Raw genomic sequence first — 107,579 nt, 5'->3', positions numbered from 1 at the left:
TGCTCAGTTGGAGTCTTGTAAAAAGACTCCCGTGAATTTTAGTCCCCCGTTTATTTAAAAAATAAACCAGGGGTTGGTTATGCGGAAAGCTTTTGACTTGGTGTAACCACAGCTTTTTAACTGTAAATGAGGTAATGTGCTGTGAAAGCATCATTTGACAGCCTGGGTGTTTTTTGACTTGCCACTAGTCAGAAGGAAGCTGTATGGGGGAAAGAAAGGGGAACGTTTAATCCTTTAAAGGTGAAAGAATAACGGAGTGGTGGTGGTGGGGTACTGCCAGTTGTCGGGAAGCGTCTGAGTCTGCTTGATCTGTCTGTAATCAGCTGAGCTGTGGGATGAAGAGAAATCATTTCCCAAAGTGACATGCACCAAGGGAAATTCCAGTTCTCCTGAGAAGAGACGCGGCTGGGATGCTGATTTTCTCCAAGTGCAGGTTGGGGAGAACTCTTCACCAACTCCTTCCTGGATTCTTTTTTTAAAAAAACTGAAAGTCACTCAGGTGACAGCAGGACGAACCTGTGGTTGAACTGTGGAAAGTCTGACCCTTCTCGAGGCTGCAGCCACACCTATTGTAAAAGTACCGTGCAGTGAGGAACCCACCGTCTCCTTTTGGCTGGCAGTGTCATGCAGGGTGTGGGGAACCAATTTACTAAAGCAGCAGTTGGTCACTCTAGGATCAGTCATGCTGCACCTATGTCTATTGAAAGCATTTGTTTGTGGGATCACTCAGTAACTTAAGCTTCACTGATCCTTTCCCTTCATCCTCCCTGGTTATTTTTCAGCACTTTCTTTCCCTCCTTTTTCTATACTTTTTTAAGCTTTCTTTTAACGCCCCCCAAGTTTTTGCACTCGAGTTCACCGGTGCAATAGGCCTTCGCACCACAAAATTTTGCGCATAACAGCCTGGCTGGCTTAGTGTCCACTGTTGTTTTCACTGGCTGGCGTAGCCCCAAGCCTTGCTCCCACCCATCTCTCCCGCTGAAGATCTTGAGGGGTGGGGAGAGACTCAAGCAGCATTCAGCCCTAAGTGCATCTCTACCTTAGAGGAAGGAAGGGATGGGGAACGAAAGAGATGCATTCCTTCACTTCAGCCTCCTTTCTTATTTTTATTTTTTATTGGTATAAGACTTGAGCAGGTCTCTGGGAAACTATCAGATGTTTTTCTCTTTTGCATTTTGATGCTTTATTTTAAAGCATTTCCTTTCCCTCCATTCCTCCAGAGAGGGATGAAACCTGGATTTCCGTTAGAGCAGGGGTCTGGTGTGATTTTTTTTAAAATGCATGAACAAGAACTACATTGCGAAGTAAAGTGGCAACCCAGCTTGCTATGTACCTATATCTAACAATTTTTTTAAAAAAAAGTGTTTTAAGTTCCCAAAGCGTAGGAAGATAAAAGAAGGCTGTGAACTCTTTCTCGGACAGTGAAGTTTAAGCTACTTGACCTGACTGCCTCTTGAAATGGATTATTATTATTTTTTTTTTGTATAAGTGCTTCTAGTTTCTGCCTCCTGTTTGTTAACCCTGGATTTGTATATTTGTAAATGTGCTGTACTGTTTCCTATGGTGACAGTGTACCTAGTGTTGAAGCCGCTGCTTGCACCTTGCTGAAATGAGATTTTTCTCATTTTATGTATAATTTTGTCAACTTAAAAAAAAAAAAAAAAAAACAAGCAAATTTCATGTGACTTCAGTCTACAGGTGTGTCTAGGCTCAGTGTTTTTTCTTATGTAAATATCAGGTTTGTAACCTTTGCCATTTACTTGATCGGGCTGCTCCCTCAGTCCCTCATCTCCATGCTGTATGGTGATAGAGCACAAGTGAATCCCCTGGGAAGTATGCTGACTTATATAGCCTTGTATCGTCTACCAAGAGTTGTGGTCTGCGTTCCTCGCTGCCATGTTTCTTAATACTTCTCATAACCCTGCAGCTGTGTCTATTCCTTGCTCTGGCACAGGTCTGAGAGTTTATATTGGGCATGTCACTTCCCCTCCCTGGGCCTCAGTTTCCCTATCTGTAAAGTGGGAATAATACTTATTTCTGTTGTAAAGGTGTGTGAAGATTTACAGAACAAATGGAAAAAATGAATTAGTATATCTGTGTGCTTAAAGGCAGAGACCTGGGTTTAGGACCTGGCCTGGTATGATACTGGGAAAATTACTTAAGCTCTGTGCTTCTTATCCATGAGGATAACTCTTACCTGTGGTCACAGGTGCTTTGGGAAGCTGGCCTCATTGGCCACCTTCAGTGCTGTCACGCTTCCCTGCATGGCTTATCGATGTGAAAGAGTCAGCGTGAGTGGTGTGTTAGACCTGCTTTCGGGGGGGGGGGGTGTCCCTCTCCAGGTGCTGCGGTGGGGGTGAGGGTCTGGGCTAGACTCCGGTGGTGCTAGAGTGACCAGACAGCAAGTGTGAAAAATCGGGACGGGGGGGGGGGGGGGGGGGTAACAGGTGCCTATATAAGAAAAAGCCTCCAAAATCAGGACTGTCCCTATAACATCGGGACATCTGGTCACCCTAGGGGGTGCAGACCCAGCCCTGGTGTATCTCAGGGAGGAGCTGGGGGGGGGCCCTTGGCTGCTGTAGTCAGCCCAGCTGGGGCCTGGCCCTGGCATGCTGCCCCCGGGAGGGGTCGCGGGGTGGGGGTGGACGAAGGCCGTTGCCTAAGGCTGGGGAAGACACTGATGCTGTGATGTCCCGTCCCCCCCCCCCCCGTAGGATGATCGCAGCCACCAGGGAGGCCGGTCACGTTACAAGGATGGGCGGGGCGTACTTCCGCTGTGTGACGTCATCTCGGCGCCGGAAGTGGCCCCGCTGGGGCGGGGACGCGCCGGAAGTGGAGAGCAAGAGGAGGCGGGGCTCCGCTGGCCGCTGTCAGGGGAGCGGGGCGGCCCTGGCCCGGGGGTAAGAAGGGAGCGGGGCAGAGACAGGCTGGTCCGAGCTCAGCCCCGGCCTGCAGCCAGCCCCGGGCGGCGCCCCCTGTACCGGGCCCAGGGCCCCCAGGTCTCTGTGGGGGGGTGACACCCCCTGTACCGGCCCAGGGCCCCCCAGGTCTCTGCGGGGGGGGCGACACCCCCTGTACCGGCCCAGGGCCCCCAGGTCTCTGCGGGGGGGGCGACACCCCCTGTACCGGCCCAGGGCCCCCAGGTCTCTGCGGGGGGCGGACACCCCCTGTACCGGCCCAGGGCCCCCAGGTCTCTGCGGGGGGGGGGGGACGACACCCCCTGTACCGGCCCAGGGCCCCCAGGTCTCTGCGGGGGGGGGACACCCCCTGTACCGGCCCAGGGCCCCCAGGTCTCTGCGGGGGGGGGGACGACACCCCCTGTACCGGCCCAGGGCCCCCAGGTCTCTGCGGGGGGGGCGACACCCCCTGTACCGGCCCAGGGCCCCCAGGTCTCTGCGGGGGGGGGACGACACCCCCTGTACCGGCCCAGGGCCCCCAGGTCTCTGCGGGGGGGGGGACGACACCCCCTGTACCGGGCCCAGGGCCCCCAGGTCTCTGCGGGGGGGGCGACACCCCCTGTACCGGCCCAGGGCCCCCAGGTCTCTGCGGGGGGGGGACGACACCCCCTGTACCGGGCCCAGGGCCCCCAGGTCTCTGCGGGGGGGGGACGACACCCCCTGTACCGGGCCCAGGGCCCCCAGGTCTCTGCGGGGGGGGGGGCGACACCCCCTGTACCGGCCCAGGGCTCCCAGGTCTCTGCGGGGGGGGGGACGACACCCCCTGTACCGGGCCCAGGGCTCCCAGGTCTCTGCGGGGGGGGGACGACACCCCCTGTACCGGGCCCAGGGCTCCCAGGTCTCTGCGGGGGGGGGGGGACGACACCCCCTGTACCGGGCCCAGGGCTCCCAGGTCTCTGGGGGGGGGGGACGACACCCACTGTACCGGGCCCAGGGCCCCCAGGTCTCTGCGGGAGGGGAGACACCCCCTGTACCGGCCCAGGGCCCCCCAGGTCTCTGCGGGGGGGGGACGACACCCCCTGTACCGGGCCCAGGGCCCCCAGGTCTCTGCGGGGGGGACACGACACCCCCTGTACCGGCCCAGGGCCCCCAGGTCTCTGCGGGAGGGGAGACACCCCCTGTACCGGCCCAGGGCCCCCCAGGTCTCTGCGGGGGGGGGGAACGACACCCCCTGTACCGGGCCCAGGGCCCCCAGGTCTCTGCGGGGGGGGACACGACACCCCCTGTACCGGGCCCAGGGCCCCCAGGTCTCTGCGGGGGGGCGGGGGCGACACCCCTTGTACCGGGCCCAGGGCTCCCAGGGCTCTGCTGGGGGGGGCGACGCCCCCTGTACCGGGCCCAGGGCTCCCAGGTCTCTGTGGAGGGGGGGCGACACCCCCTGTACCGGGCCCAGGGCCCCCCGGTCTCTGTGGAGGGGGGGTGACACCCCCTGTACCAGCCCAGGGCCCCCAGGTCTCTGAGGGGGGGGGCGACACGCCCTGTACTGGGCCCAGGGCCCCCCAGGTCTCTGTGGGGGGGTGACACCCCCTGTACTGGGCCCAGGGCCCCCCAGGTCTCTGCGGGTGTGTGTGTGACACCCCCTGTACTGGGCCCAGGGCCCACCAGGTCTCTGCGGGGGGGGGGGGGCGATGCCCCCTGTACCTGGCCCAGGGCCCCCAGGTCTCTGTAGGGGGGGTGACACCCCCTGTACCGGGCCCAGGGCCCCCAGGTCTCTGCGGGGGGGGGCAATGCCCCCTGTACCAGCCGGGCCCAGGGCCCCCCACGGCTCTGCGGGGCCAGACCCCTACGAATCCGAGCCCGGCCCTGGCAAATCTGGCCCTGGCAAATCTAGCCCAGCCAGTCTCCTGCGGGTGGCCTGTGCTGTGCTCCTCCAGTGACACAGGCAGGTCAGTCACCTGGCTGCAGCATCTGAATGTCCTTAGGTTAGTGCCCGGAGGCGGAGGTAAACCATGAGCCATCCTGGCCAAGACGGGCCCATCAGCCAAACTGCTGTGGAATCCATCCCTGTCTCTGTCTCCTCGACAGCCCCAAGGGAAAGCTTCCCTGGCTCCCCAGAGGCCAGCCCTTCTCCCCTTTGTTCTTTAGCGGAGGCCTTTGCTTCACGTCCTGGGGGAGGGGGGGATCTCCTTCTTCTTGGCTCCTAGGTGTGACTGTTTTAGCCTTGGGGGTTCCTGTTGTCTTTCCAGCTTCTCCATAGATAACCCTTTCGTACCCACCCTGGGTAGCAAGGCAAATACATAGGGCAGCTGAGGCACACATAGGAACCATACAAATATTACAGAAAATTCCTACTTTGTCCGAGAGGGCATCTGAGAGAATCTGATGGAATGCAGCACCTCCCCTCCACTCACGGCGATGGGCTCAGGCTCTCTGCATACTCAGGCACTGTTGCTGTGTCGCTCACGCTTGGGGCGACAGCCCCGTCTCAGGGTTATGAGCTCAGGCTTTTTGCAGAGTCCAGCAATGTTACAGTCAGGGCATGTGTTCAAGGTTTTCTTCACAATCACAACAGCTGAAGACTTTTATTAATTACTTACGAAATCTGAGACTCTGGAAAACAACTGAGAAGTCTGTCGGTCCTCACTTCTCCTTTCCCCCCATTTTGGGAAAAACTTCAGAACAAGAGGATGGGAAGCTGAGGACATAGGGCTGCGGGTCTGGTCTGGTACAGCAGGTGGATGCAATGGTGGGTCTAGAGGGACGATAGCAGAGAAATGCAGAACAGGAACGAACAGCTGGAAATTAAAGCCAGACACATTCAAATGAGAAATTAGACCCCAATTTTTAACAGGGAGGAAGATTAACCATTAGAACAGACTCTGAAGGAAGTGGTGGATTCTCCATCTTGTCTTCCAGGCCGGTTGTCTTTCTGAAAGATGCTTTAGCTAAACACAAGTTACTGGGGTCACTGGGTGACATTGAATGGCCTGTGATCTACAGGAGGTCAGGCCAGATGATCTAATGATCGCTTCTGGCCTTAAACGCCATCCCTGGGCAGATCATACACAGCCGCCGGCTGAGCTGGCAGAATGAAAGGGACTGGTGGACTGACCCTGTCCCTTGCTGTACCGGATGTGTGGGGTAGAATGGCCAATGTTACGATCTGCTCCGGGCTACATACCCTGTGCTGTTCCGATGCTGTTCTCGTCACTCTCACTGTCCCTACTGCTCCCACAGCCATGGACCTGGCATCGAACCCCTCTGAGGACCCCCACGCCTCCGACAATGACTCCGACGCAGAGAACAAGGTTGATCCAGACACGCAGGCTCAGGAGTACATCGACCGCGTCCTCGGCTCTGCTCAGCCCAGCCACAAGGCCCAGTGCGCACCTCCCGAGTCACTCTCCATGGGGCCCGGGGCCCAGGCATCGGAGCACAGGTCTCCTCTGGAGCTGAAGAAGTCTCCGGCAAGCGACAACGTGACCTCTGGGCTGTTAGCCCTCCCTCTGGAGCTGATCCTGGAGATCTGCTCTTACCTGGAAGCCAGGTTTGTTCTCGAGGTCTTGCCCTTGGTCTGTCGGACCCTCAGGGATATTGTGCAGGACCCAGTGACCTGGAGGATTCGCCTTCAGAAGAGGATCAGTGGGTGTTACCCGGTGGTGGAAGGTAGATCTCCATTGGACTTTCTTCATTGGAGGTGGGACTTGGAGGAGAGACAAGGGCTGAGGGCCAGGACTCCTGGGTTCTACTGTAGGACCAGACGCTATTTCATGGGCCTCAGAGAGGTCCCTCAGTTAACTTTACCTTGAGATTTAGTTGCTGCAGGTTAGAGCTGTGGGGGGAGGATAACGATAACTCCAGGGTCCTATCACCAGCTCTGGATGAGAGTTGTGTCTAATGGTTAGAGCAGGGGGCTGGGTGTCGGGACTCCTGGGTTCTATCCCCAGCTCCGGAAGGGGGTCTAGTGGTTACAGTGGAGAGGGGAACTAGGAATCAGGACTCCTGGGTTCTGTTCCCTGCTTTGCAGCTGACTTCCCGATGTGAGCCTGGGCAAGTCCCCTCCCTGCTTTGCCTTGGCTTCACCTCTGTAATGGCCGTAGCTTCCCTGCCCTTCCTTGGAGTGAGGGGCGGGAGGTGGTTTGGGATGCTCCCAGGCGGCAGTGCCGTGGCTTAGCTTTGCTGCCCATCTATTTAAAGGGGCCGCGTTGGGGCCTCCAGAGGGGACATTTCCCCGTCCTTGGGAAGAGGAGGGTTTACGGACCCTAAAGCAGTGGGTCTCAACCAGGGGTACTTGTATCCCTGGGGATATGCAGAGGTCTTCCAGGAGGTACATCAACTCAGCTAGAGATTTACCTAGTTTTACAACAGGCGACATAAAAACTACTAGCAAAGTCAGTACAAACTAAAATTTCATACAGACAGTGATTTGTTTCTACTGCTCTATAGACTATACACTGAAATGTAAGTACAATACTTCCATTCCAATGGATTTATTTTATAAGTATATGATAAAAATGAGAAAGCCAGCAGTTGTTCAGTACTAGTGTGGCTGTGACACTTTTGTATTGTTATGTCTGATTGTGTAAGCAAGTAGTTTAAAAGTGAGGTGAAACTTGGGGTACGCAAGACAAATCAGACTCCTGAAAGGGGGACAGTAGCCTGGAAAGGTTGAGAGCCACTGCCCTGAAGAAAGCGATTTTTACACAGCCTCACCTCGACCTGGTGCAGGGGATGGGGAGTGGCTTTGGGATCAAAGCTCCCAGCAGTTTTGGAAGCCCCAGATTCCCTCCCTGCCCAGAGCGGGACACCCCTCACCCTGATCCTTGCGATCTCTTCCTTTCTACGCAGAGGAGGACTTCGACTGGCCGGCTGCCTGCATGGAGCTAGAGGAGCATCTCAGACACTGGGCCTGTGATGGCAGGAGGACAGAGTACTTCTCCCTCGCCGACGGCCACTTCGCCTCCATCGACTCCGTTCTGCTCTTGCAGGTGAGTTCCGATGTCCTCCTTTGCTGGCCATTGCTGTCTGGGGGTGAGATGGGGTGGGGCTTGGGAGTCAGGACTCCTGGGTTCGACCCCTGGCTGTGGGAGGGAAGGGTGTGAGGTCTAGTGAGGTAGAGCAGAGTCGGGACTTCTGGGTTCAACAGCTGCTGATCGCTAATCATGACGCAGCTGTGGGACGGAGTAGGCATGGAAGACTCTTCCCACGTATGGTTGCTTGTGGTGGTGTTATCTTCCGAGCCCTGTTAGCTGGGGCAACTCCCACGTTGGTCTCTGGCTCCAGGAGTTCTGTTTCTCCCGTTTCAAAGGACCCATGGCCAGTCTGTCTCCTTCTCTTGCAGGGCGGGGCTCTCTGTGTCTCGGGCTCCCGGGATCGGAACGTCAACCTGTGGGATCTGCGGGAGCTGGGCCAGTCCCCGGACAAGGTGCTGGTGAAAGCCCTGGGCACGGAACGCAACGGGACGCACAAGGTGGGAACCTGGCCTTCACCCTCTGGGGTGGGGGAGTCTGAGCTGGAGAAAGGCGCCAGTGGCACTCTGTCCCCAGCACGGATACGCCCAAGCAGCTGGAGAGCGAGCTGCCCCCCAGCTCTTGCTGTTGCCATGAAGAGGGGAGCTAGTTGGTGCCAGTAGCCATGACATGGGGATTTTGTTCTGGGGATGCCAGTGTTGCTGAGACTCCTGGAGGGGAAATGCCCCCGGCCCAGTCCCCCCTTCCCTGTGCCCTCTTTGCCCAAGTCTGTGCTGAATATGAGCTTTCTTCCTCCCTTCTGTCGGGTTGGATTGAGCCGGAACAGCGTGTCTAGTGACTGGCACAGGAATGGATACTGGGACCTCTTGTGTTCACGTCCCTGCTCCGTGCCTCAGTTTCCCTGTCCGTACACTGGGGTTAACTCTGTGTATTGCAGGGGGTCTGGGGGGCTAAAGGGCTTCGGGGAAAGACACCAGAGAAGGGCAGGAAAGGACAGCACCCTACTTTAACCCTTTCCTCTCCCTTTCCCGGTGCAGGGCTGGGTGTGGTCACTGGCTTCAAGAGACAACAAGGTGTGCTCAGGCTCCTGGGACAGCACGGTGAAGCTGTGGGACATAGAGGCCAACGGGCAGCAGTTTGGGGAGATCAGGTACCGTTTCCCCTTCTCCCCTTGCACCACTGGCTCCGCAAGAAGCGACCCCAGCCTGGTTCCCACCAGCTCCTCCTTCAGCCACATGGCTGGTGCCCTGAGCTGCCTCCGCCTTCTGGGAGAGGGAGACCTTGGAGAGTCTCAGCCACCAGTCGAATCTGCTGTGCCTTAGAGACTGGGGTTGGGGCGGCCGTGCTCGGTCGAGAGGGGAGGAGATGGTGCTGCTGGGCAGAGTCTAGACCAGAGCACCGAAGTGGCGGAGGCCAAGGGCTCCGGCCGGGGAAGTGGGGTGAAGCCAGGACTGGGGGCTGCCGGGCGAGAAGCCGTTCCTTTGCATCTCCATGTGTGGCTTACTACAACTTGGCTCTGCACGGTGCAGTCCCTGCCAGACAGACTGCCCCCCCCCCCCCCCCCCGACCACGTCACGGGCTTAAAAAACAGCCAGGGGGGCAGGGGGATCGTCCGAGAGCAAAGACGCTCAGCGGAGACTGCTGCTCGGCAGGAGAGGAAGGAAGGTGCAATGGTTAGAGCGCTGGCCCGGCACGCAGGAGAGCAGCATTCAGCAGAGTCCAGTGGGACCTCGGGCCAGTCACTTAGGGACAGATTTTTAAAGAGCTCTCGGTGCCTAACTCCCAGTGACATCCAGGGGCGTTAGGTGCCCAGGTACCTATACAAATCTGGCCCTTGTTTCCCCACACGTACAATAGGGATAACTGCACTGCCCTGCACTACGGGGTTAGTGAGGATACGTGCATTAAAGATTGGCAGGTGCGCTGACATTACGGTAATGGGGGGCCCAGATTGCGAGGTGCTCTGACATTACGGTAAGAGGGGGGTGCAGATTGGGAGGTGCTCTGACATTACGGTAATCGGGGGGGGGAGCCCAGATTGCGAGGTGCTCTGACATTACGGTAAGAGGGGGGTGCAGATTGGGAGGTGCTCTGACATTACGGTAATCGGGGGGGAGCCCAGATTGCGAGGTGCTCTGACATTACGGTAATGGGGGGCCCGGATTGGGAGGTGCTCTGACATTACGGTAATCGGGGGGGGAGCCCTGGTTGCGAGGTGCTCTGACAGTACGGTAATGAGGGAGCCCAGATTGCGAGGTGCTCTGACAGTACGGTAATGAGGGAGCCCAGATTGGGAGGTGCTCTGACATTACGGTAACGGGGCTCTGATAAGTACCGTCGGGAGGAGAAGGGTCTCGCGCAGACGTTATCGGGATCCCGCCCAGAGGATGGACACAGAGGACCAAAGGCCTTGGGCATTCCAGCCCTGGGAGGGTGATGAGGCTTGTATGAAGGATCATATTTGTTCTCCCTTCGCTGTCTTGTCTCCCCGACTCCCAGTGGGAAAGCTCCCGTGCTGTGTCTCTCCTACCTGCCCGACATCCTGGTCACGGGGACCTACGACAAGAAGGTGACGGTGTACGACCCGCGAGGTTAGTGTCCGCGGCTGCCTTTAGGATCAAGGCTCCAGCTGTTGGTTGGGCCCATCCCTGCACCCTTGAACCCGGGGGCCCAATGCAGTGGGTCCTTTCCCAGTCCCGTGGCCCTGAGGTTCCGTTTTCCGCTCCTGCCACTTGCAGTGCCTCAGCTTTCCGCTCTGTAAAATGGGGCTGATGATACCGAGCCGCCTGGCTCATCTCTGGGGGAAAGCCACCAGGGCTGTGCAAAAGGCCTGCTGCACGTGAGTCCTGAATTACTGAGGGGTCCAGGGGGAGTGATTCCGATGCTGCTGGAGCTTGTTGCTCAGCAGGCCTGTCCCAGTTCGGCCGGGTTGGCAGGAATGCTGCTCTGTGGGGTTTCTGGGCACCCCAGGCTTGGGGCAACCCCTCCCCTCCTCCTGCCTCCCAGTGGGGACCTGGGAGGGAAAATCCACTGGCTGGAGGTGAAGATCTGTGTGACTTTGGACTGATGGACAGCTGTGTCCCCTCAATTCTCCAACCTGGGGTGCCTTTTACACTGCTTCGCCATGGGAGCAACCACTCCAGGTCTGCTCACACCCAGCCTCCAGCATGGAAGTTACTCCCAGCTACGCTGTATGAGTGCAATAGCCAGCCCCCCCTGAACGACACTTCAGGGCAACACCAGAAAATGCCCAAGCCCAGACTCCTCCCCCCCCCCCCCCCCCAATGTGCAGCTTGTACCATCCAGCCCCGTCCTGGACAAGAGAAGCTCATCGATTGTCCGTCGTTCATTAGTAGAAAATGATCTGCACAAATCCTGTTATCCCCAATGATCCCTCAATCCCAAACATTTCAATCCAAACACCCTGGTTTCGATAAAACAATAGAGCAAACAAATGAATTAACAACAAAAAGTGATGACAAGTAATGAGGCATGAAAATCAGAATTGGTTACAAAGAAAAAGTAAAATGCCTTTAACACCTAATTTAACAAGCTAAGGCCATGTCTACACTGGCAAGTTACTGCACAGAAAGCCGCTTTCTGCGGTGTAACCCCCAGGGGTACACACGGCCAAGCCACTTCGTGCGCAGAAACTCCTCAGTTGCAGGGTTGGAGAAAAAACCATCTTGATGAGAGTCGTAAGCCTTAAAGCGCGGAGGGTCCAGCCCTGTATTGGCAGAGTAAACACATTACAGCCCAGAAAGTTATCAATTGGCCTCCAGAAGTGTCCCATAGTCCCTCAAGTGGGTGCTCTGCTCATGCCCTGGAGACATGCTCCCCTCCGCTTTGTAAGCTCTGTTTCTGAGGGCCCTTGGGTGCTGTGCTGCTCCGGGAGACAGACAGACAGACACACTCTCACACACACACAGTGTTGCATGCTGACACACTCTCTGTCCCCCAAAACAGTCTCTCCTCTCCCCCTTCATACACACACACACACTAACTCCCCCCACCCATTTCAGTTGAAAAGCAGCTGACAGTGTAGTAGGATGCCCATGGAATGATGAGATTGGGAACCTGATCACATCGTGTGACGCTGTGCCTGCCCCATGAGGCATCGCAAACCCTTCCCAAAGCACCCTGTGGCCAGGTGCACCGTGGGATAGCTCCCACAATGCACTGCTTTCTTTGCCGTTGCAAGAGCTGCTAATGTCGATGTGCTCCACTGTCACAAGGAGCACAGTGTGGACACGCACCCGCAGTTTAATTCCAGCACTTTCATAAAAATAACTGCAAATAACTTGTGCAGAAACTTGCCAGTGTAGACATTCCCGAAGTGAATTCAAAGGTCTCTCGCACCACAAGTTCCAACAGTCTTCCTGGCTGAATCTTTCAGTCAGGATCCCTCCCCAGTCCAGTGCTGCGTCCTTTGTTCTTCAAGTGTTGTCAATGCCTTGGGCAGAGAGAAAGGGAGAGATGGTTTGGGGCATCCACTCTCCCAATATAAAGCAACAGAGAGTCCTGTGGCACCTTTAAGACTAACAGATGTATTGGAGCATAAGCTTTCGTGGCGTGAGACGCATGTAATGGAAATTTCCAGGGGCAGGTATAAATATGCAGGCAAGAATCAGTCTGGAGATAACGAGGTTAGTTCAATCAGGGAGGGTGAGGTGCTCTGCTAGCAGTAGAGGTGTGAACACCAAGGGAGGAGAAACTGCTTCTGTAGTTGGATAGCCATTCACAGTCTTTGTTTAATCCTGATCTGATGGTGTCAAATTTGCAAATGAACTGGAGCTCAGCAGTTTCTCTTTGGAGTCTGGTCCTGAAGTTTTTTTGCTGTAAGATGGCTACCTTTACATCTGCTATTGTGTGGCCCGGGAGGTTGAAGTGTTCTCCTACCATAACAACTCTCACTCAGGAACCAACCCATGCAACAAACCTCGATGCCAACTCTGCCCACATATCTACACCAGCAACACCATCACAGGACCTAACCAGATCAGCTACAACATCACCGGCTCATTCACCTGCACATCCACCAATGTTATATATGCCATCATGTGCCAGCAATGCCCCTCTGCTATGTACATTGGCCAAACTGGACAGTCACTACGCAAGAGGATAAATGGGCACAAGTCAGATATCAGGAATGGCAATATACAAAAACCTGTAGGAGAACACTTCAACCTCCCTGGCCACACAATAGCAGATGTTAAGGTAGCCATCTTATAGCAAAAAAACTTCAGGACCAGACTCCAAAGAGAAACTGCTGAGCTCCAGTTCATTTGCAAATTTGACACTATCAGATCAGGATTAAACAAAGACTGTGAATGGCTAGCCAACTACAGAAGCAGTTTCTCCTCCCTTGGTGTTCACACCTCTACTGCTAGCAGAGCACCTCACCCTCCCTGATTGAACTAACCTCGTTATCTCCATTCTGATTTATACCTGTCTCTGGAGATTTCCATTACTTGCATCTGAAGAAGTGAGGTTCTTACCCACGAAAGCTTATGCTCCCAATACTTCTGTTAGTCTTAAAGGTGCCACAGGACCCTCTGTTGCTGTTCTCCTACAGGTTTTTGTATATTGCCATTCCTGATATCTGACTTGTGTCCATTGATCCTTTTACAGTCAATATAGTCATTTCTCACCTCTAGCTAAGGTTCAGGGGACAGAGAGCCTGGGTGGTCAGGAATCTCAAGCTGCTGCTTTGTCAAAATGTAGATTTTTTTTTTGCCCACACCCTGTCTCCAACAGAAGAGTGGCCACTTAATGCAGTGATGGGCCACTTGACCTCGTTGACACCAAGCTGAGGCATAGTCTAGCCTTTTGTCTCTGAGGAACTGGTTTGCGACTGCCCTCCAGAATGTGGAAACATGTCTCCGGAATGTGTAACTTTACATATAATGTTGTCACACCATTTTACCAAGACAATAAGGATCAGCAAATCATGAGTTTTCAAGTGATACCTCTCAAGGCATACTTTGTACACGTTTTACCATAATCCTCTAAAAGGGGCGAACGTCGGGGTACAGACTGTCACCATCTGCTGCCCCCTGACTGCAGGGTGTTGGGTCATGGGTGGGGGGCGGAGATCTCCTGCTCCAAGGGTGGGGTGGGGTGCAGATTTGCTGGCCCCCTGGCCATGCGGGTGGGGGTGCAGGATAGAACATTACTTCCCCTCTCAACTACATTAGTTTGACCCAGGGCCCAGTGCAGGCATCACCTGGCTAGGATCCCTACAGTCGCCCTGGCAGAGATCTTGACGCTGTTCCCTTCCCGGCAGCCGCCCAGGCCCCGCTGAAGAGCCGCAAGCTCCACTCCAGCGCCGTCCTGTCCCTCGTGGCCGACGAGCGCTTCATCATCTCAGGCAGCGAGGACCGGACGCTGGTCGTCTTCGACCGACGGGCCAACAGCGTCCTCCAGAGGCTGCAGGTAGGTGGCTGGAGCTGGTGTCTCTTCTCCCTCCTACCTGCTGAGGGCAGTGGAGGTTGCCTGGAATCACCGTGGAGAGGAGGGAGATGGGAGGTTGTAGACGCTCCCTACCTGAGTCCCTGAGCCAACTGGTTGCATCTGAAGGAGGGTGTGGGGTGCAGGGAGTCAGGCCTCCTGGGTTCTATCCCCAGCTCTGGGAGGGCAGTGGGGTCTAGTGGTTAGAGCAGGTGGGGGCTGGGAGTGAGGACTTCTGGGTCTGCCAGTGACGTACTGTTTGACTTCTGGCAAGTCATTCGCCGTGCCTCGGTTTCCCTAGATGTACAGTGGGGTAACAGATGCCTCCTTCGTAGAGGAAGGGTTGTGGTGCTTAATGACGGCGAAGCACTTCTAGATCCTCCTGCCAGATTAGCCAGGTGTTCTGCTCATTCACCAGCAATGAGGGAGGCAGCCCTGTAAGAAACAGACTGTTCTTAAACATGCTGCAGGGCTGGCGTCCCATGCTGAACCTCTGGGGCTTGCGGGTCCCCCCCTAAAACCTGGGCCTCTTTCTCCTGTTCCACTCATCCTGCCTCAGTTGTCTCTAACGTGTGGTGCCCACCCAGACACCGATCCTCCCCCAGAGCTGTGTCATCCTCCCTTTCCTCCTTTCCTCCCGCAGCTGGACTCCTACCTGCTCTCCATGTCCTACCAGGGAACGCAGCTGTGGGCCGGGGACAACCAGGGGCTGCTCTATGTCTTTGAAAACCGAGGAGGCTGCTTCCAGCACATCCGGGTATGCAGGGGTCCCCGATCCAGGGCTTAACAGAGGGGTGCAGGCTTGCTAAGCGTTGGGCCTGTTTCGCCCCCACTTTCGCCCCCGATGATTAATACCAGGGCTGCTGCTTGTTTGTCTGCCTGCCGCTTGAGGCCCTGAACTCAGCCAATGTCAGTTCATCGTCAGTTTCACTTGAGGGCTCTCCTCCATTAGCCCCATGCTGGATGGGTCTCAGTTCCCCATGCCCTGGAGGGAACATCCCGCCCTGGAGGGCAGGGGAGATGTCTCTCAGTGACCCATTTGCTACTTGACCCCCCCACACACACACCCAGCTGGGATGGCAGCAGATGGGGCCTGTTGGGTGGATGGCGCAGCGGTAAGGAGCTTGCCTGGCACTTGGGCGACCCGACTTCGTGTGTGACGTTAGCCACCCTGTGCCTCAGTTCCCCATCGGTATAACGATAGCACCTCACAGGGGGGTGTGGTTAGATCGTGGCCCGCTCAGATACTGTGGTGGTGGGGCCACATGAATACCGAAAATACATAGATTTCCATGGGGTCCTGGTGTGATCTGACCTGCGACGCCCTAGGACTGGGCCCTCGAAGCACCTTGGAGTGGGAACCGCTGGTCGGGCTTGGGATGCGTATGCGTGAGAGTCCCCGGCAGTCCCCGGCATGAGGTGATGGGTTAGGAACAGAGAGATGCATAGGACCCACACGGGCTAGGAACAGAGACCCCCGCGGTGCATCCCAGCTGGAGGTCTGCAGAGGGCTTACTGTCTCTTTCCTCCCCACAGTACTTCGACGTGGGTCACCGGTCCCAGATCACTGGGGTCTGGCACTCCCTGGGCACTCTGTACACGACCTCCACTGACAAGACCCTGCGGGTAAGGTCCATGCTTCCCTAGGAATCCTTCCCCCACCCCACTCCCCATGACTTGCTCGGAGAGGCTGGGAGCCAGGAACACCTGAGTCCCAACCCCAGCTCTGTGACTTTGGCTGCAAGCCGCTTCCCCGCTCTGTGCCTCAGTTTCCCCACCTGGGGGAGAGGGGTGATTCCTGCTTCCTGGAGGGTTCTGAGGATTGTGTCTTGGCCCTTGGAAGAGAACATGCTTCTCTGTAACGCGAACAGCAAGGATTGTGCAAATGAGCTATTTCCAATCCAAGCCTCGTCTGGGCCGAGGATCTGCTGCCCCTCTTCCGGCCACCGGCAGCCAGTCCCGGGGGAGCTGCACCAATGCAGACCCCTAGTGTTGATCACCAAAGCACCAATGGGCTCTCCTAAAAATAGCACGGAAAGGGGCTCCCCCCATTCCTCCCCATGGATTCACCCAGCCCTGGGCAGTCTCCCCAAGAGTTTTCTCTTTCCAGATACACGTTCCGACGGACCCGCCTCGCACTGTCTGTTCACAGACACACAACAACGTGCTGAACGGGGTAAGGAGGGGCACTCGGACTCCGAACTGGGGGACGAGGGCGCCTGGCCGTTCTGCCCTCCTAGCCGGCTTGTCTAGTGTGTTCTTGCCAGTGGGGGAATGTCCATGTCCCTGCACCCTCCCCAGGCCACGCCTCCCTCTCTCCCCGGCTCTCCAGGGCGGGCGACCCCTCAGATCAGCCCGCGGGGGCGCTCCCTTCCCCTTGCACACAGGGGAGCGACCCTGCTGCCCCGGGGAGGGAATCTGAGGCCGTGCTGAATGCTGGACGCTTTGTCCGTGTGGCTAAACTCGGGGCAGGGGCCAGGTGTATTTAGCAGGAACTCTGCGGCATCCCGGATTGACATGGCCTCAGTCCCCCTTACCCTCACCCCTCCCGCTCCCTGCTTCCCCCCACAGATCAGCGCCGAAGGCGACATTGTAGTAGCTGCCTCCGGGGGCCTGTCCTTGGAAATCTGGAGGCTCAATGCCTGAAGGAGGCCTGGATCCGCGGAGCCACGTCTTGCAGCTGTGGCCCTGGAGGGGGGTGCTGCCCCCGGCGCCCGTGTTCCCGCCTGGGGGGGAGGGGCCAGAGTTCCAGCCCCCGTTTGTCATTCGTTTGTTCGTTGTTGTTTGGAAGAGGCCCGAGGAGCCAGGAGGTCAAAGCTTCACTCCCTGAGCTCGCCCTGGCCCTGCCATTCGTTCCCAAAGCGGTTCCAGAGGGATCAGAGCCCGGCCAGCCCTTCCCTGCTCGATGCACTGACTTCGCTCTCTCTGGTTCCCGTTCTTCCACCCGCTGGGCTCCTTAGTTATCACGCCCCGGCCTGCCTGCCTGCCAGGCGGTCTCTGCTACTTATCGGTCTACCTCCCACCTGCTTCCCCACAGCGCAGGGCTCTTGCTGCTCCTTCAGAGCCAGGTCCCAGCGCGGGAGGGGACGGCCCTAAGGGCTCAGAACCATCCAACCCGGCTCCGCGCAGCCTGGGGGCGCTCGCCGCAAGGGCTGACCAGCTCGAAACAGAGTCCAGAGCTGACGTGTAACTTACAGGGACGCAGTTGAGACGCACGTTCTAATGTTGTTGATTAAACTGTTCTGCCAGACAGGATCTGATTCAAGATGTCGGTGGGTTTTTATCCCCTTCCCAGTGAAATCACCTTTAGTTTTAAATTCAGTCCCCGGAGCCTTGAAAATCCTGGCACCAGCCAAGCAGGAACCCAAAGGGCCCAGGCCAGCGTCGGTCTCCAAGCTGAGCGAAGCACTCGGCACGGGGGGGGACTGGGCTGCAGATGCTTTATTAGGAGGGGTGTTATGGGCGCATCAGCCGTGATCAGGGCCCCGGGGGTTACACAAACACAAAGTGAGACGGTGCCTGGTTCTGATCCAGTCCAGATCTAGAGCCCTTCCCGCCTGTGTGCAGTGAGCTGGCGCGGCTGGGCCTGGTACCCAACAGAACCGGCTGCCATCACTAACTGGGCTCCCTGCAGTGGCAGGCTGTAACTGTCTGCCTACCAGGCCATTATCACCGTAGTAACCCAGTGCTTCCCAATCCCCCTCCTGGGAAGTATCATCCCCATTTCACAGATGAGGAAACTGAGGCACAAGGGCGTGGAAGTGACTTTCCTGGGGTCACACAGGGAGTCGGGCAGCCAGGGAGGGGGGCTGAGAACGGAACGGCCCACTGAGTCTTAGCTCCTCCCTCTTGTCCTCACCCCCAAGGGGGGGGTTCCTCCCGGACAGGGATGAGGCAGCCTAGTAGAGTGGGGGCAGCTTGTCCAGCTGCCAGTCTGGCCTCCCACAGCCCCAGGGGGGGTGGATTGAATGAGGACCCAGAACAATCCCCATCTCCCAGGGCTGCTAGGCTGGCTTGGCCCTGGCCTGGCTCCCCTTCCCCATGGTGTGCGCACGAGGCTGTATCTGGCGATGGGGTTGCTGTACCGTGGGGGAGATCCTGGCCGCCTTGAAAGCGATGGCAAAGCTCCCCCGGCTGCAGCAGGGTCACGCTTTCCCCCCAACTCCCTGCTCCTCCTCTCACCCGCTTTACACCAGGAGGGATCGGGGCCCAGGGGTCGGAACATCTCCTTCTCTCTGCACACCGAGGCTGCGCTGACCTGGCTGGGGGGAGGGGAGCAGGGTGATAGGGTGGGACACAGGAGGAACCCCGTCATGCCCCCTCCGAGGCCGCTCCCTATTGTCCGGCTGGGGCGGTGGGTCCAGGCTCTTCACAGGATGCTGCAGGTTTTCTGGTCTTTGAAGGGGTTGGCCGAGGCAGGGACACCAGTCAGCAGCGGGTCGCTCTGGGCGTGCGCCCGGCAGTACTGCAGCAGCTCACGGGCTGCCTTGGAGACCTGGCAGGTGAACAAAGCCAAACAGCGGGGTGGGGGGCAGGGGCTAGTGGTTAGAGCAGGGGCGTGGGAGTCAGGACCTTACCCAGCCACCTCTCAGCCCAGGCTTTACGTAAGGACCTGGCGCGGGTCAGTGCCAGTGGGGAGGGCCCCATCCCGGCAGAGCTGAAAGGGGCCAGGAGCCTCTGCCCCATCCATCCCCCCACGCTGCCTCCCCCTTTCGGAGCCGACTTTGCAGCTGATCCGAGCAGGATCTGTTTTTCTGCTAAACCACGCGTGAAAGGAACACGCTGGCCTGACCCCGCCACCACCTCCCGGGCAATTACCGTGTTCCTCCCTCTAATCCGTCCTGTAAACAGGGGCCTGAGGACGGAACAGCCTGAACTCGGCATGTGCCCGGCCCGCTGCAGGGCTGGAAACGCCCCCACACACTGCGGGCGGGGATGTCTGGAAAGGGACCCCCCACTCTTACCCACTGGGGAGCAGCAGCTGCCTTGTCTCAGGCCCCTGTGCGGTGCTACCCTATAGGGGGAGATCTGAGCTGTGGCAGGGGCAAGGCTGTGCCCCTCCCTGCCCCCCCCCCAATCAAATGGTTCTGCCTCTGGGGCGTGCCCCCCCTGGGGAAAGATCCCCTCTAACTAGGAGCCTGTCGTCAATTTCCCCCTCCCTGCCCTTTCCCAGGGAGGTGTGTGTGGATAAGAGGGGACTTAGGTCCCCATTTAGGCCTTGAATCTCTTCTGCTCCAGATTGGCAGCCGCTGCTGGTTCGTCACCTCCCCTGCTCCTCCCCGTGACGTGAGTTTGTTAGGCCTCAGGCTGGTTTCCAGTGGGGGTGGGGCCGAAACAGAGTCTGAGCTGGGAAAAGAACCCAGGAGTCCTGCTTGGCCTAGGCAGAACTCCCGTCTCACCCTCACCAGCGGGGAAAAGCCGGACCTGGCCAATCCGGCACCAAATGAATTCCCCAGTGGAGGGATCGGGAGGGGGTGTCGTGTCACCTTCATTCTCTCCAGCCCGGCTTCTGTTCGCAGCTGCTCCACCGCCCTCTGGCCCTGGCTTGTGTGATTGCTGCTGGCCGCCTTCCCCGACATCTGCAGGGCACAGGAGGGCTGGGTTAGACCAACGAGGGGGTGAAGATGCTGAACTCCGGCTGTGCCTCGAGAACCAAAGCAGCAGGCAAACGTCCGTGACATTTAAACGGCAGCAGATCCGAAGACTCCCAAATGCCTGTGACCTGCCGCTGAAATGCAGCCACCTCTGGGGCGGGGCATGGCAGATCTCTAACAGCGCACAACAACGGATTGGGGGCAGGCACTAAATCTTGGGCCAGGAAGCCTGGGCACCCATCCCCTTTACTGAATAGGTGGGGAAACTGAGGCACAGAGCGTGGCAGTGACTTGGCTTGGGGTCACCAACCAAGTGGTCAGAGCTGGTAGAAGCCAGGACGCCTGGCTCCCACCCCCACCCTGCTCTAAGCACTCGCCCCCACGCTTAGAACGGGATAGAACCGAGGAGTGTGGACACCCAGGCCTTCCTCTGGACAGTTTCCCCTTTTAGAAGTGGGGCTACGAGGCAGGAGTTCCCCTCCCCCCCCCGGACCAAGACTCCTGGGTCCTATTCCAAGCTCAGGATGGGGGTCACACACACACACTGTTGGGGTTTGAGCCCTAACCCCGTTTCTCGCTCCTGCCCCGGGAACAGGCCGTCCCAGAGCTGGGCCAATACCGGCAGGACCCATCTGAGTCCTCCAGCCGCCCGTGAAACTCACCCCCTCCGGTCCCGAGACCCGGCATTTGAGCCTGGCCCTGATCCGAACCTCTTGTCAATTCCATGGCCTCCCCCGTCGTCTCGATTTAGGGGAGGGGGGGTCAAAATCAGGGCCTGTTTTCTGGCTCCCCCCACCTCCGCTCACCTGAGCTGGCGCCACACGTCCCCCCAGTTTGCAGCCCAGCGCGCTCCCCAGATGCTGTCTCGCTGCCCGTTTCTGTCAGTCTCCACCAGCCCCCTGATGCCCCCACCTCTGCCCTATTTATCCCCCCCCAGGGCACCCCCTGCCTGCCCTTGCTCGCAGCAGCCAGAGGTTCAGTCGGGCTCCCCGCCCGCCCCACATGCTTTGATGCCTTTGAAGCCACCCGGGCCCTGTACAGAGCGAAATGTCACCCAGCAAAGTGCGGCCGCTGCTGCGGGGCTAAGGGCAGCGCCCCCTGCTGGGCCGGGGCAGCGTTTTCCCTGGCAGGGGGGCTCCAGCGTCTCAGCCCCGAGAGCAGCCGGAGCTACTGCAGGCTGCTCTGCCGAAATGCAGCCAGGCCTGGGGTGAAGGGCTCGCAGGGGTGGGGGAGGGGCGAGAGTGGCACTCATGCCTTGGGATCCAGGAGTCCTTCCAAGAGCCCCTTCCTCAGGCCCACCACTAGGCCCCACGCCCCTCCCGCTGCTGGGGAGAGAACCCAGGAGTCCTGGCTCCCAGCCCCCCGCTCTAACCATTACACCCCACGCCCCTCCCGCCGCTGGGGATAGAACCCAGGAGTCCTGGCTCCCAGCCCCCCGCTCTAACCACTAGACCCCACGCCCCTCCCGCCGCTGGGGAGAGAACCCAGGAGTCCTGGCTCCCAGCCCCTTGCTCTAACCATTACACCCCACGCCCCTCCCGCCGCTGGGGAGAGAACCCAGGAGTCCTGGCTCCCAGCCCCCCGCTCTAACCACTAGACCCCACACCCCTCCCGCTGCTGGGGAGAGAACCCAGGAGTCCTGGCTCCCAGCCCCTTGCTCTAACCATTACACCCCACGCCCCTCCCGCCGCTGGGGAGAGAACCCAGGAGTCCTGGCTCCCAGCCCCCCGCTCTAACCATTACACCCCACTCCCCTCCCGCTGCTGGGGATAGAACCCAGGAGTCCTGGCTCCCAGCCCCCCTGCTCTAACCACTAGACCCCACACCCCTCCCGCCACTGTGGATAGCACCCAGGATTCCCGGCTCCCAGGCCCCCGCTCTAACCATTACACCCCACGCCCCTCCCGCCGCTGGGGAGAGAACCCAGGAGTCCTGGCTCCCAGCCCCCCGCTCTAACCATTACACCCCACGCCCCTCCCGCCGCTGGGGAGAGAACCGAGGAGTCCTGGCTCCCAGCCCCCTTGCTCTAAGCACTAGACCCCACTCCCCTCCCGCCGCTGGGGAGAGAACCCAGGAGTCCTGGCTCCCAGCCCCCCGCTCTAACCATTACACCCCACGCCCCTCCCGCCGCTGGGGATAGAACCCAGGAGTCCTGGCTCCCAGCCCCCTGCTCTAACCATTACACCCCACGCCCCTCCCGCCGCTGGGGAGAGAACCCAGGAGTCCTGGCTCCCAGCCCCCCGCTCTAACCACTAGACCCCATACCCCTCCCGCTGCTGGGGAGAGAACCCAGGAGTCCTGGCTCCCAGCCCCTTGCTCTAACCATTACACCCCACGCCCCTCCCGCCGCTGGGGAGAGAACCCAGGAGTCCTGGCTCCCAGCCCCCCGCTCTAACCATTACACCCCACTCCCCTCCCGCTGCTGGGGATAGAACCCAGGAGTCCTGGCTCCCAGCCCCCCTGCTCTAACCACTAGACCCCACACCCCTCCCGCCACTGTGGATAGCACCCAGGATTCCCGGCTCCCAGGCCCCCGCTCTAACCATTACACCCCACGCCCCTCCCGCCGCTGGGGAGAGAACCCAGGAGTCCTGGCTCCCAGCCCCCCGCTCTAACCATTACACCCCACGCCCCTCCCGCCGCTGGGGAGAGAACCCAGGAGTCCTGGCTCCCAGCCCCCTTGCTCTAAGCACTAGACCCCACTCCCCTCCCGCCGCTGGGGAGAGAACCCAGGAGTCCTGGCTCCCAGCCCCCCGCTCTAACCATTACACCCCACGCCCCTCCCGCCGCTGGGGATAGAACCCAGGAGTCCTGGCTCCCAGCCCCCTGCTCTAACCATTACACCCCACGCCCCTCCCGCCGCTGGGGAGAGAACCCAGGAGTCCTGGCTCCCAGCCCCTTGCTCTAAGCACTAGGCCCCACACCCCTCCCGCCGCTGGGGAGAGAACCCAGGAGTCCTGGCTCCCAGCCCCCCTGCTCTAACCACTAGACCCCACACCCCTCCCGCTGCTGGGGAGAGAACCCAGGAGTCCTGGCTCCCAGCCCCCCCGCTCTAACCACTAGACCCCACACCCCTCCCGTCACTGTGGATAGCACCCAGGATTCCCGGCTCCCAGGCCCCCGCTCTAACCATTACACCCCATGCCCCTCCCGCCACTGGGGAGAGAACCCAGGAGTCCTGGCTCCCAGCCCCTCCTGCTCTAAGCACTAGGCCCCACTCCCCTCCTTGATCTAGGAAAAGAACCCAGGAGTCCTGCCTCCCACTGCTGGGTTCATGAGCCCACAGGCAAACCTCTGGTGTCACGGGACCCCAGGGTCCTCCTGGGAAGAGCTGCAGGAGTTCAATCAATCGGCCTGCAAAGGATGAGGGTATCTGGGGGGCAGGGAGCTGCGGCTCTAACCCACGGGCAGGGGCTGAGCATTTCCAAGCTGCCAGGCTGGGTCGGGCACAGCTGCAGGCCCCGCTGCGGAATCTGTCCCCCTCGGGCAGTTCTGGAATGCTGCAGGGCTGTAGCACCTCCCCATTCCCATTCTGACGTGGGGCAGGAACGTGGGGGTCCCTCGCTGGCTTGCAGCTGGGAAAAGGGGGGGCTGTGCAGGGACCCCGCACCTTGGCTTTCCGGGGTCCCCCCTCCAGACTGCTGGGCACCCCCGGAGGTTGGCAGACAGGGTTGTAGGTCAGCGGCGGTCACTCTGCTGTGAAGACAGACTTCCCTTTGCCCGGGCATCCGGTCCAGCTGGCTTGGGGCCCCGGGAGGTCACGGCTGTTGGCGTAAAGGCGAGGTGGGGCAGGGGGAGAAATCTGCTCATGGGGCCGGGGTAGCAGGACACTCCCTTTGTCCGGGCTGGGCCTCATGTGTCTCCTGCTCAGCGCGTGATCGAGACTCGCGTCCACTGCTCCCCACACCTCAGCCCCACCGGAGAGCGGCAGGGGGCGCCGGCTGGCAAGGGTGGGTGATAAAGGGGCAGAGGGAATCCAATAAGGGTGGGGCAGTAGATGGGGAGAGGAACCAGAAAGAGGGGGCAGCTTCGATACCACCATGATGGGCGCAGTAGAAGCGATGAAAGGAGCTGGGAGGTGGAGGTAATACAGCCTGTACCCCAGTTTTTGTGGCTCAAGGCAGCAGGGGTAGCACGTGTGGTGTTGCCCGCTCCAGTGAACAGAACCTGAGCAATGAGTCACTCGACCCTGGCTGCAGGCAGCCTCAGGCGGACGGGACACGTTCCAGCCAGCGCAGGATTGCCGGGAAGGGCCAGTTCATCGATCCCAAGGGGACCGGTGTGATCACCTAATCCGACCCCCTCTAACCGGCCATGCGATTGCCCTGGTAGGATTCAATTCCCGTGTGAAGGAGAGTTAGAAAAACCTCCCGTCTTCATTTAAACCCTGTCAGGGATGGAGACTCTGCCAGGACCCTTGGCAAAGGGTTAATTTACCCTCACTGTTCACTATGTATGCCTCCCGGACGGCTCTGTGCTGCAAAAGCCCAGCTAGGAGCCGATGGTTCCCGGAGTACAGTTCCCCAGAACAGAGAGCTGGTCTGCGGTCCCAGCAGGTAGAGCTGGGAACAGAACCGGGCTGCTTTGCCTTTCAGAAGGAACAGGCCCCGGTATGTGCGTCTGGAACCGCTCTAGCCCGATATGGTGCTGAGTCACCGTACAGGCCCCCTATGGCAGATTACGAGGCTGCTAACTCAGCACCTGGGTCTGTAGCTCGGGTAGGAACGGCTCATGCATTTACATACCCAGGACTCTGGTTCTGTTCCCCAGCTGACCTAAATGGGGACAAGCCCGAGAGCTGACACACACAGGGTATGTCTACACTACAAAATTAGGTTGATTTTCTAGAAGTAAATTTTTAGAAATCGATTTTATACAGTTAATTGCGTATGTCCCCACTAAGCGCATGAAGTCGGCGGCGTGCGGCCTCACTACCAGAGCTCGCATCGACTCACTGAGCGTTGCACTGTGGGTAGCTATCCCACAGTTCCTGCAGTCTCCGCCGCCCATTGGAATTCTGGGTTAAGCTCCCAATGCCTGATGGGGGAAAAACATTGTCACCCCTCCCTCCATGAAAGCAACGGCGGACAATCGTTTCGCACCTTTTTTCCATGCAGACGCCATCCCACGGCAAGCGTGCAGGCCGCTCAGCTCACCTCACCGACACCGCCGCGGTTGTGTCCGGGGTGCTGCTGGCAGCAGGCGGTGCAGTAGGACTGCTAACTGTCATCATCCACCGCTTCCGCTGCATCTCTGCTTTCCTGCTCTCCTGCAAACGCCCTTCCACAGCAAGTGTGGAGCCCGCTCAGCTCACCGCTGCTGCTGCGAGCATTGTAAACACCTCGCGCATTATCCTGCGGTATGTGCAGAACCTGCAAAAGCAGGCGAGGAGGCGGCAACAGCGCGATCACGAGAGAGATAAGGACATGGATACAGATTTCTCTCAAAGCACGGGCCCTGGCAACTTGGACATCGTGGTGTTAATGGGGCAGGGTCATGCCGTGGAACGTCGATTCTGGGACCAGGAAACAAGCACAGACTGGTGGGACCGCATAGTGTTGCAGGTCTGGGATGATTCTCAGTGGCTGCGAAATTTTCGCATGCATAAGGGCACTTTCATGGAACTTTGTGACTTGCTTTCCCCTGCCCTGAAGCGCCAGAATACCAAGATGAGAGCAGCCCTCACAGTTGAGAAGCGAGTGGCGATAGCCCTCTGGAAGCTTGCAATGACAGACAGCTACCGGTCAGTCGGGAATGAATTTGGAGTGGGCAAATCTACTGTGGGGGCTGGGGTGATCCAAGCAGCCAACGCAATCACTGAGCTGCTGCTATCAAGGGTAGTGACTCTGGGAAATATGCAGGTCATAGCGGATGGCTTTGCTGCAATGGGATTCCCTAACTGTGGTGGGGTGATAGACGGACCGCATATCCCTATCTTGGGACCGGACCACCTTGGCAGCCAATACATAAACCGCAAGGGATACTTTTCAACGGTGCTGCAAGCACTGGTGGATCACAAGGGACGTTTCACCAACATCAATGTGGGATGGCCGGGAAAGGTACATGACGCTCGCATCTTCAGGAACTCTGGTCTGTTTGAACAGCTGCAGGAAGGAACTTACTTCCCAGACCAGAAAATTATCGTTAGGGATGTTTAAATGCCAATAGTTATGCTCAGGGACCCAGCCTACCCCTTAATGCCAGGGCTCATGAAGCCGTACACAGGCACCCTGGACAGTAGTAAGGAGCTGTTCAACTATAGGCTGAGCAAGTGCAGAATGGTGGTAGAATGTTCCTTTGGACGTTTAAAAGCTCGCTGGCGTAGTTTACTGACTAGGTTAGACCTCAGCGAAACCAATATTCCCATTATTATTGCTGCTTGTTGAGTGCTCCACAATATCTGTGAGAGTAGGGGAGGGACGTTTATGGCGGGGTGGGAGGCTGGGAGCCAATTACACACAGCCAGACACCAGGGCGATTAGAAGAGCACAGCAGGGCGCCCTGCGCATCAGAGAAGCTTTGAAAACCAGTTTCATGACTGGCCAGGCTACGGTGTGACAGTTCTGTTTGTTTCTCCTTGATGAAAACCTGCCCCCTTGGTTGACTCTACTTCCCTGTAAGCCAACCGACCTCCCCCCTTCGATCACCAGTTTCAGAGGCAATAAAGTCATTATTGTTTCCAAATCATGCATTCTTTATTAATACATCACAAACTTATTGAATGCCAGCCTTCCGTTGCTTGGGCAATCCTCTGGGGTGGAGTGGCTGGGTGCCCGTAGCCTCCCCCGCCCACGTTCTTGGGCGTCAGGGTGAGGAGGATATGGAACTTGGGGAGGAGGGCGGGTGGTTATACAGGGACTGCTCCTGATGCCTTTCCTGCAGCTCCACCAGACGCCTGAGCAGGTCAGTTTGTTCCTGCATTAGCTTCAGCATTTCATCCTGTCTCCTCCCATCGCGCTGCTGCCACCTCTCCTCTTGCTCCCACCTCCTCTCCTCGCGCTCCCACCTCCTCTCCTCGCGCTCCCACCTCCTCTCCTCTCGTTCATTTTCTGCTTTCCTGAACTCTGCCATTGTTTGCCTCCATGCATTCTGCTGAGCTCTTTCAGTGCGGAAGGACTGCATGAGTTCTGAGAACATCTCGTCGCAAGTGCGTTTTTTTGGCCTTCTAATCTGCACTAGCCTCTGGGACGGAGATGATAGGGGGAGCATAGAAACATTTGCAGCTGTGGGAGGGAAAAAAAGGGAGAGTAGTATTTAAAAAAGACACCTTTTAGAGAACAAAGGGAAGACTATTTCACACTGAATCAAGCGGTTCACATTACATAGCACATGTGCTTTTGGTACGAGGTCGCATTTTGCCTTATATTGAGTGCCTGCCGGTTTGGCGTGAGAGATCACTCACGCTCAGCTGGGCAACCGAATTCGGCTTGCAGGCAGCCAGGGTAAGGCAAAGGGTTTCGGCTTCTTCAGCCTTCATAACATGTGGGAACGGTTTCAAACAGCAGCGCCCTCCTTTCCCCTACCCAGAAAAGCCCGTTGGGTTGGTCATTTAAAAGGTGGGGCTGAGGTTTTAGGGTGAATGTGCAGCACAATCCAACCCCCCCCCCACCCCCAATTCTTTGGGATGATTGCTTCAACCTCACCCCCCCACCCCGTGGCTAGAATCAGGAAAGATCCCTGTCAGCCAAACACGAACAGCTCAGCTAGCCAGAAATTGCTCTCTCCTAGGTCTCAGCCTACCAGCTGGGTGTGAACGATTCACCCCCATTAAGTGCTTCGAGGGCACCTCTGGCCCAGGGGCTGCTGGCTGCCGGGCGTGTGTGTGTGTGTGTGTGTGGGGGGGGGGGATCTCTAACTCACACAGGCTCTCAGCCGCTTAGCCTGAGGGGGCATTTGAGAAACTCACTAAAAACTCCCTCTGTGTGCGAAGGGGTGGGGCGGACAGAGCAATGCAGACAGCTCTCCTGCTCCCAGCAGCAGCCCACACAATGGGGAATGTACATTTCCCAGAGCCGAGGGGGAGAGAGGAGCTGCTGATCCTGCTCCTCCGGGACAGCCGCATCAACTTCTTGCTCAGGGAGGAGTAAAAGCCCGGCCCACTTCGACCTGCCGTGGGAGCCGGGTTAGACCCTGCAGCCACACGGGCTCATCTGCTGGTTCCCTGCCCAAACAGCTGGTCGGCGGCTGCCCACTACAGCAGATTGGTTAGAAACAGCTAATCCAGCCGCCCGCCAAAGGTTCAGGGGGCTCCGCGTGCCCCAGGGCTGATTTGCAGCTGCCCCAGCTGATGATCATCTAGGGTGACCCTAGGTCCGTATTTTCCCGGACGTGTTTAGCTAGTTACCAATTCCTCCCGGGCGGGATCTAAGAACTGAAAAGCCGGACCTGTCCGGGAAAATACGGCCGCGTGGGAAATTAACCATGAAACACGCTGGCTTTGAAGCCCTGTATTCAAGTTACAAAGGGTCTCACCAGAGGTGCCTTCCCCGGCTTCGTGGTCCCGGCGTTCTGCCTGCCCCATTGCGTCTCCACATATAGCGATCAGATCCAGCACCTCCTGGTCGCTCCAGGCTGCAGCTCGTGTGCGCTTCTGGCCCGGCATGGTCACCGGTGCTGATCCGCTCCCCACGCTGGCCAAACGGGAAATGAAATTCAAAAGTTCCCGGGGCTTTTCCTGTCTACCTGGCCAGTGCATCTGAGTTGAGAGCGCTGTCCAGAGCGGTCACAGTGGAGCACTCTGGGATAGCTCCCGGAGGCCAACACCGTGGAATTGCGTCCACCCCACCCCACATTCGACCCAGCGAGGTCGATTGGAGCGCTAAACCCCTTGCCGGGGACCAATACTTGACCCTTGAAGGCCACCGTACCCGGCTTCTGTTCAAGATGGCGGCTCCCAGGCGTACGGACCCAGCGCTGCGGTGGTTGAGGGGCAAGATGGCAGCGTCCAGCAGTACGGACGCGGGGCGCGCGCGTGACCCAGCGGGGCTGCCGTAGGCGGCCGGAGTCAACATGGCGGCGGCCAGGACCAGGAATGCGGCATCGGGTCTAGCGGGGGCCTGAGGCGCCGGTACGAGCCACCCGGGTCGGGGGCCGCGGCAGGGCCGGGGCCGGGTGTCTGCGGCGCTCCCCGGGGGCCTGGTGGGGGGCTTGCACGGAGGCGGGGCTGCAGGGGGGGCGGCTCGCACGAGGATGGGGCTTCCTGGGGGCTCGGGGGGGCTGGAGCGCGCTCGGAGCCGGGACTCCCCGGGGGCTCGGAGCGGGGGGGGCTGGAGCTCGCTCGGAGCGGGGGGGGGGCTGGAGCTCGCTCGGAGCGGGGGGGGACTCCCTGGGGGCTCGGAGCGGGGGGGGGGACTCCCTGGGGGTTCGGAGCGGGGGGGGGCCTGGAGCTTGCTCGGAGCGGGGGGGGGGACTCCCTGGGGGCTCGGAGCAGGGGGGGCCTGGAGCTTGCTCGGAGCGGGGGGGGGAACTCCCTGGGGGCTCGGAGCTGGGGGGGCCTGGAGCTTGCTCGGAGCGGGGGGGGGGGGAACTCCCTGGGGGCTCGGAGCAGGGGGGGCCTGGAGCTTGCTCGGAGCGGGGAGGGGACTCCCTGGGGGCTCGGAGCTGGGGGGGTGCTGGAGCTCGCTCGGAGCGGGGCGGGGCTCGGAGCGGGGGGGGGGGCTGGAGCTCGCTCGGAGCGGGGGGGGACTCCCCGGGGGCTCGGAGCGGGGGGGGGGCTGGAGCGCACTCGGAGCGCGGGGGGGACTCCCCGGGGGCTCGGAGCGGGGGGGGGCTGGAGCTCGCTCGGAGCGGGGAGGGGGGGTCCCTGGGGGTTCGGAGCGGGGGGGGCTGGAGCTTGCTCGGAGCGGGGGGGGGGACTCCCTGGGGGCTCGGAGCTGGGGGGGCCTGGAGCTTGCTCGGAGCGGGGGGGGGGGAACTCCCTGGGGGCTCGGAGCAGGGGGGGCCTGGAGCTTGCTCGGAGCGGGGAGGGGACTCCCTGGGGGCTCGGAGCTGGGGGGGTGCTGGAGCTCGCTCGGAGCGGGGCGGGGCTCGGAGCAGGGGGGGGGCTGGAGCTCGCTCGGAGCGGGGGGGGGACTCCCCGGGGGCTCGGAGCGGGGGGGGGGCTGGAGCGCACTCGGAGCGCGGGGGGGGACTCCCCGGGGGCTCGGAGCGGGGGGGGGGGCTGGAGCTCGCTCGGAGCGGGGAGGGGGGGTCCCTGGGGGTTCGGAGCGGGGGGGGCTGGAGCTTGCTCGGAGCGGGGGGGGGGACTCCCTGGGGGCTCGGAGCTGGGGGGGCCTGGAGCTTGCTCGGAGCGGGGGGGGGGAACTCCCTGGGGGCTCGGAGCAGGGGGGGCCTGGAGCTTGCTCGGAGCGGGGCGGGGATCGGAGCGGGGGGGGGGGTCTGGAGCTCGCTCGGAGCGGGGACTCGTTCAGGAGCCTGGCGAGGGGCTGCCCCTGCCCCGTCCATGACCCCCCCCTTTCCCATCACACCAGAGCTGCGCAGGCCCCGGCCCCATGGAGCGCGCCGGGGAGGGGTTCCCGGCCGCGGCCGTGGCGGCTGTGCTGAAGCCCAGCGCTGGCCTGCCCGAGGCGAGCCTGCAGGTGCGCGGCTACGACTTCGACCGCGGGCTGGATCACCGCGCCCTGCTCCAGTCCTACCTCACCACCGGCTTCCAGGCCACCAGCTTCGGGCAGGCCGTGCAGGAGATCAACAGGATGGTGAGAACGGGGGGAGGGGGAGGCTGGGTTCTGTCCTGGCTCCGGGAGGGGAGTGGGGTGGAGTGGTTAGAGCAGGATGAGGGGGTCTGGGAGTCAGGACTCCTGGGTTCTGTACCTCTGCTGGCTGTGGGGAAGCCACTGCTCCGCTCTGTGCCTCAGTTTCTCCATGTCCCATTCTCTCCTTGAGGCTGCCAATGAGAGCCAGGGGGGAGGGGGCCGGTAGCTTGGGCGCCTGTGCAGGGGGGGGGTGAGTGCCTCGACCCGCCAGCCTGGGTGCCCCTGACGTGTGGCTGCTCCGGTTCCCAGATCGCGGCGAAGCTGGAGCCGCTGGGCGAGGAGGAGGAGACCCGCGCCGACCTGAACCCCTGCCGCCAGCAGCCCTCGGGCTGCACCATCTTCCTGGGCTTCACCTCCAACCTCATCAGCTCGGGCATCCGCGAGACCATCCGCTACCTGGTGCAGCACAACATGGTATGGCCCCTGCCTCTCCCCCCCCAGTCACTGAGCACTGCGCCCCCCCACCCCCAGTGTCCCTTGGCACTGAGCACCTGTGTCCCCGAGGACCCCTCCCAGAGCCATATCCCCCCATTCCCCTCAACCCCAGTGCTGGGCTCCGACACTGAACAGCGGCCACCCCGCCGACCCTTCAGCTGGGGGCTCCCAGCACTGGGGTCCCAGGGTGGGGGGGTCTGACAGGCAGGGGTCCCTGTGCCGCGCAGGTGGACGTGCTGGTCACCACAGCAGGCGGCGTGGAAGAGGATCTCATCAAATGCCTGGCACCTACCTACGTGGGGGAATTCAGCCTGCGGGGGAAGGAGCTTCGGCAGAGCGGGATCAACAGGTACTGGGGGTCGGGGGGCTGCTCCGGTCTAGCTGGAAGGGCGCACGGCTGGGAGGCAGGACTCCTGGGTTCTCTGGGAGGGTAGTGGGATTTAGTGGTGGGAGGGGGGCGGGGGGGGCTGGGAGCCAGGACTCCTGGGTTCTGTCCCTGGTTTGGGAGGAGAGTGGGGTCTAGGGGTTAGAGTGGGGAGGCTGCGGGTCAGGAACTGATGCTCTAGAGGTAAAAGGCTCCATCTCCTGTTCCTAGCCACTCCACCAGGATCCTCTCTGCTCCCCCGATCTGTGGGGATCAGGACATGCCAGCTGTGTCCCTGTTCCTTGGGGCAGAGTGGGCTTGTGGAGAGGCTGAGTCCAGCTCGTTTTGGGGGGGCCGGGGGCTGAACCTGCTTGTTTCTCTCCAGGATTGGGAACCTGCTGGTGCCCAACGACAACTACTGCAAGTTCGAAGACTGGCTCATGCCCATCCTGGACCAGATGGTCGCTGAGCAGAACGTGGAGGTGAGAGCCAGGGGGGTGGGGAAGCTTCAGGGGAGGCCGTGTCCCAGGGGAGGGGATGGTGCTGGGCCTGTAGGACACTGGGAAAGTCTCTGACGTGATCCCTACTAAACCCCCCCACTCTCCCTGCCAAAATACTTGGCATGTGTAGATGGGAAGGGAGTGGTTAGAGAAAGGGGGGCTGGGAGTCAGGACGCCTGGGTTCTATCCCTGGCTCTGGGAATGGAGTGGGGGGGTCTAGTGGGTTGAGCAGAGGGTGGGTGGGGCACTGGGAGTCAAGACTCTTGGGTTCTACCCCTTGGGAGAGTCACTTCCCGTCGTGCCTCAGTTTCCCTATCTGTACCGTAACGGGGAGAGCTGTGAGGATGAGCAGGTGAACGTCGATAACTCCCTCTGAGCTGGGGGGGGGGGGGGCAGGGCAGGGGTCGGGTCACCCAGGCAGGAGGGGGTGGTTTCACCACAGCTTTGGCCCTTGGGTCCTGCAGGGTGTGAAATGGACCCCGTCCAAGATGATCGCACGGCTGGGCAAGGAAATAAACAACCCTGAATCGGTCTATTACTGGGCACAGAAGGTCAGTTTTTTTGGGGGGGGCGGGGAGGGATTTGGGAGGGTCCTGTTCATTTCCCCACTGGGGTTCTGGCTAACCTTTTCCGGGCTAGGATTTGACTGTTAGCTGAACCATACCGCCATCTACCCCCCCTCCCCCCCCGCCCCTCCCTCTCTGGGAGAGCCTGGGTGACCGGCTGGTTGGAGCGCTGCCCCTTTAAGAGCAGGCTAGATAATGATTCAGAAATCGGCCACATCCCCTGGGTTCCACCCGGTCTTGGGGCGGGGGATCAGCAGCTTGTTCCCCGAGGCTTCAGCCCTTCCGCGTGGGAGGCCAATCCGCAGCGCCCCCCCCCCCCCCATCATGGGGGGAACAAATCTCTCCCATCTCTTGCTATATGTCCATGCAGCACCTGACACAACAGGGGCCCTGATCTCAGTCGGGGGAGGAGGGGGGTTCTAGGCTCTACCATAATATAGTGGCCCTGCTCCTCCACAAATGCTACTTTGAGGGAGACCCCCCACCCCGAAGGGTGGTGTTCTACCCTCAGCCCACCCAATCAATTGCCACAGGGGGAACTAACCCAAACTCTCCCTCCCGTCTCCTCTGCCCTGCCCCACGCTCCCTGCCCCACTCATGTGCCCCTTTGCAGAACAACATCCCGGTGCTGAGCCCGGCCCTGACGGACGGATCCCTGGGGGACATGATCTTCTTCCACTCCTACAAGAACCCCGGTTTGGTGCTGGACATTGTGGAAGGTGATTGTCTCCTTCCCCCCAGGCATGGGCCTTTCTCTGCAGCATCCTGATAGCTCAGCGCCCCGCTCCCAGCCCCCTGGCTTAGACTGGGCAGGAATCGCAGGCCCAATGCCTGCAGTGCTGAGGGGATTCCTAGTGTGTGTGGGGGACCCCCTTCAAATCGAGCTCTAGGGAACCCTCCCTGCATTACCGCAGAGCGTACAGATTGTCCCCCTGCTGAGACCCCCCCCACCCCAGACAAGGCGCAGAGGGGCTCCTGGGTTCTAGCCCAGCTCGGGGAGGGCAGTGGGATTTAATGGTTAAGGCAGGGGAGGGGGCAGGGGCGGGGCAGGACTCCTGGGTCCTCTTCCTGGGTGGGAGCAGGCGGCAGGAAGAAGGGGGTCACCGTGGTCTCTTTCTCTCGGCAGATCTCCGGCTGATCAACACCCAGGCCATCTTCGCCAAGAAGACGGGCATGATCATCCTGGGAGGGGGCCTGGTCAAACACCACATCGCCAATGCCAACCTGATGGTGAGGAAGGGCTCGGGCTGGGATGGTGGGTGTGTCCCTGCTGGCTGGGCTCGGGTGGGCCTGCCTGCTGCCTCCCGCTGGCTGGGCTTGTGTGTGTTAACCCAGGTGTATCTAAGAGCCCTGCAATAGCTTTAGGTCCAACATTCATTTGGGGGATTAAATTGATCACCTCAAACTGCACATTCCCTCCCCCTGTCCTGCTTGGGGAGGGGGCTGGGAGAAACCCACCCTGGGGTCACGCTCCCTCTGTCTCCGCCTTGCAGAGGAATGGGGCTGACTACGCCGTCTACGTTAACACGGCACAGGAGTTCGACGGCTCCGACTCGGGGGCCCGGCCAGATGAGGCGGTGTCCTGGGGGAAGATCCGCATGGACGCCAAGCCCGTGAAGGTGGGCGTGGAGATCTGGAGGGTGGCTGTTTGGGGGTTGGGGAGCTGCAGGGATTGGGGGACGCGGGGGTGGAGGATCTGGGTGCCTGCACTCATGTCCCTGGTTGCTCTCCCGGTGGCAGGTTTATGCCGACGCCTCCCTGGTTTTCCCGCTGCTGGTGGCTGAGACCTTCGCCCAGAAAGCCAGCACCTTTGCCTCCGAGAAGCAGCACGACTGAGACCCCCCAGCCCAGCAGGACCCTGGACTGGGACGCAGCATGGGGAGGCCGGATGGAGAGGGGAGTCCTAGGCCCCAGGAACAAATGGGCTCGTACCCAAGCCGTTTTCCCTCTCCCCCGCCCATCACCAGAGACTGCACCCCCCCCCCCCCCCCCAGCCTCTGCCCCTGTGGCTGTGCCGGGATCGCAGGGAAGTGGGAGAGGGACTGGCTTTATCCCTTTCCCTCTCTATAACCCCTTGCTTCCAAATTCACAAGGGCTGGGGCGTGCCTGGGCGTCAGAACTCCTGGGTTTGAGTCCCGGCTCTGCCCCCCCCCCCCCCCGCTGTACAAGGGGGGTGGCCTTGCCCGCCCTCAGGGGCTGTGATGCTCGGTGCATTGAGGCCTTAGGTGAGGGCAGGGTTGTGATCAGCTCCCCCCCAGGGTGTTGGCAGAGCCTGGCACCCGCCCCTCCCCCCCCCCCCAATCCGCCTTGGGCCCCATGGACTCCTGCTCGGCCCTGATTGGACACTTTGGGTGGCGGGGGGCAGTATGGCTAGGCCTGGTCCCACTGAGGCACGGCACATGTTAAACATGATTTTATTATTCAGCTTTTGGGAAAGAGCAACTGTGCTCCCATCCCCTGTGCTCAGGCCACCTGTTAGCAGCAGCGAAGAGCCAGCCAGCCATCGCAGCTCCCCTCTAACGTCAGCGGCTGAGCGGCACTAAACCCCCGCTGCTGCGTGTTCCGTCCCCAGCGACCCCGAGGGGAGAACGCCCCTAGCGCAGGCTAACGGAGCCCTGTCCCGAGGGCAGCCTGGGGGCTGGGAGCTGTGCCCCCTGGGGAGAGCCGGGGCGCGTCTGTCCTAACCTGTGCTACGAACACCCCCTTTTGCAGGGGGGAGAGATCCGCCCGGCAGCGCTGAGCTCTGGCACCCGCCCGCCCCTGCCACAGGGAAAATGGAGTGTTTAGCTCTGGCTGGAGCTGGTGCCCAGGTGTGAGTTTCCACAGGGGGCACTGGTCGTGCCCTCGCTGGACCTGTCGGGGGCAGGGGGAGGGTGACTGTGGGGTACTTGACCGATGGAACGGACGCCTGGCAGCAGTAGCCGTGCCCAGCCTGGCACTGGGGGATAGATTTTGGGGAAGATTTTAAAAAAACAAAGCCCCAGATGGATGATGGTTAGAGGCCTTGGGGGGTCCCCCCCATTAATGTCTTCTGAAGTCTCCCCACCCCCAGGCCCTCTGAGCCAGTTGTGGCTGTGTCCAGATGCCCCCTGGAGTGGGGGGCTGGGCAGTTAGAGGGGGGCTGTAGGGTCAGTGGTTGATAGAGGGTTGCTGGGCAGGCCCAGGACTCCTGCATGGCTGGGCTCTGAGCTGCTGTGTAGGGCAAGAAGTCGGGCTCCCCCCCCGCCCCCCCGCACGCCATGCGCTGGGGCTTGATGCTGCCGCCCCCACTCCGAGACAGGGCTCAATAAAGCAGCTGCCCCAAGGCTGAGTCCGTGTGTGATTGGCCGGAGGGACGCCTGATGCTCCCGCTCAACAGGCGGGCGGCTGCTCCTCGGCTGTGTGGGTCTCCTCCCTCCAGAACTGCACGCGCCCCTCGGTGGCCGTGAGCAGACCGGGCTCGCTGGGGTGGAAGGACAGGGACTGGACCACGCCTCTGCCCACGGGCAGGCTCAGCGTCAGGGAGCCCTGTGGGGGGAGGAAAGGCCCCAGTGAGAACGACCCGGGCGGCTAGGAACGGGGGGGGGGGGGGGGGGGCGACCCCCAGGGCAGGGGGGATGGTGCTGCCGCGGGCTAGACTTGCCCTGCGCAGCCCCCCTCTCACCTCAACCAGGTCCCAGAAATACACCTGCCCGTCCTCCGAGCAGCTGGCCACGTGCGTGTCCTTCTCGCTCAGGCAGCAGTCCAGCTTGTAGGCCGTGTTCTTGTGGCCGGTGTATCTAGAGCGGAACAGACCAGACGGGGTCTGCACGGGGAACCCCTCATGCTGCACCCCACCTGGATCACACCGCCAGCCCGTGCCCCAGGCTGGCCCGACGCCACCTTTCCTTGTGTGCAGGGCCCTAGCGCGCTGAGCAGCCCCTCACGAGGGACCAGCGGCCCTGGATTTCAGTGAGGCAGGTGCCTAAATATCTTGGAGGGGCTGGGCCTGGGGGGGCTGCAGCGGGGGGGAGGGGAGCTCAGAGTCAGTCGCTCACCCCTGCGGCAGGCAGTGTCTGTGTTTAAGGCCCCAGACTCGGGGAGGGGCTGTCCCCGGGAAAGCGAGAGACTCTTGTGAAACAAGGGTCCTGAGACTGGCTGAGCCCCAGCTCTGTGCCTGGGGAGGAGGGGGAGTGTCCCCCACACGTGCGTCCGAGGGCTCCCGGCCAGAGGGCGAGGGGGTGACGTACTCGCCCAGAAGCTCCCCAGTGTCCTTGTCCAGCAGGCGCAGGGTGGAGTCCAGGCTGGCAGCCAGCGTGCACTGCCCGTCCTTGCTGAAACACACGCTGGTGACGGGGCCTGCAAGGACAAAGCAGCAGACGCTGGAGGTGACGGAAACCAGGAGTTGGCACAGAGGGGGGTGTGGGTAAAAGCCCAGCCAGCCTGCCCAGGGTCTGGATCAGAGCCAGCGCCTCATTTCCTGCACCCCCCCCCAAGCCAGCACCACCCTAGGGATGGATTGGAGCCAGCGCCCCTAGAGGGGAAGGGCCCTGTGTCACATTCCCTGACAGCTTGTTTCCCATGTTGGAGCAGCATTGGAACTGGCGCCCCCTAGAGGCTATTCCCTACCCCTTAATCAGCCAAGCCAACCTCCCCTCCCCCATGGCAACTAGTGTCAGGCAGCAGTGGGGGGATCTTTCGGGGGATTCTCTATCCCTGGCGGGATGTTTCCCACAAGCAGGAATGAACCCAGGGAAGTTCTCTGTCCTGGGCCATAGAGGAAGTCAGCCCAGAGGATCACACGCCCTCTTCTGGCCGTGGCTCTGTGGCGCAGGCTCCGGCGGCAGCTGTTTTCTCACTTACTTCCAACGTAATCCGAGTACAGCTCCCCTGCGCGCAGGTCGTAGCGCCGGACGCGGCCGTCCACAGAGCTGGGGGACGACGACAGGGGGAGGGGTTATAGGGCAAGTACAGAGGCTGACACGCCCAGGCCCCCAACACACACACACTGCCCAGGCCCAGCTGGGGCGCTCCCAGGGCAGCTCCTGGGAATGTAGCTGGAGGAGGGGGGAGTCAAGCCCCTGAACCAGCTCCTTTCCCGCATATGGCAACCCACAGCCCTGGTGGGGGAGGTTACCTGCCTCGCCCTACCCTGATGAAGGTTCTTCAGTCTGTGCCCTGGGGGCTCTGGCTGTGGGTCTACAGCTCAATTGCAGGGGCCGGCCCCCTCTCAGCCCCGTCCTGCCCCAGCGGAGCGCCCCTCACCCAGAGAGGATCTCGTAATCCGACACTTTCAGGCTGGACACCCCGTCCTTGGCTTCGTCCAGGATCTGGATGGGGTCGGGTCTGCGTGAGCGGCAGTCCCAGCAGCGGACGCTGGAATCGATTGAGCCTAGGAGAGAGCACAGCGCAGATTCGGGGGAACAGCCTGGGCACATCCCGGGCTGGACCTAGCCCGGCCACACCACAGAGTTCCTTAAGGACCCGCAATGAGTCAGCTGGGGCTTCGGAGCCGCTTTGCTTACCCGACAGGATCACGGTGGCCTCCTCGTTGAACTGCACACAGTTCACCTTCTGTGGATGGAGAGACCCGTCAGGAAGGACAGCCGGGGCCAAGTCCAGCGCACGGGGCGTGGCCCTTGAGTGCGCTCCCTGCAGTCGCTGGGCCATCCCTCGAGCAATCTCCCCCTAAGCCACACTGATCCCCTCACCCCCTCCTCAACCTGGCTGCAGCTTCCCCAACAGCCCCCCCATCTCCCCTCCCAATGCTCCCTACAAGCAACTCAACGTAACCCCGAGCTGCTTCACCATCCTGTAACCCTCCCCCTGTGCCCACACTCAGTTGCTGCACCTGTCCGGGTGCCGCTCTAGGCAGCACCACCTCGATTCAGTCCCCGCCCTGGTAGCAGGAAGGGTTAAGGCCGCATCGGTCACACCCACTGGCTGAGAGCAAGGGAGCCTCCCCGGACTGATGTAATAAGTGATGGGGCAGGCAGCTACCCCTGCAACTTGCGTTAAGTCCCAGTGGGACAGGGAGAGAGTAGCTGGGCCTCCCCCGGCCCCTCCCCACACCCAGCCAAGTCATTCCCCACATGTAGCAGGCTGGCTGATATCAGCCTGCGGCACCCCCAACCTAGGCAGCACTGCAGTAACCAAACGGGTCTCACCCCCGCGTGACCTCTGAACTTGCGGATCACCTGCCCACTGGCTACATCCCACAGGACGACCGTTTTGTCGGCCCCACAGGAACAGAGCTGGCTGTTATCAAAGGAGCTGTGGGGGAAGCAGGAAGACAAGGTTAGGCGTTACCGTGGGGATATGACCACGCAGGGGGAGGTTACAGACGCGCATCTACGAGGCTTTGCATCCCTTTGTCATGTCGGCGTAGCTGTCCCCATTTTACGGCTAGGGGGAAACTGAGGCACAAGGGGGAGATATGCCACACAGCAAATCAGTGACATAATAGAACCCAGGAGTCCTGACTCTCAGTGTCCCTCCTGCACAACCCACTAGAAACCACTCACTCCCAGAGCTGGGGACAGATCTCCGGAGTCCTCACTCCGCCTCCGCCAATACCCTTCCCCACCTGCTCTAACCACTTGCATGCCAAACACTCTAAAGTGGCGTTGATCCTGAAGCCCCTGGGGTTTCGAGAGAAGTGGAGTCCGTCCCCCGCCCTTACCCAGCCGCGTCCAACACTTCGTAGCCGTGGCCACTGTAGGTCTTCAGGAGGGTCCCCTTGTGGGGGTTCCACAGCTTCAGGGACTTGTCGCTTCCGCAGGTAAGACAGTAATTTCCATCCACTGCAGGAGACAGGACAGAGAATGATGCAAGGGGACAGCATAGCAACCCCACAGCTTGTGCCTGCCCCACAGAGGCATCAGCCCCACATCCAGCATTTCCACCCCACAGCTGTGCTCTCCTCCCTGCTGTCCTCTTGCTCTGCATGGCTCCCTGCTAGTCCCACTCCTCCATGCATGCTCTCCCAGCCGCCCCCCCCAAACGATGGAAGAAACTAAGGGCAGATCTCCACTAAGACACACCCTCCCCTCATTCCCACCAGGACACAACAATAAGCAACACACTAACAGTCTGGACTCTTGACATCTGCTGGCATCAACAGGGCTCTAAATGCCCCACACGGCTCGGACTTCATTGCTCTAACCACTCGACCCCACTCCCCTCCCAGAGCTGAGAACAGAATCCAGGAGTCCTGCCCCTCATTTCAACCCACTAGACCCCACTGCCTCACTTCATGGGGCCCGTGAGGACACACTCACCATTAAACCTCACTGCCCTGACCGCTCCCTGTTTGCACTCCAGAGTCTGCACCAGCTTCTTTGGCAGCTCTGGCTTCTTGGGCTTCGGCTCAGGAAACGCCATGATGGGACCCAAGCGGCTGGTACCTACGGTGGCTAAATCTGAGAGATCTGGACTCTGTGAGCGTGGGGCTGGGGTGATGCTGGGGCGGGTTACAAATCTCTCACCAGACTCTGGCTTTACGGGTGTCTCCCTCGGGGCTGGAGTCACTCGCTCACAAGCTGGGGGAAGCGGTTGGTGCCGTCCTGGCTAAGGAAACAACAGGAAAGTGATTTGGTGGCTGTTGCTGGCACAGGAGGCAGGGAAAAGGAAAACCCAACCCCCGCTAGATCTAGGCCTTGGCTGGGTTTGATGTGCAGTCCGGGGGGGGGGGGGGGGTCGGGGACACAGAGGTCATCCGATTAAGACCCAGGGAGCTGCACACATTTAGAGCCATCCCTGACCCATCCCCTATAGAGCTGTGTGCAGTGTCCTTCAACCCACTCCCTATGACCTCCACAGCCTTGCACCTATAGAGCCCCCTATAGCCCCCCCCCGTTCCTTCCAGTGTCCTTCCAACCCCTATAGCCCCCCCCCAGTCTATTACAGGCTCACTCATCCCCTATATGCTCCCGAGCCCCCTCCGTTCCTTCCAATCCCTATAGCCCCCCAGGCTATTACAGGCTCACTCATCCCCTATATGCTCCCGAGCCCCCTATAGCCCCCCCCAGCCCATCAGTCTCACTCCTCCCCAGCCCTAGGGCCCCCTCCCGCTTCCTCTCCCCCACGCAGTACCTGGGGAGAGGGGCGCTCCGTGTCCAGCTCCCATTCCCGTCCCCCGGCCCCGCAGGTTCCGGCTCCCTTGGTTCCGCCCGCCTTGGCCCCGCCTGCTCTGAGCCGGGACCCGCCGCGGGGGGCAGAGCTCGTTGTCGGCCCCGCCTCGTTCCCTGCCCGCCCCCCCGTGGGGTCAGGCTCGGGGACCGGCTCGCCCCGGCCAGGCGCGGGGGAAGGGGGTCATCCGGAACCATTGCTTCGGGCCGCGGGGTGTTACACCGATCCGCGCCCCCCGGGAGCATGGCCAGCAACAGCATGGCGGACCCCCGGCGGCCCAACAAGGTGCTGAGGTGAGCGGCCGGGCGGGGCCTGTGTAGGGGGCGAGTTCTGCTAAGTGGCTCCATGTCTAGTTGGCAGCCGGTTTCAAGCGGAGTGCCCCAAGGGTCGGTCCTGGGGCTGGTTTTGTTCAATATCTTCATTAATGATCTGGAGGATGGCGTGGACTGCACTCTCAGCAAGTTTGCAGATGACACTAAACTGGGAGGAGTGGTAGATACGCTGGAGGGTAGGGACAGGATACAGAGGGACCTAGACAAATTAGAGGATTGGGCCAAAAGAAACCTGATGAGGTTCAACAAGGACAAGTGCAGAGTCCTGCACTTAGGACGGAAGAATCCCATTCACTGTTACTGACTAGGGACCGAGTGGCTAGGCAGCAGTTCTGCAGAAAAGGACCTAGGGGTTAGAGTGGATGAGAAGCTGGATGAGTGGACAGTGTGCCCTTGTTGCCAAGAAGGCTAATGGCATTTTGGGCTGTATAAGTAGGGGCATTTCCAGCAGATCGAGGGACGTGATCGTTCCCCTCTATTGGACATTGGTGAGGCCTCATCTGGAGTACTGTGTCCAGTTTTGGGCCCCACACTACAAGAAGGATGTGGAAAAATTGGAGGGAGTCCAGCGGAGGGCAACAAAAATGATCATGGGGCTGGAGCACATGACTTATGAGGAGAGGCTGAGGGAACTGGGATTGTTTAGTCTGCAGAAGAGAAGAATGAGGAGGGATCTGATAGCTGCTTTCAACTACCTGAAGGGGGGTTCCAAAGAGGATGGAGCTCGGCTGTTCTCAGTGGTGGCAGATGACAGAACAAGGAGTAATGGTCTCAAGTTGCAGTGGGGGAGGTTTAGGTTGGATATTAGGAAAAACTTTTTCACCAGGAGGGTGGTGAAGCACTGGAATAGGTTACCTAGGGAGGTGGTGGAATCTCCATCCTTATTGGTTTTTAAGGCCCAGCTTGACAAAGCCCTCGCTGGGATGAGGATTGGTCCTGCTTTGAGCAGGGGGTTGGACTAGATGACCTCCTGAGATACCCCCTTCCAACCCTGATATTCTATGATTCGGGATCCCCATAGTGAGGCCACGGCGCTGCCCCATAGAGAATGCTGAAGCGTGCCCCCGAGGGATGTCTGAACAGCGAGCTCCATGTGGTAGCCCCTTGATAGCCAAAGCCTCAGGGTGGGGGCAAATTGTCCTGTTAAACAGGAAGGGGTGATCGCTATGGGGTCTGTATCTGGTGGGGTTACCCAGCGAGACCCCAAGGGTGAGTGATCGCTATGGGGTCTGTATCTGGTGGGGTTACCCAGCGGGATCCCCAAGGGGTGGGTGGTAGGAATCTGGCCAGTTGTCAGAGGGTTATGGGTGACAGTCTTTTGGCAGAGAGGAGGGAACTGGAGATACTGGCACCTCCCACCCCAGGTTATTCTTGTTCCCTAGTCCCCCCTCTTGCCAATGGCAACCAACCGGAAACCTGCCAACACGTTTCCCACAGCCCCAAGAACAGACCTCAGATAGGACTGATTTTAGATCCCTCTCTACCTGCATTAGACCTGGTTATTGGAGGTGAAAGGCTCCATAGCTCATTCCCTGATTGTGCTAAGCTGCTCAGGCCTGGGGGTGGATATGAACCAGTGCCCTAGATGAGAAAGCCCCCGTGTCTGATTCCTCATCCCCACCCTGTGCCACCCAGTCTGCCTGAGCTAGGGCTGGACTGATACCAGTGACCTGGAGATGAAAGGCCCCTAATCCCATTCCACACCCTCGCAGATCCCTGTTTAACTTCATGTTACCTATGGAGACGAGGGCTAATAGTTTCCAAGCGTGAGTTAACACTCCCGTCTCTCTCTCGTAACATGCTATTGCACGCTTGCTTTGTAGGTACAAGCCTCCGTCTACGGAGAACAACCCCACGCTGGAAGATCCCACTCCAGATTACATGAACCTGTTGGGGATGATTTTCAGCATGTGTGGCTTAATGCTTAAGGTGAGCAGGAAAGGAATGAACATTAGATCTTGCGTAGGTAAGATGCCTTCTAGGGCGAAGCAAACATGAGATGCATGCTCTTTATTATAAAGGACATCTGTGCAGCTGGGCGCTGTAACACTCCATAGCCTCACCATGCCTGTTCCCTTAACCAACTGGCTGCTCTTTCACAGAATCCTAGAAATGCTGGGCAAGGAGGGACCTCAAGAGGGACCTAGTGTGTATCTGAATTGCAAAGACATACCCACGGTGCCGATTCTCAGAGCCAGAGCAATTGGCTCGGCTGCAGGGCTAAAAATAGCAGTGTAGACGTTCCCACTCAGGCGGGAGCCTGGGCTCCAAGACCCTCCTGCTTTGGCAGGTTTCAGATCCCGGGCTCCAGCCCAGGCGGGAATGTGCACACTGCCATTTTTAGCCCTGCAGCTCAAGCCCCGTGAGCCTGAGTCAAGTGCCCCAGGCTCTGAGACTCAGTGCCACAGGTTTTTCTTTACAATGTAGACATGCCCATAGTGCATCTCCCCCCCACCCACTGAGGCAGGGTTAAGTATGCCAAGACCATCCCTCACAAACGTTTGTCTAACCTGTGCTTAAAAACCTCCAGTGACAGGGATTCCACAGCCTCCCTATGTTAAATGATTTGGGGGATGGAAGATGAGGAGACCTAGAGTGGTCTAAGCCATTGCACTGAAACAGGATTGGAAGAGGAGTCGTCATTACTTCTGTTCCTGGCTGAGTGTTTAGTGGGTAGAAAAGGAACTGGGAGTCAAGGCTCTAGTGGGCTCTTCCTGGCTGGAGGAGGGAGTGTGTCCTAATGGTTAAATCAGGGGACTGGGAGCCAGGACTTCAGGGTCCTGTTCCCAGCTCTGCTACTGACTCGCTGTGTGACTTTGGGCGAGTCAGTGAAATGGTACTGATACTAACTTCACAAGGGAGCAGGGATTGTGATCTTTGTTTAATGAATGTTTTAAAGAGCTCTGAGACTTGCCCAGTATTATTAGCTATTGAAGATCCTGAGAGATTCCGTAAGTGCCCACTTTGAGGCTCTCAAATTAGTTCCTCTGTGTTTCTAGCTGAAGTGGTGTGCTTGGATTGCTGTCTATTGCTCCTTCATTAGCTTTGCCAACTCCAGAAGCTCAGAGGACACCAAACAGATGATGAGCAGCTTCATGTGAGTCATTGTCTTCCTTTAACCGTCTTATTCACTGACCATGTGAATCGAAGACGTGCGTCCAAATGTGCCTACCTGTCCATGTTGTGGTTAGAGCAGAGGAGTAGAAGCCAGAACTTCTGGGTTCTGTGCCCAACTCTGCCACTAATACTGCATGATTTTGTACTTTGACACTTTCCTGCTGCCTTGGTTTCTCCATCTGTAAAATGGGGATAAAATGGTGTTGGTGATTAGTACGGAGCACTCTTCATCCTAGTCCGCAATGAACCAGTGCCCCAGCATGGTGCTTTGGTGATAAAGGGCTGGTCTGTTGGAGGTGCCATCGTTTGAATGAGATGTAAAAGCAAGGTCTCGCTCGTTCTTGGATATTAAATTCCACGGCATCTTTTCCTAAAAGCTGAGCTGTGAACCCATGTCCTGACCAGTTCCCAACTCTGGAATCTACCGTCTGTTTCCTTAAATACCTACACTGCAGTTCCAGTTGGATGAAAAATTCTTCATCTCCTGTCAAAAACTGGTACAGTGTTTGATGTTAAGCAGCTGCTGCCTTCCACTGTAGAGGTGGCTCCATTTCTGTGTGGGTAAGCAATCCTTGTATGCATGGTTGAGAAAGCAAGTACTTTGGAATCCCTGGGAATTGTTCACCAACATGCTAGTGCTGTACAAGACCCAGACATGATGGTGGATATTGAAATAATAATAAAAAACCTCATGGTTGGTTGGTTTTTAAAATGATTGATTTTCCTCCTCTGGATTCAGGTTGTCTATCTCTGCTGTGGTGATGTCCTATCTACAGAATCCCCAACCCATGTCCCCGCCTTGGTGAAGAAATTACAGCTCATTGCACAACTCCTTCTTGCAAATCCCAGAGAGACACTGTCGGGGGAGAGGAAGGATTCACACACTAGAACCATCTGTTTGTACAAGCAGTGTGTTGTAACACTCGGCTATCAAATTAAATGGGTTGTTGTTGTAAGAGCTTTGGTTTAAAAAAACAATCTGTGCGCATGTAGAATGGTGCCTTTCGTCTCTTTGTCACCAGTTTCATAGGGGCTGAAAGTACTTCCCATCTCTGATATTTTGTGGGTCTCAGTCCAGTTTCCAAGGTTCCGCATTGTAAAAATAATTCACCATGACTGGCACTAACTGACTTGTTGACAGTACAGAGGCCAAGTGTTGACTAGGCCACAGAGATTGCTCTCTGCTGGATGGGGTCCTCGCCTATTGGGAAGACGGCATCGGGGGAAGCTTAAGCTGGCCCCAGCCCATGCTGCATCTGCTCTGTGGACAGAGGACTTTAGTCTCAGAGGTTTGTTCTGTTGGCACCTTTTCACCAGCACTAGATCAATATACACTTTAGCTTCAAACCAGCAGGATGCTGCTGGCTGTAGTTCACCTCCGAGGCCAGCGGCGAAGGGCTGGGGGCTTGAGCCTAGAACATGGTTATTAGGAAGCACTCGCACCGTTTCACTGAAAAGGGCTGAAGTTTCAGATTCAGCAGGCATGTGGACGGAGGGGTGGGGCCGTGCAAACCTTGCCCCAGCCCTCAACGCTCCTGGTGGCAGCGCAAAGCACAGCTGGCCCTGTCCCCGCACAAAGGGGCCGGCCTCAGCTCCCTGGGAGAGATTCACTCCAGGCCACGGAGCCCACCAATGGGGGAGCCCCTCACTGGCTCTCAGGTGGCATCCCCTAGAGACTGGCCCCCTGGGAGGTGGTTGCCCCAGCCCTCCCCACTCCCTGCCCTCTGGCCTGCCGTCAAGGGGGAGTCAGTTTTGGGAGGGAGATAGACGGAGGTGAGATTTTGTGGGAGCTAGGGGAGGTGTCCATGGGCAGGGGGCAAAGGTGGAGGGCGGGGGTGGTTTGTGGGATCTGGGTGTTTGGCGGGGGGTTGAGAGAGCGGGGGGCATAGGAATGTGGGGACTGGTGGCGGTGCCGGGGGGGGGGGGCAAGTGTGGGGCATAGGAATGTCAGGGGGGTTGTGGGGGCTGGGGGCAGTGCCTGAGGGGTGTGTGTTGGAACTGGGGGGAGCATGGGATTGGGGGGGCTGGGGGCAGTGGCTGGGGGGGGTGGGAACTGGGGGGGAGGCATGGGAAGGGGGGGGTTGTGGGGGCTGGTGGCGGTGCCTGAGGGGGGGTTGGGAGCTGGGGGGAGCATGGGAAGGGGGGGGTTGTGGGGGCTGGTGGCGGTGCCTGAGGGGGGTGTGGGAGCTGGGGGGGCATGGGAATGGGGGGGGTTGTGGGGGCTGGTTGGCGGTGCCTGAGGGGGGGGTGGGAGCTGGGGGGGCATGGAATGGGGGGGGTTGTGGGGGCTGGTGGCGGTGCCTGAGGGGGGGGTGGGAGCTGGGGGAGCATGGGAAGGGGGGGGTTGTGGGGGCTGGTGGCGGTGCCTGCAGGGGGGGGTGGGAGCTGGGGGGAGCATGGGAAGGGGGGGGTTGAGGGGGCTGGTGGCGTGCCTGAGGGGGGTGGGAGCTGGGGGGGGCATGGGAATGTGGGGGGTTGTGGGGGGCTGGTGGCGGTGCCTGAGGGGGGGGTGGGAGCTGGGGGAGCATGGGAAGGGGGGGTTGTGGGGGCTGGTGGCGGTGCCTGAGGGGGGGTGGGAGCTGGGGGGAGCATGGGAAGGGGGGGTTGGGGGGCTGGTGGTGGTGAGCCTGAGGGGGGGGGGTGGGAACTGGGGCCAATTGTGAGATCTGGGGGGAGTGTCGGGAGGAGGTTGTGGAGCTGGTGGAGAGTCGGGGGGGGCTAGTAGCAGTTGGGGGGGCTGGAGCCACGGTGGATTGTGGGAGCTGGGGGGGAACATGTGAGTGGGGGAGGGGAGCCTAGGGTCAGCCGTGGCCCCCTCAGCTCCTGTCCCTGCTGCACCTTCTTGGGCGACTGCGCCCCGGCTGGGGCTGACCTGGGGGGGCGGGGTCTCACAGCCACAGGCCTAGCGAGGGAGGCCCCTCACGCTGCAACGCTACTCGACGCCTCATTGGCTGAGTTCCCTGCCAATCTTCTCTACCAATCAGAGCCCAGCGCGGGCTCCTGGAAGACGGGAACCGGCCGCTGCTTAATAACTGTTGCCGGCTGTCCCTGCATGTGAGAGGCGGTTTCAACTGTCCCTCAAGCATTCCCAGCTAGCCTATTGGTCTCTGGAATAAAAGGCGGGGCTTGTGAGCTTCGCTTTATTTCTGCAACTGGTAGGTGTTCGGATATGTCAATCAATTTGATCTACTTCCCATTGGTCCTTTTAGAAGCTGGCAGTATTATGTCCTCGCCCTCACCCTTTCTTCCGCCTTCTTGCACATGATAGGTGGAATGGTCTGTCAATTACAATTGTTACCTTTCCCTCGTTCCTTCCCTCCAATCTGGCCCCGCCCCTCGCCCCTCAGCCAATCAGCGCGTCCCTTGCTTGCATTGACGCTTTTTATGTATGAATGAAGGCCGTGGCCCCGCCCATTCCCTTCGGATTGGCTCCTGCGTAGGGGGGAGGGGGCGAGGCTCGAAGGGGGATTCCGTGCTCAGGGAGTCACGTGAAGGGTTGGTCACATGATAGCAGGAGCTGCCTGCCGGGCGAAGGGTCTGTAGGCTGCAGGCGGAAGATGGGGCTGCCCGTGGGGCTGATCCTGGGCGTGGGCTGCTGGGGCGGCTGCAGCCGGCTGTGGCTATGAGGTGAGGGGAGGGGCCAAGGGGCTACGGGTGAGGGGGCCCTGGCGGAGGAAGGGGGCAGCAGGGTGGGTCTGGGAAAAGGGGGAGGAGGAAGCGTGGAGGAGAATCGGGGGGGTCCTGGAGGGGGGCTTGACTGAAGGGGAGGCATTAGAGGGCTCTGGGAAGTGGGTGGTGGTGGGAGGATAGGGGAGATCTCGGGGGGGGGGAGCAGGTGAAGGAGGGTTGGGGAAGGGGGGCTCGGGGAACGGGGAGGTGTTTCTGAGAGGTGGGGGAGGAATGAGAGGAGAGCCCAGATGCATTGGGGGTTCTGAGACTGGGGGGTGAAAGGGGGGATGAGCTTCTGTGGTGGGGGGGTGCTCTTGTGTTTTGGGGGAGCTTGTGAGCCATGGTGGGGAAGGCAGGACAGTCCAGAGTTTAGCTGGCGTTGCAGTGGCTGCATCTGATCCCCCCCACACACACACCTACACTCACATCCTCCGCCCAGTTCTGGGCCGTGGCGGGCAGCTGGGGGCTCAAAGCAATGCTTAGTCCCAGTAGCAGATAAGTAGCCATCTCGAGGGTCACCCCCCACCCCTCCCGTTCAGTAAAACAGGGAGCACTGAACGCATGAGCTTGGGCAGAGCCCTAGCAGTGGGGGCGTTAGGGGGTTAATACTGTGCAGATTGGTGCCTTTGTCTATTTCTGCATTTTGTTCCTCTTCCTTTCCTCCCCCCATCTCCCTAAACTGTCACTTCCTCTCGGTGAGATGATGATTATGATAATTAGCGATCTCCCGTTGTGAGCTCTGCAAAGCTGAGCACCTTGGCCAGGGTGACATCTTTCCATTTTACAGCTGGAGAGCCTGCGGCTCAAGGCTGGGGACAGTAGAATCCAGCTCTAACCTGCTCTAACCACTAGACATCACTCTCCCTACCAAGCTGGGGATCAAACCCCAGAGTCCTGACTTCTAGCCTCCCTGCTCTAACCACCAACCTTGCCTCCCTCCCAGAGCTGGGGCTAGAACCCAAGAGTCCTGACTCCCCAGCCAGGTACCCCTGGTCTACACTGAACACTTAGACTGACCTAGCTCTGTCGCTCGGGGCTGTGAAAAAGTTAGTGCCATGAGCGCTGGACTTAGGACAACCTAACCCCAGTGTAGATACAGCTAGAATCCTTCTGTCAACCTAGCTGCTGACTCTCAGAGAAGTGGATTAACTACATCGATGGAAAAAACTCCTTCAGTCTGCTGTTGGTGTGTGATTTATTGTTCAGTAGCTGTTTGTCCAAAGCCCTGGAGAATCTAGTGCAGGGAGCAGTCCGGCTCGGAGCAGGGGGCTGTGAAGAAGACAATTGCCTCTTTCCACCTCTAGCGTCTTTTCTTGGCTACACCAAGCAATATCCATTCAGATCGGTATCTCCTATCTGCAGGATATTGGCCCCGAGCACCCTTACAATGAGGTTTGTTTGTACGCTGCGGCCTTTCCCTCCAGTTCGCAGCATGTCTGGTTATTTCTCTCCTCATAGTCCTGCCCGGCCACTAAAGCAGACATGCTGAATGTCCACTTGATCCCTCACACGCACAACGATGTGGGCTGGCTGAAAACAGTGGATCAGTATTTTTATGGAGGTATGTGGCGGAGATGGCGCGCAAGGGGCGGGAGGGAGGGTTTCCATACACCGGAGCTGCTGCCGTCAGACTCAGTGGGTTAATCCCTGTCTCTTACCTCGGGCTCGCCATCAGTACATCTCAAAGCACTTGACAAAGGAGGTCAGTATTGTCATCCCCATTTCATAGGTAGGGAAACTGAGGCACAGAGCGAGGCGATTTGCCCAAGGTCACCCAGTAGGCCAGTGGCAGAGCCAGGAATTATAGACTCTGGCTCTCCTGTGTCCCAGAGAACAGAGAGACCCTGGATCTCCTTTCCCCAAACACTAAGCCAGCTGGCCCACGCAGCAGGATCAAATCTGAAGGCCAGTGTCGCTATCTGATCCCTGTTTCTGCTGGGTTTAGAGCTGGCTGTGACCCTGCATGAGTCTAAGCTGAGGGAGGGCTCCTTTCTGCGGCAAGGTGTGGGCAGGGGAGGAAGCGCTGCTCAGAGATGCACTATCTTAATCTCGTCAGCATACTTACGACCTCTGCTGCTGATGGAGGTAGCGAGCACCTCCCAACCCTGGCTGTGCTGTAGGGACCTACTCCAGGCCTGGGGGAAGCTCCACCTCGCCTCCCTGCCAGATGCTAGATAAAGTCTGTGTCGCCTGCCAGAATATTTCATGGCAGTTCACAGGCACTCACGGACTAAGCGTCCTAGGACTTGCCTGTGGTCACACAGTGAATCTGAGTGGGGATTGGAACCCAGGAGTCCTGAAATCCCCACTCCGCTCTAACCACTAGACCCTGCTCCCTCTCCAGACCTGGAAATAGAACCCAGGAGTCCTGAATCCCAGGCTCCCCCACCCTTGTGCTCTAACAACTAGATCCCACTCCTCTCCCAGAAGCCAGGAATGTAGCGCCTCCCCCCCCCCCCCCCCCCAATCATTAGATCATGCTTCCTCTGAGCATTTTGTATCAGTTCTTGGCAGGCCAAGGAACAAACATATTGAACCTTTGTCATTCCCCCGCTGTTCTCCCCCGGCCATAATAAGCCCGTGGTCTTACTCACCAGGATATTAACGTCACCTTTTAGAGGCCGTGTCTCACATGGGTGGCTTTTCCATGACATCAGTCAAGGCCAGCACATAGTTAGTGGAAACATTAATGCCTTTGGAGCATCTTATCTCTCAGGCCATAGAGAAAGCCGTGCAGGACGGGCGTGACTTACGCAGAAGCCTAGGTCATGCGGGCCTTTCAACAGGGGGCGGGGGGGAGGGACTGGCTGACTCAGTGGGTGGGGAATGGGCCATGGGGTGGGGGCTGGCTGGTTGATGGGTGAGACTCCAGGGGGCGCTGTGCGTGCAAGCTGATCTCACCCTGATGCTGTCCCTGCTCGGGGGGGAGACAGATTTTGAACTGCAGGAGGTGCTTGGAGGAGAGGCGGGGTGGGGGGGGTGTACAGAGCAGTTATGGGGAAGGGTGCTTATCCCTGCTCTGGAGAGACAGAAAGATCTGAGATTCCCAGGGGTGCTGCCATGGCCGGGGGGGATCCAGCCCTCTGGAGGGGCGCTGCGGGTGTTGTGGCAAGGTGGGGGATCCCGCCCTCCTGGGGGTGCTGTGGCTGGGTCGGGGGGGATCTGGCTCCGCTGCCGTCCCTGCTCTGTGAGTCCCTGGACGTCTCCGCTCAGCCCCTTGCCTTCCCTCCGCAGCACGCAACGACATCCAGCACGCCGGCGTGCAGTACATCCTGGACTCCGTCATCCCCCAGCTCCTGGCCGACCCCACCAAGCGCTTTATCTACGTCGAGGTGGCCTTCTTCTACCGCTGGTGGCGGCTGCAGGCGGAGTCCACGCGGCAGGCGGTGAGGCAGCTGGTCAGCGAGGGTAAGGGATCCCGCGCCGGCCGGCCAGCCGGGCGCTGCTCTTGCGGCGGAAGACGGTGTGACCTGCACTGCTGGGCCTGGTGATGTCCCCCACCCGCTCATACAGAGGGTGTCTGCGTAGGTGGGACAGATAGGGAGAGACAGACGCTCACAGGGATTCTTTGCCTCAGTTGGGGTGTGTGTGTGTGTGTGTGTTTCTCTCTCACACTGACACTCACTCTCTCTCTCTCTCTCTCTCTCCCCCCCTCCCCAGGCATATGCTCCTGGGTGTATGTTGTGCAATATTGACTAGTACAGGCCCGTGGCCCGTGTGTGTGAAAGACACACACCCAGATAATATGCCTGGGTCAATCAGTGGGCGTGTGTGTGTGATGGTTCGGTCACAGAGACACCCTTGGGACTGTCACCTGATGTGCTGAAGTTACCTCTGAGCCTGTTTTCCCTGCCAGCTTGGGACTCAAGAACCCTGCCTTGTTGAACCAGCACGCTAGCCTGCTGCAACACAGACCCAGGGTCTGAACCCCCAAAGCTGCAGACTTTAATCAAAACCTGCTCAGCAGGTCACCTATCTCCAGCACCCAGCTCCCAATGGGCTCCAAACCCCAAATAAATCCGTTTTACTCTATATAAAGCTTGTACAGGGTAAACTAATGAACTGTTCACCCTCTGTAACACTGATAGAGAGAGATGCACAGCTGTTTGGTCCCCCAGGTATTAATCACTTACTCTGGGTTTAATAATACACAAAAGTGATTTTTATTAATTATAAAAAGTAGGATTTAAGTGATTCCAAGTAATAACAGACAGAACAAAGTAAGTTACCAAGCAAAATAAAACAAAAACACACAAGTCTAAGCCTGATACACTAAGAAACTGATTTCAGGTAAATCTCACCCTCGGAGATGTTCCAATAAGCTTCTTTCACAGACTAGACTCCTTCCTAGTCTGGGCCCAAACCTTTCCCCTGGTACAGTCCTTGTTAGTTCCAGCAGGCATCTTAGGTGAAAAGCAGGGGCTTTCTCATGACTGGACCCCTCCTTGTCCTGCTCCCCCTTTTATAGCTTTGGCACAAGGCGGGAATCCTTTGTCTCTCTGGGTCCCCACCCCTCCTTCTCAATGGAAAAGCACCAGGTTTAAGATGGATTCCAGTATCATCTGACCTGGTCACATGTCACTGTAAGGCCTCATTCTTCTGACACACACAGGCCAGCTTGCAGGTAAACAAACCATTTACAATCAATTGTCCTGGTCAATGGGAGCCATCGAGATTCTAAACCACCATTAATGGCCCCCACTTTGCATAATTACAGAGGCCCTCAGAGTTGTACTTCATATTCCGAGTTTCAGATACAAGAAGGATACGTTCATACAAACAGGATGAGCACACTCAGTCGATTATAAGTTTTGTAATGATACCTTACCAGAGACCTTAGCATAAAGCATATTCCAGTTACATCATGTTCACACTTATAAACAGAACAGGAGGACTTGTGGCACCTTAGAGACTAACAAATTTATTTGAGCATAAGCTTTCGTGGGCCACAGCCCACTTCATCAGATGCAACTGAAAGCTTATACTCAAATAAATTTATTAGTCTCTAAGGTGCTACAAGTACTCCTGTTCTTTTTGCAGATACAGACTAACACGTCTGCTACTCTGAAACCTGACACTTACAAACATATTTGTATAAAGCATATGGAGTGCAACATCACTACAGGCCCATGGCCCGTGTGTGTGAAAGACACATGCCCAGATAATATGCCTGGGCCAATCAGTGGGCGTGCGTGGCCTGATACACAACAACCCAGCCAAACTCCGTGTGTGTGTGCGAGCACATGTCAGATCCCTGCATTGGCCTGTACTGTATGCACCTGTGCCCGTCCCAGTGTGTGGGTCTCGCTCTCCCACACTGACCCTTTGCCTGTACTGGTGGGTACCTCGCAACACACACGCACAGAGGGAGCAAATGGCTGGGGTGTGTCTCTGTCAAAAACATGCGTGTGGGGCGTTTGCTTGGGTCATCTTGTGTCTCTCGCACAACTTGATTCAGATCTTTATTGGCATGGTGTAAAAAAGCAGATCACAGACACTCCTAGCTATGACTGTGGGTAGCCCATGTGTGTGTGTGTCTGCCTCACACACACACACACACACAGTGTTTGCTTGTGTGGATCAATTGCCCTGTGCCATCTTCTGTCTGCGCTGTCCCACCCCCTCAGAAGGTCCCTGGCTTCTCTCCTTCCCCAGTGCTGCCAGGCAGCTGCAGACCGCAGCGGTGCCCCGGCCTCTCTGCTCGCCTGGCGCTGAGGGTGACCCACCCCCTCTCCCTCCCCCTCCCCGCAGGACGGCTGGAATTTATCAACGGCGGCTGGTGCATGAACGATGAGGCAGCCGCCCACTACAACGCCATGATCGACCAGATGACGCTGGGGCTGCGCTTCCTACAGGAGACCTTCGGGGAGTGTGGCCGGCCTCGCGCCGCCTGGCACATCGACCCCTTCGGCCACTCCCGAGAGCAGGCCTCCCTCTTCGCCCAGGTGAGGTCCTCTGGGGGGAGTCTAGAACTGCCCCCCAACAGGCAGAGACTTTGGAGGCCAAGGGGGTAGCCTGCTGGGGACAGCGTGTCACTCTCCACCAGCCGGTCTCAAAGTGTTTTGTGCAGGTCAGGAGCATTATCCCCACGTTCCAGTGGGGAAACCGAGGCACGAAGCAGGGGCGGGACTTGCCCAAGGTCACCCAGCAGGCCCATGGCAGAGCTGGGAATAGAACCCAGGTCTCCCGAGTCCCCGTCCAGCGCTCTAACCGCAAGGCCATGCTGCTGCCTCAGTGTTTGCTGGCTCCCTGAGGCTGTTGGCATTGATACCCCCTCCCCCCCCGTCCCCTTTCCAGATGGGCTTCGACGGCTTCTTTTTCGGCCGCCTGGATTACCAGGACAAAGCCAACCGGGAGCAGCTGCGGGAGATGGAGCAGATCTGGAGAGCGAGCGCCAGCCTGCAGCCACCCGGTGCCGACCTCTTCACCGGTGAGCTGGAGTGGGGGTGCTGGCAAGTCTTCCCGGGACGTTCCAAGTCCCAATTTTGGGGGGCGGGGCACCTGTGCCACAGACAGTGCCATGCGCCAATGGGCAGCCAGGGCTGGCAGATGGGTGGGCCCCATGGGTGTGGGGGGGGGCGACTCATGGTTGAGGGGGAGGCAGTGGCAGAAGCAGGAAGGCTGCCCCCAGGCCGACCCACCTGATGGGATCTGGGGTGTCCAGCTGGGGGCCTGGAATGGAGGGGAGGAGAGGGGCTGGCCTGGGGGTCCCTCCCCCTGGGCTTTTTTTGTCCCTCCCCCCCTCTTTTTTGTACTTCAGAGGTGGCACCCCTAGTCCGGGGCGTGGGGGCAGAGATTGGGTGCCTGGCCTGCACTCCTGGCTGGATGCAGTCTGATCTTCCCCCCTCCCTCCCTGGTGTTTGCACCCCTGTAGGCCAGTTCCTTTTGCCCTGGGGGAGCCTCACGGGGCAGAGCCGCCCATGGGTCCTGGCTCTGTGCTGGCCCCCGACACCCACATCATCCCTCACATAACTGGCTGGATCCCGCCCAGGTGCCCATGCCCCCGGTGATCTTGTTCCCCCTGCCCTCCTCCACCCAGGTGTCCTCCCCAACGGCTACAACCCGCCCCTGTCCCTCTGCTGGGACCAGTTCTGCTCCGACAGCCCCATCGTGGACGATGCGAGTGATGAGAACAACGTGGACAGCCTGGTGGCATATTTCCTGGGAACCGCAGCTGCCCAGGTGAGAGGTGGGAAGGGAGTGGGGGTGACCCTCTGCAGCCAGCTGCCCTTATGCCTAGGGGTTAGAGCAAAGGGCTGGGAGCCAGGACTCCTGGGTTCTATTTCTGACTCTGGGAGGGGAAGTGGTTAGAGCAGGGGGCTGGAAGTCAGGATTCCTGGGTTTGATTCCTATCTCGGCTGGTGCCTGAGCTTGGATAAGTTACTGGGATGCTCAGCTGTTCGTGGCCGACTCTTGCGATTGGCTGGCGCTTAGAGGCTGCCTGGGGATTGGGTGGGGAATTGATAAGCCGGGTGGGGAATTGCTGGTCCATGGGGGAAAGTCACAAGTGTCATTTTACAGCCAGAGGCGCGCTGTAGTGTAGACCCTTTTGGGGGACGTGAGTTTCTTGGCTCCATGGTTAGCTTCACCACTGCATGGGCGGACGCCGTTTCTGTCCCTGGTGTAATAATTGCCGGTAGAGCATGGAACTAGGTAATAACGGACCAGCCCCAGAAAGGAGCGGGATGGGATTGCCCCAGGGACAGCTTCAGCCCCCATGACATGCGGCCAGTCTCTGTCCGGCTGCAATACACAGCTGAATATTTGGGACCAGTCCCCATTTTCCTCCTCCGCCCCAAGATCGCACTGGGGGAGCCTCCCTGGAGTCTCCAGGCGCTCTCGGTCATTCGCTCCGGTGACGGGTGTGTCGGCCCAGTGCCCCGGGACCCTTGCCCCGCAGCTCCCTGCTAGAGCAGGTCAGAAACGCGTCAAAATGACTTTTCCGCCAAACGCCTGTTTTGCAAAACCAGAATTTCCTGCGGGGAAAAAATTTCAGTTTTGCCGAAACAATTTTGACCTTCCCCGTGGGGAAAGCGGAACCGACGGCTGCCTGCCAGGCGCTCGCCATGGGGACGCCTTACCCCGGGATCTGGGTACCGAGCCGGGGGCGCCTCGGAGTGGGGAGCTTCAAGTGTCTCCTCCCGTTGTCTCCTTGCAGGCCAAGCACTACCGCACTAAGCACATCGTCATGACGATGGGCTCGGATTTCCAGTACGAGAACGCCAACCTGTGGTACAAGAACATGGACAAGCTCATCAAACACGTCAACGCGCAGGTAACGGGGGTCAGGAGCCCCTTGGGGGCGGGGGAAGGGAGTCCCCCCCCGGGACTGCAAGTGTGTGTGTGGGGGGGGTTAGGAGCCCCTTGCTAGGCAGGGCTCCCCCTGTCAGGTGGGGACCCGCCTGGGATGCCTGCTGGGCCGGGAGAGGCTCCCCGTTCCAGATGCAGAGGGTTGGGCTCCCACTTCCTGACCCACAGGCCAAGCCCCTGGGGGCAGCCACATGGCCCAGGCAGGAGGCCCGTTGCACTCGGCAGGGCTCTGCTGTGATTGGGCAACGGCTGGGCTCGAACCCGGGTCCTTGGGCTCTGGGAGCGGCAGGCTGCAGCAGACGCCTTACCCTGACTGGCCACTAGGGGACGACAGAGCCCAGCCCCCCACCTGGTGCGATCGCCAAACCCGCTCCCTCCGCCCCCTTGTGTCTCTTCCAGCAACTCAACGGGAGCCAGGTTCACGTGCTCTACTCCACCCCCACCTGCTACCTGTGGGAACTCTTCAAAGCCAACCTGTCGTGGTGAGCGCTGGGGCCGGGTGGGGCTGGCGGGAACCCACCTGGGGTGGCCTGCGCTGTCCTGCCCCCGCCAGGCTAGGGCGGAGAGGATGGGCTTGCCAACCCCTGGTGCGTCCCCTTTGGAGGGGTAATGATGGAGCCGCGACTGGAAAGGCAGAGCGCCCCCTGCTGAGCCCCCCGCCTTGCTTCCTGCAGCACAGCGCCCCCTAGTGCCGCATTGGGGTCAGCACCGACTGGGAGGGCAGAGCGCCCCCTGCTGAGCCCCCCACCTTGCTTCCTGCAGCACAGCGCCCCCTAGTGCCACACTGGAGTATATAAAAGAGCACATCTCTCATTAGTTTCTTCCATGCCATTATAACCCTCCTCTCTGTTCCTCAGGCGCTGAGAGTGGCTGGTGCTGGGTGCAGGGGCTGAGCTGTGGCACTGACTGGTTGGCTACCCCCCTCTGGCCAGGCGGTGTGCGGGTGGGGTGGATTGAGGAGGGGGAAGGGAGTAAGTCCGGGTCTCCTGGACCCATGAGTCGCAGAGGGGACCCTCTTTGGTGTCGCGCAGGTCCCTCAAATACGACGATTTCTTCCCTTACGCTGACGGGCCGCACCATTTCTGGACAGGCTACTTCACCAGCCGGCCGGCCTTCAAGCGCTACGAGCGACTGAGCAACAACTTCCTACAGGTGGGGGCAGGGAGTCCGGGATCCCACCCACGCCCCTTCTCCCTGTGACCTGCTGCCTGTTGGTCTTCCCAGCACCCTGTCCTGAGCGGGACAGAGAGGAGGTCTGAGCCTAGGAGGCCGGACTCCAGGGTTCTCTCCCCAGCTCTGAGAGGGGAGTGGGGTCTAGTGGTTAGAGCAGAGGGGCTGGGAGCCAGGACTCCTGGGTTCTCTCCCCAGCTCTGAGAGGGGAGTGGGGTCTAGTGGTTAGAGTGGGGGGGTGGTGGGAGTCAGGGTTCAATCCCTGGCTCTGTGCGACTTTGGGGAGGCCCCATCCCCTCTCCGTGCCTCAGTTTCCCCCTCTATGAAATGGGAGTGGCGAGTCCCTCCTGGAGGGTTACCGGATGCGGATAAATGTTCTCTCATCACTGCTCCCCCTCCCCCCCTTGCAGGTTTGCAACCAGCTGGAAGCCTTGGCTGGTCCGGTGGCGAGGACGGGTCCCTACGGGAAAGGAGACAGCGCCGTGCTCCGTACGTGAGCCGCTGCGCCGTGAATCACCCCGTTATCGGGATTCCCCCCCAAACGTATCCTGCCCCCTGCAGCCACTAGGGGGAGACGGAGCAAAGGAACAGCTCCTATCGTAGCCAGCAGAGGGCAGTGCTGCTTTCTCCATACACAGACGTCCAGCAATGTGGCCCACATGGACCAGTGCTGCAGGGATTGGAGGCAGGACTCCTGGGCTCTGGCTCTGGCAGGGGAGTGGGGTCTAGTGGTTAGAGCAGGGGATGGCGTCAGGACTCCTGGGTTCTACTCCTGTCTGTGTCGCCTTAGGCAAGTTGCCAAGTTGATGCTGGAGCTTGGGGCCCGGGGGGAGTCTTCAGGCCAGGCAGGGGAGGTGCAGGCCCAGCCCCCATTGGAGAGGTTGGATTTGGGGGGGCTGTCTGGCCCCACAATCCCCCTTTCCCTGCCCCCCGCATTGTCCCACCCGGTGGGTTTGGCGCAGCTCCCTGTTCCGCCCCTGACGCCCCGGCTCCCCCACAGGCCAGGCCATGGCAGTGGCCCAGCATCACGACGCCGTCAGCGGGACGGAGAAGCAGCACGTGGCGAATGACTACGCCAAGCGCCTGGCTGCCGGCTGGGACGCCTGCCAGGTATGTGGCACCCTGTTCCCCTCCAGAGATCCCGGAACCTGACTCTGCCTCCTCTAGTCCCTGCAGTGAGCATCCGAGGCAGGATGGCCCAGGGAAAAGGCAGCCTGCGGGGGTGTCGGAGTAGCCAAGGACCTGCTATGGCCCCACCCCAGAGGTGGCTGCATCTCAGTGCCGGGCAAGGGGATTTAAAGGGGACCCCCCTAGTCTTCTCCACAGGAAGCTGCTGTGGGTCAGCACTGACTGTGAGGGGAGGGCGCCCCCCATCCTGCTCCCAGCAGCACAGCGCCCCCCTGGAATGCGTGTGTGTGGGGGTGAATCTCTCGTCTCTCACCTGATGGGAGGCATCTCTCCTCGTTGCAGGTCCTGGTCAGTAACGCTCTGGCCAGCATCAGCGGCAACAAGGAGAACTTCATCTATTGCAACTACCTCAATATCAGCGTGTGCCCGCTGACCGAATCCTCCGGCACCGTAAGGACCTTGCTGTTGTGTAGACCGCGGGCGCGGGAGGGGAGCCAGGCCTAGAACCCAGCTCCACCAGCCCAAGAATGCAGGTCGCTACTTGAGCTGGGAGGAGACTGGCTCTTACCTTGTGGATGTAGGACGGCTTGTTCTCCTCTCTGGGCTCAGCCAGTGAATAGCGCCCGCTCTCTCTGGCTGGCGGTGGGGAGGATCAGGTGGGCGTCCCGCTAACCTGGATCTGTCTGTCCAGTTCATGGTGATCCTCTACAACCCGCTGGGACGGCGTGTGAGCTGGAACGTCCGGCTGCCGGTGAAGGGAGCCTCGTATTCGGTGACAGATCCCAACGGCCAGACGGTGCCGAATGAGGTAGGGCCAGAGCGTCTTCCTTCTTGACTCTTTGTCTCCTCCCTGCGGCTGCACGCTTGACCTGTTTCCATCCCCCCCTCCCCCCCGTGTCGTGGGCCTGCAGGGGATTCAGTCGTTAGCTGGGACTGGGCTCTGGCATCTAGCAAAAGGAGGATCTCTTAGCGGCAGCAGTATTGCAGCTCGTAACGGCTCTGCATGCTGCCACCACTAGAGGGCGGTATGATTGCATGCGCTCGAGCAGGTCTGATTGCATCCTCTAGGGGGCGATGGTGCCCATACATACTTGGTCCCGGGCAATAGTGTGCTCCCAAGCTGGCACCGCTCCCTGTGCCCGGCAAATAGGCTGCAGGGGACTGACGGGTTAACGCCACGCCGGGGAAAGCGCCAGGGGCTGTGTAATGAGCACAAGGCATCACCTGGTTTTTAAATCTTACTAGAAAGCCAGGTGCCCCCTAGCACCACACTGGGGCATTGGGGTCGGTGCCCCCTACTGAGCTCCCACGCCCTGCTGCATAGCGCCCCCTAGCGGCCAGCAGTGACCCCAAGTGGGGAGTGGCCCCTCCTGAGCTCCCACCCCTCTCTCTGCAGCGCAGCGCCCCCTAGCATCACTCTGTGGCATTGGGGCCAGCACTGACTGTGAGGGGAGAGTGCTGAGGAGCTGACAGCAGCCGTCTCCCATCCACGTTCTAACCAAGCCTGACTCTGCTTAACTTGCGAGCTCCCTGCATCCGTCCTGTGGTGTCCCCATGCGGCACCAGCTGGGCCTCAGATGGTTTTTCTTTCTGTTTCCAGGTTGTCCCCGTCTCAAACTTCACCCGGGCGGTGAGGCGAGACCGGGGAGACGCCACCCACGAGTTGATCTTCCCTGCCTCGGCCCCTCCCCTGGGCTACAGCTCCTACACCGTCTCAAAAACGGCCAGCGGGGACCTGCGCTCCAGGCTGGCCAAGCGGATCCGGGAGCAGGCCCAGCCCCGGGTGGGCGCCTGGCCCCCCAGGGAGATCCAGAATGAGGTACTCTCCTGAGCAAGGGTGCAGCCTGGTCAGTTTCACTTTGTCGGGTCAGTTTTACTTCCTAAGGCAAGGGAGCAGACAGCTCTTTTGGGGCCAGGACTGTCTCTGTTCTTGTCTGTCCACCTCCAGCTGGTACGTGCCTGTGGCTCTGAGGTGCTACCGTAATACACCTCATAAATAATGTACAGCGCCCAGCACCATCACTGGGGCTCCGAGGCGCTACCGTAATACCCCTTATAAATATTGTACAGCGCCTAGCGCAATACGGCCCAGGCCCATGACTGGAGCTGGAGGCACTACCGTAATACACCTAATAAATAACATACAGCCCCTAGTGCAATAGGCTTCTAGGGAGGGGGAAGAACTATTGAAGCTAAAGGATAATGTTGGCACAAGAACAAAGGGAGATAAACGGGCCAGGAATCCGTGCAGGCTGGCAATGAGAAGCGGGTTTCTAACTATCCGAGGCAGGCGGGTCTGGAACAGCCTCCACCAGGAGCAGCGGGAGGTAAACAACCTGACGAGCTTTAAGATGGCACTTGATTCGTTTCTGAATGGGGGGATCTGACCGGGTGGGGAGTGGACTGTGTGACCCAGGGCGGCTCTTCCGGGCGACCCCCAGGCGGAGGGGAGGGTAATCGGAGGTGGAGGAATGAGGGGTCCTGCGGTGGGTTGTCCCCCGGGTTATGGTCTATTGACGTTCTCGCCTTCTTCCCCACAGCACCTCCGGGTTCTCTTCGACCCGGGCACTGGGCTCCTGATGGAGATTCAGAACCTGGACAAAAGCATCTCGCTGCCTGTGTCTCAGAACTTCTTCTGGTCAGTGAGCTGGGGGGGAGTCGGGATGCCTGGGTTCTATCCCCACCTCTGGGGCGGGAGTGGTCTCTAGCGGGTAGAGCAGTGGGGGCTGGGGATCAGGACGCCTGGGTTCTATCCCCACCTCTGGGGCGGGAGTGGTCTCTAGCGGGTAGAGCAGTGGGGGCTGGGGATCAGGACTCCTGGGTTCTATCCCCACCTCTGGGGCGGGAGTGGTCTCTAGTGGGTAGAGCAGTGGGGGCTGGGGATCAGGACTCCTGGGTTCTATTTCCAGCTCTGTCATTGACTCACATTTGAGCACGAGTGAATACCTTCCTCTCCATCTCTCTGTGCCTCAGTTTTCCCATCTGTAAAACAGGGTAATAACCAGCTCCCAGGAGGGGGAGTTCGATCCCTTGGCCAGTGCGGGGTCTGTGTGCGGGGGGGGGTTCTTCGTGGCATGGCATTGGGCCTCATGGTGCTCTGGGCAGCTGATTGGACGTTCTCTCACCATCCGCCCCCCTCTTGCCCCGCCCAAGGTACAACGCCAGCATTGGCAATGATGACAGCGCCCAGGCCTCCGGGGCATATATCTTCAGGCCCAACCGCTCCGAGCCCTTCCGTGTGGCTGGGCGAGCCCACACGTACTTGGTGAAGGTAGGTGGCGGGGGCATCCCCGGTGTGGGAACTCCAGGGGGCTGGGCGTGGGAGCCGAAGTCTCTTGTCTCCGATTCCCTTATGTCACTAGCCCTGAGCTAGCTGGGAGGGGGGGTCTAGCGGTTAGAGCAGGGGGGCGGCTGGGAGCCAGGATGCCTGGGTTCTATTCCCAAGTCCGTCTGGGGGACTGGAGTCCGCGGGGTTAGAGCAGAGATGCTAGCTCTTGGGTAAGACTTAAAACTAAGGTCCCACCTGCTAATGGCCATTGAAGATCCCCTGGCATGTTCCTTAACCTTATCGTGATGTCTCAGTCGAAGCTAACCCCCTTCAGGATCCTTCAATCACACCTCGTTGCACTTCCAACTGAATCCAGGATCCCTTCGTTACTCTCCTCCAACGTTGTGCTGAGGTGCTGTGGGCTGCTAACACCCCGCCCCAGAGTCAGCTGCATTTCAGCATCTGGTGAGGGATCCTACTCTAAACTGTGCCCCCCCTCATGCCCTAACCCAGAAGAGGTGATCCTGGCAGTTACAGGCCTGTAAACCTGACTTTAGTACCGGGCAAACTGGTTGAAACTATAATAAAGAACAATATTGTCAGACACAGAGATGAACATAATTTGTTGGGGAAGAGTCAACATGGTTTTTGTAAAGGGAAATCATGCCTCACCAATCTACTAGAATACTTTGAGGGGGTCAACAAGCATGTGGACAAGGGGGATCTAGTGGATACAGTGTACTTAGACTTTCAGAAAGCCTTTGACAAGGTCCTTCACCAAAGGCTCTTAAGCAAAGTAAGCTGTCATGGGGTAAGAGGGAAGGTCCTCTCATGGATTGGAAACTGGTTAAAAGACAGGAAACAAAGGGTAGGAATAAATGGTCAGTTTTCACAATGGAGAGAGGTAAATAGTGGTGCCCCCCAGGGGTCTGTACTGGGCCCAGTCCTATTCAACATATTCATAAATGATCTGGAAAAAGGGGTAAACAGTGAGGTGGCAAAATTTGCAGATGATACAAAACTGCTCAAAAGGAACAGGAGTACTTGTGGCACCTTAGAGACTAACAAATTTATTTGAACATAAGCTTTGGTGGGCTACAGCCCACTTCATCGGATGCATAGAATGGAACATGTAGTAAGGAGATATATATATACATACAGAGAACATGAAAAGGTGGGAGTTGCCCTACCAAGTCTAAGAGGCTAATTAATTAAGATTAGCTATTAGCTATTAGAGTTGGTAGGGCAACTCCCACCTTTTCATGTTCTCTGTATGTATATATATATATATCTCCTTACTACATGTTCCATTCTATGCATCCGATGAAGTGGGCTGTAGCCCACGAAAGCTTATGTTCAAATAAATTTGTTAGTCTCTAAGGTGCCACAAGTACTCCTGTTCTTTTTGTGGATACAGACTAACACGGCTGCCTCTCTGAAAACTACTCAAGATAAGTGCCAGGCAGACTGCGAAGAGCTACAAAAGGATCTCTCAAAACTGGGTGATTGGGCAACAAAATGGCAGATGAAATTTAATGTTGATAAATGCAAAGTAATGCACATTGGAAAACATAATCCCCACTATACATATGAAATGATGGAGTCTAAGTCAGCGGTTACCACTCAAGAAAGAGATCTTGGAGTCATTGTGGATAGTTCTCTGAAAACATCCACTCAATGTACAGCGGCAGTCAAAAAAGTGAACAGAATGCTGGGAATAATTAAGAAAGGGATAGATAATAGGACAGAAAATGTCATGTTGCCTCATATAAATGCCTGGTACGCCCACATCTTGAATACTGCGTGCAGATCTGGTCGCCCCATCTCAAAAAAGATATATTGGATTTGGAAAAAGTTCAGAAAAGGGCAACAAAAGTGATTAGGGGGATGGAACGGCTGCCGTATGAGGAGAGATTGATAAGACTGGGACTTTTCAGCTTGGAAAAGAGATGGCTAAGGGGAGATATGATTGAGGTCTATAAAATCATGACTGGTGTGGAGAAAATAAATAAGGAAATGTTATTTACTCCTTCTCATAACACAAGAACTAGGGGCCACCAAATGAAATTAATAGGCAGCAGGTTTAAAACACACAAAAGGAAGTATTTCTTCACACAACGCACAGTCAACCTGTGGAACTCCTTGCCAGAAGACGTTGTGAAGGCCAAGACCATAACAGGGTCAAAAAAAGAACTAGATAAATTCACGGAGGATAGGTCCATCAATGGCTATTAGCCAGGACGGGCAGGGATGGTGTCCCTAGCTTCTGTTTGCCAGAAGCTGGGAATGAACGACAGGGGATGGATCACTTGATGATTCCCCGTTCTGTTCATTCCCTCTGGGGCACCTGGCATTGGCCATTGTCGGAAGACAGGATACTGGGCTAGATGGACCTTTGGTCTGACCCAGTCTGGCCGTTCTTATGTTCTAAGTGGCTGCAAGGCAGTGCTGGGCGAGGGGATCCTGCACACACGTTTCTCTCTCTCTCTCTCTCTCTGCTCTAGAACAAGCTGGTGCAGGAGGTTTACCAGAACTTCTCTTCGTGGTGCTCGCAGGTGGTGCGGCTCTATGCTGGGGAGGCCTATGTGGAGCTGGAGTGGACGGTGGGGCCCATCCCTATAGAGTGAGTGTGGGAAATGGAAGGGTTTTGCCACAGGAAACTGCCTGTAGACCAAAGTAATTTCAACTTGGAGGGGCTGCTGCCATGCTCTGTGGGAGTTGTAGTTTTGGTGCCTCATGCTCCCATTTTCCTCTGGGGGCTGGGCTCCCTGGGTGGACTACATCTCCCATGGTGCACCACAGTCTCCCCTCTTGGGGCGGGGGCTGCCTTAATGCGCTGTGGGAATTGTAGTTCAAAGTTTCCATTCTCTCTGGTTTGGGCTCCCTGGTTGGACTACATTTCCTATGATGCACCACAGCCTCCCCTCTTGGGGGCAGGAGGTGGTGCATTATTCATAGATTCATAGATTCTAGGACTGGAAGGGACCTCGAGAGGTCATCGAGTCCAGTCCCCTGCCCGCATGGCAGGACCATATACTGTCTAGACCATCCCTGATAGACATTTATCTAACCTACTCTTAAATATCTCCAGAGATGGAGATTCCACAACCTCCCTAGGCAATTTATTCCAGTGTTTAACCACCCTGACAGTTAGGAACTTTTTCCTAATGTCCAACCTAGACCTCCCTTGCTGCAGTTTAAGCCCATTGCTTCTTGTTCTATCCTCAGAGGCTAAGGTGAACAAGTTTTCTCCCTCCTCCTTATGACACCCTTTTAGATACCTGAAAACTGCTATCATGTCCCCTCTCAGTCTTCTCTTTTCCAAACTAAACAAACCCAATTCTTTCAGCCTTCCTTCATAGGTCATGTTCTCAAGACCTTTAATCATTCTTGCTGCTCTTCTCTGGACCCTTTCCAATTTCTCCACATCTTTCTTGAAATGCGGTGCCCAGAACTGGACACAATACTCCAATTGAGGCCTAACCAGAGCAGAGTAGAGCGGAAGAATGACTTCTCGTGTCTTGCTCACAACACACCTGTTAATACATCCCAGAATCATGTTTGCTTTTTTTGCAACAGCATCACACTGTTGACTCATATTTAGCTTGTGGTCCACTATAACCCCTAGATCCCTTTCTGCCGTACTCCTTCCTAGACAGTCTCTTCCCATTCTGTATGAGTGAAACTGATTTTTTTCTTCCTAAGTGGAGCACTTTGCATTTGTCTTTGTTAAACTTCATCCTGTTTAACTCAGACCATTTCTCCAATTTGTCCAGATCATTTTGAATTATGACCCTGTCCTCCAAAGCAGTTGCAATCCCTCCCAGTTTGGTATCATCCGCAAACTTAATAAGCGTACTTTCTATGCCAATATCTAAGTCGTTAATGAAGATATTGAACAGAGCCGGTCCCAAAACAGACCCCTGCGGAACCCCACTCGTTATGCCTTTCCAGCAGGATTGGGAACCATTAATAACAACTCTCTGAGTACGGTTATCCAGCCAGTTATGCACCCACCTTATAGTAGCCCCATCTAAATTGTATTTGCCTAGTTTGTCGATAAGAATATCATGCGAGACCGTATCAAATGCCTTACTAAAGTCTAGGTATACCACATCCACAGCTTCTCCCTTATCCACAAGACTCGTTATCCTATCGAAGAAAGCTATCAGATTGGTTTGACATGATTTGTTCTTTACAAATCCATGCTGGCTGTTCCCTATCACCTTACCACCTTCCAAGTGTTTGCAGACGATTTCCTTAATTACTTGCTCCATTATCTTCCCTGGCACAGAAGTTAAACTAACTGGTCTGTAGTTTCCTGGGTTGTTTTTATTTCCCTTTTTATAGATGGGCACTAGATTTGCCCATGGGAGGCCCTGGCGCCGCATGGGAGATGTAGTCTGACCAGGGAGCCAGGTTTATAAAGTGGGAGGCACTGCAGCAGCGCTGCCAAATGCAGATATTTGGGAGTTTTGACGGAACATCCGTTGGTCCGTCCCCATGATGCTTTTCAAGGGGAGCCCCTCCCCCCACCTTTCCCATCGACACAGCTGAGATGGAAAATGTCAGACCAGCCCCAGAAAGTGTGTCGGGGGTGGGGGAATCCGTGTGCTGCCAGACCCCACGTCTGACCCTGCTGCACCCTCTGCCGCAGCGACGGGCTAGGCAAGGAGATCATCAGCCGTTTCGAGACGTCCCTGCAGACAGACGGACGCTTCTACACGGACTCCAACGGGCGGGAGATTCTGGAGCGGAGGTAAAGGGCAGCGGGGGGTGGCGAGACATTGGGAGTGGGGTGATCCTTCCTGGGCAGGGGAGGGGATGATTCCAAGGTGGAGTCAGGACTCCTGGGTTCTCCCCACAGCTCTGGGAGGGGAGGGGGGGGGGCTGGGAGTCAGGACTCCTGGGCTCCATTCTCGTGTCTTCCATTGAATTACCGAGTCTTTCTCCCCTCGGGAAAAAGAGGCTGTGTCTTAATGAACCTCCAGGCCTTAATTATTGTTTGAGGTCCCTGAATGGAGGGCCCTGCGTGACCTACTCCAACGAGCCCTGGACGTCCCCCTTTCCTGGTTAGCTGGCAGCCTCCCCCTGGGGGGGTGTCAGACGCAGACTGTGCAGCATGTGAGGTACCCCAGGGCTAGGTATAGGGAACAGTCCATTCCCCAGCCAGGGCCGGGCTGGGAGCTGTCATTCGGGATCTGCCCAGAGCCCTGGACTGCACAGCCCGAACCGGCCCTACCCCCCGGATTGGGGGCAGGGGGGAGATGGCCGACACGGGGCTTAATGGGGCTCTGATGCTCACGGCAGGCGGGATTATCGAGCCACGTGGAACCTGAGCCAGACGGAGCCGGTGGCTGGGAACTACTATCCCGTCAACAGTCGCATCTATATCAAGGTACCAGGGGGCCCCTGCCAGCATCTCGCTGGGTCCCCTCCCCATCGCTCAGTGTGTGTGTGTGTGTGTGTGTGTGTTGGGGGGGATTCCTCTCTTTGGAGAGACAGGGATGGTTCAGTGGGTAGCGACACTCGCTTGGGTCTTCAGTTCTTGGCTCTGCCACCGACTCCCCTGTGGGAGCTTGTGACGTCGTGCCCCTGTGCCTCAGTTTCCCCATCGATAAAACAGGGATCATAGCACTGCCTTGTCTGCACAGGGACGGGATGGGAGGGTAAATACACTAAAGATGGCGAGGGCTTGATTCCTACAGGGGTGGGTGCCAGATATGGACAAGATCCTGGGGGGCAGGAGTTGCAGACACCAGTGCTGGCCAGCAGGTGGTGCTGCTGGTCCCTCGTTCCCACGCCCTCAGATCCGCTCTGGCCCATGCAGCGGCTCGAGGAAAGGCAGAGATGAGTGTGACGGGTGGCCAGCCCCGGGGTGCAGTCTGGGAAGCACTGCGCCCCTCTAGGGGACACAGCTGGGTTGGCCCTGCCCACACTGCTGTGCCGGAGATACAGCCAGCCTCACCAGGCCCCGTTATCACCCAGCACGACAGCAGGTGGTGCCCCACACCCAGCCTGAGCTACCTGATACTCCTGAGGGCATTCTGCGCCAAAACATTAACAATTCTGCACACAGTATTTTAAAATTCTGTACATTTTATTTGTTAAATAAATGGAAGCTCCAGCGTGGCCTTGGGGAGCACTGGCCACTGGCTGCGCAGAGGTGGGAGATCACGGTGCAGCTTCCACTCGAGACACATACTCAGCGGTGAGGCTGCACCCAACCCTGACACAGCGCAGGGACCCGGCCTGCCCCAAAAACACCCCAGGCCCCTGCCCCTCCGTGCCAGGTGCCCCAGGGGTGAGCGGGCAGGCTCAGCAAGGCAGGATCCAAGTGTGGAGGGGCTCAGTGTGTGGGGATCCAGATGTGGGTTGAAAGGGTTCTGTGTGGGGCAATCTGGGTGCAGGCGGCTCAGTGGGGGAATCTGGATGCACAGGCGCTTGTTGGGGGGTTTCTGAGTGCAACGTTAATGGGACTCGGCGGGGGAGTCCAGGGGAAGGTGGTTGGGGCTCAGCGGGGGGGGGGTCTGGGTGTGAGGGGGATAGAGCTCGGGAGTGGGTCTCAGTTGAGCGGGGAGCCAGATGCAGCTGGTTGGGGCTTGGTGGGGTGGCTTGTCAGGATGGTGCAGGTGGAGTGGGGGGGTGTCTGAGTGTGGGGGGGTGAGGCTTGACGGGAGGGTATGAGGGGGTCTGGCTGCACGGGGGGGGGGGGGTTTAGACAGATGGGGGAGCAGCTCCCTGTACAGGGATCCCTCCTCTACAGCTCAGGAGCAATAGGTGCAGGGAGCAGGGGAGGGGGGGACTTTGCATAGTTTCCTGCAGCCAGGGGAGAAATCTAGGGGTGGGTCTGACCCGGCCCTAGATGCCGAGGACGTCCCATCCTCCCCAGCCCAGCCGGGACTAGCAGTTGAGCCCGGCGCAGGGTAGGAGCCACCAGCCGGGCCTTCCCCAGTCTCACCCCCTGCCCCACAGTGATTTACCTCTCTGCCGGCTGCCCTGGGCCCCTGAAACATACTGCTGGGGAGGGTCACATGACCACGCTGGTGGCTTCCCTCTGCTTCCCCGTTAGTCATTTTTCTGTGTGGAAGCAAAGAAATCTGCAGGGGCATAAATTCTGCAAAGGCGCAGTGGTGCAGAATTCCCCCAAGAGTAAGGTTACCTGAGTGCACACAGCAGACACCAGCCAATTTCCCAGCTCCCCAGGCACGCACCCCCCACTGGAGTATAAACCCAAAATTATACTGTCCTGCACTGCACAGCGATCTGTGTAATGTAAGCTCATAAATAGTTCACCTCTCCCTCAATGTGGAGAGGAAAATGCAACAAGCCTGTGTTAACCAAGCTGAGATTTTTTCCCCGGACACTTCACTCAAAGGCGCACTGGGTTAGATAAAGCAAAAGACAAGTTTATTAACTACAAAGATTTTAAGTGATAGCAAACCGATCAAAAAGTAAATAAACAAAACTGCAAACGAAACCTAAAATGACAGATTGGATAGGAATTCGCAATCTCTCAGCCCGGCTGCTGATACAAGGAGGCCACCAGATTTCCATACCCAGGCTAGAAATCCCTTGAGCCTGGGTCCAGCACTGCCCCCAGTTCACTCTTTGCTCCTCACGTGTTTCCAGGAGTTCTCTTATGTGGGGAGTGAGGCCCCTAGATGACGTCACACCCCACCTTATATAGCTTTAACATAGGGCGGGAACCCTTTGTTCCAAAACCAGTTCCCACCCAGTTTGTGAAAAGCTACAGGTACCCAACATGGAGTCCGGTATCACATGGTCTGGGTTCATGCCCTGGCTGGGTTACAGCAGCCGTTACTTACAGGCTGGTTGAAACGTTTACAGGCAGGCCAAGCCCGTTCAAAGTGCATCAGCCCTGTCTAGCTTCTTCACTGTTGTACCCGAAAGGCTGGCTGTGGGTGTCACCCGGGCTTTGTCTACACTGGACTTTCGTCAGCAAAACTTTTTGTCATTCAGGGGTGTGAAAAAAACCACCCCTCCCCCCCGAACGACAAATGTTTTGCCGAGGAAAAGTGCTGGTGTGAACAGCTTTGGCGGCAGGAGCGCTCGCCTGCCAACACAGCTACCGCCGCTTGTTGGGGGTGGAAGATTTTTGTCGGTGGGAGAGCTCTCTCCTGCCAACAAACAGCAGCTACACTGCGCGCCGTTTAGCGGCACGGCTGGGTCGCTCGAAGGTGCGTAGTGTAGACACAGCCTCAGACTAAGCGCATCTGAAATACACCCAGCCAGTATTTATAACTTCAGATACAAACATGCTATATGCAGCCCAAGGGGATAATCATATTCAGCAAATCAGCCCTGTTCCAAGGACACCTCACATGACCCATCTTGTGCAAAATGCATCATAATTATGCCACAATCATATATGGAAATATCACTATGAGGAATATGGAGCATAGCGTCGCAGGAGGTGCTGCTGCAGACACACACGAGGGAGGCTATTCCAGAAGGAAGAAACGCAGCCCCCCCCCCCCCCCAAAGTGCTTCCTGCCTGGACCCCAGGCTATCTGCTCGACCCCCCCCCCCCAAACAAGAGGGACGGGGAATGCAGCCCAGGAAGGGGTCAGGAAGCTGCAGGCAGGCACAAGAGGATGGAAGAGCAGGAGAGCTGCTTTGGGGGGGGAAGTGCGGGGGCTGCTCCCAATGTCCCCTGCTGGAGGGAGCGGGTGAGTGACCCTGCCCGGCAGGGCCTCGCCCGCTCGGTTAGCTCTGGGCTCCCTCTTCTCTCTAGAACAAGAAGTTCCAGCTGACGGTGCTGACGGATCGCTCGCAGGGGGGCAGCAGTGTGGCCGATGGCTCCGTGGAGCTCATGGTGAGAGATGGGGGCGGGGGAGAATCCTGCCCTGGGCTCCTCCCTCTCACACCCGCCTGCAGAGGTGGATGGGGAGGAGATAGGATGGACTCCAATCCCCCCCCCAAACCCCACCCCAACACCACCACCCCCCTCTGTTCTGGGCCTGTGTATCCTCCCCATCCTGCAGAAGCAGGGCTGCACCAGCAGGTGGCGCCCTTAGCACTGTGATCCCTTGCAGCGTGCAGTGCCCAGGGCTGTCCAGCAGGGGGCGCTCTCAGCCCCCAGTGCAGCAGCTGCTCTGACATTCCCTCCCTGCGGCCAGGTGCATCGGCGGCTGCTCTACGACGACAACCGTGGGGTGGGGGAGCCCCTGCTGGAGCCGGGGGTCTACAACGACGGCCTGGTGGTGAGGGGCCGGCACCTCGTCTTCCTGGACACGGTGGAGTCTTCGGCTGATCGGCACCGGCTGCAGGCCCAGCAGGAGTTCATGGCGCCCCAGCTGGTCCTGGCCCCTGGCGGGGGCCCTTCCTTCCACCGGGGGCAGCGCAGCCTCAAGCAGGTGCCTGGGCAGGGCTCTGGGCTTTAGGGAGGGGGACGGTGAGCCGCTGGTTTGACTCCTGCCAGGGGCTGCTTGTTCCCCACTTGTGAAACGAGTGTGGGGGGTCTCAGCCCTGCTCGACACAGATTCAGCTCCCACCTCACCTCCCTCCAGGGCAGGGCTCCTTGGGCTGGACAAGGAGAGAAATCCTTGTCTTTCTGATCGCCGTACCTCTCCCCCTTCTCCCAGTCCTACAGCTCCTGCCCCCTCCCCAAAACCCCAGGGGCAGGCTATGGGGAACTATAGGTTAACCCCATCATGGCCAAGCACCCCCCATGTGGAGTGGATGCCTCCTCTCTGCTCATTAGGTTAAATTCAGGCAGGAAAATTGCTGGGGGCAAAATCCCTTTGGGGGGAGGACGACTCCAGTTTTTTCCCCTGGGAAAATTTCAGATGGGGGAGGGGGATTCGCCCTCTTCCTGGCTAGGACTTAGGGTTAAGTCAGCGATATTTAAATATAATTGGATTTTAAACTCCTCTCCCCCCTTTGCTAAGTTGGCAGTAGCCATCCCTGGCTAAACAACTCGCTGTGTGAAAACAAAGCTTGTCAAATCCCCCCTCCCCAGCTCTACTCCGGGGACCTGTTTTCAATCGGTGCTGCCTGGAAGGGACTGTGCAGTGTTGTCTAGTGGGTAGCGCACTGAGGGGCCTGGCTTCTATTGCCAGCTCTGCTAGTGACCTGGGGCAAGTCCCTGCCCCCCTCGGTGCCTCAGTTTTCCCATCTGTAAAATGGGGCTAATGAGCCTGACCTGTGTAAAGTGCTTTGAGATCTGCTAATGAAAAGGGTTAGAGCTGATGGCCCTGTGCCCTGCGCTCCCTGCTCAGGGGATGGGGGCGGGGGGACGCATGACCCCCTTCCACAAATGGGGCTATGCCCCCTGTGAAACCTGCGCTGGGGTGCCTCACTCGTGAGGGCAGCTGGGCCGATCACCCCATGTTCTGTCCAAGCTGCTCTTCGACAGAAAATTGAGGGCTCAAGTAAACTGAGGGGTTGTGACGAGGCAGCTGCTCTCTGCTGAAAGCAGGGCTCCCTCTGTACCCCCCTTCCCTCAGCGGTAGGGGGACAGTGCTGCCTGTTGGGAGCCCCAGGCCAGCCCCTGGAGGAGAAGGGGAGCAGGTTGTATCCACCCTGCGCTGCCCTGCAGGCACCGGGGCAGCCTGGGGAACTGAAATAGTTCAGGGTTGGGTGGTGACTTTTCTAGTTTGCCGAAACTTTCCCTTGGGTGGCGCTGTTCTGGCAGCCTGACGCCGCGTCTCCCCTTCCTCCCCAGTTCTCTGCTCTGAAGCAAGCGCTTCCCCCCTCCATCCATCTCCTGACGCTGGCCCAGTGGGACCCCAGCTCCGTCCTCATCCGCCTGGAGCACCAGTTTGAGAGAGGGGAGAGCGCCAACGGCTCCCAGCCCATCACTGTCGACCTGCTGGTAGGGACCCGACAGCCAGCAGCAGGGGCTGGGCTGCAGCGTAGGGACTTGCTGAGCCACTGGCCTGGAGGATTTTTCATCTAAAGCACTTGACAGGCTCAGGCTCCCTTGCCTGGTGCTGCAATGCAGCCACCTCTGGGGTGGATCTTAGCATCACACCAGTATAACTTGTGTAAAACAGCTGCCCTGTCCCACACCAGAGATGGCTTCACATCCACACGGGGAAAGGGATCCTTAGACACGAGGTGTAGCAGCTGTTTGATGTAGGGGTCCCTCACCCACTTGATGCTAACCCCTGCCCCCCAGAGGTGGGTGCTGCTGTCTCCACAGGGCTCCCCTTCCTGGCACTGAAATGCAGCCAGCTCTGGGGTGGAGCACAAATGAGCAGCCCCACCCAGAGGCTGAGGACGGCCAGCACAGAATCCTGTTTTCACACCAGACTGCGGGAGTCCCCTGTGTCGGGGTGGGTGGGGTGTGGAGCTGCTGCTGCCTACTCCCCTGCAGGTCTGGGGGTGGCCAGCAGGGGGCAGGGTTCACCTGAGGAAGTTGCTGACCATGTCTCTCTCCCCACCCCCCCAGCACCTGTTCTCCTCCTTCACCATCACCTCCCTGCAGGAGATGAACCTGGTGGCCAACCAGAAGCGAGAGGCCATGAACCGGCTCAACTGGAGGCCAGCCACAGGTAGGTCACCCCCCCCCCCCCCACCAGCACTAGAGCATGGAGCAGTGTCCCCCCCCCCTGCACAGCACAGCCAGCGCCTGCCCCCTTACCTAGGGGAGGGTGGGCAGCTGGCACATTGGCCCCTTGTGGGGTGGGGAGGCTAGTGTGGGTGGGCTCCTCAGCTGTACTCATGGGGTGGGGGGGGCTCACAGACACAGGGGAAGGTTGTGTCCACCCTCCCGTGGAAAAACTGGCAGCCTCTAAGCCCAGGGCCCCTCTGCTGGCCCCCGGGCCCTTAACCCCTGGCTTCCTCCCCCAGGTGCAGCAAGGCGCCAGCCCTACCCTCGGCTTAACCCGCTGGGAGTCACGCTGCAGCCCATGGAGATTCGCACCTTCCTGGCCACCATCCAGTACACGGGCCCCAGTGGGGGCCAGGCGGAGCTGTAGGGGGAGCCAGCCCCCCACCTCCGTCCCAGGATCAAGCCGTCCAGGTGGAGCCCTGAACTGCTGGCCCCCCCCACCTCAGCCAGGTGGGGCCCTGCCCACCTGAGAACTTGACTGGTGGGAATGGGGGGGCACATCCTGGCTGTTGGGAGGCTTGCCTTGGAAAGCGACCCAGCACGAACCAAACTTGCACCTGTCAGGCCCTGCTTTAAGGCAGTGCCAGCCTCGGGGGAGAAGGGGGCAGAATCCAGCCCCCCCCCCCCCCCCCCCAACTCCTCAGCACAGCCTCTGATTTCTACCCACCTGCCCCTTCAGCCTGAGGCCGGCGTAGTGTGGGTCTAAGTGCCACTGTTAATAAACAAGGACCTCAGTCTAGGTGCTCGTGGTGGAGTCCTGCTCGGGGGATGCAGGCAGAGGGGACACACCAGGGCAGGGGCAGAGCTGCGCGTAGAACCCAGGAGTCCCAACTCCCCCCCACATGCCTGATCAATTGCCTATGGGGAAACTGAGGCAGAGCAGCTCCACCATCCTGCCTGGCGTCCAGCCGGGCTGTGGCTATGGGACCCTTCCTCAGCCCAGGCAGGGAAGAAGATTTGCCAGGCTGGGGGGCTCTCTCGGTGCCTGCTTTGGGAAGTGGTGGGGAGGGGGCTGAGCTCCCCCCTGCGTGCCCCACACAGAAGCATGACACGAGTCTGGGCTTGTACGTAAAAAGGAGACACCCTTGTTTTAATGGCCGGCCGCACGGAGGCTCGGGGGGGGGGGGGGGGGAAAGAGACCGTCAGTCTTAAAACAAAACGCTTAACTAAAACATAAAGCCCCGTAGCCTCTGTTCCTGCCCGGGGCCGGGCTACTGGGGGGGGCTGTCGGTCTTCACGGGCTCTGGGGCCGGTTGAGGGGAGGGACAGCACTTCTCAGCCCCCGCGCCGCTCCCCTGGCAGAGGGAGAGAAGCTACAGTCAGGGTTATGGGTTACTCCAGCCGCACCGGGGCCAGGAGCTGCCACGCCTCTGACCCCCCCGCTCCCTCCCCCAGATTCACAGCCCCCCCCGGCCAGTCCTCACCTCCTTGAGCCTCTTGCGGGGGGTGTTTTTCAAGTGGCCCCCGTCCTCCGCTCTCTCCTTCCGCTTGTTCTGATGCAGCTTCCTCTTGTCCTGCAGGGAGGTGGAAATGCCGCCCCTGGAAAGGCAGGAGGGGGCTGTGAGCTCAGCCCAGCCCCCAGGGTTAGCTTCAGCCCCAGGCAGGAGTGACAGCAGCTGCCTCTGGGGTGGAGCATGGCAGCTGTATAACAGCAGGCCCCGAGGAGCATTCACGTATCCACAGGGGCTGGAGGCTTTAAAGAGACCAAATAGAAGCAGGATAGGGCTACCAGCCTGACTGGGTAGTAGCCACACGGGGTGGGACCTTGCTCTGATCTGGATCCAGAGTCGGCCTGGCCTGGAGTTGGATTCAAGGTAGAACAGCTGCCCCTAGCGTTAACTCCTCCCCACTAGGTGGCCCTGCAGCTGTCACAGCTGGTGCCTTCCTGTCACAGATGCACTTTGCACACCCATGAAGTCTCCAACCAGCCCTAGCCCCACTTTACCGCTGGGGAAACTGAGGCAGGGAGACAGGAAGTGACTGGCCCACTCACCCCACACAGCCAGGAATAGAACCCAGGAGTCCTGCATCTGAGTGCGCGCGCACACCCTTCCCGCTCAATCTTGGCCCAGTCCATTGGCCCCCCTTACCCTGCTTTCGCTCTGGCTTTAGGGCCCCAGTACGCTTCGGGATTCTCCTGGAATCGTTTCAGACCCTGCTTCCTGGATTTGGGGTTGGCGTCCTCGCGGACGGTGAAGGATGCCTGCAGCCTGGGGCGTGGAGGAGAGGGAGACAGGTGGCTGAGTGCTTTGCCGGGGGTGCTTCCGGAGCAGCCTGGGGGGCGGGGAGAGTGGATCAGCCCCACGGGCCCATTCCTCGCACACCACCCCCCTGCTGCTCTGGCTCAGACCAGAGGGCTGGGGGCCACTGGGCTCAAAGCCAGGCTAGCCCCATGTCTCCCAGCTGCTCAACACACCTGCTGGAATAACCTGTCCAGGGAAAAGTTCCTCTTAATCCACCTTAGACAGCTGCATTGCCCTGAAGCAGCAGGGTTTGGCAGCCTCCCAGACCCTCTGCACCACAGGGGCAGGGCCCTGGAGAGGCTATACCAGCCCCCCATCCCTCCCTGAGACCATCCCTGCCTCTTCCCCAGCGTGCTCACAGAAGGTCAGCATCAGTACCACTGTTTTACAAATGGGGAAACTGAGGCACGGCAGGACATGACCCCACCCACACTGAAGGCCAGTGGCAGAGCCAGGCCTAGAACTCAGGGGTCTCAAGTGCTGGTCCAGCGTTCTCCCCCCTAGGCCACACTGCCTCCCACCAGCTCCTGCCCCCAGCAGCAAAGATGGCAGCGTGCCAGGTGCTGGCCTGATTCCCTTCGAACGCCCAGGCCGTACGTGGGCTCCACGGAGAGGATGTGGAAGGCTGGGCTGGTGTCCGAGAGTCGCTCTCTCTTCACGGGATGGAGTCTCTCCTGGGGAGAGAGATCAGGTCACTTTTTTCCTTGACTTCCCCTCCCCGCAGCGCTGGACTCCCTCCACACACAGCTCAGCTGGTGCCCCTCAATCCTGAGCCGCAACAGATAGGTCCCCCCCGGTCTCCCAAACCCGGTCTCCCAAACCCTGCCTCCCCCCGCTACCGTAACCAGCCTCACAGCCAGCCAGGCACCCCATCAGCTGTGACCTGATTGGGGCGGGGGGGGGGGGATGAGGAACGCTAAGTCCCCCCCACCCCACTCACCCAGCATCTCATGATGTCCCAGAGGACGGAGGGCGGCGCGTCCGTCTTGATGGCGTTCTTGCAGGCGTGGGAGAGCGACACGCGGTAGCCGGCGTGGAGGAGGGCGGATCTGGAACCGGAGGGGAGGCCTCAGGCCATGCTGGAGTGGGAACCCTCTGCTGCCTGCGGGCCCCAGGGCTCTCCGAGGTGGGGGCAGCTCAGGAGGGGGCGCTCTCCCCAGCACCCCCTAGTGGTGAGTGGGGGGGGGGAGAGACGCTCTTCCCCTGGGGGAAAATGTGCTGCTTCCAATCCCGGCCTTAGAGGCAGCGTGTCCCAGTGGAGGGGGGGCCCGGTCTGGCTCTCTGCCCCCGCTCTCCTGGGGGCGGGTCCCCTCCTGGCTCTGTGCCTCAGTTCCCCACCCACTCCAGGGCTGCCCCAGGCTCTGCCCAACGCCCGGCTCTCACGGGCCGGTCCCGTAACGCCCTGAGTACCTGAACTGCAGCAGGGAGGGGGTGTTGCAGTGGATGGTGCTGCTCAGGCAGTCGAGGGTGTAGTACAACGGGACGTCGCTCAGCTCCTGGCCAGAGGGGAACACGGTGGATCAGCACAGGCCCCGCCCCCAGAAACCCAACTGACCACGCCCCCACCCTCCCAGATGCTCCCCAACTCAGACCCAAGACAACCCGATTCCCCAGCAGGGCCCTTCTGCCCTATGCTGCTTGTTCCCCCAGGGGTGCTGCCCCATTGGCCCCTCACCTCGGTCACCATGCTGAGCACGCCCTGGATCCGATCCTGTGTCCCGAACCGTCCCGGGTTGCTCCCCAAGGCCGACAGGACCCTCTGGACAAAAGCTGGGTCGTGGAGGGGCTCTGCCCACATGGGGCCACCCAGCTGGGGAGAGAACAGCAGGTAAGGGCAGCGTGCCCGGCCGTACGGGAGCGGGGTGCACTGGGGGGAAGGGGGGCTCACCTGGTGCCGCTGGTGGCAGTGCTCACAGGAGGGGCCCACTGGGGGGCCAGAGGCAGCCGAGTATTTAAAACTGAATCAATCAGAACGGTGATTAGAGATCTAATGGGGTAGAGCCCCTTCCCCAGCTGCGCCCCTCCATCCCAGCCCCCCTCCAACACCCCCGAGCGCCCATCCAACCCCACTGTCCTAACCTGAGATCTCCTAGTCCAGCTCAACCCCCCCAGCTCTCCCAGGCCAGGGCCCCCTCCAGCTGGGGACCCCCCTCCAGGGACCAGTCATCCCCTCTCCACTCCCCCCATCCGTTTTGCATCTCCAGCACTGGACTCTCCCATCCAGTGGGCACTAGGTCCGAGGACAGGTCCCCGCCCGTTGCTCTCCAGGGCCAGGAATTGGAGTCAGCCCCTGTCCCGGGGTGAGGTGGAGAACCCGGAGCCCCCTACTTGCTGCCGTGGCTGGTCATCTTGCCGAGTCTCTGGAAGTGGTGCGTCCCGCAGCCCACACAGTTATACACCAGGGCCTGTTTGCTGCAGAGACAGGAGGCGATTCAGTGAACAGCAAGCAGGGGGGATGCCAGCAGGGGGCACTGCAGGGCTGGGGGGAGGGGGAGCTCCTGGCTACTCCACTCCTGGCCTCTCCAGCAGGGGGTGCTGTGGAGAGCAGGGTGGGCTTCTTGGCCCAGTTCTGGCCGACGCCCCAGGATGAAACGCCCGCCTGCAGGGCCCGGCTCACCTAGCAGAGGCTTTCACTGTGGCCTGGCCGGTGAAGACCCGCACGAAGACCCGGATGTAGAAGTCGGCGCTGACTGACAGCAGCGGCACGATGTAGCGCTGGTAACAGTTGGCCCGCAGGTCCAGGCTGTGCAAGATGATCCGCAGGGCCTGCGCGTGGAAACGGGCGCTGCAGAGCCGGGCTCAAGGATCTGCCCGTGAGGCGGGAGCGGGGAGGGGTGGAGCGCTGGGGTGCGGCCCGGGTCTGGGGGCCACACTCCCCTTCCAATACTGGGCCGGATTCCCACGCCCAGCTCTGCTGGGACACGCGTGCGCCAGGTCTCAGCCCAGCCCTAGCAGGACCAGCATCGCAAGTAGGGCCCCAGGACTAAATGGGCCAGGGAGCAGGCTGAGCTCCCCTTCCCTCTGGGGCAGCGGTTCTCAAACTGGGGGGCAGCGAGTCACGTCCGGGGCCGCTGGCCCCACTGATCGACTCCTCGCCCTCCCTCCCAGCGCCTACCGCGGAACAGCTGTTCAACAGCGTGCAGGAGGCGCTGGGAAGGAGGGTGAGGAGTAGGGACGGGATGTGCTTGGGGGAGGGGGCGGAGAAGAGGAGGGGCAGGGGTAGGGCCTTGGGGGAAGGGGTGGAGTGGGGGCTGCACACCCCTGGGGAAAATTAGAAGCCGGCTTGGGGGTCCACGGAAAATTTTAAATCAAAATGAAGGTCCTCAGGTTGCGAAGGTTTGAGAACCAATGCTCTAGGGGGCAGGCAGGTGGATGGGGCGGGGCATGGAGGCAGAGGCCCCGCCCCCACTCACCATCTCATGGCAGAACTTGCCCTTGATGGACATGGCTCCGTACTTGCTGTAACACGTCTCCCCGCTGTTCCCGGCCATCACCGCCATGTCGGTGCAGGTCACGCACAGCAGGCCTGCAAGGGGGACATCCCGGGGGCGGTCAGTGGAGGATTCTTCCCCCAGCCACCGGCCTCACCTGCTCCAGGATTGGACAACTCAGCCTAGCTGCGACTCCACCCAGAGTTCAGAGCCTGGGACAGCCGCTGGGGTCCTCGCTTCAGAGGTGGAGGAGGGAAGTGATCTGCCCCTGGGACAGATGGAACCAGGAGTGCGGATTCCTGGCCACCCTGCTCTAACCCATCAGATCCTACAGCCAAGGCATCCGTGGAAGCTTGCAAATGTGGCAAGTCACTGCTGTGAGGAAGCTCGCAGCGCCAGCAGCCCTGGTGCTGCCCCCCGCCCCACTCACCTCCTTCACTCACCGCCTGCACGGCGGCATCCAGGAAGGTGGCAGGGCTGCCGTACGGATCCAGGTCGATGATGTCGAACGGATGTTTCTCCGCCTTCTGCTGATACATCAGCATCCTGCAGGCAGGACGGGGACAGACGCTGAGCAGGGGGGTCTCGAGTGCAGAGCCAGGGAGGCCTGCGGGGCCAGTTCGCAGCTTAGGATATCCGAGGTCTCTTATCCACCAAGCCCCCCCCACCCACACAGCCCCTCCCCCAGCCCCTGCGCTGAGACCCCCTTATAGGGCACAGTCTCCCTGGCTTGTTATTTACTAAGTGTATTACGGTAGCACCTAAGTGCCCAGTGGTGGCCCAGGGCCCCCTGGTGTTGTACAGAGACAGAACCCAAAGACAATCTCTGCCCCAAACAGCTTCCGCCCCACCTCTCTGCCAACAGGCGCGGGTAGTTGTTAGCCATCGTGGCCGCTGGAGGCCTGTCCCGCGAACCCACCCACCCCCTTAGGTACAGGAGTCGCTACCTGCTAACCAGCCACTTGGGGATTTCGCCAGATCCCCTCACCAGAGCCAACTAGTCCCATTTCCCCCCCCCCCCCCCCGAAATCCTCCAGGTACAAGGCCATTCACCCTCCTGCTTCTGAACCAGCTGGATCGGGAAGCTCAGGCCAACCCAGTGGGCGGCTGAGAACAGCCCGCTCAGTGCACGTGATGCCAGAGCGGCCCATCCCCCTCCCCCCGCTTTACCTGGCATCGGCCAAGCTCGACGTCACCAGGTGCCCGACTCCATTGAACTGGACGTTCCTCGCCATGAGCTCGACGGCTTTGGAAGAGAAATCGTTGGCCACCACAGCCCGGAGGCCAGGCACCTCCTTGGCAAAGCGGATGGAGCGGAGCCCCGAGGCGGCCAAGGCCTCCAAGATCCGCACTCCTTCCTGCGCAGGGGGGGGGGGGGGGGGGGGGAAGGGACCACATCTCAGCCGAAGCCCACATGCCCTGGGTCAGCGATCAGCGGGGAATCGAACCCGGGACCTCTGGATCCAACAGCACAAGCCCCTGATGCCCGAGCTACAAGCCCCAGGTCTGTTAGCCACGGCTGAAGCAGGCTCATCCACCTCTGCCCGCGGCCCAGCCATCACGTGGGTTACGTGCGTCAGCGCATTGGAGACTCCTGCCCAGATACTGATGCCAGGAGCCCAGTGGTCAGCTCGGGATTAGGAAGTTTCTCCATCCGCTTGAATGCCAAACTCCAATTCCCGGGCAAGGTTAGTGAGACCCTGCGCGCCCACCGAGCTGGAGGGGCCGGCGCAGACCTGCCCGGAGCTTGCTCGCACCAAGACAGGGGTTGCAGTGCCATGGATGAAGGCAGCATAAAGCTGCAGCTTAAATAGGGAGAGGGTTCGGCTCCTCCTTAAGAACTGGGGGCGGGCTGGTCAAGGGAGAATCTCCCCTCCTCACACCCTGCTTCAGACCCAGAGGGTGTGGGAGGGCCACAGCTGCGGGGGAGCGATTTAGGGGAACCCACCCATCCTACCGAAAGAGAGATCGGCTGGTCTCTTTGGCCCGTGAACTCCTCGAGGCAGGGACCGTTTCTCTCTCTGGGCAGTGCCTGGCAAGACGGGGGCCCTGGCGCTACGGGAAAGGTAGCGCTAGGTTTATACGCACCTTGCACACTTCTCCCACTGCCGCCACCGCCCGCGTTGCCCCCTCCTCGTCGGGCGCTGGTTCCGACCCAGCCTCCTCCCCTTCGGAAAGATCCACAACCACCTTCTCGACCTTCTCCTCTCCTGGGACGGCAACTGCAAGAGACAGAGCGAGCGGTGGGGGCGGATGCGAGGGTGTCAGCCGTCCCCCCCCTTCCCACTCCAGCACCGCCACAGATCTGGGTGTTAAGGGGACTGGGCAGCATCTCTGGGTGGGTCTTTAGCTCTGGTGCGCAAAGAGGCCTTGCAGTTTTGGGGGGGGGAGGACGGGATGCCCCTCTGTGCTGGGGGCCCTCCCAGGTTGAGGCGCTAACACGAAGGCCCTGAACTATCCCTGTTCCCAGCCTCTGGCCACACCCCGATCTGCCCGCTATGCCAGTGTCCTGTACTCTGGCTAGTCCCTGCATCCCAGGGGCGATAGGGAGCAGCGTAGCTTCAGCTTCGAGCTAAGGAGGCCCCTGTGGAGCTCAAATAGGGAGACCACAGAAGCAGCTTAAAATTCCCACCCGCAAGCAGCGCAGAAAGGGAATAACTGAGAACCAGAGCTGAGCACCTGGCATCCCCTGGTCCTGATGCACTGGGCTCAAGGCAGGAGTGGGACAGCAGGCCAGAGGGTCACAGGGGTCCCGACTGGCTTTGAAAGCTAGGGTGCTAGTGAGGGTCATACGAATTTAACCATCCTGCTCACTGCATTGGGGCGGGGGATATGAGAGAGAGAGACAGACAGACAGACATTTCCACTTACTCTGAATCCCCTTGGCCGAAAGCTGAAGGCGAACGAATTCTGTGATCACGGCACACCTGAGGCGGAAGGTCAGAGAGAGAGAGACACACACAGGCCTTAGTGCCCAGTAAGGCTCAGATTTAGGTCACGTCCCCTGGCGGACTCATGCTCCTGCGCAGTTTTTCCAAGCAATTCTCTCTATTGTCTTGTTAGCCCTGATTTCAAAAGTGACTGGATTTGGGGGGCCCTGATTGGAGACACATTAAGCCTCCCCCCCCCCCTCACAGCAGGTGCTTGGCACTAGAGAGGTATGGTCTAATAGGAGAAGAACGGTGGTGTTTTGGAGACCTGGGTTCAATTCCGTGCTCTGCCACAGACTGCCTGTGTGAACCTGGGTCTCGATTTCCCCATCTGTACAATGGGATAATAGCCCTGCCCAGCCTCACAGGAGGGTTGCAAAGTGCTCATAATATTACCGTGATGGGGGCCAGATAAGTACCTAAGATAAACAGCTCCAGGCCCTCCTCTTACTTGTACTTACGTCAGGTCTCGGTTAAACTCTTGCACGGGGTTGTAGAACACTTCGTTGGCACTGGGGAAGATGATCTTCGCTTTCCCCTCCGCAATCACCGTCTCCCCAGTTTTCACGGGGCCAGCGCAGCTCCCAGCATCCATCGCTAGGTCAGATGTAGGCAGCCGCTCCTCACGCTGCTCTGAATGGGAGCCATTGGCTTCCTGTGGGCATTGCCCCTCCATGTCCTTGGAAGGACAGAGCTTTCTGGCTAGCAGATCTTTGGGTGGCGGGAATCTCCGGCCCCTTCCAGCCAGCTGATTTGTTACAGTTCTGCCCAGCTGCAGGATGCAGCGTCTCATAAACCAAGCCAGTAGAGCGAACTCAGCCTTCATCAGAACATCTTGTGTCACAGCTGTCTCCAGAATACAAGAGAGAAATAGTCCCTGAAGGATTCCCAAATACTTTATAAACTACGCTCTTACTACAGTTTGTATTGTGGTAGTGCACGTATGTTATTAGGTGTATTACAGTCGCACCTAAGAGTCACAGGCCACAGCCTCACGGTGTTCAGCCCCAGAACAAAGACAGTCCTTGCCCCAAAGCACCTGCAATCTAAATACAAGAAGAGGTAACAGATGGCTATAGACAGGGGAGCAAAAGGAAAGCATATCAGTGAGTGTGTTGGGCAGCGGTCTCTGTACGTCAGCCATTGCCAAGTTTTTTTGTAGCCCTCATGGCAAAGGAGAGTTAAGGAGGAATCTGAATTAGGACAACGAAGTGGCTTTGCCAATGAGCATGCAAATGCTACTTCTGTAGCTCTCATTCCTGTAGTACCCAAGCACTGCACAATCTTTAATGTCTTTCTACTCACGACCACTGTGAGGGAAGGAAGTGCTATTATCTGCATTTTGTGGGAAAACTGATCTAGTTAAATTGCTGCAACAATCTGGAGTGGATGCAGCCCTACCCCATAAAGGTTTTGAGATCAGCAGAGCTTGATTTGGTAAATTTACCAGCACATCTTTATACTACTAAAACCACAGCCGCAATAAGGTGTGGCAATGATTTAACTACCTACGTAGAAAAAAAAAATCATTGCAAAAGCAGTGTATAGACAAACGCTTAGCTCATGAGCTCTGTAGGACAGGACATCTTTTTGTTTTGTGTCCATATAGCGCCTCGCAAAACAGGACCCTGCTCCATGGCTTGGACTCCTAGGTGTTACTGCAATACAACAGCATTGTCAGCCCCACGCATCCAAAAATTAGTCATCGCAATGAAAAAAGTGACAAGGTTGGCTTAAAGTCATCAGATTTCTTTGAAATAACACATGGGGTTCTTTTTATTTGATTTCAGGCATGGGTGCCATTGGGGTTCACATCTTCAAGCTTTTCACCACAAACTCAAGGACTAGGGTTGTCACCAGTCTAGGTTTTCCCCAGGATCATCCCTTTTTTTTGCGGTAGCTTCCCAGCTGAAACAGTTCAGATACCACAGGGTGGGCTGTGGGTTTGGGGTTTTTTTGTGTGTACCTCAGAGGTAGCAACCCTAATAAAGGGTAGATGTTTATTTTTTCTCAAACAAAAGCTTGAGATTCTCATGTAGTCACATGAGACAAGGAGCCGAGGTGGGGGGGGGGGGAAAGGAGACGGACAAGCCACCAAGTATCATGAGACTTACGATGAAACTGCAAGAATCAGGGGGTAGCCATGTTAGTCTGTATCTACAAAAACAACAAGGAGTCTGGTGGCACCTTAAAGTCTAACAGATTTATTTGGGTATAAGCTTTCGTGAGTGCATCCGAAGAAGTGAGGTTTTTACTCACGAAAGCTTATGCCCAAATAAATCTGTTAGTCTTTAAGGTGCCACCAGACTCCTTGTTGTTAATGAAACTGCAAGACATCCTCCCCCCCCCCCGCCGCCTGACGTTTTCTGGGAGACAGCTCAAACTGCTTGAAGGACCAGAGGGCCTCAATCCCTCAAAATGAACGTGGGGGAGGAATGGGAGGGTGATTCCGTTTAAGGAGCCGATGCCAGGTTTTGAGCCTCGTGCAGGATAACTCAGAGGAGGAGGAAAGGGGAGAATAATCCCCAAATGTCCCTCAGACTGAGGATTTGAGAGCTGAAATTTGAGATGCCCTCCCAAAAAAAAGCTAAATAAATCCTGAGCCCACGGGGCCCTCCCTGGGGTGAGGGGCAGAGTATCCCCTTCCCCTAATTAACACCCCAGGCTTCCCTCACCCAGAAACCGCAGGAAGCTCAGCCTTCCCTCCACGCCTTCCAGGAGCAGTTACATGGGCGGCGCCATATTGTATCCTGCGGGGAGCGATCATGTGACCCCCATCCGGCCAATGGGAGGTGCCATGTACAGGGCGGCTAGAGGGACAAACAGCTTGGCGGCTGTGACCAAACGCGACCGGAAAATCAATCCCATTGAGAAGGGGGGGGGGGGGGGGCAGCTGAGCTAGGGACTGGGTTAAAGAGGAGTCCTGCCAGGTCGGGGGCGTGTCCCTCTTTTGAGGATCACTGTCAGGCTGCTCCCCCTTTAATGTGGCTGCATCATGACTGCAACCCAGGCAGCTTGGCGATAAAAACCATGGCACAACACAGGGAGTGGCGTGAGACACCCATCCAGTGCCCCGCAAAATGCAGCCACGTCAAGAAAGCCACATGGCAGCAGGGGTGCAAAACACGCCGCTTTGTGGACTGAGCTATGGTTCCCCACCCCCAGCCCCATCGGGATCCAGCAGACTCCCTGAGGTCCGCACATATCCTGGGGGATGGAGATCTGTAGCTGGCCCTATCCTCTCCCCCGGAGCAGAGGGGCTCAGTGGGTATAGATCTGTATTCCCATTCCCTAGTCCTCTGTACAGGCCTGGTGGTGGTAGTGGTGGAGGAGGGGACAATATCTGTAACCCCTCCCAGCTCATCTTCCCCCCCATGAGGCTCATTAACCCCTCCAAGAGCCTTCAGCAGCATCCCAGGAAGGGATGGGGAAATGAAGCTGATTCCCCATCCCCACTGCCTCCAGGGTCCCCAGGTGCATGCCAGGCCTGCAGACTCCACAGCCAGACAAGGCCTATTGGCCCATCCTAGTCCTTCCCCACATATGGCTACTCAACAGTCTGTCTCTTCCTCCTGGCTGGGCTTGATTGGGGTGTGGGGCCAGAACCCCAGATATTAACATGACCCTCAAAATACAGAGAGGATCCAAATGCCATCTCAGCAACCCAGATCTGAACACCCTGAAAATGTGGGGTGCCCCCAGCAGAACCAGAGCTATAAAAGGGGCAGAGTTCCAGACCCCGCTGGAAAATCCAATCCCTCTCCAAAAAGACCCACCCCCACACCCAACTCCTCCTGCCAATAGGGATGCACCTAGCAGGATCAGGGCCATAAAAATGGGGTTTAAGGGAACATGGATGAGGAATAATCCAGATCCCCCCCCCCAATTTGGAGGGAACTTTCTCCTTATCTACCTCCCTCCCCTTAAGATTTTAAACGAGTCATTTCTGGAGCCAAATATGGGGAAAATTTCCCCTAATTCAACCACCCCAATTTTTCTTTCTAAGGGGTCAATTCTGGGTCCAAAATTTGGGGAACCCTCCTAATCTGTCTCTAGAAATTATGGTTTCAGGGGTTAATTCTCCACCCCCACATATTTTTCTTTCAGGGGTCAGTTCTGGATCCAAATTTGGGGGAAACTTCCTCCAATCCAAACTCCAATTTTTAGGTGTTTTTTTTGGGGGGGAGGGTGTCAATTCTAGATCCAAAGTGTGTGTGTGTGTGTGAGAGAGAGAGAGAAAGAAAATATATTTTGGGCCTAATCATGGAGAAAACGTGCCAGCCACATTTTTACCCCAGATCCAAACATAGAGGTGGGAAAATCTCCTTCTAATCCATTCCTCCCATAACAATCCCCCCCAACTTTTTTGCTTCTGGATCCAAACTTCCTAAGCATGGTACCTGCCTCTTCTATATATTTGTTGAGTCTGATCCTCCCGTTTCATAGGATTTATCTGCACCAAACTTTATATATTTCTCTGTATTAAAATTGTACATAATTATAATATAATATATTGACTTTATACATATATATATATATGTTTATGATATATCATTACTTTATATATATTAGTTTATAATGTATATATATATGTTTAATGCTAGGATACTAAATGTTATATATATATATCTATATATATATCTATATATATATATAGATATATAGATATATATATCTATATCAGTTTACACTGATATATATAAAGGGAAGGAAAAAGTTTAACGAAGAGAAGTACATGCATAAATTTAGTGCAGAGAAAATATATGTATGATTCTATTATTCTGATATATAGCTACATATATTATTTCTGTGTACTAAACTTTTTATATATATATATTGCTGTGCTAAAACATATATATAATATTTTAATCATATTACTTTATATATATGTTTTTAAAAATCATATATATATATATAAATTTAATGCTAGGATATTACATTTAGCATGCATATATAAATATGTCAGGAATAAGTTTAGTGCAGAGAAATTATATATGTATAATAGAATCATGATTCTATTACTCTTATCTATATATACACACGATTTTTCTGCTCTTAACTTTATCTGTATATTGTTGCTGTATTAGAATTATGTAATCATTATAATATAATCATATTATGACTTTATATATATGTTTATATGTTTAGCACTAGGATACTAAATTTAGTATATTTTAAAAAAGTTTACTGCAGAGAAGTTACATAGAATAATAACAGGAGTACTTGTGGCACCTTAGAGACTAACAAATTTAAAAAACTTTAACCACTCCATACGGCTAAATGCAGTGCCTTGCATTTATTTTTGTTATTTTTGCGGATACAGACTAACACGGCTGCTACTCTGAAACATAGAATAATATAATTCTGTGATTCTATTATTCTGCCTGTATATATAATAGATCCATATGATTCTATTATTCTTATCTATCTATCTATCCCTATGCACCCCCATCTCTCTCCCTCTCTGCACCCCAGGGATAAGCCCAAAGCCTGGCTGGCAAGTTCACCCACAGGCATTTTCCTGCCAGCCCAGGCGATGGGGGAGGGGGCCATGCGCCCCTGGCCCGCCCCTGGGCCCAGCAGGGAGCAGCCAGCTCAGGGCTCAGCTAGCCGCGCCTGGGCGTGTGTGCGCCTGATGCAAGGGGAGGCCCGGCTGGCGGCGGCCGCTGCCGCATCGGAGCGCTCGGCCCTCGGCTGAGCCGGCCTGGGCGGGCAATGAATGGCTGCTGCTGCTGCGAGGCGAGGGCGAGCTGAGCCCTGCGCGGAGACCGCCCCTGTGCACACAGGTGGGAGCCGGCCTGCGCCCCGGGGCGGGGCCCCCCGCGCCCCCTGATCCGGGGGGACCTGCTCTGACCCCCCAGCCTGACCCCCCACTGCACCCCCTGATCCGGGGGGACCTGCTCTGACCCCCCAGCCTGACCCCCCACTGCACCCCCTGATCCTGGGGGGACCTGCTCTGCCCCCCCAGCCTGACCCCCCACTGCACCCCCTGATCCGGGGGGGACCTGCTCTGCCCCCCAGCCTGACCCCCCACTGCACCCCCTGATCCGGGGGGGACCTGCTCTGCCCCCCCAGCCTGACCCCCCACTGCACCCCCTGATCCTGGGGGGACCTGCTCTGCACCCCAGCCTGACCCCCCACTGCACCCCCTGATCCGGGGGGGACCTGCTCTGCCTCCCCAGCCTGACCCCCCACTGCACCCCCTGATCCGGGGGGGACCTGCTCTGCCCCCCCAGCCTGACCCCCCACTGCACCCCCTGATCCGGGGGGGACCTGCTCTGCCCCCCAGCCTGACCCCCCACTGCACCCCCTGATCCTGGGGGCACCTGCTCTGCCCCCCTCTGCTGCACCCCCACTGCACCCCCTGATCCTGGGGGGACCTGCTCTGCTCCCCTCTGCTGCACCCCCACTGCACCCCCTGATCCGGGGGGGACCTGCTCTGCCCCCCCAGCCTGACCCCCCACTGCACCCCCTGATCCGGGGGGACCTGCTCTGCCCCCCCAGCCTGACCCCCCACTGCACCCCCTGATCCTGGGGGGACCTGCTCTGCCCCCCCAGCCTGACCCCCCACTGCACCCCCTGATCCGGGGGGGACCTGCTCTGCCCCCCAGCCTGACCCCCCCACTGCACCCCCTGATCCGGGGGGGACCTGCTCTGCCCCCCCAGCCTGACCCCCCACTGCACCCCCTGATCCTGGGGGGACCTGCTCTGCCCCCCAGCCTGACCCCCCACTGCACCCCCTGATCCGGGGGGGACCTGCTCTGCCCCCCCAGCCTGACCCCCCCACTGCACCCCCTGATCCTGGGGGCACCTGCTCTGTCCCCCTCTGCTGCACCCCCACTGCACCCCCTGATCCTGGGGGGACCTGCTCTGCCCCCCCAGCCTGACCCCCCCACTGCACCCCCTGATCCGGGGGGGACCTGCTCTGCCCCCCCAGCCTGACCCCCCACTGCACCCCCTGATCCGGGGGGGACCTGCTCTGCCCCCCCAGCCTGACCCCCCACTGCACCCCCTGATCCTGGGGGGACCTGCTCTGCCCCCCAGCCTGACCCCCCACTGCACCCCCTGATCCGGGGGGGACCTGCTCTGCCTCCCCAGCCTGACCCCCCACTGCACCCCCTGATCCGGGGGGGACCTGCTCTGCCCCCCCAGCCTGACCCCCCACTGCACCCCCTGATCCGGGGGGGACCTGCTCTGCCCCCCAGCCTGACCCCCCACTGCACCCCCTGATCCTGGGGGCACCTGCTCTGCCCCCCTCTGCTGCACCCCCACTGCACCCCCTGATCCTGGGGGGACCTGCTCTGCTCCCCTCTGCTGCACCCCCACTGCACCCCCTGATCCGGGGGGGACCTGCTCTGCCCCCCCAGCCTGACCCCCCACTGCACCCCCTGATCCGGGGGGACCTGCTCTGCCCCCCAGCCTGACCCCCCACTGCACCCCCTGATCCTGGGGGCACCTGCTCTGCCCCCCTCTGCTGCACCCCCACTGCATACCCTGATCCTGGGGGGACCTGCTCTGCTCCCCTCTGCTGCACCCCCACTGCACCCCCTGATCCGGGGGGGACCTGCTCTGCCCCCCCAGCCTGACCCCCCACTGCACCCCCTGATCCGGGGGGACCTGCTCTGCCCCCCCAGCCTGACCCCCCACTGCACCCCCTGATCTGGGGGGACCTGCTCTGCCCCCCTCTGCTGCACCCCCTGATCCTGGGGGGACCTGCTCTGCCCCCCCAGCCTGACCCCCCACTGCACCCCCTGATCCTGGGGGGACCTGCTCTGCCCCCTCTGCTGCACCCCCTCTGCACCCCCTGATCCTGGGGGGACCTGCTCTGCCCCCCAGCCTGACCCCCCACTGCACCCCCTGATCCTGGGGGGACCTGCCCTGCCCCCCTCTGCTGCACCCCCTGATCCTGGGGGGACCTGCTCTGCCCCCCTCTGCTGCACCCCCACTGCACCCCCTGGGGGGACCTGCCCTGTCCCCCTCTGCTGCACCCCCACTGCCCCCCCTGATCCTGGGGAGACCTGCTCTGCCCCCCCCAGCCTGACCCCCACTGCACCCCCTGATCCTGGGGGGACCTGCTCGGCCCCACCTCTGCTGCACCCCCCACTTAACCCCCTGATCCTGGGGGGACCTGCTCTGTGCTCCTTTGCTGCCCCCCCAAGCCTGACCGCCCACTGCACCCCCTGATCCTGGGGGATCTGCTCTGCCCCCATCTGTTGCACCCCCAACTGACCCCCCGTGCCTCTGATCCTGGGGATACTTGATCTGCCCCCCTCTGCTGACCCCCCACACCCTCTGATCCTGGGGGAACCTGCTCTGCCCCACCTGTGCTGCACCCCCCACCTGACCTCCACTGTACCCCCTTATCCTGGGACAATCTGCTCTGCCTCCTTTCTGCTGCAGTCCCCCCATCTGACTCTCCTACTGTAACCCCCTGATCCTGGGGGGACCTGCCCTGCCCCCCTCTGCTGCCCCCCCGATCCTGGGGGAACCTGCTCTGCCCCCCTCTGCTGCAGCCCCTCATCTAACGCCCCTGATGCCAAGGGGACCTGCTATGCCTCCCTCTGCTGCAGTGCCCCCATCTGACCCCCACTGCACCCCCCATGGGTGGGGAAGAGTAAATTTCTTCTCTTCCCCACTAGGCCTTCTCCCCTGTGCCCGCCCTGGAGCGGGGACCCCTCCCCAGTAAAAGCAGCCTGCACCCCTTCCCTGGGTGGTTGCGGGGGGGAGGGAGGAGAGCTAGGCCTTTCTCCAGATCCCGCCTCTCCCCAAGAGGCCTCCCTGATCTGAGCCATCCCAGCCCCTGCCCACCCCACAGCACCTTCAGGAGACTTTCTGCCCCATGGGGAGTTCTCTAGCTGCCCCCCACTTTCCTCCTAGACCCTCCCAATCTCCCCCGCCCCATGCGAAGAGAATCACCATCCCCCACAATAAACCCTGGTGAGGCCTCCCCTTATGCACTCCCTTCTGGATGAGGTGAGGGGGTGAATCCCCCAATGGATCAGGCTCCTGGGTGGAGAAACTCTTCTATTGCAGTCCTTATGGGGGGCTGCCCCCCCAGGATGGGGGTCCTCTCCTAGCTGTAGTTGGGGTCTTCCCATCGTGGCAGCCCCCTGTGCCTGAATGGGCTTTTGGTTTGTTATCTTGCTGCTTGCGCCCAGCCACAAGGGAAGGGCCAAAGCCGCCAGCCTAAAGTAAACTTCAGCTACTTGGGAATTTGGGGGAGGGGGTGGGGGGAACCAGACTGCCCTTCTCCTTGCCATGTGTTGGGAGCTAGTGGTGTTTGGCAAAGGGGGGGAGGGATAAAGGGGTGATCTCCCCCCTCCCCCCAGTTTAAAAGAAAAAAAAAAAAAACCCAACCAAACAAAAAACCAGGAAGTTTTCCCTGGAAAAACTCGGTGGCTTGTGCAACTGGAGCAACCCCAGAGTGGGTTGACTGGAGGGTGTAGCAAGATTTCTTCACTTCACCAAAAAAGCTTTACAATTCGTGTGTGTTGCCAAAATTGTTTACATTTGAATTTATTGATGGGTTTAGAGGGGGCGGGGGCAGGTTGAGCTGTCTGGTTTGGGTTGCATTTCATTTCATTTTGTTTCCTTTTTGCTGTGTGTTTGGGTCGCAGGGTTCTGGTTTACGTAGAGTGTGTGCATAATAACACACATGTTGTGTTGCATTTTCTTTGGGTTGCAAGTTTCAGGTTTTGTGTGTGTGTGTATATATATAGAGATAGATAGCTAGATAGATAATAAGTGCATTGTTCTGCCTGGGTTGTATTTCACTTTTATTCCATTGGTTTGGGTTGCAATGGTCAGGCTGGGATTACAGATATATTTGGATGTATGGTTTTGTTTGGGTTGCTGGTTCTATTTGGGGATTGTATATTTTTTTCAAAACATGTTTGAGTGAATTGCAGTTTTGGGGTTGGTTCTTTATGGATTTGGGGGGAAGGGTTGTGGGTCTTGTGCATAAATCCTGTTTTTTAAGCTTGAACCTCATCCCTGGGCCTTTTCTGGGGTCTGTGTAGCTCAGTCCACCGTCCCAGCAGGAGCAGCCTCCACTTAGCTACAACTGTGTATAATCCGAGCCGGATTATATATCTGGGCTACCCCCGAGGTACCCAGCCCCCAGCCCCTTAGAGGTTAGGCCCCTTGCCTAGGACTGGGGAGAGCTGGATTCCGTTCCCTCCTCTGCCGCACACTCCCTGAGAGACACCCAAATCCCATACTCTCTCTGTGCCTCAGTTTCCCCGTTTGTAAAATGGGAAATAATAGCCCTGCCCTGCTTCACAGGGGTGAGGATAAATATAGTAAGGGTTGTGAGGTGCCCCGATACTATGGTAATGGGAGGCCATATAAGTATCTAGAATAGATAATACAGGGTGCTACACAGATACAGGGTGCGAGAGAGTCGCTGCCCCAAGTAGCTTGCAGTTTAAATAGACATTGCATGGGAGGGGAAACTGAGGCACAGAGCTGGGAATGGAACTCCGGTCTCCTGATCCCTGTGTCTCAGTGTTGCTTCCTTGTCAAGACCTAGTCCTGTAGTTGGGTCTGAGGGCTGCCTCTGCGACCATCTAGTGGAATGTCCAATCTACGCCACAAACACTAAGCAATGCTGGGCTCTGTCAGAGCACTGGGGAGGCAGTATGGCCTAGTAGTTAGAGCACAGTACACCTCTACCCCAATATAACGCTGTCCTCAGGAGCCAAAAAATCTTACCGCGTTATAGGTGAAACCGCGTTATATCGAACTTGCTTTGATCCACCGGAATGCGCAGCCCCGCCCCACCGGAGCACTGCTTTACCGCGTTATATCCGAATTCGTGTTATAGCGGGTCGCGTTATATCAGGGTGGAGGTGTACTGGGAACCGTGACTCTTGGGTTCTCTTCCCAGTGCTGGGATGGGGCGGAGTCTAGTGGCCGGAGCAGGGCGGCTGGGAGTCGGGACACATGGGTTTACTCCCAGCTCCGGGACGGGGGTGCAGTGGCTACATCAGTAGGAAGGGACTGGAAGCCATGATTCCTGGGGTCTGCCCCTGGCTCTGGATGGGAGGGTGATTGGGATCCTAGGACAGAGGTCAATGAGTTACGGTGCCTTCCTGGGGACGCTGAGATTAAGCCTGAACAGAACTGTAGGGGTCGTGATCCCAGCGGGAGCCGGGCATGCGGCTTTCTGGGTCCCCGGGCAGCGAAGGAGGCTGATCCGTGAGAGTGGCAGGAGTAGGTGCTGGATCGGGTGGGGAGGATCCCAGCTGATGGGCAACTTATTCCTCCAATGCTTCTGACAGAGCCGGAGTTGGATACTTGATATGAAATATGCAGCAGTGGGTGGCTGCGTGGGTAGGTCTGAAAACAGCCTAGGGAAGCGAGAGGCAGGCCTTATTCTTGTGGCCTGTTTAAAACATGCTTCACAATCTGGTATCTTGGGGGCCCCCCGAAAAACCATGAGGGCTATTATGGGGTGCAGATCAGGTAAAGCCGTTCTTTTTTCTCCCACTGGATGATAGTAATTTGTATTGCAAGAGCACCTAAAGGCCCCAGCCGAGATGAGTGGGCCACACTGCGCCGGAGCTAGGGTGACCAGATGTCCCCATTTTATAGGGACAGTCCCGATATTTGGGGCTTTGTCTTATATAGGCGCCTACTACCCCCCTCCCCTGTCCCGATTTTTCACACTTGCTGTCTGGTCACCCTAGCCGGAGCGCTGCGCAGGCAGTGGTGGGAGGGGAAATGGAATCACAGAGCGGGGGAAGGACTTGCCTGAGGTCACCCAGCAGGTCAGTGGCAGAGTTGGGAATAGAACCCAGGAGTCCTGACTCCCACCGAAATTCCTGAATCTCAAACCGGGGGCAACTGTTCTCATTAGGCGGTGGTGAGGTTGGCGATACCCTCATGTTGTATGCCATAGTATGAGGGTACCTATAAATGGGTGTCAGGATGGAGGACTGAAAATCAAGACTCTTGGGTTCTCTTCCCAGATGGGTGCAGGGTGGGGTCTAGTCTCTGGAATCTAGTTGTTAGGATAGGAAGGTAGAAGCCAGGACTTCCTGGGTTCTTATTCCTGTCTTTGGCACAGATTGTAGTCTGGAAGTGAGAGCTGGAGACGCTGGAAACCAGCGCGTCTAGATTCCAAGCTCTGCCATTGATTGCCTGGGTGACCTCTGGCAAGTCGCCTCGCCTTTCTGTGCCTCAATTTCCCCATCCATAAAATGGGGATAATGATACTGATTCAGCCTTGGGAGAAGGAGTGTGGGGTGCACGTGGAGGCTGGTTAATGATCATGTGCAGAGTCCTGTCAAACCCTTGGAAGAAATAAGCATCAAGTGTTTATTATTGAGAGTCAAATCATTACATTTTCTTCATAGATTATAAAACCAGAAGGGACCACTGCGATCAGTTAGTGTGATCACCTGTTTAATAACACAGGCTCTGGGATTTCCCTGAATTAATTCTGGTTTGAAGTAGAGCAGATTTCTTGGGAAAACATCCAAACTTGATTTAAAAATGGCCAGTGATGGAGAATCCACAGAAGCCCTTAGTAAGTTGTGCCTCTTAAAATGTTGTGTCTTATTTGTCTAGCTTCAACTTCCAGCCACTAGCTCTTATTTGACCTTTGTCTGCTAGTCTGAAGAGCCTTCTATGATCAATGTTTTGTTCCCCAGGTAGGTACTTAAAGACTGTGATCAAGTCACCCCTTAACCATCGCTCTGTTAAATTACAGAGGCAGAGCTTCTGGAGTCTGTCGCTGTTTACAATAAACAGGCCCAGAATTCAGGTTTTGTAACAGTTTTACAGAACTTACTATGGGCAGAAAAACTTTTGATTTAAATGGGATTTAAAAATTAACCTTAAAAAAAAAAAGGGGGGGGGAATCACAAACGTCGTTGATTTCAGGAGACCAGTTCTTTGAAACTGACAAAGAACTTTCTCCCTGTCCTCTTGAGCCTGCACCATTGACTCTAGTAATGCAGGATTCGACCCTTATTAGGCAGATGAGGGTAGCACCTAGAGGCCGCAGGTGAGATCAGGCCCCCGTTGTACCAGGCGCTGCACATTAGAAGAGCACGTCGCTCTCCCAACAAACTTACAGTCTAAGTGAACAAGTGGTAGAAGGGGAAACTGAGGCCAGAGGTTGTCTTACTCCAGGTCTGAGGTGGAGAACAGAACCCAGGTGTCCCGAGACCCGGCTGGACCCTGCTGCACGTGCAGTAGAACGGCACCTTTAAACTGATTTCCTTTTCTGCAGGATCTGAGGTTCTGCTGAATGCTCTAACCGGACGGTGTCTCATTCTGATATGTGCCAGCTGCTGGGAAAGCCGGCTCATCGGCAGCCCTCCTCTCTCTCACTTGCAAATAGGTCACGGCCGTCGGTTTCTCTGGTGGATCGCGGGCAAAAAGAGTGACCCTTCCAGGCTGCTGTGACTTTAAAAACGCAACCTCACCCAAGACACAGAGGCAGCCTTGTGGGGGAGCCCACTGCCCTGGGGCAAGACTTTGGGTCTGTTCCCGCATCGCCCCATGCCTCAGTTTCCCCAGGAACCAGGGGGTTCCCCTCGCTTGGAGTGGGGTTGGCAGAGGGGAACTCCCACTAAAGAGGCTGTGGCATCGCTCTCCCTCCCGGGAGAGGCAGAGATGGTAGCATGCCAAAGTCTCTTTGCTTAGTGTCTTGAGACTAAAAACTCTTTGGGTCAGGGACGCGGGTCAGGGCCTCCAGTGCGAATCAATAGCGAGTGCAGGGGAGTTGTCTCCGCTTCCCCAGCCCATCTGTCAGTGTCCCTGAGTTTGATGTGAAAGGCTCCCTCTGATCTGACGGTTACCCTACCCCTTCTTCCTGCGATTTGGGAACCTCGGCGGGTATCCGGTGTCTGAACCAGGTGGCGAGCAAGCAGGCGTGGGTGGAGAGAGAGGTTGGGACCATGGGGGGCTAGTTGGGCTGCAGGTATTACTCTTCCCTGGACTGGGGGAGGCTGAACGCCACCCCGATCAGGCAGGTGGCCCCTTAGGTTGAACGAGTTGTCGGGTCTCAGCCTTGTTCCTTCCTTGGCTGCTGCAGTCGGTGGGATTGAAGGGACTACAAGTGAATTCCCTTCCCCCCAGAGGTGGGTCCCTGAGACAGAGGGGCGAGTTAGGTGGCTAGACCTGCTCTGGGGCTACAGGGACAGCTGATCCAGCACCAAACTACCTGTGGGATGGGTGGGAGCTGGGCCGAGCCAGACTCAGCAGAGGTCTCCAAAGCGAAGAGCTGGAGTTGTGTATGTGGGATCAGGGTGGAGGGTCAGCGAGCTCTGATCGGTAGGGGCTGGCCGATGGGTAAGATGATGGTCGGGGGAACAGGGCTGAGAAGACCTCGGTCTTAGTTTTTTGCTGGGTTGCTTAGTAAAGATTGGGCTGTAGGGTAACTTGCCCTGGGCTTGGATTTCACCTAAAGATCACCGTGTCTCTGTAGGGTGCTTGTGCTGAGCAAAATTGGGGCCTGGTTGTGTTGTGCACCCCTCCAACCGAGATTGGGGGCTCTCTCATACTGGGCCCTGCACAGGCACCCACCCGCTGCAGTGATCTGGGCCCTGCACAGACCCTCCTCCGGCTGAGATTGGGGGTCCCTTCATGCCGCGTCTTGCATAGACCCCCCAGCAGAGATTGGGGGGCCGCATCATGCCAGGCACTGCACAGACCTCACTCCAGCCGAGATCTGGGCCCCATCATGCCAGGCGCTGCACATGCACAGGGTGAGGGACTGACCCTGCCCCAGTGAGCTTTCCGTCTAGCCAGACAGATTCAGATTGGAAAGAAGGCAGCAGTTTTTAACCCTCAGGGTGATTCGCCATTGGAACAAACCTCCAGGAGGTGGAATCTGCATCCTGGTGTCTCTCGTCTGTAGCCAAAGACCAGCTGCTGGGCTCAGCACACGGGTAAATGGGTGAAACTGAAGGACTTGGCGTACAGTAGTTCAGGCTAGAGGATCTAATGGTCCCTCTGGGACTTAAACCCGCTGCCCTATACATAAGGGGACAAAGGCAGGATCGGTCCCCCTGGTTTATCACTGAGGGGACGGAGGCCCAGAAACGTGATGTGACTTGTCTGCATGAAAAAGTTGCGCTGGTTTTGAAGCGAAGGTGTGAACGTAAGCCAGTCGGGGTGAAAGCGGTGCCAAGGGGCACTCCGGTTTTGGTGTAAAAGCAGCTTCGCTGGGGTTGATTCAAGTCGATTAGAGACAGATTTAAACTCGACCAAAATCAGATCATCCATGCAGCGGTTACCCGGGTCTTTAAAACAAACAAACAAACGTGAGTTAAACCAGTTTGACTTTTCCAAGTAGACAAGGCTGAGCGATGCCAGGAACGGAGCCCAGGCCCCCGAGTCCCGGTCCGTTATCTTCACCACAAGACCTTCCTTTCGCTTCTCTTTTTTTAGAAGGAATCTTATAAGTAGCCGGCAGAATAAGGCGGAGGAAAAACTTGCCCTTGTTTTTGTTATGATGGTGCCTTTGCCCAGAAAGGTTTGCATTAGGAATTCCGGTCCTGGGAGGAGCAGAGAATGAATAAGTTTCTGACGAGGCATGAGCTGCTTGAAAGTGGGACTGTCATCTTGTTCTGCATTTGTACAGCGCCTAGCACGGTGCGGCCTAGTGGTCTCGGGACACCTGGGTTCTATTCCTAGCTCTGCCACTGGCCTGCTGGGGGCCCTTGGGTGAGTCACTTACCCCGCTCCGTGCCTCGGTTTCTCCATCAGTAAAATAAGGATGACAATGACCTCCTTTGAGATCTATTCGTGAGGCGTGCCGGACGAGAGCTCGGGATTGGAGTTTTGCCTTTATTACAAAGTGCTGCCACGGTGGAATTCCATCCATGGCAGCCACTTATGGGCGCTCACCCTGACCAGACAGCTGTGAGGAAAAGGCTGTCTGTTCAAAGGTTCAGCACCTGGCACTGAGGCGTCTCAGCGAGCGCCCACTCCTGGTCTGCCCCTGTTAGAAAGAAGAGACTTGAGCATCCCAATATTTCAAAGGCTTTTTAGAAAAGTCAGAGGGAGAGTGAGCTTGAAAGGAGGTGAACAGGAAGCCAAGGAATAAGGCTGGGATGGCAGGGGGTGGAGGATTCTGTTCTGTTAGAATGGGGGAGGAAGGGCAGGAAGCCAGGACTCCTGGGTTCTTTGCCCAGCTCTAAGAGGGGAGTAGTGTCTAGGGGTGGGAGCTAGAAGCTAGAATTCCTGGATTCTATCCCCAGCTGTAGGAGGGGAGTGGTGCCTAGTGATTAGAGCGGAGTTAGAATCCAGGGCTCCTGGGTTCTCTCTACAGCACCACCACTGATTCCCTGTGCAGCTTTAGGCAAATGCTTGTACCTTGGCCTTCCACCTCCCCCCCAGTGTAAAATTGGGAGTGGGACGCCCCACACCCACTAGGAATACCCGCAGTGGCTGGGCTTTCTTGAAATGGCTAAAATCTAGGGCTGGAGAGAAGGCGGCTCATCGGGGCTTGGGCTGATGAGACGACCAAGCCACAGGGGGCCTTGGTTTCCTCCCCGCTCCGGGGTTGGGGAGATGCTGGTGGGGTACTCGGATCAGTCCCCGGCTCCCAGCGGCAGTGTCTGTGGAGACAAGCGCATCACGTGGTGGATAAGTCAATACTCTGTTCGCTTGGTTACCTTTCCGCGCTCCTGCTTTGCATCCCTGCGTGGCTAGTTGGTTCAGCCAGTGTTTACTCCCGCTCGCTCGCTCAGTGGTTTTTTATCCTGGTTTCAGTGTCTGCCACAGCTCGAAATGGGGCAGGATTCGCCCGTGCTGCTCACTGCATCTCGCCTCCCCCACGCCCATCAAAGACGTACAGCACACGGGGGCCGGTTAGGGAAAGGAGTATGGGGCCGTTCCCTTCTAGGGGGGGTTGACTCTGATCCAGCCCCGGTTAGGGGACTGGCTGGCTCGGGGGCAGGAGGGAATGGGATTCAGGGCCTTTCCCCTTTATGGGGCGCCAGTTTTCATCCAGCCCCAGGTTAGGGGAGCGGTTGGTTCAGGGGGCCAGGGGGGTGCTGGCTCCGATCCAGTCCCAGGCTGGGGGCCCCTGTGAGTCAGAGGCAGGTGGAGTCTCTCCTGTTCTCTTGGGATTTTTAAAAAAATCAATTCGTTTAAAAAAAAAAAAGTCTAGCAAATTGTTCTGCTAATCACGAATAAATTAACCCTCCTCCCAGCTTCGTTCCATAGTGATTTGATAGGCTTGGCAAGTCTCCGTGACGGGCTGGGAGCATGAAAGTGGCTCTGATTTCCTGCCTTGTTAGCAAGGGTTTGGAGAAAAGATGGCCGCGTGGCTAAGAGCTCGTGCGTGCTCACGGGTGTGCTGTGTCTTTGTAACCATTACAGAATGGATCAAAGGAAATACTTCTCCCGCCAACATATCATTAACCTGTGGAACTCACTGCTACGGGACGGCGTGGAGGCCAAAAACTTGGCAAGAGTCAAAGAGGGATTGGACGTGTACACCACACCCACAAGGTGTGGTGCTCTGTCCCCTTGGAGTGGTGACTGGGCTACTTAAAGATTGGACTAGCCTTGGTGGACAGAGCCGAGTCTTCTAGCAGAGGTAGCCAAGGCTCATGCTTTAAGATCCAGGGGTCCCAGGTTTGGTCTCCCGGATGTGTCAGGATTTCCAGGGGGTAGGACACCAGCCTGGGACTTGGGAGACCGGGTTTAGTTCCCTGCTGTGCCACAGACTCCCCATGTGACCTTGGGCTTCTTTGTGGCTCAGTTTTCCCATCTGTACAATGGGGTGAATAGCACCGCCCTACCTCCAGGCACAGTTTGGGAGGGGTGAGGCATTGCAGTTGTCACCGATTGGAGGAGGGGCAAACAATGACGATGACGGGTCACTGACGCAAGCGAACACTGTTTACAGCTAACAGTAAATGGGTCCGGCTCGGAACGGAGAGCGTCGGCCGTGCGTCCAGGCCGGGGGGCTCTCTCCTGGGAAGCAGCGACTCTGAAAAAGATTTGGTTGTGGTGGATAATCAGCTGAGCAGCGTGACGCTGAGGCCAAAACAGCTAGTGGGATCCGGGGATGTATAAACGGGAATGTGGAGTAGGAGCAGAGAGGAGATTTTCCCTCTGCATTCGGCACTGGGGCGAGCGCGGCTGGAATCCAGTGCCCACGATTCAAGAAGGATGTTGATAAATTGAAGAGGGGTCAGAGAAGAGCCACAAGAATGATCTAAAGGAATAGAAAACCTGCCCCATGATGACAGGCTCCAGGAGCTCAATCCATTTAGCTTATTAGCCAGAAGGTTAAGGGGTGACTTGATCTACCTGGGGAGTAACGGGCTCTTCTGTCTAGCCGAGGAAGGTTCGAACATGATCCTCTGGCTGGAAGTTGAAGCTAGACAAACTCAGACTGAGAGTAACCAGTGGAACAACTTACCGACAGCTTCTCCGTCGCTGGGTGTGTTTCTAACAGCTCTGCTCTAGGAATTCGTTCGGGGCCGTTCTGTGGCCTGGGTTCTACAGATCACGATGGTCCCTTCTGGCCGTGGGGTCTATGAAAGTATCCTACGGACACGGATCGGGTTTTATCAGCCTGCGGTTGCCTCTGAGCGAATGGGCTTCTTTTTTAGCTCAGGAGGGACTCCGGCTGTGGGATCCAGAGGCGTCAGGTTCAACCCCTTCTGCTGGACCCCACTGCGGGTTCATTCCCCAGGGTTTAACTACAACGCGGGCCCCACATAGCGGCAGCCTAAAGATCTTAATGTGAACCTGCCTGACGGGACGGGGACACTCCGCCACAGCCAGGCAAATAGCTAACGCACTTTCCTTTTTATTCCCCCCCCCGCTCCCTTTTATCATGTCCCCCACCCCCTGCTTCCGTGTCTCGCCTGTCTCCCCCCACCTCTGGTTCTCTTCCCCCATCCACGCCTCTCGCTCTCCCTGTTTGCCTTCCCCTTGTCTTCTCTTCTTCCCTCTCCTTTTCTACCTCTCTCTCCATGTCTGCATCCACCTACCCCGTCTGTCTGTCTCTGTCGTCATATCCACCCACCTGTCCGTCTCCATCTGCTGTCATCCCTACCTATCTGTCCATCCCCCTGCATCTCCACTGGTGTATCTGATTGTGGTCCATGTGCATCCATACCCACCCGTCCATCCATCATGGGGCATGCCCACCCATGGTCACGTGTATCCATCCATCCGTCTCCTCCTCTCCCCTCCCCGTGGCTTTCCCCTCCTCCCTGTCTCCAGCAGACCCCCCGCCGCCTCCCCACCCCCACCCCAAGCCAGGCGGAGGCGACTATGGCGCAGACGCTGCAGATGGAGATCCCCAACTTCGGCAACAGCATCCTGGAGTGCCTGAACGAGCAGCGCCTGCAGGGGCTGTACTGCGACGTCTCGGTGGTGGTGAAAGGCCACGCCTTCAAGGCTCACCGGGCCGTCCTGGCGGCCAGCAGCTCCTACTTCCGGGACCTTTTCAACAACAGCAAGAGCGCGGTGGTGGAGCTGCCGGCGGCAGTGCAGCCCCAGTCCTTCCAGCAGATCCTCAGCTTCTGCTACACGGGCCGGCTGAGCATGAACGTGGGAGACCAGTTCCTGCTGATGTACACGGCCGGCTTCCTCCAGATCCAGGAGATCATGGAGAAAGGGACTGAGTTCTTCCTGAAGGTCAGCTCCCCCAGCTGCGACTCCCAGGGCCTGCACGCCGAGGAGACCCCTTCCTCCGAGCCCCAGAGCCCCGTGGCCCAGACCTCCACCTGGCCCTCCTGTAACACCCCCTTACCCCTGGTGTCCCGCGTCAAGACAGAGCAGCAGGAGTCGGACTCCGTGCAGTGCACTTTCGTGGTCAAACGGCTCTGGGACAACGGCCAGAAGGAGGGAGGAGGCGGCGGAGGTGGGGGAGGAGGCAACAACGGGAGCCGCAAAATGGCCAAGTTCTCCACGCAGGACCTAGGAGGCAACCGGCAGCAGCAGCAGCAGCAGGGGGCGCAAGCAGGAGGAGGAGGCGGGTCCGGCGTGGTTAGCGGGCCCAGCACGTCCGACCAGACCAGCCCCGGCACGTCCAGCGCCTACACGAGCGACAGCCCAAGCTCCTATCACAACGAGGAGGATGAAGAGGAGGACGCAGCCGAGGAAGGCTCCGATGAGCAGTACCGGCAGATCTGCAACATGTACACGATGTACAGCATGATGAATGTAGGGCAGACAGGTGAGCATGGCCGAGTGGGGAGGGGCCCTTAATGCTCCGCCCCTCAGGGGAAGGGGCTTGGGAAAGGGGCGGAGCTTATACTGCTTCTCTCTCCCTAGAGCAGTGGCTGGGGGAAGGGGAGGGACTTTTATTGCTCCACCCCTTTGGGGAGTGGCTGAGGGAAGGGGTGGGGCTTCTGCTCTGCTGCTGGGTGTGATACATTCGATGTCAGGGTTATGGGCGGGCGAGGACGATGACTTGTTTGCATTGCGAGGTGAATCCAGCTACGCTAGCTGGAGAGACTGGCCTGGAAAAGCTTAGAGAACTCAAGAGAGGAAGGGTGGCCCAGTGCCCTGAAGACCCAGGTTCAATTCCCAGCTCTGCCACAAGTTCCCAGTGTGACTGTGGGCATGTTGCTTGGTCTCTCTGTGCCTCAGTTTCCCACCTGTACACTGGGGATCCCTGCCTCCCAGGAGAAATGCATTAAAGATTGTGAGGCACCCAGATACCCCTGCCGCTGGGGTAAGACAAGGATGTGAGCGGCAACATCTGGGTCTAGAAACCTTAAATCAACGACCTGGGCAAGGCCTAGAGATGCTGGTTTTTCTGGGGTTTCTCCAGCTCTTCCAGGCTTCTACTTGGATAAAGGCTCAGGCTGAGTTTCGTTGGGTCTCAGCCCAGTTCCCAGTGGGCCGGGCACACCCAGGTTGCTATCAAAGCAGGGCTCAGCGGTGGGGCTGAGGGTCTTTCTCGGGGCTCACCCCACTCAGCGGCTAGAGAAGCCCGTCTGCAAGGGGGCGTTTAAATTCACACGGACCCATGGCAGGGGAGGGGAGCTGGGCCGGTGGTCCCCCTTGTAACAGGGGAGAGTTCGCTCTTCTCCAGCTGGAGAGACAAACCCCTCACGCTCCAGATCCCGTCTGTGCGGGGGTTCAAAATTACCGTCGGCTCCCGGAAAGGGAAACCGACACAAAGAATCACGGGTCCTGGTCGCTGTAGTGAGTCGGCGGCAAACCTGGGAGTAGAACCCAGGAGTCCGGACTCCCAGTCCCCCCTGCTCTAACCACTAGACTCCCCTCCCCTCCCAGAGCCAGGTAAAGAACCCAGGAGTCCTGGCTCCCAGGCCACCCCCACCCCACTAACCTGACTGTTTAGGCCTAGGAGCTGTGTTCTGTGTGTTCACCCTCTACTCCCCCCGGCCCGCAGCAGCCGCAGCCGCAGAGAAGGTGGAAGCCCTGCCCGACCAGGTGGCCTCTGAGTCTCGCAATCGGATCCGGGTGCGGCAGGACCTGGCGTCGCTGCCGGCCGAGCTCATCAACCAGATCGGGAACCGGTGTCACCCCAAGCTGTACGACGAGGGCGACCCTGCTGAGAAGCTGGAGCTGGTGACAGGTGCGGGGAGGTGGGGGGTGGGCAGAACTGGGCGGAGGAGGCAGAGACCAGTCTGGGTTTGGGGGCAGGGGGGCTAATTGAGTTGCAGCAGGCGAATGTGCTGCCACTGTTTTAGGGCTTGATCCAAACTCAAACTCAGTGGGGTTCTTCCCTTACCGGGAGCTGAGCACGTGTTCCTGGGCACTGGCGAATGGGAGCCAGTGACAGGAGAGGCAGTGAGGCCCAATGGGCTGGCACTCGCCAGATCTGGGTTCTGTTCCCAGCTCTGCCACTGCCTTACTGGGTGACCTCGGGCAAGTTCCCCCCACCCTGTACCTCAGTTTCCCATCCCACCCTGGGTCTATGCAGGGCCTGGACTGCTGAGGACTCGCTCAGGGGCGGGAGCTGTCTATGCAGCATCCCGCATGAGAGAGGGCTCCAATCTCAATCTGGGGAGAGGGACTGTGCCGTGCCCTGAATGATGGGTAGGGCCCTAAGAAATTCACCGCTGTGAAAAACGCATCACGGACTGTGAAATCTGGTCTCCCCGTGAAATCCATATAGTGTGGGGTAGAAGTACACAGAAGACCAGATTTCACAGGGGAGACCAGCGTTTCTCAAACGAGGGGTCCCAACCCAAACTGCGGTTGTGGGGGGTCACAAGGCTATTGTAGGGGGGAGCGATATTGCCACCTTTATTTCTGTGCTGCCTTCAGAGCAGGGTGGCTGGAGCGTGGTGGATGCTGCCGCCTGCCCAGCTCGGAAGGCAGCGCCGCAGCCAGAGGTGGCAATACCCTACCACGACACCCTTATTTCTGCGCTGCTGCGGGCGGTGGCGCTGCCTTCAGAGCTGGGCTCCCTGCCAGCAGCCGCGGAGCTTCGTGCAGCCGGGGAAGGTTCCTGGAGGTGGATCTGAGCCGACCCCGGAATCAGCCCCTGCAGGGGAAGAGGAAGGTCCCTCACCAGCCTGGCCAGGACCCCAGCCCTGGCTTTCCCTGCCTCTGGGCCCTGTGTCCTGGCGTTCAGAGGTCAAAGGGGCCTTGGACTGGTCATCCCCCCAACCATGGTATAGGCCGGCCTTGCCCTCCCCCCCAAAAGTGAGGAAGCGACCCCCCCCCCCAGCCTGTGAGCCCCAGGGTTACAACCCCGTGAAATTTCACTGAAACTGTGAAATTTACAGTTTTAAAAATCCTATGGCTGTGAAATTGACCAAAATTGACGGTGAATTTGGTAGGGCCCTAATGATGGGGGGACCCCGATCTTGGCTGGGGGGTGCTTGTGTGGTGCTTGGCACAATAGGTGACCCCGATCTCGGCTGGGGGTGGGGTCTGTGGGGTGACCAGCACAGCAGGGGACCCTGATCTTGGTTGGAGGAGGGGGCCCATGGGGCATGCGATACAGTAGAGGACCTCGAATTTCGTCATGGTGGGGGGGTCCATGGGGTGGTGAGCACAGCAGCGGGCCCCAATTGTCATCGTGAACCTCCCGTGCCCTAGCGTATGCAGCGTTACAGCCCCATCCCGTGTTGCCCCGAAGCCAGGACCTCCCATCGCCACGCAGAAGCCGCTGGCTGTCGCCGCCAGGTCGGGGATCGAGGCTCCCATCCCACGGCGAGTTCTGCTCCGGCTCCGTTCTGTGGGCTTGGCAGCGAGGCAGGAATGGAGGCTGTTCCCTAGTCGCGCCCCCTTGTGGGGGGTCAGAGGGACACGTCTGGGTCATAATGGGTTTTTTTTTTCCCACCCCGCCTAGGCACGAACGTGTACATCACCCGGGCGCAGCTGATGAACTGCCATGTCAGCGCCGGGACGCGGCACAAAGTGCTTCTGAGGCGGCTTCTGGCCTCCTTTTTCGATCGGTGAATTTTGGCTTTCTGTACTGTGGGGGTGGGGCTGCGGCTCCCTTTTCCTGTCCCCTTCCCTGTCCTGCCAGGCCTGATGCGGCACTGGGAACCAGGACTCCTGGGTTCTCTCCCTGGCTCTGGGAGGGATGTGGGGGCTGGAGGGTTAGAGCAGGGGGGCTGGGAGCCAGGACTCCGGGGTTCTCTCTCTGGCTCTGGGAGGGATGTGGGGGCTGGAGGGTTAGAGCAGGGGGGCTGGGAGCCAGGACTCCGGGGTTCTCTCTCTGGCTCTGGGAGGGATGTGGGGGCTGGAGGGTTAGAGCAGGGGGGCTGGGAGCCAGGACTCCGGGGTTCTCTCTCTGGCTCTGGGAGGGATGTGGGGGCTGGAGGGTTAGAGCAGGGGGGCTGGGAGCCAGGACTCCTGGGTTCTCTCCCTGGCTCTGGGAGGGATGTGGGGGCTGGAGGGTTAGTGCAGGGGGGCTGGGAGCCAGGACTCCTGGGTTCTCTCCCTGGCTCTGGGAGGGATGTGGGGGCTGGAGGGTTAGAGCAGGGGGGCTGGGAGCCAGGACTCCGGGGTTCTCTCCCTGGCTCTGGGAGGGATGTGGGGGCTGGAGGGTTAGAACAGGGGGGCTGGGAGCCAGGACTCCGGGGTTCTCTCCCTGGCTCTGGGAGGGATGTGGGGGCTGGAGGGTTAGAGCAGGGGGGCTGGGAGCCAGGACTCCTGGGTTCTCTCCCTGGCTCTGGGAGGGATGTGGGGGCTGGAGGGTTAGAGCAGGGGGGCTGGGAGCCAGGACTCCTGGGTTCTCTCCCTGGCTCTGGGAGGGATGTGGGGGCTGGAGGGTTAGAGCAGGGGGGCTGGGAGCCAGGACTCCGGGGTTCTCTCCCTGGCTCTGGGAGGGATGTGGGGGCTGGAGGGTTAGAGCAGGGGGGGCTGGGAGCCAGGACTCCGGGGTTCTCTCTCTGGCTCTGGGAGGGATGTGGGGGCTGGAGGGTTAGAGCAGGGGGGCTGGGAGCCAGGACTCCGGGGTTGTAGCCCCAGCTCCGGGAAGGGAGTGGGGTCTAGTGGTTAGAGCACAAGGGGCCAGGAATCAGAACTGGGTTCCCCCCGACCTATGGTAAGGGACTGGCAGGGGTAGAGCGGGGGGCACTGGGAGTGAAGACTCCCGAGTTCTTTGCCCACATTTGAGTAGGGGATGGGGGTCTAGGGGTCAGAGCAGGGCAGCGGCGAGAGGGTCTTTAGTTCTCATTCTCAATGCTTTCCCCTTGCTAGGAACACTCTGGCAAACAGCTGTGGCACCGGCATCCGCTCGTCCACCAACGACCCCAGCAGGAAGCCGCTGGACAGCAGGGTCCTGCATGCCGTGAAGTGTGAGTATGTGGGGCAGGGGCTCCACAAGGCAGCATCCTTCAGGCCCCATGGGGGATGAGCGGGGCTCCGAAAGCCTGTCTCCCAGCAGATGGTACTGCCCCCCATCCAGGTGGGCTGCTCGGAGTCCCAGTGACGCTATGGGGCCTGACCCGAAGCCCGTTGCATCTTCCCCATTGAGCTTCATGCCCTTTGCATCAGGCTCATTAAGGAGATCCTGGCCTGAGCATCCAGAGACCAGCGGGGGGCAGGCCCAGAGACCCAGCGGGCACAGAAGGCGGCTATGATGCCAAGGCCTGTCTGAATTCCTCCAAGAGTTCTGGTTCTGAGCATTGCAGGGGGGTCTCTGTTCTGAGTAGGGTGACCAGATGTCCCGATTTTCTAGGGACAGTCCTGATATTCAGGGCTCTTTCTTATATTGGCGTCTATTACCCCCCACCCCCTGTCCCAATTTTTCACACTTGCTGTCTGGTCACCCTAGTTCTGAGTCACATGCTCCCCGTCACATGACCCTTGTACTCTCCATCTGGGGAAGGGGTGGCCTAATCCTGGCCCCGCCCCCTGTTAAAGGGCCAGACTCTCCTTTGCAGAACAGCACAGAGGAGGACCCCAGATGCACAGAGGGAGAATTACACTCATGATATGTGTGTGGGGGGGTAGAGAATGGGGATCTAAAGGCAGAGACAGGAATTTCCCATCACTGAGATCACGCCCCCTGCTGGCCAGAGGCTGCAGAGGGACAGTCAATAAATGTAGGCCCAAGCTTAAAAAGCTTCTTGTTTTTTAAAATAATAATAATTCTCACCGTTTTTACCTCAGATCTAATATTGGCTGTTTTTAGACTATTTTAATCACTCTGGAAAACAGGATTTTTGTTTATTGTCGGTTGGTTTCCGATAGTTGGTTCCTAACCAGCAGGGCAAAGAACAGATTTTTTTCGTTTGTTGACAATTTAGAAAAGTTGGGAAGTAGGGGGGCGGGGTTGAACGCAGGGCCAGTGCAAGGAAGTTTTGCGCCCTAGGCGAAACTTCCACCTTGCGCGCCCCCCCCCCCCAGCTAACCCCGCCC

General features: G+C 58.4%; 8 protein-coding genes across 8 annotated transcripts in view; 5 read left to right on the top strand and 3 right to left on the bottom strand.

Moving 5' to 3' along the window:
- Nucleotides 1-4,829: 4,829 nt before the first annotated feature.
- FBXW9 (F-box and WD repeat domain containing 9) lies at nt 4,830-17,565 on the top strand. The gene is made up of 11 exons (XM_065419517.1): nt 4,830-4,839; nt 6,135-6,563; nt 7,746-7,885; nt 8,239-8,367; nt 8,905-9,017; nt 10,367-10,458; nt 14,154-14,302; nt 14,961-15,074; nt 15,854-15,943; nt 16,428-16,493; nt 16,889-17,565. The coding sequence occupies exons 2-11, from the start codon at nt 6,137-6,139 to the stop codon at nt 16,961-16,963; spliced, it is 1,395 nt and encodes a 464-aa protein (XP_065275589.1). The 5' UTR covers nt 4,830-4,839; nt 6,135-6,136; the 3' UTR covers nt 16,964-17,565.
- A 1,121-nt stretch (nt 17,566-18,686) lies between these two features.
- On the bottom strand, nt 18,687-19,896 carry GNG14 (G protein subunit gamma 14). The gene is made up of 2 exons (XM_065419504.1): nt 19,804-19,896; nt 18,687-18,812 (listed from the first exon to the last, which is right to left on the bottom strand). Exons 1-2 carry the CDS (start codon nt 19,894-19,896, stop codon nt 18,687-18,689), a joined length of 219 nt encoding a protein of 72 aa, XP_065275576.1.
- Nucleotides 19,897-30,401: 10,505 nt separating this feature from the next.
- On the top strand, nt 30,402-34,419 carry DHPS (deoxyhypusine synthase). Its single transcript, XM_065419511.1, has 9 exons — nt 30,402-30,605; nt 30,912-31,076; nt 31,325-31,446; nt 31,847-31,943; nt 32,426-32,512; nt 33,141-33,246; nt 33,654-33,757; nt 34,021-34,146; nt 34,268-34,419. The coding sequence occupies exons 1-9, from the start codon at nt 30,402-30,404 to the stop codon at nt 34,361-34,363; spliced, it is 1,107 nt and encodes a 368-aa protein (XP_065275583.1). The 3' UTR covers nt 34,364-34,419.
- A 1,459-nt stretch (nt 34,420-35,878) lies between these two features.
- On the bottom strand, nt 35,879-39,868 carry WDR83 (WD repeat domain 83). Its single transcript, XM_065419612.1, has 9 exons — nt 39,766-39,868; nt 39,168-39,288; nt 38,653-38,758; nt 38,011-38,059; nt 37,751-37,877; nt 37,349-37,416; nt 36,736-36,844; nt 36,171-36,285; nt 35,879-36,034 (listed from the first exon to the last, which is right to left on the bottom strand). Exons 1-9 carry the CDS (start codon nt 39,866-39,868, stop codon nt 35,879-35,881), a joined length of 954 nt encoding a protein of 317 aa, XP_065275684.1.
- A 970-nt stretch (nt 39,869-40,838) lies between these two features.
- Nucleotides 40,839-45,053, top strand: WDR83OS (WD repeat domain 83 opposite strand). Its single transcript, XM_065419505.1, has 4 exons — nt 40,839-40,908; nt 42,771-42,876; nt 43,947-44,044; nt 44,804-45,053. Exons 1-4 carry the CDS (start codon nt 40,859-40,861, stop codon nt 44,868-44,870), a joined length of 321 nt encoding a protein of 106 aa, XP_065275577.1. The 5' UTR covers nt 40,839-40,858; the 3' UTR covers nt 44,871-45,053.
- A 2,568-nt stretch (nt 45,054-47,621) lies between these two features.
- On the top strand, nt 47,622-73,917 carry MAN2B1 (mannosidase alpha class 2B member 1). Its single transcript, XM_065419363.1, is given in 25 exon segments — nt 47,622-47,656; nt 47,658-47,691; nt 49,192-49,294; nt 50,968-51,141; nt 53,485-53,678; nt 54,031-54,163; nt 54,773-54,915; nt 55,892-56,008; nt 56,443-56,525; nt 57,075-57,195; nt 57,624-57,702; nt 58,214-58,323; nt 58,684-58,791; nt 59,033-59,149; nt 59,942-60,160; nt 60,882-60,979; nt 61,495-61,612; nt 64,114-64,232; nt 66,267-66,368; nt 66,920-67,007; nt 70,368-70,448; nt 70,753-70,989; nt 72,300-72,449; nt 73,029-73,131; nt 73,430-73,917. Coding segments are annotated over 25 exon segments (2,994 nt in total). The 3' UTR covers nt 73,558-73,917.
- A 484-nt stretch (nt 73,918-74,401) lies between these two features.
- On the bottom strand, nt 74,402-84,547 carry TRMT1 (tRNA methyltransferase 1). The gene is made up of 17 exons (XM_065419491.1): nt 84,470-84,547; nt 82,256-82,640; nt 81,736-81,791; nt 80,953-81,086; nt 80,035-80,222; nt 79,295-79,410; nt 78,847-78,959; nt 78,051-78,199; nt 77,762-77,845; nt 77,322-77,391; nt 77,109-77,243; nt 76,844-76,929; nt 76,374-76,482; nt 76,031-76,107; nt 75,281-75,400; nt 74,615-74,729; nt 74,402-74,485 (listed from the first exon to the last, which is right to left on the bottom strand). Exons 2-17 carry the CDS (start codon nt 82,618-82,620, stop codon nt 74,402-74,404), a joined length of 2,001 nt encoding a protein of 666 aa, XP_065275563.1. The 5' UTR covers nt 82,621-82,640; nt 84,470-84,547.
- Nucleotides 84,548-101,051: 16,504 nt separating this feature from the next.
- Nucleotides 101,052-107,579, top strand: part of NACC1 (nucleus accumbens associated 1) — a 7,910-nt gene continuing 1,382 nt past the window's right edge. Inside the window, exons 1-4 of the mRNA XM_065419706.1 lie at nt 101,052-101,958; nt 103,153-103,329; nt 105,058-105,163; nt 106,416-106,513. Of these exons, the coding sequence (XP_065275778.1) occupies nt 101,052-101,958; nt 103,153-103,329; nt 105,058-105,163; nt 106,416-106,513 (1,288 nt within the window). The remainder of the gene's footprint in view (nt 101,959-103,152; nt 103,330-105,057; nt 105,164-106,415; nt 106,514-107,579) is intronic.

This window comes from Emys orbicularis, chromosome 19, assembly GCF_028017835.1.
Source record: "Emys orbicularis isolate rEmyOrb1 chromosome 19, rEmyOrb1.hap1, whole genome shotgun sequence".
NCBI lineage: Eukaryota > Metazoa > Chordata > Testudines > Emydidae > Emys > Emys orbicularis.
This window is presented reverse-complemented; position numbering and strand designations above follow the sequence as displayed.

What these genes read in the sequence shown, in the direction of transcription:
- FBXW9 (XM_065419517.1), top strand. Translation starts at nt 6,137, where the DNA reads ATGGACCTGGCATCGAACCCCTCTGAGGACCCCCACGCCTCCGACAAT. An exon ending in ACTCCGTTCTGCTCTTGCAG is followed by an intron (nt 7,886 to 8,238) that starts GTGAGTTCCGAT and finishes CTTCTCTTGCAG; the next exon opens with GGCGGGGCTCTCTGTGTCTC. An exon ending in GACGGTGTACGACCCGCGAG is followed by an intron (nt 10,459 to 14,153) that starts GTTAGTGTCCGC and finishes CCTTCCCGGCAG; the next exon opens with CCGCCCAGGCCCCGCTGAAG.
- GNG14 (XM_065419504.1), bottom strand. Translation starts at nt 19,896, where the DNA reads ATGTCGGGGAAGGCGGCCAGCAGCAATCACACAAGCCAGGGCCAGAGG. An exon ending in CCGGGCTGGAGAGAATGAAG is followed by an intron (nt 18,813 to 19,803) that starts GTGACACGACAC and finishes TTCACCTGCCAG; the next exon opens with GTCTCCAAGGCAGCCCGTGA.
- DHPS (XM_065419511.1), top strand. Translation starts at nt 30,402, where the DNA reads ATGGAGCGCGCCGGGGAGGGGTTCCCGGCCGCGGCCGTGGCGGCTGTG. An exon ending in CGGCAGAGCGGGATCAACAG is followed by an intron (nt 31,447 to 31,846) that starts GTACTGGGGGTC and finishes GTTTCTCTCCAG; the next exon opens with GATTGGGAACCTGCTGGTGC. An exon ending in TCTATTACTGGGCACAGAAG is followed by an intron (nt 32,513 to 33,140) that starts GTCAGTTTTTTT and finishes GCCCCTTTGCAG; the next exon opens with AACAACATCCCGGTGCTGAG.
- WDR83 (XM_065419612.1), bottom strand. Translation starts at nt 39,868, where the DNA reads ATGGCGTTTCCTGAGCCGAAGCCCAAGAAGCCAGAGCTGCCAAAGAAG. An exon ending in CAGGGCAGTGAGGTTTAATG is followed by an intron (nt 39,289 to 39,765) that starts GTGAGTGTGTCC and finishes TGTCTCCTGCAG; the next exon opens with TGGATGGAAATTACTGTCTT. An exon ending in GAAGTGTTGGACGCGGCTGG is followed by an intron (nt 38,759 to 39,167) that starts GTAAGGGCGGGG and finishes CTTCCCCCACAG; the next exon opens with CTCCTTTGATAACAGCCAGC.
- WDR83OS (XM_065419505.1), top strand. Translation starts at nt 40,859, where the DNA reads ATGGCCAGCAACAGCATGGCGGACCCCCGGCGGCCCAACAAGGTGCTG. An exon ending in CGGCCCAACAAGGTGCTGAG is followed by an intron (nt 40,909 to 42,770) that starts GTGAGCGGCCGG and finishes CTTGCTTTGTAG; the next exon opens with GTACAAGCCTCCGTCTACGG. An exon ending in TGTGTGGCTTAATGCTTAAG is followed by an intron (nt 42,877 to 43,946) that starts GTGAGCAGGAAA and finishes CTGTGTTTCTAG; the next exon opens with CTGAAGTGGTGTGCTTGGAT.
- TRMT1 (XM_065419491.1), bottom strand. Translation starts at nt 82,620, where the DNA reads ATGAAGGCTGAGTTCGCTCTACTGGCTTGGTTTATGAGACGCTGCATC. An exon ending in GAGTTTAACCGAGACCTGAC is followed by an intron (nt 81,792 to 82,255) that starts GTAAGTACAAGT and finishes CTTCCGCCTCAG; the next exon opens with GTGTGCCGTGATCACAGAAT. An exon ending in ACAGTGAAAGCCTCTGCTAG is followed by an intron (nt 77,846 to 78,050) that starts GTGAGCCGGGCC and finishes CTGTCTCTGCAG; the next exon opens with CAAACAGGCCCTGGTGTATA.